Source organism: Pristiophorus japonicus, chromosome 10, assembly GCF_044704955.1.
Source record: "Pristiophorus japonicus isolate sPriJap1 chromosome 10, sPriJap1.hap1, whole genome shotgun sequence".
NCBI classification, from domain to species: domain Eukaryota; kingdom Metazoa; phylum Chordata; class Chondrichthyes; family Pristiophoridae; genus Pristiophorus; species Pristiophorus japonicus.
Window position 1 is genome coordinate 101,807,991 of NC_091986.1, and position 144,179 is coordinate 101,952,169.

Consider the following 144,179-nt stretch of genomic DNA (forward strand, 5'->3'; position numbering starts at 1 on the left):
ACTGAGGAGGGGGGAAAGGGGATAGGAGGGGGGAAAGGGGATAGGAGGGGGAAAGGGGATAGGAGGGGGAAAGGGGATAGGAGGGGGAAAGGAGATAGGGGGAAAGGGGATAGGAAGGGGAAAGGGGATAGGAGGGGGAAAGGGGATAGGAGGGGGAAAGGAGATAGGGGGAAAGGGGATAGGAGGGGGGAAGGGGAAAGGAGAGGGGAAAGGGGATAGGAGGGGGAAAGGGGATAGGAGGGGGAAGGGGAAAGGAGAGGGGAAAGGGGATAGGAGGGGGGAAAGGGGAAAGGAGAGGGGAAAGGGGATAGGAGGGGGGAAAGGGGATAGGAGGGGGAAAGGGGATAGGAGGGGAGAAACGGGATAGGAGGGGGAAAGGGGATAGGAGGGGGGAAAGGGGATAGGAGGGGGAAAGGGGATAGGAGGGGGGAAAGGGGATAGGAGGGGGAAAGGGGATAGGAGGGGGAAAGGGGATAGGAGGGGGAAAGGGGATAGGAGGGGGAAAGGGGATAGGAGGGGGGAAGGGGAAAGGAGGGGGGAAAGGGGATAGGAGGGGGGAAAGGGGATAGGAGGGGGAAAGGGGATAGGAGGGGGGAAAGAGGATAGGAGGGGGGAAGGGGAAAGGAGAGGGGAAAGGGGATAGGAGGGGGAAAGGGGATAGGAGGGGGGAAAGGGGATAGGAGGGGGAAATGGGATAGGAGGGGGGAAAGGGGATAGGAGGGGGGAAAGGGGATAGGAGGGGGAAAGGGGATAGGAGGGGGAAAGGGGATAGGAGGGGGGAAAGGGGATAGGAAGGGGAAAGGGGATAGGAGGGGGAAAGGGGATAGGGGGAAAGGGGATAGGAGGGGGAAGGGGATAGGAAGGGGAAAGGGGACAGGGGGGGAAAGGGGATAGGGGGGGAAAGGGGATAGGAGTGGGAAAGGGGATAGGAGGGGGAAAGGGGATAGGAGGGGGAAAGGGGATAGGAGGGGGGAAGGGGATAGGAGGGGGAAAGGGGATAGGAGGGGGAAAGGGGATAGGAGGGGGGAAAGGGGATAGGAGGGGGAAAGGGGTTAGGAAGGGGAAAGGGGATAGGGGGGGAAAGGGGATAGGAGTGGGAAAGGGGATAGGAGGGGGAAAGGGGATAGGGGGGAAAGGGGATAGGAAGGAGATGGGGGGAAGGGGATAGGAGGGGGAAAGGGGATAGGAGTGTGGGAAGGGGATAGGAGGGGGAAGGGGATGGGGGAAGGGGAAGGAACAGGAGGGGAAAGAGAAAGAGGGGAATGAAGAGAGGGGAGGTGTAGAGAAGAGGGGGAAAGGAGAGGAGAAAGAGGGATAGGAGTTAAGGTTGAGGCAAAGGAACAAGATAGGGAAAGAGGTGGTAAAGGGGAAGGAATGGGGGAAAGGGGACCGAAGAGGGGCAGGGGAATGAAGCGGTGGGGAAGGGGAAGGAAGAGGGGGTGGAAGGGGAGGAAAGGTGGGTAGGAGGGAGGAGAGGGGGGAGGAGAGAAGGGGGGAGGCAGAGGGGGGAAGAGAGGGGGGAGGAGAGAGAGAAGGGGGAGGCAGAGGGGGGAAGAGAGGAGGAGGAGTGGGAGGAGAGGGGGAAGGGGAGGAAAGGGGGAGAGAGGGGGAAAGGGTGGAGAGGGGGAAGGAGAGGAGAGGGGGAAGGGGAGGAGAAGGGACAGGGGGAAATAAGGTGGGGAAAGAAGAGGGTGGAATAAAGGGGAAGGAAGAGGGGATTGAGGAGGAGCTGCAAAGGAGGGGAAGGGGCAAAAACTTGGAAAAGGGAGGGAGCAAGGGGGAAAGGGAGGGAGGAGCGGATAGGGATTGAGTAGGGGGAAAAGAAAGGGGTGAGAAAGGAAGGGGAGGAGGAACAAAGGGGGAGGAGGGAGAGGAGACGGGAGGGAAGGGGAAAAGGGGATGGGAGGTGGAGGAATGGAGGGAGGAGGAGGAAAAGGGGAAGGAGGAGGAGTAAGAGAGAAATAAAAAGGGAGAGGGGGAAGGAGGGGAGGGGGAAAGGGAGAGTGGGGAGGAAGGGAGGGGAAAAGGAGGAGGGGAAAGAGGGGGAGGAGCTACAAAGTGGGATAAGGACGAGCAGGGAAAGGGGGAGGAGGGGGGGAGTGGTGAGGATGGGGAAAGGAAGAGGGAAAGGAACAATGGGAAAGAGGAAGGGAGGGGGACAGAAAGGGGGAAGAGAGGGGGTGAGGTGAGGAGAGGGGGAAAGAGGGGGAGGGGGAAGGATAAGAGGGGGAGGGGAAAGTGAGGAGGAGGGGGAAAGTGAGGAGGGGGGAAACAAGAGGGAAAGAGGGTGCGAAAGAGGAGGGGGAGAGAAGAGTGAGAGGGGGGAAAGGGGGAGGGAGAAAAAGGGGAAGGAAGAGGGGAACAGGAAGGAAGGAAGGAAATTGGGAAGGGGGTGGAGAGATGGAAGTGGGGTGGAGAGGGAGAAGGGGGTGGAGAGGGGGAATGGGGGTGGAGAGGGGTGTAAGAGAAAAATTTGGCATTAGGGGTACCAGCGGGACAAGGGTTAAAGTGCTGGTTCCTGCACCGACCCATAAGGAGGTAAAAGGCCTCTCTTCAGCCTTGTACCAAGGCTCCAGAAGTTATTAATTCAATAATATTCCGACAGGATACGATGTGAAAACCTAAACAGACATTGATATGACCTTGCGAAGAGGCTCGAGGCAGACTCACGGGCATCAAGGAGAATCAACAAATTCTGAGCTAATGAAGTCATTCTAGTCACGGCCTAAGGTGATCACAAGGGTTTTGGCCTGTCAATCCAAAGTTGCACTAATAAGGTAGTCCAATTCGAGAAGTAGCACTGATAAGGTAGTCCAATTAGAGATCTAGGGAGGTCTTACCAGGGAACGGAGGGGTTTTTGAAATGTATAAAAGTTGTATGATTGTGCTGTTCGGAGAGCATCTCCACTCACAGGCGACTGTGATGAGAGGTGTTCCCGGACGTTCGTAATAAAAGATCGTTATACCTTGCCATTCGTCTCTGTCTGCTAACTCCGGGGGCTGTTACGCGGGTTGGGGCGAGCGTCGACCCTCTATATCAGGGGGCCCGCTCGTGGGAGGAGAAGTCTTCCCATTTTCCCCTGACAGGAGGAAGGGGTTGGAGAGGGGGAAGGGGAGTGGAGAGGGGAAAGGGGAAGGAGAGGGGGAAGGGGAGTGGAGAGGGGGAAGGGGGGTTGGAGAGGCGGAAGGGGAGTTGGAGAGGGGGAAGGGGGGTTGGAGATGGGGAAGGGGGGAGGAGAGGCGGAAGGGGGGTTGGAGAGGGGAAGGGGGAGGAAAGGGGAGGGGCAAAGGGGGCATGGGGGAAACAGGGGGAGGGGGAAATAGTGGCCTGGGGATAGGGTAGAAATGGGGAAAGGGGGAGAAATGGGGGAGGGGGAAGGAGCTGATGAGGGGTAAGGGAGGTGGAGAGGGGGAAGAGGGTGATGAGGGGGAAGGGGGTGGAGAGGGAGAGTGGGTGGAGAGCGGGAAGGGGGAAAGGAGGGGGAAGGGGAGGAGAGGGGGAAGGGGAAAGTGGGCATGGGGGAAAAGATGGAGAAGGGGAAATACTGGGCTGGAGAAAGGGTAGAAATGGGGGAGGTGGTATGGAGTGGGGGAAGGGGTTGCAGAGGGGGAAGGGGTGGAGAGAGGGAAGTGGTGGAGAGGAGAAGGGGTGTGGAGAGGGGGAAGGTGGTAGAGAGAGGGAAGGGCAGGGTGAAGGGGGTGACAGGGGAAGAAAGGGAGAGGGGGAAAGAGGGCATGGGGGAAAAGAGGGTGAGGGGGAAATAGTGGGGAGGGGAAAGGGGATAAATGGGGGAGGTGAAAGGGGGAAGGGAAAGGGGGAAATAGGGAGAAGGAAAGGGGAGAAATGGTTGAGGGGGGAAATGGGGAGGGGAAGGGGGAGAAATTAGGGAGGGGAAAGGGGGAGAAATTGAGGAGGGGAAAGGAGACAAATGGGAAGGGGAAAGGGGGAAATGGGGAGGGGAAAGGGAAAATGGAGGGGGAAAGGGGGAAATGGGAAGAAGGAAAGGGGGAGAAATGGGGGAGGGGGAAATGGGGAGAGGGAAAATGGGTGAGGGGATAGGAGGAGGTGAAAGGGGGGAAATGGGGAGGGGAAAGGGGGAAATAGCGGGGAGGGGAAAGGGGGGAAATGGGGAGGGGAGAAAAGGGGTGGGTGAGTGGGAGAAAAGGAAAGGGGAAGGGGTGGGGGAAAGGGGGGGAGGGGAAATAGTGGGGAGGGGGAAATAGCAGGGAGGGGAAATAGCGGGGAGGGGAAAAAAAGCGGGGAGGGGGAAATAGCGGGGAGGAGGAAATAGCGGGGAGGAGAAAAGGTGATTGGGAAAAGGGAGTAGGGGAAAAAAGGGGGTTGGGAAAGGGAGTGTGGAGGTGGGGGGCAGAAAGGGGGGTGATGGGGGGCAGAAAGATGGGGGGAGGAGGGGTGGAAAAGGGCAGAGGGGGAAGGGGCGGTCACTTTGGCTGCCTGCCTCATTTCAACAGTCTTGTCTGTGCCCTGGTGGTCCTGGAAAGGGAGCATGCAGTGTGCACTGGAATGTTTGATGTGTTCTGCGACTGATCAGCACTGCAGGGTGTAGAGTGTCTGGCAGACATCAATCAAAACATCCTGATTTAGTTAGGAAGGTATCCTTTTGTTTTTGGTAGCTCTTGATTCTTCCCATATTAGTAGTCCCCCAAAAGTGGCACTTATTGTGACGATTTTTGTTTGGTCACCCAGTGTCATCCTCCAGAGCAGATTTGATCGAGGTGTTCAAAATCATGAATGGTCTAGACAGAGTAGAGAGTAACTGTTCCCATTGGCAGAAGAGTCGAGAACCAGAGGACACAGATTTAAGGTGATTAGCAGAAGATTTAAAGGCGACAGGAGGCAATACTTTTTTATGCAGCGAGTGGTTATGATCTGGAATGCACTGCCAGAGAGGGTGGTGTAGGTAGGTTCAATCATGGCATTCAAAGGGGAATTGGATAAGTACCTGAAGGAAAACAAATTGCAGGGCTATGGGGAAAGGGCGGGGGAGTGGGACCAGCTAAAGTGCTCTTGCAGGGAGCCAGCATGGGCTCGACGGGCCGAATGGCCTCCTGTGTTGTAACAATTCTATAATTCTTGGTCCATCAAAATCATCATCGTTTCATAGGCAGTCCCTCATAATCAAGGAAGATTTGCTTCCACTCTTAAAATGAGTCCTTAGGTGGCTGAACAGTCCAACATGAGAACCACAGACCCTGTCACCGGTGGGACAGATAGTCGTTGAGGGAAAGGGTGGGCGGGACAGGTTTGCTGCACGCTCTTTCGCTGCCTGCGCTTGTTTTCTGCATGCTCTCGGCGATGAGACGCGAGATGCTCAGCGCCCTCCCGGATGCACTTCCTCCACTTAGGGCGGTCTTTGGCCAGGGACCCCCAGGTGTCAGTGGGGATGTTGCACTTTATCAGGGAGGCTTTGAGGGTGTCCCTGTAACGTTTCCTCTGGCCGCCTTTAGCTTGTTTGCCGTGAAGGAGTTCCGAGTAGAGTGCTTGCTTTGGGAGTCTCGTGTCTGGCATGCGAACTATGTGGCCTGCCCAGCGGAGCTGATCAAGTGTGGTCAGTGCTTCAATGCTGGGAATGTTGGCCTGGTTGAGGACGCTAATGTCGGTGCGCCTGTCCTCCCAAGGGATTTGTAGAATCTTGTGGAGGCATCGTTGGTGGTATTTCTCCAGCGACTTGAGCCCTCAAAACTGTCACCAAGCTCCGTAAGAGGGCTGGAGTAATACCCGCCCTCCTGTATGGCTCAGAGACATGGACCATGTACAGTAGACACCTCCATCAAAATAGGCCCAGCTCCAAGCCCCAGATTTTCCAACCATTCATTTTAATGGTTGGCCGATCATGGCCTGGAGTTGTATAATTTTCTAATGCACACAGCTGATGTGCGCTGGGATTACCGAAGCGGATAATCTCCTATACTTTCATGTACTTATGCAAGTTCAGGACAGAAAAGACCTCTGCAATCCGATCGCAAAAATTACACTGGCGAATAAAATCGAAAACGCCGAGAAAGCACTTGGTTCCGTTCCCAGTTGGGCCACCGTAGCGTGGTGCACTGTGGGATAGCTGCGCGAGGCGGGCGCCGGTGGAACGGACGTTCGTTGGGCAAGAAGGCGGCGGTCAAGCCCGGCCCGCAGGTAAGGGCGGTTTGTTCACCGGGAGGGGGACTTGCTCACCGGTTGGTGCGGCGCCCACGGGCCCCTTATATAATGCAGGGAGATGGATAGCGCAGGGTGGCGAGCAGCGGGATCGGAGGCATCTCATCGGCTGGGACAGCGAGTCTATCACCTGCGCAATTCCCGGCACAGCGGGGCTTGTATTAAATCCGCGATTTCGGCCCGGCGGGATGTCACAGTAACCCCCTCACCCCCGCCCGGGGTCACCGGGTCCGTGTTGGTAGAAAAGGTGATTTATTTAAATTCACTCGGTGTTTAAAGTTGAGCAATGTCGGCCGCGGGATAGAACAGAGCCCTGCCGGTTCATGTGGAGAGACACAGAAATCGGAAAACTTATTTTTAAAGACTTTTGGGAAGCCGAAGGTGTCCTGCGTGAAATCAGACATTATGGCCCAGAAATTGCGGTCAGCGGCGTAGTTGTGGAATATTTCGCCGACCTGCTAAAAGAATACGAACTTACATAGAAAATAGGTGCAGGAGTAGGCCATTCGGCCCTTCGAGCCTGCACCACCATTCAATAAGATCATGGCTGAACATTCCCTCAGTACCCCTTTCCTGCTTTCTCTCTATACCCCTTGATCCCTTTAGCCGTAAGAGCCATATCAAACTCCCTCTTGAATATATCCAATGAACTGGCATCAACAACTCTCTGCGGCAGGGAATTCCACAGGTTAACAACTCTCTGAGCGAAGAAGTTTCTCCTCATCTCCTAAATTGCCTGCCCCTTATCCTAAGACTGTGTCCCCTGGTTCTGGACTTCCCCAACATCGGGAACATTCTATCCGCATCTAACCTGTCCCGTCCCGTCCCGTCCCATCAGAATCTTATGTTTCTCTGAGATCCCCTCTCATCCTTCTAAACTCCAATGTATAAAGGCCCAATTGATCCAGTCTCTCCTCATATGTCAGTCCTGCCATCCCGGGAATCAGTCTGGTGAACCTTCGCTGCACTCCCTCAATAGCAAGAACGTCCTTCCTCAGATTACCTGATGGGGATCCTTCTTTGTGAACTTGCTGTCTGATGCAGTACGTGGACGATGCCTGCATCTCTGCACTTTCAGAGGCTGAACTCCAGGATATAGTCAATGTATTCACTGAGGCATATGAAAGCATAGGCATTGCGCTTAATATCCGTAAGACAAAGGTCCTTCACCAGCCTGTCACAGCCGCACAGCACTGCCCTCCAATCATCAAGATCCACGGCGTGGCCCTGGACAACGTGGGCCATTTCCCATATCTCAGGGGCCTCTTATCAACAAAGGCAGACATTGATGCGGAAATTCAGCATCGCCTTCAGTGTGCCAGCGCAACTTTTGGCCGCCTGCGGAAAAGAGTGTTTGAAGACCAGGCCCTCAAATCTACCACCAAACTCATGGTCTACAGGGCTGTAGTAATACCCGCCCTCCTGTATGGGTCTGGCATGGACGATGTATAGAAGACACCTCAAGTCGCTGGAGATATATCACCAACGATGTCTCTGCAAGATCCTGCAAATCTCATGGGAGGACAGGCGCACCAACATCAGTGTCCTTGGCCAGGCTAACATCCCCAGTATTGAAGCACTGACCGCACTCGATCAGCTTCGCTGGGCAGGCCACATAATTCGCATGCCAGATACGAGACTCCCTAAGCAAATGTTTTATGCGGAGCTGCTTCATGGTAATCGAGCCAAAGAAGGACAGCGGAAACGTTATAAGGACACCCTCAAAGCTTCCCTGGTAAAGTGCGACATCACCACTGACACCTGGGAGACCCTGGCCGCAGACCGCCCGAGGTGGAGAAAGTCCATCCGGGAGGGCATTGAGCTCTTTGAGTCTCGATGCAAGGAGCATGAAGAGGTCAGGCGCAGGCAGCGGAAGGAGCGCGCGGCAAACCAGCCCTACAGACCCTTCCGATGAATGTCTGTCCCACCTGTAACAGAGTCTGTGGCTCCCGTATCGGATTGTTCAGCCATCAAAGAACTCACTTAGGGAGTGGAAGCAAGTCCTCCTCGATTCCGAGGGACTGCCTATGATGATGATGATGATGATGATGCTACATACTGGAGGGCAGCGTAAGTGGATCCCAGGGATGCAGTGTGTGCTGAAGCGTACCTGGGATCTCGAGGGCCTGGTGCTCCAATCAGTACACCAAAGAGAAAGTGTCTACCTCCAATGCTGGCAACTTTCTTTTATATTGCATTTCACTCAATGTATTTTCAGAATAAATATAAGGACTAGGAAAATAATAGTTCCAAAATGATCCGCTCTCCAGAGTTAATAGAATGCGTACCTGTCTCTATCTAATCCCCTTACGCTGATGCAGGCTCTGTGCCTGTTTGCAATAACCGTAAAAGTTTTGTATGTAATTGTTGGGCAGTTGGTGGGCAATTCATCCAACGCTGCGCTAGCAATTGGGATTTCCAAGGTGGATCATCTGTCAAGGGACCTCGACACATCACACCTTTGGGATTTAACGGATGTGAAAATCCTGAACTCACGGTTGATTTCAAAGGTGATATGGTGTTTACTCTGCCCCCATGTTTTGTTACAAGTTATGATCTGGAATGCCCTGCTTGAAAAGGTGGTGGAAGCAGCTTCAGTAGGAATTTTCAAAAGGGAATTGGATAAATGCTTGAAAAGGAAAATAGCAGGGCTATGATGAAAGATCAGAGGAGTGGGACTAATTAGATAGCTCTTTCAAAGAGCCAGTACAGGCATGGTGGACTGAATGGCCTCCTGTGCTGTAAGGGTTAGCCAGTGCCATCTTGGCTCAGTACCACTCTCCCTTCTGAGTCAGAAGGCTGTGGTTTGAAGCTCCTTTCTAGGATTTGAGCGCATAATCTCAGCTGGCACCTGCACTGCTGAAGGAGTGCTTCATTGTCAGAAATCCAGACACTCGTGTGAGAGGTTCAGTGGACGCAAAATACCACATGGCTCCATTCAAAGAGGAGTACCGAGTTCTCCTGGTGCCCTAGCCAACATTCTCCTCTACCAATGCCACCAAAACAGATTACCTGATTGTTTATTTATTTCATTTGTTGTTTGTGGGAACTTGCAGTGTGCAGATTGCCACAAGTGACTGCACTTCAGAATTGGCTGTGAAGCTCTCCAGCACATATTTAGGAAATGAAAAGCAAGTTCTTTCCTAGTGTGTTAGTATGAAACTTCTTCATATTTTTACATATGCTGTTCATTTTAAATGGCCTTTGTTCAGATTTTAATGTAATTACTTCAAACAATTGGTGTCTATGCTGCATTTTAGAAATTTTTGTCCAAAGCTGATGGTTTCATTTCTAGTGGTGGATCCTTATTTTTCATTTTATATTTAAATATACCGATCTCCAAGTTATTGATTGGTATTGTAACAAAGGTGTTCCTGAGTATCTTTAAACATTATTTATGTACTTTTTGTTATGTCAAAAATTAAATACAGCGTACACATATTGCAACCAGTTTTCAACCAATTCAATTCACTTCACATGACATCAAGAAATGTCTGAGTGCACTGGACGCAGCAGTGCTGAGACCTATTCTCTAAAACGAATCACACCTTTAGCAAGATGTTCCAGTACAGCTACAACACTGGCATCTAGCCAATAATGTGAAAAATTGTTCAGGTCTGTCCTCTCCACAAAAAGCAGGACAGATCAGAACCAACCTGACCGATTAGAAACATAGAAAATAGGTGCATGAGTAGGCCATTCGGCCCTTCGAGCTTGCACCGCCATTCAATGAGTTCATGGTTGAACATGCAACTTCAGTACCCCATTCCTGCTTTCTCACCATACCCCTTGATCCCCCTAGTAGTAAGGACTACACCTAACACCTTTTTGAATATATTTAGTGAATTGGCCTCAACAACTTTCTGTGGTAGAGAATTCCACAGGTTCACCACTCTCTGGGTGAAAAAGTTTCTCCTCAACTTGGTCCCAAATGGCTTACCCCTTATCCTTAAACTGTGACCCCTGGTTCTGGACTTCCCCAACATTGGGAACATTCTTCCTGCATCTAACCTGTCTAAACCCGTCAGAATTGTAAACGTTTCTATGAGATCCCCTCTCATTCTTCTGAACTCCAGTGAATACAAGCCCAGTTGATTCAGTCTTTCTTGATATGTCAGTCCTGCCATCCCGGGAATCAGTCTGGTGAACCTTCGCTGCACTCCCTCAATAGCAAGAATGTCCTTCCTCAAGTTAGGAGACCAAAACTGAACACAATACTCCAGGTGTGGCCTCACCAAGGCCCTGTACAACTGTAGTAACACCTCCCTGCCCCTGTACTCAAATCCCCTCGCTATGAAGGCCAACATGCCATTTGCCTTCTTAACCGCCTGCTGTACCTGCATGCCAACCTTCAATGACTGATGTACCATGACACCCAGGTCTCGTTGCACCTCCCCTTTTCCTAATCTGTCACCATTCAGATAATAGTCTATCCCTCTGTTTTTACCACCAAAGTGGATAACCTCACATTTATCCACATTATACTTCATCTGCCATGCATTTGCCCACTCACCTAACCTATCAAAGTCACTCTGCAGCCTCATAGCATCCTCCTCGCAGCTCACATTGCCACCCAACTTAATGCCATCTGCAAATTTGGAGATACTACATTTAATCCCCTCGTCTAAATCATTAATGTACAATGTAAACAGCTGGGGCCCCAGCACAGAACCTTGCGGTACCCCACTAGTCACTGCCTGCCATTCTGAAAAGTACCCATTTACTCCTACTCTTTGCTTCCTGTCTGCCAACCAGTTCTCAATCCACGTCAGCACACTACCCCCAATCCCATGTGCTTTAACTTTGCACATTAATCTCTTGTGTGGGATCTTGTCGAAAGCCTTCTGAAAGTCCAAATATACCACATCAACTGGTTCTCCATGGTCCACTCTACTGGAAACATCCTCAAAAATTTCCAGAAGATTTGTCAAGCATGATTTCCCTTTCACAAATCCATGCTGACTTGGACTTATCATGTCACCTCTTTCCAAATGCGCTGCTATGACATCCTTAATAATTGATTCCATCATTTTACCCACTACCGATGTCAGACTGACCGGTCTATAATTCCCTGTTTTCTCTCTTCCTCCTTTTTTAAAAAGTGGGGTTACATTGGCTACCCTCCACTCGATAGGAACTGATCCAGAGTCCATGGAATGTTGGAAAATGACTGTCAATGCATCTGCTATTTCCAAAGCCACCTCCTTAAGTTCTCTGGGATGCAGACCATCAGGCCCTGGGGATTTATCGGCCTTCAATCCCATTAATTTCCCCAACACAATTTCCCGACTAATAAGGATTTCCCTCAGTTCCTCCTTCTTACTAGACCCTCTGACCCCTTTTATATCCGGAAGGTTGTTTGTGTCCTCCTTGGTGAATACCGAACCAAAGTACTTGTTCAGTTGGTCTGCCATTTCTTTGTTCCCCGTTATGACTTCCCCTGATTCTGACTGCAAGGGACCTACGTTTGTCTTTACTAACCTTTTTCTCTTTACATATCTATCGAAGCTTTTGCAGTCCGTCTTGATGTTCCCTGCAAGCTTCCTCTCGTACTCTATTTTCCCTGCCCTAATCAAACCCTTTGTCCTCCTCTGCTGAGTTCTAAATTTCTCCCAGTCCCTGGGTTCGCTGCTATTTCTGGCCAATTTGTAAGCCACTTCCTTGGCTTTAATACTATCCCTGATTTCCCTTGATAGCCACGGTTGAGCCACCTTCCCTTTTTTATTTTTACGCCAGACAGGGATGTACAATTGTTGTAATTCATCCATGCGGTCTCTAAATGTCTGCCATTGCCCATCCACTGTCAACGCCTTAAGTATCATTGGCCAATCTATCCTAGCCAATTCACGCCTCATAACTTCAAAGTTACCCTTCTTTAAGTTCTGGACCATGGTCTCTGAATTAACTGTTTCATTCTCCATCCTAATGTAGAATTCCACCATATTATGGTCACTCTTCCTCAAGGGGCCTCGCACAACGAGATTGCTAATTAATCCCCTCTCATTACACAACACCCAGTCTAAGATGGCCTCCCCCCTAGTTGGTTCCTCGACATATTGGTCTAGAAAACCATCCCGAATAAACTCCAGGAAATCCTCCTCCATGGTATTGCTTCCAGTTTGGTTAGCCCAATCTATATGCATATTAAAGTCACCCATGATAACTGCTGCACCTTTATTGCATGCATCCCTAATTTCCTGTTTGATGCCCTCCCCAACATCACTACGACTGTTTGGAGGTCTGTACACAACTCCCACTCACATTTTTTGCCCTTTGGTGTTCTGCAGCTCTACCCATATAGATTCCACATCATCCAAGCTAATGTCCTTCCTAACTATTGCATTAATCTCCTCTTTAACCAGCAATGCTACCCCACCTCCTTTTCCTTTTATTCTATCCTTCCTGAATGTTGAATACCCTTGGATGTTGAGTTCCCAACCCTGATCATCCTGGAGCCACGTCTCTGTAATCCCAATCACATCATATCTGTTAACATCTATTTGCACAGTTAATTCATCCACCTTATTACAGATACTGCTTGCATTAAGACACAAAGCCTTCAGGCTTGTTTTTTTAACACCCTTTGTCCTTTTAGAATTATGATGTAGTGTGGCCCTTTTTGTTTCTTGCCTTTGTTTACTTGACGTTCCACTATTTTTATCTTTCTACCATCTGTTTCTGACTCCATATTACTTCGCCCTGTCTCGCTGCATAGGTTCCCATCCCCCTGCCATATTAGGTTAAACATTCCCGAACTGCATTAGCAAATGTTACCCCCAGGACATCAGTTCCAGTCCTGCCCAAATGCAAACCGTCCCTTTTGTACAGGTCCCACTTCCCCCAGAACTGGTTCCAATGTCCCAGGAATTTGAATCCCTCCCTCTTGCACCACTGCTCAAGCTACGTATTTATTCTAACTATCCTGCTCCCTCTACTCTGATTAGCACGTGGCACTGGTAGCAATCCAGAGATTACTACCTTTGAAGTCCTACTTTTTAATTTAACTCCGAGCTCCCTAAATTCAGCTTGTAGGACCTCTTCCCACTTCTTACCTATATCGTTGGTACCTACCCTATCGGCACTTGCTCACCAATAACCTGCTCAGTTTGGGTTCTGCCCAGACTTCTTGGCTCCCGACCTCATTACAGCCATGGTCCAAACATAGACAAAAGAACTGAATTTCTGAGATGAGAGTGACTGCCCTTAATATCAAGGCACCATTCTACCGAGTGCATCATCAAGGAGCCCTAGTAAAACTGAAGTCAATGGGGATTGGGGCAAATTCTTCAATGGCTGGGTCATACCTGGAACAAAGGAAGATGGTTGTGGACCTAGGCTCAATCATTTTCAGCTGCTTTATCAGTGATGTTCCCTCCATCATAAAGTCAGAAGTGGGGCTGTTCGCTGATGATTGCACAGCATTCAGCTCCATTCGCAATTCCTTAGATAATGAAGCTGTCCATTCCCGTATGCAACTTGACCTGGGCAACATTCAGGCTTAGGATGATGGGTAGCAAATAACGTTCGTGCCACATGAGTTAAATAGATGAGAACTGAAGAAGGGTACAGTGACTTCCTGTGAAAGATGTAATTATGATATCACTTTGGAGGTAATTGAATCTAAAGATGTGTCTTCATGCAATGTTACCGTAATTAATGCTTCAAATTAATTTGCTTATCTTGTGGAAAGAAAGGCCAATTGGAAGATTATTTTGCAGATAGGCAAACTAGTATGGCATGAAAAAGGTTTACAAGGAGGGTATGTGAGCTAAGCAATAACTAAGTTTCATCCAAATTTAGTGCAAGCCTGAAAAAACAGTTTATTTATTAAAAATCTAGTGGTTTGGATTAATTGTCTTGATGAAATGGGGTGCTTATTATGCACCAAAGAATTTACAGACTTGTATTACATCTGATGACACTGGTGGTAATTCGGAGGAGCTTATGATCCGACCAAGAGTGGGGCATTTGACCTTCCCCCATGTATCCTGTGATACATTTCATTGTATTTTTTTATATCACACAAATGAAGATTGCTGGGGATCTCTTTTCAACTTGCTTAAGTCTTAATCAAGATATAGACATAAGAGCTAATCTCGACAATCCCCTCTACAATCTTTGACAATAACACCATTGCTGAATTTCCCCACTGTTAACATCTTGGGGGTCACCATTAACCAAAAGCATATCAACGCCATCGATATACTGGGGGACACCATAGATACAAGGGCAGGGAATACAGAGTACTTTGTGATGAATGGATCACCTTCTGACCTCTGAAAGCCTGTCTACCATTTACAAGGTGCAAGTCATGTGTTTGATGAAATACTCATCACTTGCCAGGATGGTGCAGCTGCAACAACACCTGTGAAGCTGGACACCAAGGTCTGCTTGATCGACGCACCTACCAGTGGACTCTTAATTGACCCCCTCTACCGTTGACTTTTATTGTGGCGGCATTATATATTACATAGGAACTGGAGAAAGCCATTTAACCCCATGTTCTGCCAGTAGATCACAGCTGATCTGTACCTCAACCCTATTTACCCACTTTTGCTCCATATCCATTGATACTCTTACCGAACAAATATCTATCAATCTCCGTCTTCAATTAACCCTGCATAAACAGCCTTTTAAGGGAGCGAGTCCTATATTTTCACTACCCTTTGTGTGGAAAAAGTGCTTACTGATTTCACTCCTAAATAGCCAAGCTCTAATTTTAAGATTGCTTCCCCCTTGTTATGGATTCCCCCATCAGAGGAAGTAGATCTTTGCATTTACCCTGTCAAATACCTTTTATCATATTAAATCACTCCTCAATCTTCGAAACGCAGGGGAATATAAACCAAGTTTATGCAACCTATCTAGGATGCACTGCAGCAACTTGCCAAACTTACTTTGAGAATAGCTTCTATCCCTGCAAACTCTACAATGGGTGGTGGGGTGGAGTAGCAATGTCATGGGAACACCCATCACCAGTAAATTTCCCTCCAAGCAATACACCATCTCATCTTGGATATGTGTTGCCATTCCTTCATCATCTGTGGCACAAAATCCTGGAATTCACGACTTAACGCCATCATGCAAGTATCATTACTACAAGTACTGCAGCAGTTCAAGAGGGTAACCCACCATCAGCTTTTCAGAGCAATTGGGGTTGGGCAGTAAATGTGGCCTTACCAGTGTTGTGACATCCAGAGAACAATTAAAAAAAAAAGGATAAGGCACTAGTTGTTGGGTGGGACAGGTGCCTGCTGCTCAAGGTGCGGCAGTGACAAAATGTGGAGGAAGTATACTAGCCTAGCCTGATCAGTCTGATATACTTTGAATATAAATTGAGATCAAAACATGAAAATAACATTCAAAATATTTGCAACATGGTGTTTGTTGTGCCACAAATTTGAATGGGAATAAACTGAGCTAGCATGAAAACACCCAGGATTTGAATTTCCACAGGGGTTGTACTGATTGCACTGTAACTTTAGCAGGAGACTGGTGGAATCCCCGGAGAAATGGCACAAACAGCTGGAAATTACCATTTAGGTCGGTTCTCTGGGCTTCTGCTCTCCCACTGAAGTTATGACAGGAGATTGGGAGCACCCCTCTGGAAATTCAGGGCCCCTAAATATAGTGATGGTGCCCAATTTAAATTGGGATATAATATTAGTAGTTTGTGGTGCCAACTAAACTTATGAAATCCTATTGAGCATTTGTTTAGTATTTGTGTGTTTTATCTCATGGTGTACAGGGCTGTAGTAATACCCGCCCTCCTGTATGGCTCAGAGGCATGGACCATGTACAGTAGACACCAAGTCGCTGGAGATATATCACCAACGATGTCTCCGCAAGATCCTACAAGATCCCTGGGAGGACAGGCGTACCAACATCAGCGTCCTCGTCTAGGCTAATATCCCCAGCATTGAAGCACTGACCACACTCGATCAGCTCCGCTGGGCAGGCCACATAGTTCGCATGCCAGACACGAGACTCCCAAAGCAAGTGCTCAATGTTGAGCTCCTTCACGGCAAATGAGACAAAGGTGGGCAGCGGAAGCGTTACAAGGACACCCTCAAAGCCTACCTGATAAAGTGCAACATCCCCACTGACACCTGGGCGTCCCTGGCCAAAGACTGCCCTAAGTGGAGAAAGTACATCATGGAGGGCGCCGAGAGCATGCAGAAATCAAGTGCAGGCAGCGGAAAGAGCATGCGTCAAACCAGTCCCGCCCACCCCTTCCCTCAACATCTATCTGTCCCACCTGTGACAGAGTCTATGGCTCTCATATTGGACTGTTCGGCCACCAAAGAACTCACTTCAGGAGTGGAAGCAAGTATTCCGAGGGACCGCCTATGATGATGATGATGTGTATTTTATGACAGACTGCTTCAGCAAGATATATTGCCAAGCATATATGTTTTTATGTGATGCATAAATGGTAAATCCTTGGATTTGGAACCAATAATTCTCTTGTAGTTAACTCTTTGGGGCTAGACTTTCGGCATCCATCCGCCCATATTACTGCTGAGAAGCTCTTTACGCCCATATTTGTGTATAAATGGAAACTACCGCCCTTTTACTGCCCATTTATCGCCGGCGGTACATTCAGCATTCAGTTATCATCAGCGGTGGGCGAAACTGCCCACCCTTTTTATTTTTCTAAAATCTCACTTCAGCACTACCACCCAGAGGACTATTTGTAATGGAAACTACTGTCCAAATTATTGCCGAGCACTACTTTTGGCATTTCGCCCATATACTGCCCAAATTACCGCCCGCCCAAAAAACGCCTGACCTTAACCCGGCGGTATGGACGCCATGTTTTAAATCAGATGAAGTTGAAGAAAAGGCTGCTTAAAGTTGTTGGGAGCATTGAAATAATTTGTGAGTGATTTTAAGGGTGTTTTAAAATCTTGACAATCATCTGAGCACATTGTGGTCAATTTTAAGTAAATTTGTGGTGGTTTAAGGACAATTGAAGAATTTTGAAGACCGATTAGGGCATTTATAGTAATGCGGCCTGTAATTTCTCAACCATTATTGCTGACTACTCACATGCTGCAGACTAGAGAGGGGAGAAGGTTCATTGAAGAACATTATGTGCCCAATCAAAGAGGTGGCAGACTGCTGAGGAGGAGACCTTGCACCCAACGCATTTACAAGGAGCAGTGTTCTTACCTGAACCTGTCTGATAGAACGTGCATTAGAAGGCTGCACTTCCGAAAAGAGGTCATCAGTGAGACGTGGCCGCTCATTGAGGGAGACCTGCAGCCTACCAGCCCTATCAGGACCGCGCTGCCCGTTGAGATTTAAGTTACTACGGCACTTTCCTTCTATGTCGCCAGCATCGGGCTCCTTTCAGGCCTCAGCTGGCGACATTTGCTGCATCTCTCAGCACACCACACATTGCTGCATTCGCCAGGTGATTGAAGCCCTTTACGCTCGCAGGATGGACTTTATAAACTTCCCTATGACGTGGGAGACAAAGAGTGAGAGGGCATTGGGGTTCTCGAGAATAGTAAACTTCTCCAAGGTCCAGGGTGCAAGAGACCGTACGCACATCGCCCTGCGAGCACCTTTGAAAGAGTCAGAGGTTTACCGTAACTGAAATGGATTCCACTCCCTGAATGTGCAGCTCGTTGTCGACCACAAGCAAATAATCATGGCAGTAAATGCCAATTTTCCAGGCAGTATTCATGGTGCGCACATCTTGAGTGAGAGCACTGTCTCCGACCTTTTTTACAGTCAGCCACAAGGTCAATGCTGAATGCTAGGTGACAAAGGCAAAGGTGTCGCTACCTGGCTCTTACCCCCCCCCCCCCGTAAGCCCCAGACAGATGCCGAACATCGCTATAATCAGAGCCCTATAGCCACATGCGATATTGTCAAAAAGACAATTGGAGTACTGAAGCAGCGCTTCTGATGCCTGGAGGCAGCGTACAATACCACCCTGAGCAGGTTGCTGAGTTCATTGTGGTGTGCTCCATGTTGCATAACTTAGCTATCAGTAGGGGACAGGAATTGCCAGATGGGACTGCCGGTTCACTTTTGGAGAGAGGGAAAGAGGAGGTGGATGAGGTCCTCGGGAAGAGCAATCAGCCGGGCGATGAACCCATGCCCCACCCCACCCCTTCCCCCTACACAGGAGAAGCCCCGTGGTAGTTACGCAACTGCAAGACTGTTGTGTCAGCAGCTCATAAATGAACGCTTTGCTTGAAGTTACGTTGGTGACCGTTACGTTACGTTTCATCCTTGCCTGGCCTGGCCATTGTTTGCAACCCTTGTATTGATGGTTAACCTTCTGTTTGTAAAAGACACTGCACAATTGTAAGTGTAATAAAAATCTTTTATAATTTAACAATTGGGAAAAAAAAACCTTTCTTAGAAATTTTAGACTTGCATATAAAAATTTTAAACGGGGGAAAAAACATAACACATATCAACACTACAGAATAGAACCCCCCCTCCCAACAGTCAACAGTTTTTTAATAAAAATTTAAATAACTACAACAACACCGCCCCTCCCTCCCCAAACCAAGCAACATTTCTACCTGCGGCCACTGTTCCGTCTGCCTCTGCCTCTACCCCCCCTGACCTTGACACACCTTTCCCACTAATGTTGACCCTGGTCCTACCCGCATTTACTCCAAGCCATCTTGCAGCAGGGCATCTTGAGCGCTGCTGCTGCTGTGGTCGGGGGGGTGGGGGGGTGACAGTGGCAGAGTAATTTCTTTGGATCCCGGAGCAGACTGGGTATCCGAAGACCCGTTTCCAGAGTTAGAAGCAACTGCTTCCTCCTGACTCTCTCCTGCTGACATAGGTGGTACGGCACCTTCGGGTGCAGTGCTGTATACTGAGTCCATCGTCTGCTACATGGCATCAATGGAATTGGCGGTTCACCGCATTACCTCAATCAGCTGCGCCATGTCCTCCGAATGATGAGCTGAAAGCATGGCAATGGTGCCGGTCTGCCCACCTATTGCTTGGAGGAGCTCTCGCCCGATGTTGACACTCTCCCTCGACCGTGATACTGTTGATACGGATTCTTTTCCCTCAATCTGTTTCAGCGAATACACTGATTCGAACACTTTAAAGTTTAGTTCAGACTAACTTTATTCAGGCTTCATCGATGAGGTATTGCTCTGATAAAGGGGCACCGACTTAATGAGTCTGTCGAATCCATCAGAGCAAGCAAAAATCATTACAAAATCAATACATTTATACAGTTTGTGAAAGGTACAACCCCTTTTCATTGTCCTATCACAGCTACCGTGGCATAGATACAAGCTAAATTAGTCATTTACACAGTTAATTAAGCAATGCCCCTAATCATGAGAGAAGATTAAGTTATCTCCAGCTTATCCTTGTTTTGCAGACAAGGAAGACACACATAGTTCTGCTTCTCTGACTATTCCTACATCTGTTGCTACATTCACATATACGGTCCCTCAAGGTTGTTTAACAAAGACAAGTCACTCATTGTTTTCCCCTACAGTGAGATCTAAAGAGTCAGCAATAACCATGAGCGGCCATTTTAGAAAGAGTTAATACATTTGAAATTAGTACGGATAATACATATAAAGTTGGTAGCTACAATGATACAGATTCTCAATACCATGTCCAGGTTGACATCTGTCTGTCTGAGCATGCCTGCCTTGCCGAATCAACCTTCATGGTTTCGGCATGGGTGCTGGGCCACTCGGTGTGCCCTGTTGCAAGCTGCTTGGCTCCGCTCCTTCCTCGATTGAGGAAGAGGTGGCCACAGGTAGATTGGACCCTTGAGACCCCAGTTCCCCTCCACGTTTTGGGTTGAGCAGCATGGTTGAGGATCATCCATCCGATCCTCCTCTTCCGGTGGTGAGCACCACTTGAAGTAAAAGGGGTAACGGTCCAGGGGCCTTCAAATTTCTGCGATGCTCTTGGGCAACTAGAAAACATAATATGAGAGGTTAGTAAAAAAGATGGGGAAGGCCAGGGTGACATGAAAATGCTTATACTACGCAGGCATATGTAGGAGGAACAACACAACTGCATTAGATATCACCGACAGACGTTACATTTAATTAACACGAACAGAAAGTACAGAAACTGCATGGCATAAGATTTCATGATCCCAGCATTAATTACATTACATGACATTATTCATATATTATACTCGAATAGCATTAAATTACCTGGGGGTTATACATTACTTACGCGGAGCCACAATCGGATCTGCACCACCATGGGTGGCCGAGCGATTATGGACCCCAACGAGGGCTGCGGCCCGCTCCTCCAGGTCGATGAGTTTTGCCAACTCTGCGGGCCCTCTTCCCGTGCGCTGACGCTCCGCGCGATTTGCAGGTATCTTCTGCAAAGATGACGGGTACTATTACGGAACACACAGACATCCACAATTAGTCATCGCCAATGCTTTTCTTCAATATCCCATTAAAGTTATATGTTATATGCTAATACAGTTTGGATACAATTGATGCGTGATTAACACATCTACGTTCAGAGAAACAATGTAATAAGATCGTGGATAGGAAGTAATGCGTGAAACCAAGATTATCCAGTTTACCAAGCTTAGTTACAATCTGGCAGATTACATTTTAAGTAATGAGCCAGTACATTATTAAAGTTAGTACTTACACTCGCAGACGCAACCAGGTCATCCCAGCGCTTTGCGGCACTGGCTCGGCTCTCGATAATTGTGGGTGGCCGACGACATCTCTGCCCAGAAATGTTGGTACACATTTGGTGGGGAGGGTTTCCCACGCCCACCCCAGGTTAATTGGCTCCACCTGCTTTCCACTTCGTGGACCAAGGCTGCTTGGCCTCATCTCTCAATTGCAAGGACCTTTTTCTCCCTCCAATCTCAGCCACCTCACCCACGTCACTCATTACAACTTCTTCAATGTCCATAATTCTCTTTGAAATATATTTTAATTTTTTTCAAAATTTTAAAACCTTGAATATTCTCCCTCCACTTGACCTGGCTACAAGCCTGTGTGTCTCGCGTGCTCTCCCTTCCTCTCCTGCGCATGCGCAGGTGATCCCTGGCCTCGCCAATCGCGGGAAAAGTTAAGTGCCAGGGAAAAGAAAATTGCACATGTGCAGAACGGCCGTTGCTAGGGACGCCGGCCTTGCACGACTGAATTGATCGTTACCGCCCACTTGATATCGCTACCGGTTTTTAAAATGGGCGATGTTCTTAAAGGTGGGACAACCACTACTGTCGGAAATATCGGGCGGTAGCGATCTATGCCGAAAGTCTAGCCCTTTGTAACTGAATTTTATAGCGGATCGTCACACCGCAGCAAAAAGTCCTGAGGTGAATTTAGCGAGTGTTGGCCAGGCCGCCGCAAGTTGGCGGCCATTCGGCATCGCCCCATGGCTGCCGCTTTCAGGTGGCCAGAGGCCTTATTGGGAGGTGGATTTCGGCCCCATGGTATACATGTGAGCATGATTAACAGCGGTGTCTTGCAATTATCATTGACCCTCACTCAAGTTCACATTTGAATGTCAGATAAACAAAGAACCGCGGCCCTTTCACAACCTCTGGCCGACCCAGAGCGTTTTACAGCCAATAAAGTACATTTTTGAAATGTAATCACTTTTGCAATATAGGAAATGCGGTAGTCAATTTAAACCCAGCACAGACCCACAAACTGAAATTAGATAAATGACCAATCTTGTTTTTAATGATTTTGGTTGAGGGATAAATACTGGCCAGGATACTGGAAAAACCCTTCGAGCAATGCCATGGGATCTTTTACGTCCACTCTAAAGGGCAGACAGGGTCTCTATTTAATGTCTCATCTGAAAGATGGTGCCTCTGACATGACATAAAAATCAATTCAAAATTTCAAGGATATCTTTTTTAGTTTTGTTTCAACAGTGTGTAGCGAGGGGATGTTATCTTTCGTATACTTTAGTTTTATATCATTAAACGGAGACCACGCATCCAAATCGTGTAATCTAACAGTAGTTAAAGATTTTTAAAGTTATTTTTGCAAGTTTCAAGTGAACACACTATTTAGCATACTCTTTTATTTTGTTAAATTCTGAAATTTAAATTGACTGCTCATGAAAAAATATCTTTTCGAAACACAGAAGGCCAGACAGATACAGTATTCATTTTAATTACTTGGGAAGTTGAATAAGAAAGTTAAATAAAGTGAACATCTATCAGATTTCAGTGACCAATTCTGTCCTTTCAACTAAAAAAATGAACATAACAAACAATATAATGCATCTATAGCCAGGAAAATAGCTGTATCTATTACCAGTCTAAATGAGATCTGAACAATATATTTTAAACTAGAAAATTAACATTGAATATATGGCTGGGAATCTCTTTGTGAAGTTCAACATTACTTGTCGTGGATATAAAACATTGTTAGACCTTTACTCAGTATCAAAACAGGAAGTTGTGTGTATATATAGGGACTAATGAATTGTGAGTATGGATGAAAAAAATAAAATAAAATGCTGATATATGAAATAAGTCCAAGTATCTTTTTTTTAAAAAGGTAATTCAGTGGAAAAGACTAAAGTTTCTGTGGGTATGGCTTAGTGTTCACAGCTTTTGTGGGCGTGTCTTCCCTTACGCATAGGCTGCACTCCTCAGCTCACTGATATCGTATGCTGCACACAACTGCAGCGCTGAAGAGAAAGTCTCCGTTCTGGGCCTCGCACCAGTTAAGTTCATATTCTTTTTGTAGGTGGGCAGCGTACTCTGGAGCTACGCCGCGACTGCTATTTTTGGCCCATGATTGCATTTACCTCAAAGGTTGGGTCCCCTATAATTTGAGTGTCTTTGCTCGTGGTCGTGCCATTAACTGTTGTGCGAGAAATTCCGAGAAGCAGGAGACCAGCAGGCAAAGAAGGGAAACCAAGGGTGGGGAAGAGGGGAAACCCGAAGGCATGGGAGGAACGTTGATTCCATCAGTAAGTAATGATAACTCGCTGAAATTTTACTGATAATTACTAGTAAGTAGTCCCCTCATAACTACCAGTAAGACAATAACTTTTTGATAGTCTATATATAACTGGCCGCAATGCATGAAATGCCCCACTAGTAGTAATCTTGTTAACCTGATGATACCCTTAAACTGTAGCCAAAATGCTCCTGCACTGCACAGTCAATGCTACTTTTAGCAGGCCCCAACTATCTTCTGATCTCCTTGGACTGTGGTTTAGACTCAAGTTCTGTGTGAAGGTGAAAACTCAAGAGCTGATCTGTAACTTGGGCTTCACATGTCAAAAGAGGCTGGCACAGACCAACCTGAAAGATTGTACAGGTCAGCAGCAGGCTCAATTTTTTGGGCACTTCTCACTGGGTACTTCATCCTAAATTCACCTCAGCGCCAATATTTCTCAACCACTCCCTGGACTTAGACACAATGGGCCCAAGTTTCCACATGATTTGCGCCTGATTTTTAGGAGCAACTGGTGGAGAACGGACTATCTTAGAAATCGCAATTCTCCACATTTTTTTTTTCTGCAGTTCTAGTCAGTTAGAACAATTTCACTTTGGAACACAATTTTTTCTTCAAAAGGGGGCGTGTCCGGCCACTGATGCCTGATTTCAAAGTTTCCACAGTGAAAACATACTCCAAACTAACTTAGAATGGAGCAAGTGAAGATTTTTGTAGAACTGAAAAAACCTTGTCTACACATTAAAAAATCAGGCGCAGGTTACAAATTAGGCGTCCAGAACGACGTGGGGGGGGGGGAAGGGAAGTCATTAAATTCTATAATAAATCCTTATTTATACTTATACAAATAAATCCAACCTGAATAAAAATTTATAAGCAAAGAAAAGATTAAATAAACCATATTCCTACCTGTGTAAAAGTGCTTCAGCCAGGGAGAATGCTGCAGGAAGCCTCAAGTTGAGGCAGCTGTTCCCGCGGGGGGGGGGGAGGAAAGGAGGAAGCCGTTCGTTCCCGCGGGTGGGGGGAGGAGGAAGCCGTTCGTTCCCGACGGCAGGGGGGGAGGAGGAAGCCGTTCCCGACGGCGGGCGGGCGGGCGGGGGGAGGGGAGGGAGGGAGTGCGGGACCGACCGAACGCAGCAGGGGGGGAGGAAGTCGTTCCAGGCGGTGGGGGGGGGGGGGGGGGGGGGTGTGGGTGGAAGGAGACAGTGAGAAGGCTGCAGGAAGCCTCACAAGTTCAGCAGCCATTCCCCGACGGCAGGGGGGGGAGGCCGTCGGGAAACGACTGCCTCAACTTTCTGAAGCTTCCTGCAGCCTTCTCACAGCTGCAAGAAGCCTCAGTGCTGATGTACTGATGGCAATGTGCTTTTATTAAAAAATGTTCAAAAATTAAACAGCTACAAAGAACTACAAAAATGGCCGAGTGCCAATGTTTCCTTCACACTGCGCGTGCGCGAACGCTCCAATGCGCACGCGCAGGGTTGCCGGCAGGAAAAAAACTAATTTAAATGGTACCCGCCCCCTCCCACTTACAAAATCGGCGCGAGTGGTAGGCTCCGCCCCCCTGGGCGCCACGCCAAGCAGACATGGAGCTGCAGGGCGCTCCAGAATCGCACGTTTTTTTTCCGGCGCGTTTTCGGCGCGAAAAACGGGCGCTCAGCTCGGAGGGGCGCCCATTTTTTATCGTGTGGAAACTTGGGGCCAATAAAGGAGAATGTTAGAAATTACAGCACTGGAGGAGCCCATTTGGGCCCTGGTGCATGTGCCAGTGCTGGTACTTGCTCCTGTAACCTCATTCTCTTCCCCGTGCCTCCCAGATCCTTTTATATTCCTCCTTTTTTTTTTGAAATACATATCCCATTCCCTTTTTTAGCTTCTGTCTGAATAGCCACTTGTGGTGAAGCATCACATGGTCTAATACCCTTAGTTCAAAAACCTTCTTTCTCCCTTTCCTCTTGGTTCTTCCAGCGAGAATCCTTGATCTCTGTCACCGTTCCCTATTTGCCCACCGGTGTAAATAATCTTTCAATGTTTACCCACAGTAAAGTCCCTAGGTTTCACTCGCCCTTTACTGGCTGCTCCTCTCTGTGTGCCGCACCCACTCACCACTATGCTGATGCTGCTGTCAGATGTTCAGAAAATGCTCCTCATGCCCGCCAGTTTCCCTCTCAACTGCCCTCTAGTCGCTGCTCACGCTAGCCCCACACTTCTCCCAGCTCAGTCTCTTTTTCTCTCTCCTCCCTCAGACGCCCAGAACCCAGCTGGACCCGTTTCACTGGCTCTCTGCAGTGATGCGGGGGGGGCGGGTGACATCACTGAACTGGAGGCTCCTGTGGTGGCAGCTGGTGTTGTCATGGGTTGGGGGGCGGTGGGGGGGTTGGTGCTGCTGCAGCAGGAAATTTAAAACGCAATGTTCTCCTGGGTGGCTAGCACTTTAGACATTTCAAGATCCCATGATGAGCTAAATCTGTTTTAGTTGTATTGTTTGAGGGAGTAATGCCAGGAACATAAGAATTAGGAGCAGGAGTTGACCATATGGCCCTTCGAACCTGCTCCGCCATTAAGAAGATCATGGCTGATCTTCGACCTCAACTCCACTTTCCTGTCCGCTCCCCTTATCACTTGATTCCCCTAGAGTCCAAAAATCTATCTATCTCAGGCTTGAATGTACTCAACGACTCAATATCCGCAGCCCTTTGGGGTAGAGAATTCCAAAGATTTACAACCTTCTGAGTGAAGAAATTCCTCCGTCCGTCTTAAGTGGCTGACCCCTTATTCTGAGACTATGCCCCCGAGTTCTAAACTCGCCAGCCAGGGAAAACAACCTCTCGGCATCTACCCTGTCAATCCCCCTCAGAATCTTATATTTCAATGACATCACACCTCATTTTTCTAAACTCCAGAGAGTATAGGCCCAATCTACTCTATCTCGCCTCATAGGACAACTCTCTCATTCCAGGGATCAATCTAGTGAACCTTTGTTGCACCCCCTCCAAGGCATGTTTGTCCTTTCTCAGATAAAACGACCAAAACTTTGCAGAGTACTCCAGGTGTGGTAGTGCCAAAGAATTGTACAATTGCAGTAAAACTTCCTTACTCTTGTACTCTAATCCCCTTGAAATAAAGGCCAACATGCCATTTGCTTTCCGCCCACACCACTCTTTGAGCCATGCATTTAACTCTGATCTGCTTGTCCCTATGCCAATTTGCATGTGGCTCTGATGGTAATCCAGAGATTATTACCTTTTGAGGTTTTGCTTTGTAATTTGGACCTTAGCTCCTCAAACACTCAGCAGTACCTCATTCCTAGTTCTACCTATGTCATTGGTTCCTACGTGGATAACGACAACTGGATCCTCCCCCTCCCACTCCAAATTATTCTCCAGCCGTGAAGAGATATCCTTAACCCTGGCATTGGGAAGGCAACACAGCCATCGGAACTCACGATCGCGGCTGCAGAGAACAGTATCTATCCCCCTGACTATACTGTTCCCAACCACTACAACATTCCTTTTCACTCCCTCCCCCACTGTACCTAGTCAGTTTGCTCATCCATCTTGCAGACTTTGCCCTCGTCCACACTGGCAGCAAGAACCTCATATGTATTGGACAAGGACAAAGGCTTAGACTCCTCCAGCACTGCACCTGGGGTCCCTTTACCTGCCTGAGTTGCAGTTACATCCTCCTGCCCCTGACCACTAACCGGACCGATATCACTACCTAACTTAAGTCTTAAGTGGTGTGGTCAGCCCCCCCCCGCCCCCCCCCCCCCCCCCACGATGCCCCGCAATGTCTGCACCTCGGACTCCAACTCAACAACTCTGAACTGAAGTTCCTCGAGATGCAAACGCTTACTGTTGACATGGTCATCCAGGATTGCGATACTCTCCACAAACTCTCACATCCTGCATTTGCGGCACAGCACCTGCACTGCAATCCCTTTATAACCTTATTTTATTTATTTAGTTCATTAAAATGTATGTATTTAATTAACCTAGCTTATAGTTTTGTTTTTAGCTAATTATTAGATCTAGTTTACGTCCTAGATAGATTAAATTAAATATTTACCTGGAGCACAAAGTATTGGAGGCAAATAGTAGCACCCTCTCTTCCGAATTCCCACTCCCTCCAAATTCCAAAGAAATAACACTCTGATTAGAAGCACTCTGTTTGAGATTACTCTGTGCAGACCAGGATACTTTGAGAATGCAATGATGCATAAATTGCAGTTGAAGGCTTCCTGCCGGCGTAAGTCTCCGACCTGAAAAAAAGCTACGAACTTACCTGGAGGTTCGCCGACTTGCGGTCCTGGGCCTCTGCGCAGGCCTGGGTAGAGACCCATGTATCTCGGGCTTAGACGTTTCGCAAGCGTCCATGGGATCACGTGGGTGGCCCAACCAATTAAAGTAGGTGTAATCCATGATCATATTGAATGGCGATGCAGGCTCGAATGGCCCACGACTGCTCCTATTTTCTATGTTTCTATCCCATTCATACTTGTGATAAGTTCCATATATACTGGATCACCATAAGTATGAATGAGAGTACCCCCAAAAATACACAAACATTTAATATACAGGTATTTAAAATTAATCAAAATTGAATTTAATTAATTATTTAAAACACATTTAATTTTTTTGAAAAATAAATTTACATATTTTATAGTGCCAAAAATAAACTTGCCTTATGTCATAGGTTTTTAAAGTTTAAATTGGTGAAAAAAGTGTATTATTCTGTCCTTTAAAAGTCTTGTGCTGATAAAAGCAGGCCATAGGCTTTTATCAGGCGTAAGAATTTCCCGGGTGTTCGCTGGGCAGAAGTTGGGCAATAGCCCAATCTCCGCCAGCGAATGCCCATTTCTGTCAAATTCATATGATCTGTCGAGATGGTTCTTGACAGATCGCAAGTTCCGGGTTTAGGCGCATGCACACCGCATGCCTGAACCCGGAACTTGCGAGGCCGCCAAGGGCACATGCGCAACTCGTACGCTCCCGTAGGGGCCGTGAATTCAACCTCCTTGTTTTTCAGATAAGCAATGGGATTTTATAAATATCTGGAGCAGACAGATAAAGTCATAATTTAATTTCTCATAAAAGGTAGCACCTCTTTTCAGCACTACTGCAGTGCTGCAGTGGAGAGCCAATTTAAATTATGTACTTGTGTCTTGAATGAATATCAATAAGAGATTGCAATAAACGTGGAAAATAACAAAACTTTGGATGACATGTCCAAGGATGGAGAAAGGCAGTTTGTCAAAGGAATGTCAGGATCTTCATGTTAAAAGCAGAGAGGTAAATTGCTGCTGACAAGCTGATTGCCTGCAAACCGATTTGTCATAGGGAGATGGCTTTTTAGCCCCTAGGATAGTTTAAACTTTTGGTTAGCAGTAATCTGCACCCACCCCTGCTTGTACACGGGTGTACTCTGGTATACTTTAGAAATTGTAAATACTGGCAATTTGAAAACCGGTTGATCATCATATGAAAAAATATTTTTATGTAACATTTCTCCAGAATTGTTCTGATGATGTATCATACTTGAAACATTGATCTTTCTATTTCAGATGCTGATCAATCTGTAACCAAAATAAAAAATGTACAACTGGGGACTAGAACTGTACAGGCCAGTTAACCAGATTCATGATTTGCATACAAAAAGCCAGCATTAATAGAGGTAGTTTATTCAAGAATTCACCTCACCTTGGCTGACTGGAACCAAAATACAAAATAAAAAATGCATCTTTGTAGGAATTGCACTACTGATAACCTTAATGGGTGCAACTTACACGGAAATGTAAGATTGTTTAAATTTTTTGTAAAAGCAAATTATTGTAACGATACTATTGTAAGGTGGAAAATAGGACAAATAGACTTCCTTCAATATGTGCATAGTCAATGGTCAGGCCTGCTGCTGATGATGGGTGGAAATAGAGGTAGGGAACAACTTCTGACCAAGATGGCACTGTAATATTACTCTCTCAAAGGAATGGGGTCCACTCAAAGTTGCCTTGCCCTGTTAAATAATGAAGTATTCAGTTGTGTGTGGGTTTCAAACAAAAATGAGGAGGAATTTAAGTAAGCAAACAGTAAACGTCATCTGTAATGAATAAGATATTTGTGTAGGCACTTTTAACAGTTGTGCTGCATTATGAACTCTGTAGCAACAGTTTGATTTCCTTATAACTGTATTTGAACAATTAGTTTCTGAACTTTTTGTCCTGCTTATGTATGGATGAACACTAATTACCCTTTGTCCTCATCAAGTAACTGTTTTCCTTGATCTTTTTTGCAGTATTCTTAAAAATGACTACTGCTGCCCGACCAACGTTTGAACCAGCTAGAGGAGGGAAAGGAAAAGGAGAAGGAGATCTCAGTCAACTTTCCAAGCAGTACTCGAGTCGGGACCTTCCTTCACATACTAAAATCAAATACAGGTTAGAATGTATATTTATTTTTAGGGTGTGGGGAAGCTGTATAGCGTTTGACTGAAGCACTTTTATCGTCATTTGTGTTAAAGTATTAGACTTTAAAAAAAAAAAAATTGAATGGGAAAACTAATTGACCAGTGATAATCTATTGGTATAATTTGTTTATGTGCCTGAGATTTTCTTGTTTAGCAAAAATGTGATCTTTCCTCAAATGATTGAGATGATTGACAGGATCAGGTAAACATTCAACATTTCCATACAGGGATAATCACCCTGGGCCACTCTGGTGAGTCTCTTAGCCAGTTCCAAAGTGGCAAAGATCGGAATGCAGGTTACGTGTTTTTACATTTTGGCTCGAGTGCTGTATGACACAAGGAAATTGGAGGGAGGAGGGGAAGAAAGAAACAACAACGTAAACTGTGTAAATCTTTAATAATCGATTAGTTCTTCACATTTGTTTTAAAAACAGCATATTATTTACACTTTAGCCGAGGAGAATCCAAGCTTATTATCTTTATGGGCCTCCGTGCGTACCAAGGAGGCACACAAACCACATTTAAATCAATATAGCAATTAATCTGTATCTATTTCAAGCTACAACTACCAACAGATCTAGGTATTCTTAATAAAACAATAGCAAAAATAATGGTCTTTTCCAGAACCATGAAAGTCAATTGGGGGAACAGCAATGAATAAGAAATATGTATAAATATAATTGAATTGCCTGGGCTTCATGGGCCAGACTCGAGGGTCAGAAATGGCTTATGCGCCACATTTTAGACGCTGTTGCAGTAACCTATGAAACTCTCAAAAGTATGCTTTTCCATTTTGAATGATAATCTCTTGTTTTGAGGGTGGTGGGGTGGGGGAAAATACTAGAAAAGAGCAGCTGATCCTCAATATTCCAGTCTTGAAGGACAGTGTCTTTTGTATGCATCATCGTGGCAATTTAACCAAGTATTATTTGTGCAACAAATGGATTTATATAGCGCCTTTAACATAGTACAACATCCCAAGTTGCTTCACAGGAGTGTTACCGAGCCACATAAGGAGGTATTGGGGCAGATCAGATGTAGGTTTTAAGGAGCGGCTTAAAGGAGGCTGGAGATGTTTAGGAAGGGAATTCTGGAGCTTAAGTCCTTGGTAACTGAAGGCGCGGTTACCAATGGTGGAACAGTTAAAATCGGGGATGCTCAAGATGACAGAATTGGCGGACCATAAGGATCTCATGGGGGTGGGGTGGTACCTGTAGAGATTAGAGATCGGATGGGGCACGACCATGGACTGATTGTAAAACAAGGATGAGAATTTTAAAATTGAGGCCTTGCTTAACCGGAGCTAATATAGGTCAGCAAACACAAAGGAGGTGGGTGAGTGGGACCTGGTGCGAGTTAGGACATGTGGAGCAGTTTTGGATGACCTCATGTTTACGAAGGAAAACATAATTAAAGAAAAACAGTCAATCTATTTGGTCTCATTATTTACTCTGGAGCTGGCGGGAAGAGAAGCCATTGCTGGATACACTCTGGCTATGTTCAGATACCTAAGAGTAGATCCAAGCAAGGACATTCCCACTGAGCTAAACAATGGTGCAAGAGGTGTTGGAGGAAAATGGTGTGGTCTACATGTGAAAGGCTGCAAATGAAAGTGAGGGATAATGCACCAAGACCACAGTCACAGGATGTGATTTGTAACTTTGGTTTGGGGGGTGGGGTTTAGATGGTTAAGGGGTTTAAAATGATAAAGGGATTTAATTTTTATTTTATATTAATCTACCTTATTTCCTCTGGTTGGGGTATCCAGAACAAGGGACACAATCTTTAAAATTATTTACAATTGTAGGTATGCTATGGTTAGCCTCACAAATTTAAATATTCATAACCATCTCACTGATAGTGATGACCATCAGCAGGCCGGGGCCATTGGAGGGAGCAGCGTGTGGCGGCCCAGCCCGGAAATCGGTGCGGTCCCGGCCTGCAAGACCATCAGCAGGCCGGGGCCATTGGAGGGAGCAGCGTGCGGTGGCAGGAGGGCGATGGCTACGAAGCCAGGTCGCTGATTGCAGTGCGGGCAGGCACAGCAGGAGAGGCGAAGGGTCGGCAAAAGTAATAGAGGGAAGTGACCAGGGCCCAGGAGAGGTGTGAATCTGGGACCCAGAAGAGGAGAGGGCCCAGGGGCAGCACGGGCCAGCCCACACTGCAATATGTGTGCACGCTCGGTCTGTGCGGCAGAGCTGGTCTCCGGTTAGTCTTGGGTAATCCTTGCCACTGGACCAAGACCTAGCTCTGTCAAGCCCGTGTGGTGGCTGGTTTGCAACGGCCACCACGCGTTAAAAAAAATCCAAGCACAGGCATCTTCCACCCTTCACGATGTAGTTCTGGATCTGGAATATTAGGTGCTTCATTGAAACACCTGTGAACTTATTCCTTTTTGGCGTGGAAGTAAGTCATCCTCGCTTCGAGGGACTGCCTATGATATGATGAGCGATGAGCAGGACTGATAATTTGTCACAGCAAATCAACAGTAGCTGTGGGGGAAATTGGAAAATCATGTGGACAAAGTGTGGGAAATTTCCCAGCTGCAGAATTGGGCAGGAGCTTCCAATAAGTATTAAGATGGGATATCCTATTCTAAAATAACAGAATGGAAGATTTACAGAGCTGAAGACAGGACAAGTGAATTGAGCTACAAGTCTGTTCCATAAGATTACTGTTCAGCTCCTTTTGTTTACTAGAGGGGAATCACAGCACATTGTTTAAACCATTCAGTGAGATGCTCATTGCAACCTTACTAAAACTTTAACAGGTTTCCAGAAGATGAGATGAGGAGTTTTTTTATTTTTCTTGAACGTCAAAAGTGTTTTTTTGTGCAAGTGAATCACTTTTATTTAATCAAAAAGAGTGATACTAGGGCTTAGAGGGCAGCTTACATAAACTTGGCTTGTATTCCCTTGAGTATAGAAGATTTGAGGGGTGATCTGATCAAGGTGCTTAAAATGTTAAAAGGATATAATAGGCTAGAAACAGAGAAACTATTTCCCCTTGTGTGGTGGGGGAGAGAATCAAGAACAAGGGGAAATAATCATAAAATTAGAGGTGGCCTTCAGGAGCAAAATCGGTAAGTACTTTTTCACACAAAGGGTAGACAAATCTGGAACACTCTTCCCCAAAAGGCTGTGGATACTAGGATAATTGAAGCTTTCGAGACTGAGATAGATAGATTTTTGTTCAGAAAGGTATTGAGGAATATGGACCAACGGCAGGTAAATGGAGTTGTAGCACAGATCAGACATGATCGAATTGAATGTTGGCATAAGCTCAAGGAGCTGAATGGCCTACTTCTGTTCCTATGTTCCTCGAGTGTGGGGAAACAAGGCAACTATACTTTTAACCCATCATGATGAGGAAAATCGCAATTATCACAGTTGATTGTTTAACAAATCGCATGATTTTCACAGTGTCACAGCATAATAAATCGTTAACACTAGCCGTGAAAGCCTATTTACATCTCACATTTACACTTTTCTCTCCTTTTTCCCCTTTCTGGCATGAGTATGTTGAGCACCACTTATGACTGCAAAGGTGGGTATATGAGCTCTACCTTTAGGCCTTTACCAGTTGCCAATTCTAACTTGAATTGGTGTGCCAACGCAACTGGTGCATGACTTGAGCTGGTTGGTGCCCGAGATGGGCACAGCAGTACAGGTGACTCTGCTGCCCCAATATAATTTTTAAATTAACTTGATTTGAGCTCAATGTGGAAAAAGTGAAAAAAATTGCCACAGGTGATATAAATATTTGTACAATGTGCTTACAGGCAACCAACCCAGGATGTCCCTGAAGAGTTGCGTAGTCGTGACTTCCGCAGGGAACTGGAGGAGAGAGAACGAGTGGTAGTACGTGAAAAGAATAGAGACCGACCACCCAGAGGTATACAGCAAAGTTTCTTTCCAAAACTGGGGAGTTCTGTTGGGTATTAATATTATGTTTTTCTAAAAAAAAGGCAAAAACTTCTACAATTTGTGACTAACTGCAGTGATGTCAAATATCAGTTTTCCTTGACTTTTTAAGTTTAAAATAGTGTATTTAATTTTTCTGCTTGGAGAAATTGTGCCCCTAGGACTATTGGGGCTGTAGAACTGAGCAAAGGAATCATTTTGAACTAAACGGAAAAGAATGTTACAGTTGTTTGTTTTCAATCTTGGCACTTTATCACAAGCCTAGGCTTACTAATGCTTGAGAGTTTCTTTTTGTGATATATGAGTTACTGTATTTCTTCAATGTCTTTTTACATAAAAAGAGTGTCTTTAAAATGTAAAGTTGTTATTAACCCATGTGAATGTTCAGATTGACATCTATGGCTAATTTTCTGCACTGTGCAACTGTTGGATCCATCTATTAAATGTATTTTGCTTCTCTACCAGGCTGTTACATAGGAAGCCTTGGTTGTGGGTGATGTGGTTGTGTCATATGTTAGAAAATCTGTGCAATGTTGGATTGATGGAGTGTAACTTTGTGGCTGCTGTTACCTTCATAGTGTGAGCCGTGGCTCAGTGGGTAGCACTCTCACCTCTGAGTCAAAAGATTGTGGGTTCAAGTCCCACTCCAGGGACTTGAGCACCAAAAAAAAATCTAGCCGGACACTCCAGTGCAGTATTGAGGGAGTGCTGCACTGTCAGAGGTGCCGTCTTTCCTATGAGACATTAAACCGAGGTACCGTCTGCTCTCTCAAGTGGACTCAAAAGATCCCATGGCTCTATACCGAAGTTTGCAGATGACACTAAACTGGGTGGCGGTGTGAGCTGTGAGAGGGACGCTAAGAGGCTGCAGGGTGACTTGGACAAGTTAGTTGAGTGGGAAAATGCATGGCAGATGCGGTATAATGTGGATAAATGTGAGGTTATCTTCTTTGGGGGCAAAAACGCGAAGACAGAATATTATCTGAATGGCGGTAGATTAGGAAAAGGGGAGGTGCAATGAGACCCAGGTGTCATGGTTCATCAGTCATTGAAAGTTGGCATACAGGTACAGGTGGTGAAGTTGGCCTTCATAGCTAGGGGATTTGAGTACAGGAGCAGGGAGGTCTTATTGCAGTTGTACAGGACGTTGGTGAGGTCTCACCTGGAATATTGTGTTCAGTTTTGGTCTCCTAATCTGAAGAAGGACGTTCTTGCTATTGAGGGAGTGCAGCGAAGGTTCACCAGATTGATTTCCGGGATGGTTGGACTGACATATGAGGAGAGACTGGATCAACTGGGTCTTTATACATTGGAGTTTAGAAGGATGAGAGGGGATCTCATAGAAACATATAAGATTCTGACGGGACAGGTTAGATGTGGGTAGAATGTTCCCGATGTTGGGGAAGTCCAGAACCAGGGGACACAGTCATAGGGTAAGGAGAAGGCAATTTAGGACTGAGATGAGGAGAAACTTCTTCACTCAGAGTTGGTAACCTGTGGAATTCCCTGCCGCAGAGAGTTGTTGATGCCAGTTCATTGGATATATTCAAGAGGGAGTTAGATATGGCCCTTACGGCTAAAGGGATCAAGGGGTATGGAGAGAAAGCAGGAAAGGGGTACTGAGGGAATGATCAGCCATGATCTTATTGAATGGTGGTGCAGGCTCGAAGGGCCGAATGGCCTACTGCTGCACCTATTTTCTATGTTTCTATGTAAGAGCAGTGGAGTTATCCCCAGTTTCCTGGCCAATATTTATCCCTTAATCAACATAACGAAAACAGATTTTCTGGTCATTATCACATTGTTGTTTGTGGGAGCTTTCTATGCACAAATGAGCTGCCGTATTTCCTACCTTATAACAGTGACTGCACTCCAAGAGTATTTCATTGGCTGTAAAGTGCTTTGAGACATCGTGAAAGGTGTTATATAAATGCAAGTCCTCTTTCTTCATGGCAAAGATTCTGATCTTGGCTGGACAATTAAAGGAACCTGGTGAGCAGAGACTAAGGGCAAAAAATTCTGTTCCGTAGTGCCTGATTTTTCGGTGCTACATGTGCTGTTTCGTGCCGAAAATTGCGTCCACGCCATGCTCGCAATACTTGCGCATGCCATCCTGATGAGGATAGTAGGGCAGGTGTTGGGAGCCTCCGGCGGAAGTATGCAGACTGCCATTTTCACAGTCAATGCTGGAGCTAACTCCTTATGTTAACCTCGCACAGCTGAACATGTGGCTTTGCCAGGATAGTGGACTTCCCCATGCACGCATGTAGCTTTGCGGGTACTGCATTTTAATGCTGAGATGTACTACAACCACAAAGGTTTCCACTCGCTGACTATGCAGTCAGCATGTGACCATGCTCGGCATATCATGGTGAATGCCCGGCATCCTGATAGCAGCCATGATGCTTTTATTCTGTGCCAGTCAACTGTTCCCTCAGTCTTTGAGCCACCATGTCAAACCAGAGGTTGGCTACTGGGCAATAAGGGCCATCCTTTGTCCACCTGGCTCATGGCTCTGCTCCATAACTCAACCATATGTGGCCAGCAAGCGTACAGTGAGAGTCATGCTTCCACTCGAAACATCATAGAACAGAGCATTGGGGTGCTGACCGCTCGGGAAGAGCAATGCTGTACTCACCAGAGCGTGTGTCCAGATTCGTCATGGTCTGCTGTATCCTCCACAACCTCGCCATTATGAGGGCACAGTCCTTGCCGCCAGGCATACGGTTACCAGCTGAGAAGGAGGAGGAAGTGGAAGGGAGGAGGCAACCCAGACAGCCCCTTTCTGCCTCATCCGACTGTTCCAGTGAGCAAAACCCCAATTCCACATTCACTAATAGTCTCACACCTTACCATCCCTCTGATAAGGACCATCACAGCGTCCTTTTGGATACACTGCCGAAATGAAAACCACCACAAAACAAACATTACAAATCAACTTTATACATCAGTCCATTCAGTATTACAGTAAAAAGTCAACTCATCATCATCATAGGCAGTCCAAAAGTGAGTTCGCAGGTGACACTGCAATACGGGAATTACAGTCTCTGTCGCAGGTGGGATAGACAGAGGAAAGGATGGGTGGGAAGTCTGGTTCGCCGCATGCTCCTTCCGCTGTCTGCACTTGTTTTCTGCATGCTCTCGGTGACGAGACCTAGATGCTCTTCCTCTACTTAAGGTGGTTTTTGGCCTTGGACTCCCAGGTGTCGGGGATGTTGCACTTTATCAAGGAAGCTTTGAGGGCGTCCTTGAAACGTTTCCTCTGCCCACCTGGGGCTCGCTTGCCGTGTAGGAGTTCCGAGTAGAGCGCTTGCTTCGGGAGTCTGGTGTCGGGCATGCGAACAAAGTGGCCCACCCAACAGAGTTGGTCGAGTGTGGTCAGTGCTTCGATGCTGGGGATGTTAGCCTGATCGAGAAAACTGATGTTGGTGTGTCTGTCCTCCCAGAGGATTTGCAGGATCTTGCGGAGGCATCGCTGGTGGTATTTCTCCAGCGATTTGAGGTGCCTACTGTATATGGTCCACTTCTCTGAGCCATACAAGAGGGCGGGGTATCACTACAGCCCTGTAGACAAGTTTGGTGCCAGATTTGAGGGCCTGATCTTCGAACACTCTCTTCCGAAGGCTGCTCTGGCGCACTGGAGGTGGTGTTGAACCTCGTTGTCGATGTCTGCCCTTGCTGATAATAGGCTCCCGAGGTATGGAAAGTGGTCCACGTTGTCCAGGGCCACGCTGTGGATCTTGATGACTGTATGGCGGGGTCAGGTTGCTGGAAGGACCTTTGTCTTACAGATGTTTAGTGTAAGGCCCATGCTTTCCTACGCCTCGGTGAAAATATTGATGATGACTTGGAGTTCAGCCTCTGTGTGCAGGCGCAAGCGTCGTCCGCCTACTGTAGTTCAACGACAGAGGATAGGACAACCTTGGATCTGGCCTGGAGGCAACGAAGGCTGAACAGGGTCCCACTGGTTCTATAGTTTAGTTCCACTCCAGCTTGTTGAGTGTGAGGTGGAGCATTGCAGCGAGGAAGATCGAGAAGAGGGTTAGCGCGATGACGCAGCCCTGCTTGACCCCGGTCCGGATGTGGATTGGGTCTGTGGTGGATCCGTTGGTCAGGATCACGGCTTGCATGTCGTCGTAGAGCAGGTGGAGGATTGCGACAGACTTTTGGGGGCAGCCGAAACAGTATTACATTTAAAAAGTCAACTAATCACCCATGGGCATTCCCTTAGTGCCTGTCTTCTGTGTGCCTTTGCTTGGCCTAGTGCTTCTATGAAGTGCTACCCCCAGTGGCTGCACCATGGCTGGTAGAGGGCTGCTGACTTTCAATGGCGGAGACTGCGGATGGCCTTGCAGGATGACCTCCAGCAGCTGTGGCCCAGCTGTAGACTGCACCACCTTGGCAAGGGCGGCAGAGGTCTGGGCTGGCTTGCTGACAGCCAACAGCAAGGGCACTGGCAGAGTGGCAGTGGTAAGAGCACAAATGCTGTCATCCTGAGAGAGGACAGCAGGTTCATGCTCCACGGAGCCACTGCCACTCCCCGGGGGTGCCATCTCAGCAATCCAAGTATTCTGTTGGTGGATAGATTGCTGGACTGCTGTGAGCCCCTGTCCACACCAGTAAAAGCAGCCATGACAGCAGCCGTCTGAGCTTGCGTGGCAGCAAGCTGAGCCTGCATGAGAGCAGTCTGAGCTTGCATGACGCAAGTCTGAGCTTCCACTGAAGCACTCAGATGTTGTGCCGCTTCCACTTGTGCTGCAATGGAAGCTGAGACATCGGCCATCAGACCCTCCTGCATCAGGGTTGGGTCCACAAGTGGGGTAATGGAATTGGCCATCAATTCCATGCTGGAATTCATGGGCTCCAAGCTCTGCCCAAAGCCCTGTGCAAGGTTGGTGCTGGACTCCTCCATGCTCCTTGACATTGCACTCAGGCTTTCTGGCAGGCCTGCTAATGAACCAAGCATTTCAGTGTGCATACCCATCATCGTTCTTCTGTAGATCGCCCCATCGAAGTCCTCATCCGAGTCCTCCTGTAGCAGAACTCTTATGCGACCTCGCCCTCCGGGGAGCTGGCATCTGAGCTACTGTTTTCCCCCTGTTCTGGTTGCAGGTCACTCTTGCCCGGTGTCTCACCATGTGCAGATCCCGCTTCTAACTTATTCTCAAGTACGCGGAGTGTCAGTATCTGAGCTGATGGCAGGGAGTGTGAAATCGAACGATGCGGTGTCTTCATGATTACTTTGATCCTGCTCCTCAACCAGTTCCTGGTCAGGTGGCAGCTCTTGGCTATTGGAAAGGAGAAAGGCACAAAGATAAGGTTTTGATGATCGGCGGGGTGGGGGTGGGAGGGGAAGGGGAGGGGAAGCAAGAGGTGGATGCTTACACCATCTGCAACTTGTAAGTCAGAAGAGATAGTGGAATGAAGGGGAAGTGGGATACGAGAAGGAGGATTAGGTATGAGGATACCATCATAAATAGCTTCAGCCCCACTGCTGACCACAGGCTTGGTGATTGCCTTGCCAAGAATGGCGGGTGAGATTATGCAATGCCCCTTCCGGTAGCCCTTGCTAACTCAGATTGTGAGCCATCTTGTTCTGCAAGAAAAAGGGAAATGTGTCGGAGTGTGGTGCAATGTGTTTGGATGATGTGCCTGTCATGGTTGAATAGCTGACTGTGTGTGCAAGCTTTGAGATGTGGGTGAGAGCCTTGCAGCAATGCTAAGTGTGTGAGGGTGAGGTGAAGCGTTGAATGTGAGATATGAGTCATGTTTGGTAGAGATTATTGGTAGGTGAGTGATGGAGGTATGATGCATTGAACAGTGTGTGAGGCCAGTGGTGCAGATAGCAGGATGTGGCATTTGAAGATGAATTCACTGGCCTTGACCACTCGTATGATGCCATTAAATTTCTTCCGGCACTGTAGCCAGGGGTGCCTCTGGAAATAGGACCTCTGTCCTAAGTCTCTCCACCTCCCGCACCAAGAATTCCAGTGCTGCATCAGAGAACCTTGAAGCATGCTCTCTACCCTGTTGTGACATTTGCACTGTCTCCCTCAGCCATTTGCTAGAGCTGCTGCAGGCAGGATGCACCTCCCTTTAAGAGATGCAGACTGCATTTAAGAAATGGAGGCTAGCTTTCAATGGTGCTAACCTCGCACGAAATTGGGACCCTGGCTGAACATTCAGCCACTCAGCACGCATTCAGCACTGGATTGAACGCTATAATCATTATAATTAGCACGCGACACATGGGTCCCGTGCTGCCTGCATTCCTTTCAACGGGCGTGGGGTGATTGCATATCACGATCCTTGTGCCCGTTTTCGGGCATAATCCAATTTTTATCCCTGTGTATTTTCACATGAGACAGTGAGAAAGTCACCTGGGCTTTTCTCTTGCCTCCTATAGGATGGACCTATAGTAATTTTAACGAGGACAAAGTTGCAGTATTAATTAAAAAAGTGCTCTTAGCTTGGTACCAAACAAACCGTTTCAGGGTAAATTTTCATCTTTATTGCATAGGTATTAATCATTGCCTAGACAGAATTGCAGAGAGACAAATGGGAAGGGCGTTTACATTCCTGTTGCAGGGCCTGCCCAGTTATAACCAGGCTATGCTCAAAAGCCAGATGAGAGAGAGATGAAAATTTACCCCCTCGTGTTTGACAAAATTGACGGGTTATCTTGCTTTACAGCAATCAAGGATGATGTCAGCTGACAGTGCTGTATCTATAGAAACATTGGGGCTATAAAAGAGCTGGAGCGGCGAGCCTGGGGCATTGTGGCCCCCCAACCCGCAAGAGAACAGCTCCGCAAGTCGGGCTATAAAAAAGCTAGAGCAGCATACCACTTCAACCTCCAGCGTGAGTTGCTCAAAGTATGCGAAGATTTTGAGATTGGCGACTGGGTGACGTCATCAAAATCCTGGTCGCCATTTTGGAGAGTGGGCAGGAACATCGGCAGGGCCCAGGTACAGAGGAGTGGGAAGGCCGGGGCGGATGAGCGACGAATGTTTGTGGCGAGACGTGGTGAATGTTTATGGCAGAGGAGCGACAGATGAGGGTACGGGGCCCAGAAGAGCCGAGGGCCCAGGGGCAGCACGGGCCAGCCCACACAGATATGTGTGCGCGCTAGGTCCGTGCAACAGATCAGGTCTCCAGTCGTCCTGGTTAACCCTTGCCACTGGATAAAGGCCGAGCTCTGTCAAGCCCATATGTGGTGGCTGGTGTGCAACGGTGGTCACACGTTAAAAAAAAAAAAATCCACGCACAGGCATCTTCCACCCCCTCAATTGGAGTTCAGGACTGGAAGATCGGGTCCTTCATTGAAACATCTGTGAACTCGTGTGGAAGCAAGTCATCCTCGTCTGAGGGACTGCCTATGATGATTGTAGAAGCATTGCATGACATTTTCCCGACCATTTTCTGCAGAAGTAAGATGATAACCAACTTGTATTTATATAGCGCCTTTAATGTCAGAAAATGTGTCAAGGCGCTTCACAGTAACATTACAAGGCAAAAAATTCGACATCAAGCCACATAAGGAGAAATTGAGGCAGATGACCAAAAGCTTGGTCAAAGAGGTTGGTATTAAGGAGTATCTTAAAGGAGGAAAGAGAGGTGGAGCAGTTTAGGCAGGGAATTCCAGAGCTTAAGGCCTAGGCCACAGAAGGCACATCCATCAATGATTGAGTGATTATAATTAGAGATGCTCGAGGGCAGAATCAGAGGAGCACAGATATCTCGGTTGGGTGGGGGTGGGGGGGGCGGGAGAGGAGAGGAGAGGAGAGAAGAGAAGAGAGAGAGGTGGGGCTGAAGGAGATTACAGAGATAGATAGGGGCGAGGCCATGGAGGGATTTGAAAACATCTTGCAAATATGTGGTCAGAAGCTCATTTCGGGGTCAAATATGAGTGTTGTTGAGCAGATCAGGAGCTGTAGAAATGTTGTGGTGAATGGAGGGCCAAAGGCTGGACAGTTGGGATTTCATAAGTGCAATTGTAAGAGAGTTGGGAGAGTTTTTTTTCCAGGGGCGGACACAGAAGGAAGTCGGGGTGGTGAAAGGGGGATGTGGGTGGAGAGCGATACAAAGAAGAGGTCAGAGATGGCCTTGCCTGTGAATGGCACAATGGGAGTAGCGAGGCCACAAGAGATGGCGAGGTCGAGGGGGTGGCAGTGAATATGGGTTGGGGAGTTTACTTGGAGGGAGAGATTAAGGGCGGATCGGAGGCTAGTGAACACAGGGGCAGAGAGCATGATGAATTGAGATGGAGGTTGAAATCACCGAGGATGAGAAGCCGTTCAGTGCAGAGGCTGAAGGAGGCAAGCAGTGAAGATATCTTGGTAATAAAATTTTTATGGTACTGGGTGGACTATAATGCAAGCAAGGGCCCTCTGAGAAAGCACTTGTATTTATATAGAGCGTTTCATGACCTCGGGGTATCTCAAAGCACTTTATAGCCAATAAAATACTTTTGAAGTGTAGTCATTATTGTAATGTAGCAAAACACAGCAGCCAATTTGCACGCAGTAAGGTCTCACAAAGAGCAATGAGATAATGTCCAGATAATCTGTTTTAGTGATATTGGTTGAGGGATAAATAGTGCCAAAAACTCCCCAGCTCAGAATAGTGCCATGGGATCTTTTACATCTCATAATGTCTCAACCGATAGATGGCACCTCCAACAGTGCAGAATTCCCTCAGTACTGCACGGAAGTGTCAGCCTAGATAATGTGTTCAAGGCTCTGGAGTGGGACTTGAATCCATATCCTTCTGTCTCTGATGTGAGGGTGCTACTAGTGAGTCAAGGCTTGAAAGACAGAACAAATATCTACTTAAAGTCTAATTTTTCTTTGAAAACTTGTAACTTTCTTTGGCTATTCTTGCAGAACACACAACATCATCTTCAAAGAGACCACGGCTGGATCAGATACCTGCCGCAAACCTTGATGCTGATGATCCGTTGACAGATGTAGGTTATGATTTATCCACTTGGTTTACTTAAAAGAATATCTATAATTTCCTAATGGTCTTTTCCTTAATTGCACTCTCTTAGTTTGTTCATGAAAACCTTACCACAAGGTGGCTGGTCTATCAAGTGATGCCATCTTTGATATTCTTCAGGTGTAGAAATGAGCTGGTCAGAATTCCAGTGTCTATTGTGGGGGAGCGCAGTCTCGGTTAGTGCATGTAGGTTGTAATTTTGGAGTGGGACTTAGTTCTGCCAGCTTTCTACCATTGTGTACTACCAAAGTCTGTTGAAGTGGAGGTGGGCATTTCCTCTGTTCTTCCTTTCGCCCCCTCTCTCTTCCCCACCCCAGTAGGATTATACCATTTGCTGGAATTCCTGTGAGTTCCACCTATAAAACAAAGTGTACCTGCATGATCCAAACATATATAGTAGCAAGAATTTGATCCTGATGGAAGAGGGTGTCTCAGAGCAATCAATTGCCATTGGGAAAGCAGCAAATTTAATTTGTGAAAATCTTGTTAAAGAACATCTTTGGCATTTCATAATGGCAAGATGCCATTGCAACATTTTGCCTATAGTGACTACACGTCAAAAGTATTTAATTGGCTATAACAGGAAAAAAGGGGGGGGGGCAAAGAGAGTGTGAGAATAAATTAGCGGGTAATATAAAAGGGAACCCAAAAGTATTTTATAAACATATATAATTAGTAAAAGGGTAGTCAAAGGAAGGGTGGGGCCAATTGGGGCGGGGGGAGGGGGGGCGTGGAAGAAGGGGACTATGGCTAATTGGGTAGCTTTATCAAAGGGTGGGCACAAGCCAAATGGCCTCCTATGCTATGATTCTCATGCTGAAAATGATATCAGTGCCTACCCATTTTATGCAAATGTCCCTGAGGATGTTATTTGGAATGGGGTATGGGTCACTCCCGACTGACTTTTGGAAGCTGTGCCTCGTGGAGGATTTGCCACTGCTGTCTAGTCTATCTTTTTTTTTTACCTATTCTTGACTCCTATATTCTTTTTGTCTTCCTTTCCCTGAAGTTTCAGTAAAAGCAATGCGGATGCTGGGAACTAAGCCTAATAAACGAAACGTTTTGTTTCTTTGTTTCTCCAAGATATTGGAAGCCATAGTTAGGAGACCAATGATCTTAGTTTGTATTTTTAAATTGAATCAGGGTGTATTTTTCAGATAAATCCTTGGGCGAGTCGTTTGTGGGGGCTTATCTTTTTACTCCCTTTCCTGGCTTTATACAGAATGAATCATTATGACTTTAATGCTATCTATTCTTGAGTTTTATTCTCCTATATTGTCTGTAACATGAAAAAGCTGGATGTGCATTGGTGAATTTTGAGCTGTGTAAGTTTAAGTAATGCATCCTCAAGTGCGTTTCCTTAAAAAGATTTACGGGGCTGCAAAGTTAATATATTTCAGCAAATTAAATAACACCAATTACTCAATTACTAATGAACTGTCCGAGGAGAATTCTACCTAGGTAAACAAAGAATTCTCTCTTTGTTCTCTAGTTATCAAGCAGCGTGGTTGGTATGCTGCTCATGTTGCATGATGTAACTTGATAAGGTAACAGCCCGCCAAGATTTCTACTAATGTGTACATCTCGTGGTTTTTTTTGTAAAAATGGCTGCCAAATTTTCCTGCTTTGGTACTTTCCTAACCTGCTAGCAAGTGAATTGGGATATTATAAACTAATCCTCATTTATTTTGGGGGGCAGATGTTTGAATTACAGCTGAGCAAAAATAACTTTCTTTTGTTTTACTGTTTTTAAAGACATTGGTGGTTAGTTTAATTTCAAACCTTCCCCATTAATGTGAGTTTGAAATTTTCATGATGTTTTTGCAGTGATGGTTTTTACCACTTGGTGGCTCAGTTGTGCAGCACATGAGTGCAATAAAATACCCTGCCACAGAAATGTAGGATATGGGCTCTAATTTCCCACCTTATTCTACCCCTAAAAAACCCCTCAAACTTGAGCTTCTTTCACATACTATTTAATATCTTATTTAGTGTGACATTTGTGGAGGCCTAGATTCTCTTGGTCAATGACTGCTGTGTGACTTAGACAAGGACGTAAATTTACAAAATCGAAATAAAAGTTTAAAATCATAGAAAAGAATAGTACAGCACGGAAGAGGCCTTTTGACCCATCAAGGCTGTGCCGACTCTTTCAAAGAGCAATCCAGTTAGTCCCACTCCCCAGCTGTTTCTCCACATCCCTGTAATTATTTTTCCTTCAAGTATTTACTCAATTTCCTTTTTGAAGGCTCCTATTGAATCTGTATCCACAACCCTTAATTAGGCAGTGTACTCCAAAGCCTAACTGCTTGTTTTGTAAAAAGAAAAAAGATTTTCCTCGTGTCACCTCTGGTTCTTTGGCAAATCACCTTAATTCTGTGCCCTCTGGTTATAGACCCTTCAGCCATTGGAAAGTTACTCTTTATTTACTCAATCTAAACCTTTCATGATTTTAAACATCCATTAAAATCTCATCTTGGCCTTCTCTGCTCTAAGGATAACAACACCAGCTTCTCTAGTGTATCCATGCAACCATAATCCCCCATCCCTGGAACCATTCTAGTAAATCTATTCTGTACCCACTCCAGCTGGGATGAACTTGTGTTTTATATAGATTTAACATAACTTCCTGGCTTTTAGTATTCTATGCCTGTCACCTTCAAAGATTTGTGCACGAGCACCCCAAGATCTCTCTCTTCTTGTACCCGCTTTAAAATTGTATTTTTAGCATGTATTGTGTCTCTTCCATTCATCCTACCAAAACAGTAACAACAAAACCGATCACCTCCCACTTTTTTGCACTGAATGTCATCTGCCATGTGTCTTCCCATTCCACCAGACTGTCTATGTCCTCTTAAAGTCTATTACTATCTTCTTCACTGTTGACTACACTTCCAAGTTTTATGTCATCTAATTTAAAAATGTTGCCCTGGACCTCCCAAGTCATTAATATATATCAAAAATAGCAGTGAATCTAGTACTGAACCTTGGGAAACTCCACTGAATTCCCCCATTCCCAAAAACAGCCATTCACCACAACACAGAAAGATGGTTGTGGTTGGTGGAGGTCAATCATCTCAGCTCCAGGACATGGTTGCAGGAGTTCCTCGGGGCAGTGTCTTAGGCCCAACCATCTTCAGTTGCTTTATCAATGACCTTTCCTCCATCATAAGGTCAAAGGTAGGGCTATTCGCTGATGATTGCACAGTGATCAGATCCATTCACAACTCTGGATATAGAAGCAGTCCATGCTCTCATGCAGCAAGACCTGGATGACATTGAGGTTTGGGCTGATAAGTGGCAAGTAACATTCACGCCACACAAGTGTCAGGCAATGACTACCTCCAGCAATCAAGAGTCTAACCACTGCCCCTTGACATTCAATGACATTAACATTGCCGAATCCCCCATCATCAACATCCTGGGGGTCACCATTGACCAGAAATTTAACTGGACCAGCCACATAAATACTGTGGCACCAAGAGCAGGTCAGAGGCTGGGTATTCTGCGGCGAATGTCTCACTTCCTGACTCCCCAAAGCCTTTTCACCATTTACAAGGCACAAGTCAGGAGTGTGATGGAATACTTTCCACTTGCCTGGATGAATGCAGCTCCAACAACACTCAAGGAGCTCAACACCATCCAGTACAAAGCAGCCCACTTTATTGGCACCCCATCCACCACCTTAAGCATTTACTCCCTCCACTACCAGCGCACCATTGCTGCAATGTATAACATCTATAAGATGCACTGCAGCAACTCGCCAAGACGACTTTGACAGCACCTCCCAAACCCCTGACCGCTATCACCTAGAAGGATAAGAGCAGCAGGTGCATGAGAATGCCATTACCTGTAAGTTCCCCTCCAAGCCACACACCATCCTGACTTGGAGATATATCGTCCTCCTTTCAACGCCATTCACCACCACTTTCTCGCGGGCAATTTGAGATGGGCAATCTTTTTACTGTTAATATGCCGAAAGAAAAAATTTGGATTCCCTTTTATGTTAGCTGCCAATCTATTCTTGTACTGTCTCTTTACCCCTCTTATTTCCTTTTTCACTTGTCCTCTATGTTTTATGTTCAACCTACTTCTCCCTTGTATTATGAAGCTAACCTCTGTCATATGCCTCCTTCTTGTGCTTCATCCTACTCTCAACTCCTTCGTGAGAGGCGGGAGTTCGGCGAGAGGCAGCAGCCTATCAAGGCTCAGCAGTCGGGGAGTTTGTGAGAGGCGGGAGTTCGTCGAAAGGCAGTGGCCGATAAAGGCTCAGCAGTCGGGGAGTTCGTGAGAGGCGGGAGTTCGTTGAGAGGCAGCGGCCTATAAAAGGCTCAGCAGTTGGGTGTCCGGGGAGTTGGTGAGAGGCGGGAGTTCGTCGAGGAGGCGGAGCGGGAGGTCAGAGAGGCCTATAAAGGCCAGCTGGTACAGCTGCAGTAGGGAGACAAAATAGAAGTAGAAAGAAATCGAAAGGTGATGTCACAGCCAAGGGGGTAAGTGATTGGCTGGTGATTGGTAAGTAGTTTTTCTTTTCTATATCAGTAAGTAACCTTTAGCATTGTTGTTGCCAATTTAAGTGTATCTAAGGGTTAAGTCATGGCAGGACAGCTTGGACACGTGTTATGCTCCTCCTATACTATGTAGGAAATCAGGGATGCTTCCGGTGTCCCTGATGATTACGTGTGCGGGAAGTGCATCCGCCTGCAGCTCCTGACCGACTGCATTGCGGGTGGATTCACTCTGGAGCATCCACGATGCTGAGAATTACGTGAATAGCTAGTTTAGCGAGTTGGTCTTACCGCAGGTAAAGATTACACAGCCAGATAGGGGATGGATGACCAACAGGAAGAGCAGTGCAAGGAAGGTAGTACAGGGGTCCCCTGCAGTCATCCCCCTGCAAAACAGATAAAGCGCTTTGGGTACTGTTGAGGGGGATGACTCATCAGGGGAGGGCACCGTGAGTGGCTCTGCTGCACAGGAGGGCAGGAAAAAGAGCAGGAGAGCTACAGTGATAGGGGATTCAATTGTAAAGGGAATAGATAGGCATTTCTGTGGCCGCAACCGAGACTCCAGGATGGTATGTTGCCTCCCTAGTGCAAGGGTCAAGGATGTCTCGGAGCGGGTGCAGGGCATTCTGAAACGGGAGGGTGAACAGCCAGTTGTCGTGGTGCATATAGATACCAACAATATAGGTAAAAAATGAGATGAAGTCCTACGAGATGAATTTAGGGAGCTAGGAGCTAAATTAAAAAGAAGGACCTCAAAAGTAGTAATCTCAGGATTGCTACCAGTGCCACGTGCTTGTCAGAGTAGGAATCGCAGGATAGCTCAGATGAATATGTGGCTTGAGCAGTGGTGCACAAGAGAGGGATTCAAATTCCTGGGGCATTGGAACCGGTTCTGGGGGAGGTGGGACCAGTACAAACCTGATGGTCTGCACCTGGGCAGGACCGGAACCAATGTCCTAGGGGGAGTGTTTACTAGTGCTGTTGGGGAGGAGTTAAACTAATATGGCAGGGGGATGGGAACCTATGCAGGGAGACAGAGAGAAGTAGAATGGGGGCAGAAGCAAAAGATAGAAAGAAGAAAAGTAAAAGTGGAGGGCAGAGAAACCGAAAGCAAAAAGGGCCACATTACACCAAAATTCTAAAGGGGCAAAGTGTGTTAGAAAGACAAGCCTCAAGGCTCTGTGCCTCAATGCGAGGAGTATTCGGAATAAGGTGGACGAATTAACTGCGCAGATAGCAGTTAACGGGTATGATGTAATTGGCATCACGGAGACATGGCTCCAGGGGACCAAGGCTGGGAACTCAACATCCAGGGGTATTCAACATTTAGGAAGGATAGACAGAAAGGAAAAGGAGGTGGGCTGGCATTGCTGGTTAAAGAGGAAATTAATGCAATATTAAGAAAAGACATTAGCTTGGATGATGTGGAATCGGTAAGGGTGGAGCTACGGAATACCAAGGGGCAGAAAACGCTAGTGGGAGTTGTGTACAGACCACCAAACAGAAGTAGTAAGGTAGGGGACAGTATCAAACAAGAAATTAGGGATGCATGCAATAAAGGTACAGCAGTTACCATGCGGGACTTTAATCTACATATAGATTGGGCTAACCAAACTGGTAACAATGCAATGGAGGAGTATTTCTTGGAGTGGATTAGGGATGATTTTCTAGACCAATATGTCGAGGAACCAACGAGAGGGCTGGCCATCCTAGACTGGGTGATGTGTAATGAGAGAGGACTAATTAGCAATCTTGTTGTGCGAGGCCCCTTGGGGAAGAGTGACCATAACATGGTAGAATTCTTTATGAAGATGTAGAGTGACGCAGTTAATTCAGAAACTAGGGTCCTGAACATAAGGAAAGGTAATTTCGATGGTTTGAGGTGTGAATTGGCTAGAATAGAATGGCAAATGTTACTTAAAGGGTTGATGGTGGATAGGCAATGGCAAACGTTTAAAGATCACATGGATGAACTTCAGCAATTGTACATTCCTGTCTGGAGTAAAAATAAAACAAGGAAGATGGCTATCATGGAAAATTAAGGATCGTGTTAAATCCAAGGAAGAGGCATATAAATTGGCCAGAAAAAGCAACAAACCTGAGGACTGGGAGAAATTTAGAATTCAGCAGAGGACGACAAAGGGTTTAATTAAGAGGGGGAAAATAGAGTACGAGAAGAAGCTTGCCGGGAACATAAAAAATGACTGCAAAAGCTTCTATAAATATGTGAAGAGCAAAAGATTAGTGAAGACAAACGTAGGTCCCTTGCAGTCGGATTCAGATGAATTTATAATGGGGAACAAAGAAATGGCAGACCAATTGAACAAATACTTTGGTTCTGTCTTCACGAAGGAAGACACAAGTAACCTTCCGGAAGTACTAGGGGACCGAGGGTCTAGTGAGAAGGAGGAACTGAAGGATATCCTTATTAGGCGGGAAATTGTGTTCGGGTACTTGATGGGATTGAAGGCCGATAAATCCCCGGGGCCTGATGGTCTGCATCCCAGAGTACTTAAGGAAGTGGCTCTAGAAATAGTGGATGCATTGGTGATCATTTTCCAACAGTCTATCGACTGGATCAGTTCCTATGGACTGGAGGGTAGCTAATGTAACACCACTTTTTAAAAAGGGAGGGAGAGAGAAAGCGAGTAATTATAGACCGGTTAGCCTGACATCAGTCGTGGGGAAAATGTTGGAATCAATTATTAAGGATTATTAACGCATTTGGAAAGCAGTGACAGGATCGGTCCAAGTCAACATGGATTTATGAAGGGGAAATCATGCTTGACAAATCTTCTGGAATTTTTTGAGGATGTAACTAGTAGAGTGGACAAGGGAGAACCAGTGGATGTGGTGTATTTGGACTTTCAAAAGGCTTTTGACAAGGCCCCACACGAGACTGGTGTGCAAAATTAAAGCACATGGTATTGGGGGTAATATACTGACGTGGATAGAGAACTGGTTGGCAGACAGGAAGCAGAGAGTCGGGATAAACGGATCCTTTTCAGAATGGCGGGCAGTGACTACTGGAGTGCCGCAGGGCTCAGTGCTGGGACCCCAGCTCTTTACAATATACATCCAATGATTTGGATGAAGGAATTGAGTGTAATATCTCCAAGTTTGCAGATGACACTAAACTGGGTGGCGGTGTGAGCTGTGAGGGGGACGCTAGGATGCTGCAGGGTGACTTGGACAGGTTAGGTGAGTGGGCAAATGCATGGCAGATGCAGTATAATGTGGATAAATGTGAGGTTATCCACTTTGGGAGCAAAAACGCGAAGACAGAATATTATCTGAATGGCGGCAGATTAGGAAAAGGGGAGGTGCAACGAGACCTGGGTGTCATGGTTCATCAGTCATTGAAAGTTGGCATGCAGGTAGAGCAGGCGGTGAAGAAGGAAATGGTATGTTGGCCTTCATAGCTAGAGGAGTTGAGTATAGGAGCAGGGTGGTCTTACTGCAGTTGTACAGGGCCTTAGTGAGGCCTCACCTGGAATATTATGTTCAGTTTTGGTCTCCTAATCTGAGGAAAGACATTCTTGCTATTGAGGGAGTGCAGCGAAGGTTCACCAGACTGATTACCGGGATGGCAGGACTGACATATGAGGAGACTGGATCAATTGAGCCTTTATACATTGGAGTTTAGAAGGATGAGAGGGGATCTCATAGAAACATAAGATTCTGAGAGGACGGGACAGGTTAGATGCGGATAGAATGTTCCCGATGTTGGGGAAGTCCAGACCCAGGGGACACAGTCTTAGGATAAGGGGTAGGCCATTTAGGACTGAGATGAGGAGAAACTTCTTCACTCAGAGAGTTGTTAACCTGTGGAATTCCCTGCCACAGAGAGTTGTTGATGCCAGTTCATTGGATATATTCAAGAGGGAGTTAGATATGGCATCTTACAGCTAAGGGGATCAAGGGGTATGGAGAGAAAGCAGGAAAGAGGTACTGAGGGAATGATCAGCCATGATCTTATTGAATGGTGGTGCAGGCTCGAAGGGCCGAATGGCCTGCTCCTGCACCTATTTTCTATGTCATCCAAGGAGCTCTGGCTTTTATTGTCACTTATGGGAATGATCCTCGACTGTACCCAAACCATCTACTCTTTAAAGGCCACCCATTGCTCCATTACAGCTCAAACTAATACAGCAACTCAAATTAATGCAGCCCCTCAAACCAACACAGCCCCTCAAACTAATAAGAATTATGATGATACCAGATTTGCAAGATTATACCTATCCTGAAAAGAGAAGTCTGATGGTTGACCTAATAGAGGTCTTTAACATTATGAAAGGTTTTGATAGAGTAGATAGAGAGTGAATGTTTCCACTTGTGGGGAAGCTAGAGGCCATCAATATAATTTCATCATCAAGAAATCAAATAGGGAATTCAGGAGCAACTTCTTTACCCAGAGAGTGGTGAAATACCCAGAGAGTGGTGAAAATGTGGAACTCGATACCACAGGGAGTGGTTGAGACGAATACTGTAGATGCATCTAAGAGGAGGCTAGGTAAGCATACAAGGGAGAAGGGAATATGCTGACCGAGTTAAATGAGATGGAAGGAGGCGCGTGTGGAGCCTAAACGCCAAGATGCTGTTTCTGTGCTGTATATTCTATGTCATTCTATGCAAAGAGAGCTACCAACCATTAACTTGGAAAAAATTGGAGTGCACACAATAGTTGAGCCAGAAAGAGCTAGCTATGCAGGTGGTTAGATCACCAGGCACAGAAAATAAATGGAAAGTTTTACATGTTGGAACTTCCGTACAACAAGCATGACGGTGAGGAACCCAGGTCAAACTTAATAATAGAGCACGGTGCTACACTAGAAGAATTAAGAGGAAAAAACAGACCGCTAGATGGAACCCAAGGTGATTTAAACAGAAAACACCCAGAAATAGAGCAAAGAGATTAAGAGCGATACACTGTGAGCCAGCGTGTCTGGGTCCCAGCTGAGTTGCTGGCTGTTCCGGAGAACTCGCATTGAAGTTACGGTGGGAGTACACCAGAACAGCTGTGAACTTTAAGGGTCATTGCTTACAAATTGAACGGAAACTTTCCCTTAAAATTTCACATCTTAGACAAGTTGCACACGGTTAGGAGTTTCTGAAGAAGCAGGCCTGTTTCTGTATCTTTCCCCTCTGTGTTCCCCGTATGGACCCCAATCAGGAGCTGATGTACAAGTGGCAGAAATTTTGTGGCATAAAGTGGACGAAATGAAAACCGCTTCTACTTTACAGGAATTGGAGGCCATACATGTTATTAAAGAGATCTAAGATCTGTTTCACTTAACAGTTCTGAATATTTTGTTACAGGTTGAACCTCTGTTATCCGGGATTCACTTATCCGACACCACCCCTTGTCTGGCACCATTCCCGGGTGGCGCATGCGCAGAATGTGGCCGGTCAAAATCCTACTCACCAATATAATATTTCTCCTCGATCGGCTGCCTCCTTCTCGTCGCCCTGCTGGAACTCCTGCAGCCACAGTCCTCCGGCCGGCCGCTCCTCCCAACAGCGCTCCCTCCAGGCGTCGGGCCAACTCTTCTGGGCCCACCGACTTCCTCTCTCCAACCCCCCACCACCCCCCCCCCCCCGGACCTCGGGTGAACTCCTCCTTTCCCCCCCCTCCCCGACCTCGGGCAACCACCTCTTCCCTTCCCACCCCTCTCCGACCTTGGGCAAACTCCTTCACCCCCTCCCCCTCCCCCTCCCGACCTTGGGCGACTTTCCCCTCCACAACCATGACTTCCCCTCATCTAGCAAAATTGCTCATACGGCACAGGCCAGGTCCTGAGGGTGTGGACAAGGGAGGTTCAGCCTGTGTTTCTAAATCTGAGTGCAACTTGAGGGAGTCTTTTCAGTAACTGGGTAAGCTTTCTGGAAGTAATCAATATAGAATGTGCTGATACTTGGTAATTTCTTCAGCTTATTTAGTTCTAATTTCTGTTGACTTTTAGGAAGAAGAGGAGGAAGATTCGGATAGAGACAGTAGTAGTGAAGATGATGATGATGACGACACTGCTGCCCTTTTGGCTGAGCTAGAGAAAATTAAAAAAGAACGTGCTGAAGAGCAAGCACGGAAGGTAAATGCCAAACAGATCCTCTTCACAGTATCCAGAATTTTACCGTAATGCCAAAATGAAAATGTACCATTTAATCCTATAAGTACTGTAATTTTGAGGTATTTAAAATGGATATTAATTTAATTGTTTTCATCACACAAATCCTTTTTTTTGTGTGTTGGTTTAAAATTGCTGTAGCTCAAGAAACTGCAAATGGATCAAAATTTGTACTTTGCAAATTACTTTGAGAATTCCCAAAATGGATTATTTGCTGATGAAGTGGCTGCACATAGCACCATTTGTCTCTTGTACTATAACAGTCTAATAGAATCTCTCAGTACCGAGTAACTGGTCTGAAAGCCAAGCTGCTGAAATTTAGGCACTTTCACATGTTGCACTTCTTTAGCTTCAGTTGTGGGAGTCTGATGTGCATCTGCCAGTTCCCCATGCTTGCGTTGCTAAAAATATACCTCTTATCTTGACAGCAGAATTTGCGTGGGTCTGCCATTATACAGTTGAAATAAAGCAGCTGGTGCAGGGATGTTGGGCTCCCATAAACCAAACTACAGAAGCAGTAAATGTCCTCAACTGAATCAGAGACACTTAACTACCCACCAAATATTCCTACAGTAGTAAAAGTACCTTTTATGTTAGAAAATGCTCAGATACAGCTTACTATACAAGTACTCTACTCGGTGTATATTTTAAGCATATTTTGGGGACCACTTCCATTCCTGTTCCCTGCAGGCAGTGATATAGAAAAGTGGAAATTGATCGCCTTTGGAAAGAATCTCCAAGAACTTGCTTTGAAGTGCACTCTCCTGAAAAGCATTGGAGTAAAACTCTTAACCAGCAATGAGCTGGCAGTTCCAAGTATGAAGTGCACTCAGCCACCAGTCAGAATAATGAAAAGTTGAGTCTTAGGCTAACTTTTGCTCAACTCCGTTGAGTATGTTATTACCTGTTCAGGTAGACTGTTAGCTATAATGGTGCGCCAAAATAATATTTACGGTTTTGGGAATTGAAAGATATGTTGTGTTTCTACTTAACTTATTGTCTAGCTAGATTGACTACAGCAGTGCAAAAATCTGCACCTTAGCCTTGGCCAGTGACACACTTGAGGTAAAAGGAAGGGGGAAGAAAGCCTTTAGGTGACATAAATTATCTAGATTCAGAAAGTGAATAAATCAACGACCAGAACTGCTCATAGTATTCAAGGTGCTGCCTGACCAGAGCACTCTAAAGTTTGGTCGCAACTTCATTTGACTTGTGTTTTGATGTGTACTTCAACATTCTATTGGTTTTGTTGATTATTGCACTGTTTGGATGCATGTTTAAGGCTACAAAGACCGCTAGGTCTCTTAAGGCTTCGTCCTTTATTGTGATTTGTCTCCCGTGTGTGACATTGAAGAAATTCTTTTATGGTTGAAATATCATGAAAGTTGTCTGTGAACTTTCCAACCTAACACTCTTCTACACAATATTATCCTGTATATCTCCCAATAAGAGCACCAATTTTAACATACTTGTGTCTGCAAAGTACAACTGGGGCATGCAGAACATTATGCCACCTAACTTTAGGTTCAATTAAAGCTTCTATTTGTGAAATGCATTCATGTTCCTGTGCAATTGATCACACAGCATAAGCTTGCTTTATTTTACAGGACATAAGCTTTCTTTTTAAAGTTATAGAAGAAGGGATGTAGAACTTATGCTCAAGTTCAATTTCCAAATAAAGTAGCCATGAAAATCAATAACCCTACAGGAATCTGCTCCTGAAGTTAATTCAGTAAATTAAAATTTCTTTACTGGATAGGTTAGATATAAGTTTGAGCATCACTAAAGAACAGCGCTATTAGCTGAATGTATAGAATTTTTAAACTTTACACTGCAAATTTTTTAGTTTTGTAATGTAAACTATTTGAGGGTAGAAATTGGATGCATAGCATACCCTCACACGTCCTATAAAACACATTAGTGTCTTTGGTACTATTTAGGAGAACCTCTGAATCTGAGCGGCACAGAGAAACCATGTTTTAATGAGGCGTTTCCTATTGATTTATTTGGTTCCTTCTGATTATAGCCCCTTCGTATGGAGGATCTGAAACAATGAACAGCACACTGTATAACATCTGGAAAAGATTAAATAAAAATCATGGTTAGCATTATCAGTGTCCAGTTAACTTTTCATTAGATTACAGAACTCTTGATCTCTAGCCTTGGCTTCTCAAAATACTTACTTCATTTCTTTGCACGCCAAAAATGTTGCAGTGTGAAATTTCCATTCTATGGTAACTATGGAGGACAGTACGATACTGGTAAATTGGGGCAATTGCAAGACAGCACTTTTTTAACAAATGTCCTTAATTGTGCAAGACCAATGCAGAAACGACTTCATATACTCAGCATTATTTTTGCTGTCATGTCATGTTTATCATGAAGGGGTTGTGAATAATTTGCTGGTTTTAATAACTCAGATTGATTATGACTGTACTCGTGTAGTGGTTGTCCCTGGTATCAATGTTGTATGCTGCAAGAATTTATTGTAGGTCATCTATGCAATCTGCACTTGAGTAGTTAACTTTACGCTTTTGGAAATTCAGCTGCTGTGATGTCCCTGATGAAAAGGAAGTTATCGGAGTGATAATGTCTAAATATTATTCACAGGAATGTTAATGTATTTGATTGATGTTGTGACAATCAGTAAAATGGTAAAAGTTCTTCAGAGAATTTCCCTTCACACATCTGACTATGCTATACGTATATTTACTACAGCAATAATTTTGTTCTTTGCCACAGGATTTCTTTATTAGATTAAAAAAACACATTGGTAAACACTTCAGAAGGATTTACATCATCTTGCAGCACTAGGCACAATTACTTACTTTTTTGGAAACAAGGACTATAAATAGAAGAAGAATTGTTCATTTGTTTAAGTGATTGAACTTGTAGAGGGACAATGAGCGTGTGCACCGAATCCTGCTCTGCTAATTCCCAGAAGGTTTACAGGATCAGAGCACCTTGGTGTGCAGCTCCCTCCCTCGGTCGGTGAGTATCTCTCTCTTAATGGGACTGAAAGCCAATAAAGCTGGACCTGATGGCCTACATCCTAGAGTTTTGAAAGAGGTGGCTATACGGATAGCAGATGCATTGGTTGTCATCTTCCAAAATTCCATAGATTCTAGAACGGTTCCCACAGATTGAAGGTAGCTAATATAACCCTGCTATTTAAGAAAAGAGGGAGAGAAAACACAGGATTACAGACCGGTTAGCCTGACATCAGTTGTAGGGAAAATGTTAGAATCTATCATTAATGACGTGGAAAATAATAATGGGATTGGACAGAGTCAACACAGATTTATGAAAGGGAAATCATGTTTGACAAATCCGTTGAGGTTTTTGAGGTTGCAACTAGTAGAACAGTTAAGGGGGGACCAGTGAATATGGTGTATTTGGATTTTCAGAAGGCATTCAAGAAGGTTATTGAAGAAAATTAGGGCTTATGGGATTGGGGGTAATATACTAGCATGGATTGAGGATTGGTTAACTGACAGAAGAGAGAGAGAAGGAATAAACGGGTAATTTTCATGTTGGCAGGCTGTAACTAATGGGGTGCCGCAAGGATCGGTGCTTGGGCACCAGCTATTCACAATCTATATCAAGGATTTGGGTGAGGGGATGTAAGATTTCTAAATCTCTGGCATTAAATTGACAGCGAGACGATTCTTTAAAAATAATTCGGAACAGTTTATTAAACACACACACATGCAGTTCTATCAGCAGTCGTAGTTACCCTATGGATCTTACTTAGTTACAACAGATACAATGTTACAATAATGATTTATAAAAAGGTATACGTCACTTTCCTCTGGCTGGCTGGATGAGCACAGGCCTGCTGTTTCGGCTGGTTTATGAGCGGGTGTTTTGCCGTGTGCCCAGGAGAGGAGGAGAGATAGAGCAGTCTGTCCTTGAGTTTTTATATCCCTTAAGTCCAATGTTCCTCCGAAAGCCTCAGGATTGGATCTTGGTTCCAGGGCAGTTCCTTATTGGCTCTCCTCACTCATGTGTCTGCTGGACTGGCCCAGCCATCCCTTGATTAGGTTTAATGGCTTTCCAATTAACACAATACGCAAGCAGCATGCTAGAGGTCTGTGAGCTTCCATTTTGAATCTTTCAAAACTGTCTTTTCATATAGTCTACACTTTCAACATTGAAACACTTTTATTCTTACAAACTCCCCACCTTGAGGGGGAAATATCCTTATTGACCCCTCATATGGTTTATCTCCTCAGGGATCAAATATCATAAACATTGAGAGGGTTCTGGTAGTTCTGCTATTTATGTTTCTGTGAGGTGGATCACTGCTGTATAATGGATTTTAAACTTGGAGAAAGAGAGAAAAGTGGATGGCCTGACTTGGTCCCCACCTCGTAAGGTGTAGGCCACACGTAGGAGATTTACTATAACCTCTCCAGCGGAGACTCTCCCCTTCCCGTATCTTCAGTGCACTGTCGCTTCCCCAAGCACATTGATGATTGATGATGTTCGTGAGTCATGCTGCAGCTCCCACTTCTCCATCTTCCCTCAGCTTTGGTCATGACCAGTATCACCCGTAACATAGTCTGTGGGAAACAAGATCAGTGCAGTATTTACTCTTTGGCAGTTTTTAACTGATTAACGTGAAACCACTTCTTGTACTTAACACCCTTCTTCCCCGGTAACTGAATCAAATAAACCGCGGGGTTCAATCGGTCTATAATCTTATGCGGCTGCCACTATCTGGGCTCAAAGGCAGCTTCTTTTTCCTATAACTTGGAATTATTGCTGAGTCTCCCACATTGTATACAAAGGGACGTACTTTCTTGTCAAAGTACCTTTTAATTTGTCTTTTTGACTTCCCCAATTTGGTGGCCACAAATCGATTGATCTGATCGGTGTGATCTACCACTTGTTCCAGCCACTTGGAACTACATGTTTTCATTGTCAGGGAACTCATCCCTTTAGTGTTAGTTGGCCTGGTGTTCTTATGAGCCTCCCCATCATGGCCTGACATGGGGCGATCACTGCTCTATGAGGTGTGGACCTCATTGCCATTAAGCACATTGGCAGCCTGTTAGCCCATTGAGTGGGGTGGTCGTGCACAATTTCTTTAACATTAACTTGAGGGTCCTGTTCCTCCTTTCGACCCCTCCAGACGACTGGGAGTGGTGAGCAATATGTAATTTGTGTTTTATCCCCAACATTTCCTGTGGGTGAGTAAAAATTTTACCGGTAAAGTCTGAATCTTGATCGCTGTCCACTTGTACTGGTACTCCCCACCTACAAAACACATGATTCAATAGTGTTTTGGCTGCTGTGATTGCGGTGTTGGAGCGGCAGGGGAATGCTTCGATCCATTTAGTGAATTGATCCACCACCACTAGGGCATGCTGAAAATTGCCTTGCGCCTGTGGAAGTGGCCCAATGAAGTCTATCTGGAGATAAGTCCATGGCCCTTGAGGTGGGGGTGCGCTTTGAAGCAAGGCTCGGATAGTGCATGTGGGAGGTTTGTGTTGCAGGCACGGTAGGCATCGTGCCACGTATTGGGTGATTGCTTCCCTTATAGACGGTTACCAGGGCCGAATAGTGCCCTGCTGTGGGGTGGGAGTGGAAGAGGGAGAGCAGTTCCTGACCCACCTCTGGTGGAACACACGTTGAGCAGGCGTTTGGTTTTCTTTTGAACATCAGCAACTGCTCATCTTGAGTCAGGGGCAGTGGCTAGTATGGTATTGGGAGCCCAGGCTATTGGTTGAGGAAGGGGTCTGCCTTCCTCGTGCCAGGCGCTTACAACAGCATATGACCAGTATTGCTGCGGCAGGGATTTTAAATCTAGGTGATCTGTTGGGAGGCCTTGCTAATAGCATTGCAGAGCTCAACAAATATATCCTCTATCTCCCGATCAATCGCAGCATCCTTGGCTGCTCTGGAATTTCCCTCACTATGTGGACCTCCTTTTCTATGGGCTGCTACCTTTCCTATGAAGCAGGGCTGGGATCGCTGTTTAAGGTATGACCAGAGCAGGTGTAACCAGGGCCCATGGACCAGGGCCTTACCGTCTATCGTACAATAGTCATTTTTGTGAGAAAAGGGCAAGGAGAGCATGGTGTTTATAGCATAGGTACTATCGGACCAAATATTCACAGTCTATCTGAGGTTTCCTTCACAGCAGTTAGAAGTGCGGCGATTTCTGCATGTTGTGAAGACTGTCTGTTACATCTTCGCTGGATGGTTCTTTCTGGCAATACCACAGCATATCCGGTGTGAGGAGATCCTTCAATGTGATATGAGGACCCATCGATGTCGACATCTGGGGCACCCTGTATGGGTTCTTTCTGCACAGGATGGGTCTCAAAGTTAATCAGGGGTAGCGGACATTCATGCGGGTCCCCCTCATAGATCAGAAATTGCGGCAGCAATGTGGTGGGTTTGGAAATGGTATCGATGTCTCATTCCATAAATTCCAATGTCCATTTGCTGAGGCACTGTGAGGAAACTAGCGAATCTCCAGGTTTTATTCGTAGTTTCAGAGGTGTGTGTCCGCTATGCAGGATTGTAGCCTCTAACCCAGTAATAAAGGTAAAGTGATGTACCGACCAGAAGACGGCCAGTAGGTGGCGCTTGCATGCAGTATACGTCTTTTCTGCCCCCTGCAGGATTTGAGACACACATGCAATGGGCTGTAGTCGATCAGCTCACATTTGGCACAGAACTGCAGTGAGGCTTTGCTCTTGGCCCCGACCTCCAAATGGAAGGGCTGCGTGGGATCAGGAGGGATCAGACATGCAGCCTGTATCATTGCAGTTTTTAATTTAGACACGGACTGGGTGTGGGCATCAGCCCATGCCGGGCCCATGTCATCACCCTGCAATTTTATTAAATCCTACAGGGGCTTTGCACACTCTGCAAAGCCTAGGATAAAGTTCCTTTGGTACCCCACCAAACCCAAGAATGATTGTTGGGCTGTTTTGGAAGTGGGTAATGGCAGTTGCTATATTATCTCCATCTTGAGAGAGTCAGGGGATGATCCCTCTGGAGAAATGGACACTCCTAGAAAGCTGACCCATTCTTTTACTAATTGAGCATTACGGAGATTCACCTTTAGTCCCGCCTGAGCCAACAATGTCAAAAGTTCATACAAACGGGAAGATGCTCCTCCATGCTATCGGTTGCCAGCAGTAAGTCGTCTACGTACTGCAGCAAGCAGGTAGGGCGGGAAAAGCCTTTTAAAATTGCAGCCATTCTTTTGTGGGATATCGTGGGGGCATTGTGGAACTCCTGAGGCAAGCATGTCCAGGTGTAGCTCTGGTCCTCAAATGTGAACGCAAATTTGTACTGGTCTTCCCCTTTAACAGGGATACTTCAGAATCCATTGGCGATGTCGAGGGTCGAGAAGTACTTGGAATCAGCAGGAATTTGAGATAATATGGTGGGAGTTTCTCTTACTACCGGTGAGCAGGCTGGTGTTACAGAATTTAACTTTCTGTAATCAATAGTCAGTCGCCAGCTGCTGTCAGGCTTTTTAACCGGCCATGTGGGTGAATTGGTTGTGAAAGTGCCTATCCTAAGAACACCCTGCTCGACTCGGGATTTTATGGTGTCTCGGATGTAAGGGTGACTCTCCTTTGGGATGGGGTACTGTTTAGTGAATGAGTGGGGGGGTCCCTCACTAGATTCCTTGCTTGCCATTTTTCCACAGTCATGCTTGCATGTGGCAAACACCTCCTAGGTGTTCCTGAATGAGTTTTACCACAGCTTCATTTTCGCTCCCCGGAGTGTCATACTCAGATGGCTTTTTAATAGCAAAAACCGAGTGAGCATCTGAAATTTCTATCACTCCTGCCTTAACTCTCAATCCCATCCAAACACAGTCCTGATTATAATCTATCACCGCGCCATACTGGTCCAACACATCGGTCTCCCGGTAAATGATTTTGCATCCTCCCGTTTGGGTTTGTATAAGGGTTATCAATTGATCCAGTCGTTGATCTGTCCCAGTGGGCTTAGATTTGTCCCTCGGGAGTATCTATCTGTTGCATCGTGGTTTGGTGCTGGTCTGGGTCTGCTGCAGTCCTTTTCTAGGTGGCCTACCTTCTTACAATTAAAGCACTGTCCCTTAAAGGGCTGGTTTCGAGATCCCTCCACCATTGACACTGGTTTATTTACAATGGATGGTGACTTCACCTTTAACTGTTTTTTTTAACCATCTCCCAGTCTATTTGAGCGCTGGTCTCTATATCTGTCCGCTGATTGGTGGGCCTCATGGTGGTTTTAACCAAAGGGTGGAGTTGGGTCAGGGCCATCGATTTAAATTGTTCCTGATTCTTTCCTATTGTAGCATTAGCGGGTGCCTGGTTCTGCGTACGTTGATAGATATCGTACAGGCGATTACTGAAGGCTCTCGGGTCTCTTCTGGGCGCTGCTTGGTCTGATTCAGCAGAGCCACTAAGTTCAAGTTTAGGATCTCGGTCATGAGTGCATCGGCCGCTGCGCCAGGCTGGAGGATGCTTCTGGTAGATTATCTTTTTGGGAAGTGGAACAGGCCAAGAAGAGGACTCGTGTTAAGTCTCTCTCTTCCAACTCTGGGTGACCCTTCCTGAAATTTGCCCACCTCTTATTAACTTCCAGTGGGTCACCCCCATCATGAATGGGCCCCAACTCGTGGCTACATGCCATGGCGTCAGCACCAGATATGGGCCGTGAGTCGGAATGGTTATTGGAGATATGACCGTGCTTATTACGTCGTAAAGAAGAGGTTACTACGGCTACGATTGGCTCTTGCGTCTCCAAGGTATCCCATCCTGCACCACCCTCCTGGGGACTATACCGATTGCCTTCCCCTTCCCAGTCTGTCTCCCCCTTGTCCCCCTTCTGCTGTCTCTGTTATGGCTCCCCGTGTTACTGTGGATACCAGGGCCCGCTGCTCTCCTAATTTACTTTTTAGTCTCGCTATTTCTAGTTGGCACTGGGAGTGATCTGTCTCCCTATGACTTCTTAATTACTTTCCTTAATGTGCCCCTAGCATCTATCTCTTGCTGGAGCCTCAAGTTTTCCAATTTATATTTTTTTAACTCTAATTTGTTTTCATTTGCTTCAACAATGGCTGCTGTGGCATTTAAATTTGAGAGACATTGTTATTGTAGCAATGAAGCTGCCTGTTCGGCCCCTCTTTCTAATTGCCTAATACTGTGGTTTAAGTGGCCAATTTCTTGTCTTAAATGCTGTATTTCTCTCTCTTAACTGAATCATAAGTTGGAGGCTGCCTTTTGTTATTTTATATCTTCTTTCTCTTTCTTTTAGTTGAACTCTTGCAATTCTTTTAAATTTTGTATCACTTTGGCCTCCTGCCTCATTAATTCCTCATCTCTCCGGGCACAATAAAATGTGCTGAATACCACAAGACCGTTTGCCCATTTTGGCCTTAGCTCTCCCTTATCTACTCTCTCCTGGATAAGTGCCACCAGCTTCCCAAAGGACGCATGTTGACCCTCGTGGATGTGCCGTGCCTGTGCCTTTAACTCTTCTATGTCTTGTATCGGGAACTTTTTGGAAAACTTCTCCTGATAAACTAGCTCAATATTTCTTTTGCTTGTTGGCTTTCTGTTGATGACCGATCCCTTCATCCTGTGTCTTTTGAATATACCTACTGGTGGGTCCCACTGAGACAGTTACAACGACGACTACTCCTTAAGACGCAATTTCTCCCGATCCGTTTAATCGTTTATAAGTTATGCTTCGCAACACCGGTTAGAATCGCAACTCCTGAAATTTCCAATTGTTCAAAAGAATCATCAAAAAGCTGTCTCGCCAGATGCCTGCATTCTCCACCAATTTGTAAGATTTCTAAATCTCTGGCATTAAATTGACAGCAAGACGATTCTTTTAAAACAATTTGGAACAGTTTATTAAACACACACACATGCACATCTATCAACAGTCGTAGTTACCCTACGGATCTTACTTAGTTATAACAAATACAATGTTACAATAATGATTTATAAAAAGGTGTACGCCACTTTCCTCTGGCTGGCTGGCTGAGCACACGGCCTGCTGTTTTGGCTGGTCTTTGAGCGGGCGTTTTGCCGTGTGCCCAGGAGAGATAGAGCAGTCTGTCCTTGGGTTTTTATATCCCTTAAGTCCATTGTTCTTCCGAAAGCTTCAGGATTGGATCTTGGTTCCAGGGCAGTTCCTTATTGGCTCTCCTCACTCATGTGTCTGCTGGACTGGCCCAGCCATTCCTTGATTAGGTTTAATGGCTTTCCAATTAACACAATACACAAACAGCATGCTTGAGGTCTGTGAGCTTCCATTTTGAATCTTTCAAAACTGTCTTTGTATAGTCTATACTTTGAACATTTATAACACTTTTATTCTTACAGGGACAACATATATATCCAAGTTTGCTGATTATACAAATCTAGGTGGGAATGCAAGTTGTGAGGAGGATGTAAAGAGGCTTCAAGGGAATATAGACAGGCTAAGTGAGTGAGCAAGAACATTGCAAATGGAATATAATGTGGAGAAATGTAAAGTTATCCACTTTGGTAGGAAAAATAAAAAAAGCAGAGTATTTCTTAAATGGTGAGAGATTGGGAAATGTTGGTGTTCAGAGGGACATGGGTGTCCTTGTATACAAATCACTGAAAGTTAACATGCAAGTACAGCTAGCAATTAAGAAAGCAAATGGTATGTTGGCCTTTATTACAAGAGGATTTGATTATAAAAATAAAGACATCTTATTGCAATTATATCATCATCATCATCATCATAGGCGGTCCCTCGAACGAGAATGACTTGCTTCCACATGAATTTACAGATATGTTTCAATGAAGGACCCAATGTTCCAGTGTGTGGATTTTTTTAAACATGTGGTGACCATTGCACATCAGTCACCACACGGGCTTGACAGAGCTAGGCCTTTATCCAGTGGCAAGGGTTAACCAGGACGACTGGAGACCTGCTCTGTTGCACGGACCTAGTGCGCACACATATGCATTGTGGGCTGGCCCGTGCTGCCCCTGAGCCCTCGGCTCTTCTGGGCTCTGTACCCTCATTTGCCGCTCCTCCTCCACAATCTCTCGCCGCTCTTCCACCACAAACATTCGCTGCACCTCCACCACGATCTCTCAGCGTTCTTCCGCCACAAAACACTCGCCGCACCTCCGCCACGATCTCCCTCCGCACTAAATGTTCGCCGGACCTCCGCCACGATCGCTACCGAATCTCAGCCACGATCCCTCATCGCTCCTCCACCTCGATCACTCACCACACCCCCGCCACGTGCTTCCCGCTCCTTTGCTTTACCAGGGCCCTGCCGATGCTCCTGCCCATGCTCCAAACAGCGACCTGGGTCCTGATGACATCACCCAATCGCCCACCTCGAAACTATCGCACACTTGGAGCAGCTCATGCTGGAAGTTGTAGTGGTATCCCGCTCCAGCTCTTATACTTCCCGACCTGCGGAGGTGTTCCCTCGCAGGTCGGGGGGGCACGATGCAATTATATAGGACCCTGGTGAGACCTCACCTGGAGTATTATGTACAGTTTTGGTGGTCTTTCCTAAGGAAGGATATACTTGCCGTAGAGAGAGTGCCAAAGGTACCAGACTGATTCTTGGGATGGGGGAATTGTCCTATGAAGAGATTTTGAATAGAATATATTCTCTAGAGTTTAGAATAATGAGAGGTGATCTCATTGAAACGTACAAAATGCTTACAGGGCTTGACAGGGTAGATGCAGGGAGGATGTTTCCTCTGGCTTGGGGAGTCTGGAACCAGAGATCACAGTCTCAGAATAAGGGGTCGGCCATTTAGGACTGAGATGAGGAGTAACCTCTTCACTCAGAGTGGTGAATCTTTGGAATTCTTTACCGCAGAGGGCTGTGGAGGCTCAGGGCCCGAACTTGGTGGCCTTACTGTCGGCTGCCGCTGATTTTTTTTCCCCGGCGGTCTCCCCTCGGTGCCAGTACGCACCAGGCCTCATGCCAGCGGGAGGGGAGGACTGCTGGGGACGGCCGCTAGCGCGTAAGGTGCGAAAGTGTCCTCCCACCTGCCGAGCTGGCAGGTTCTTCCGGGCGGGAGTTGGCTGCTGCAGGGGGGAAGGACCGCTGCGTGGAGGCAGGTCTAACCCCAACGGTAAGTATGAAGACGTGCAACAAAAAAAAGTTCGTGAACTTTTATTTTTTTTTCAGCGATTTATGTGGATGGGGTGCCCTGAAGGTTTTCCAGGGGGATTTTTTGTGTAAATTTTTATTTTTATGTGCTTTCCCCACCCCCACCCCGGCCCGACTCAATCCTCGGCGACACTTTGGCGAGGATTGCATTTGCCGCCGAGATTGGGAGCTGCCGCCCAGATTCACGGCATAAGTCCCTTTTTTGCCACCGGACCGTCTTTCAAGGACTGTTTTAACGAAATTCCCGCCCAAAGTACCGTCTGGTATCTCGGCAGTCCTTTCGGCGGCACTTGGGCGGAACTTAGCTTCCAACAAGTCTGGGCCCTCAGTCTTTGAGTATATTCAAGATGGAGATCAATAGATTTTTGAATATTAAGGGAATCAAGGGATTTGAGGAAAGTGGAGTCGGGGTAGAAGATCAGCCATGATCTTATTGAATGGCGAAGCAGGCTCGAGGGGCCGAACGACCTACTCCTGCTCCTAATTCTTATGTTTTTACTACTCTGTGTGAAAAATGATTCCTGATTTCACTCCTAAATGGCCTAGACCAATTTTAAGATTATGCCCTTTTGTTGTGGACTTTCTCTTAAAGAAGGGTAACTTTGAAGGTATGAGGCGTGAATTGGCTAAGATAGATTGGCGAATTATACTTAAGGGGTTGACTGTGGATGGGCAATGGCAGACATTTAGAGACCGCATGGATGAATTACAACAATTGTACATTCCTGTCTGGCGTAAAAATAAAAAAGGGAAGGTGGCTCAACCGTGGCTATCAAGGGAAATCAGGGATAGTATTAAAGCCAAGGAAGTGGCATACAAATTGGCCAGAAATAGCAGCGAACCTGGGGACTGGGAGAAATTTAGAACTCAGCAGAGGAGGACAAAGGGTTTGATTAGGGCAGGGAAAATGGAGTACGAGAAGAAGCTTGCAGGGAACATTAAGGCGGATTGCAAAAGTTTCTATAGGTATGTAAAGAGAAAAAGGTTAGTAAAGACAAACGTAGGTCCCCTGCAGTCAGAATCAGGGGAAGTCACAACGGGGAACAAAGAAATGGCAGACCAATTGAACAAGTACTTTGGTTCAGTATTCACTAAGGAGGACACAAACTACCTTCCGGATAGAAAAGGGGTCAGAGGGTCTAGTAAGGAGGAGGAACTGAGGGAAATCTTTACTAGTCGGGAAATTGTGTTGGGGAAATTGATGGGATTGAAGGCCGATAAATCCCCAGGGCCTGATGGACTGCATCCCAGAGTACTTAAGGATGTGGCCTTGGAAATAGCGGATGCATTGACAGTCATTTTCCAACATTCCATTGACTCTGGATCAGTTCCTATCGAGTGGAGGGTAGCCAATGTAACCCCACTTTAAAAAAAAAAAGGAGGGAGAGAGAAAGCAGGGAATTATAGACCGGTCAGCCTGACCTCAGTAGTGGGTAAAATGATGGAATCAATTATTAAGGATGTCATAGAAGCGCATTTGGAAAATGGTGACATGATAGGTCCAAGTCAGCATGGATTTGTGAAAGGGAGATCATGCTTGACAAATCTTCTGGAATTTTTTGAGGATGTTTCCAGTAAAGTGGACAAAGGAGAACCAGTAGATGTGGTATATTTGGACTTTCAGAAGGCTTTCGACAAGGTGCCACACAGGAGATTAATGTGCAAAGTTAAAGCACATGGGATTGGGGGTAGTGTGCTGACGTGGATTGAGAACTGGTTGTCAGACAGGAAGCAAAGAGTAGGAGTAAATGGGTACTTTTCAGAATGGCAGGCAGTGACTAGTGGGGTACCGCAAGGTTCTGTGCTGGGGCCCCAGCTGTTTACATTGTACATTAATGATTTAGACGAGGGGATTAAATGTAGTATCTCCAAATTTGCGGATGACACTAAATTGGGTGGCAGTGTGAGCTGCGAGGAGGATGCTATGAGGCTGCAGACTGACTTGGATAGGTTAGGTGAGTGGGCAAATGCGTGGCAGATGAAGTATAATGTGGATAAATGTGAGGTTATCCACTTTGGTGGTAAAAACAGAGAGACAGACTATTATCTGAATGGTGACAGATTAGGAAAAGGGGATGTGCAACGAGACCTGGGTGTCATGGTACATCAGTCATTGAAGGTTGGCATGCAGGTACAGCAGGTGGTTAAGAAAGCAAATGGCATGTTGGCCTTCATAGCAAGGGGATTTGAGTACAGGGGCAGGGAGGTGTTGCTACAGTTGTACAGGGCCTTGGTGAGGCCACACCTGGAGTATTGTGTACAGTTTTGGTCTCCTAACTTGAGGAAGGACATTCTTGCTATTGAGGGAGTGCAGCGAAGATTCACCAGACTGATTCCCGGGATGGTGGGACTGACCTATCAAGAAAGACTGGATCAACTGGGCTTGTATTCACTGGAGTTCAGAAGAGTGAGAGGGGACCTCATAGAAATGTTTAAAATTGTGACGGGTTTGGACAGGTTGGATGCAGGAAGAATGTTCCCAATGTTGGGGAAGTCCAGAACCAGGGGTCACAGTCTGAGGATAAGGGGTAAGCCATTTAGGACCGAGATGAGGAGAAACTTCTTCACCCAGAGAGTGGTGAACCTGTGGAATTCTCTACCACAGAAAGTAGTTGAGGCCAATTCACTAAATATATTCAAAAGGGAGTTAGATGAAGTCCTTACTACTCGGGGGATCAAGGGGTATGGCGTGAAAGCAGGAAGGGGGTACTGAAGTTTCATGTTCAGCCATGAACTCATGAATGGCGGTGCAGGCTAGAAGGGCTGAATGGCCTGCTCCTGCACCTATTTTCTATGTTTCTATGTTTCTCACCAGTGGAAATAGTTTATTTTTATCTACCCTATCCAATCCCTTTATCATTTTAAAGACCTCTATTCGATCACTTCCCAATCTTCTAAACTCAAGCGAATACAAGCCAAGTTTATGTAACCTATCCTTATAATTCAGCCCTTTAAGCCCTGGTATCATTTTGGTGAATCTGCATCGTACCCCTTCAAGGCCAATATATCTTTCTTGAGTAGCAGCCATAATGCCCCAGCAACATCTCGCCAGTAGTGTTCAGATGAATAACCAGTTAATCTGTTTTTAGTAGTATTAGTTGTTGGCTAGGACACTGGAAAATCCCTGGTATTTGCCATAGCATCTTTAACATCGCGCTGAACAGGCAGATGATTTAAGGTCTCACCTGAAACAAAGATTTGGTTTTATGCTGTACACCTTGCAAAGTTCTACATTTGAATTTTCAAGGACTTGCATCAACAAGGATTCAATATTAAACTTTACTATTTCCACCCAAGAGAGCTGAAAGTAATAAAACAAGTTGCACTGGGAAAGTTTCAGGCTGCCTATATCAAAGGTTCTGTATAGTCACACAAATGAAATTGATGACCCAGAGTTTCCTGGAACTTTTCAGCTTGCCTACAGCGTAAGAGCAGCGTTGAACCGTCTCCCCTCTCCCCTTCCCCGAGGAAATTCACGGGTAACTGATTTACACCAGTTTTGTGCCAAAACATTGTTTGCACCACTTCTGAGCTACCATCGCTGCAATTCTCTGCCACTGATTTACATAGCTCCGTCCATTGAAAAGTCCAGCTCGTGCATTTCCTGCACTTATGCCAATAATGTGCTGGTGTAGATTTATGCCCAAAAATGCAGGCGCAGCATGGCCCAAGCGGTATAACTGAGATTTCTGATGGCAATTTTCTTCGCGTTTTTAAAAGATTCTTACTGAGACTTGACCATACTTAAGCAAAGTATTAACAGTTTCAGTGCACCTGAAAGCTTTCAGCCACCCCATGCGTATTCAGATGGACATAACAGCAGGAATCGGCATCCTAATGGACATTCCCTGTTCTGCCTAATAATTTAGGAGGCAGAGACAAGAAGCTATGGAAATGAGGAACCATGGCAGAAGACAGCACCCCACTTTCTATTACCCTTATTGGCATTTGCACTTGTTTTACGCTGTTTTTATGTTCCGGCATAGCTAAATGAACTTTACAGAAAATTTCAACATAAATTCCCATTGGCAAGATTGGCATGGAAAGCTGTAAGAATTTTAGTGCAATTTTTGCGTAAATGGGACCCAGGAAATTCCATGCCAATGAATTGGAGCAGGCAGTTTAGACTTTGTGTAGATTACCTATTTTTTTTCAATCTCTTCTCCTTCTGCCCCCAAAACAAATTATTGTTGGTCTTTACACTACTGGAAAAGTAGCTAACCTAATGAGCTAACATCAAGTAAGACAGCTTTCTAAAAACACCAAGAAGTTGAAATTCAGTTTATACTGCCACCCGTTACCGCGCACGGGAGGCGGCTAATGGGCGGTAAAGGCCTACCTTTGACAGTGAACGGCGTCCATGCCCCAGCTGAAATTGAGTCAACTCTTTGGCAGTGGCGCCAAGAGTCAATGATGCGCCGGCTAACGGCATCCGCGTGATGATGTTATCCAGCGTACAACGCCTCTTTGACGCCTCCATTGCGATATTTGCTACACAGGCAGGCAACCGTACAGCCTGAAAAGAACTGGTGGTTAAACAGCGGAACTCGGGTGGAATCGGCCAGAGAGCAAGATAATTTTTTTTTAAATTTATTTCTTCTTTTTTTCATTAGTTTTAACAGTGGGGAAGTTTGTGTGTGTTTTTTTTTTCTTCCCATTTTCCAGCTAGCATGGCGACAGCCTCCCGAAGCGAAATTCAATAGGCCTCCGGAGTTCCCACCCGAGGATGAGTGTGCAACGCCACTTTTTAGCACTGCTCTCTCATCTTTGGATGTAAAAACTGAATTTGGCAATTGGAGCCTGCACCTAAGGCCTGGCGGTAAAATCAGCACTCAGTGACACCGCCTGAAAAACGGTGGTACCGAATTTTGATCCTCCCAAGATTTTAATTTATTGTACTTGTGCCGAATTATTGCAGTGAAGATGAGAGGTCAGTGAAGTTGAAGTTTGTTTAGTTGAATTGGGTTCACTCTAATTTCCTGTAGAACTGGCACTTGAGTGCACAATTACCATAATTTTCAGAGGTTATTAGAAGAGCAGGCCAGGAGCAGCACCAGGTGTACCTGAAAATGAGGTACAAACCTGGTGAAGCTACATCACAGGACCCCATGCATGCTAAACAGCGAAAGCAACATGCTATAGACAGAGCTGAGCAATCCTACAACCAACAGATCAGATCAAATCTCTGCAGCCCTGCCACTTCCAGTCGTGAATGGTGGTGCACAGTGCAACAACTAAAGGAGGGAGGAGGAGGCTCCATGAACATCCCCGTTCCCAATGATGGCGGAGCCCAGCACATGAGTGCAAAGACAAGGCTGAAGCGTCTGCAACCATCTTCAGTGAGAAGTGCTGAGTGGATGACCCATCTCGGCCAACTCCTGAGGATCTCACCATCACACAAGCCAGTCTTCAGCCAATTCTATTCACTCCAAGTGATACCAAGAAACGGCTGAGGGCACTGGATACAGCAACGGCTATGGGCCCCCAACAAAATTAAGACTGTAGTGCTGAAGTCCTGTGCTTCAGAACTAGCCACACCTCTAGCCAAACGGTTCCAGTACAGCTACAACACTGACATCTGCCTGACAAAGTGAAAAATTGCCCATATATACAAAAGCAAAATACTGCGGATGCTGGAATCCGAAATAAAAACAGAATGCTGGAAATCTCAATGGGTCAGGCAGCATCTGTGGAGAGAAAAACAGAGTTAACGTTTCGGGTCAACGACCCTTTGTCAAACTGCCGAATGTTCAAAAGGAACACATTCTTAACCACTGAAAAGGGGAGGGGAAGAAAGAACAAAGGGGAAGGTCTGATAGGGTGGAAGGCAGAAGAGATTAGACAAAAGGGATGATGGCCGAATTGAAATGGCACTGACAGAAGTTCGAAAAATGTTAAACTGGATAGGGTGTAAATGGTGTAGTAATGACTAGCTGCTATTAAAGACAAAGAGAAAAAGAAGAAAAAAAAACATAGGATGGGGAGGGAGAGCAAAAGATAGCCAGAGGTTATGCTGTGAAATTGTTGAACTCTATGTTGAGTCCAGAAGGCTGTAAAGTGCCTAAACAAAATATGAGGTGCTGTTCCCCGAGCTTCTGCTGAGCTTCATTGGAACAGTGGAGGAGTCAGAGGATGGAGATTTCCGAGTGAAACATAGAAAATAGGTGCAGGAGAAGGCCATTCGGCCCTTCGAGTCTGCACCACCATTCAATAAGATCATGGCTGATCATTCACCGTATTATTTTCCTGCTTTCTCTCCATACCCCTTGATCCCCTTAGCCATAAGGGCCATCTCTAACTCCCTCTTGAATAGATCCCTTTAGCCATAAGGGCCATATCTAACTCCCTCTTGAATATATCTAACGAACTGGCGTCAACAACTTTCTGCGGTAGAGAGTTCCACAGGTTAACAACTCTCTGAGTGAAGAAGTTTCTCCTCATCTCGGTCCTAAATGGCTTACCCCTTATCCTTAGACTATGACCCCTGGTTCTGGACTTGCCCAACATCGGGAACATTCTTCCTGCCTCAGACCTGTCCAATCCTGTCAGAATTTCATATGTTTCAATGAGATCTCCTCTCATTCTTCTAAATTCCAGTGAATACAGGCCCAGTCGATCCAGTCTCTCCTCATATGTCAGTCCAGCTATCCTGGAATCAGTCTGGTGAACCTTCGCTGCACTCCCTTAATAGCAGAAACGTCCTTCCTCAGATTAGACCAAAACTGAACACAATATTCCAGGTGAGGACTCAGCAAGGCACTGTACAACTGCAGTAAGACCTCCCTGCTCCTATACTCAAATCCCCTCGCTATGAAGGGCAACATGCCATTTGCCTTCTGCGCCACCTGCTGTACCTGCATGCCAACTTTCAATGACTCATGTACCATAACACCCAGGTCTCGTTGCACCTCCCCTTTTCCTAATCTGTCGCCATTCAGCTAATCTGTTTTCCTGTTTTTGCCACCAAAGTTGATAACCTCACATTTATCTACATTATACTGCATCTGCCATGCATTTGCCCACTCACCTAACCTGTCAAGTCACCCTGCAGCCTCTTAGCATCCTCCTCACAGCTCACACCACCACCCAGCTTAGTGTCATCTGCAAACTTGGAGATATTACACTCAATTCCTTCATCTAAATCATTGATGTATATTATAAATAGCTGGGGTCCCAGCACTGAACCCTGCAGCACCCCACTAGTCACTGCCTGCCATTCTGAAAAGGACCCATTTATCTCGACTCTCTGCTTCCTGTCTGCCAACCAATTCTCTATCCACGTCAATACATTAACCCCAATACCATGTGCTTTAATTTTGCACACTAATCTCTTGTGTGGGACCTTGTCAAAAGCCTTTTGAAAGTCCAAATAAACCACATCCACTGGTTCTCCCTTGTCCACTCTACTAGTTACATCCTCAAAAGATTCTAGAAGACTTGTCAAGCATGATTTCCCTTTCCAAATGCGCTGTTATTTCATCTTTAATAATTGAGTCCAACATTTTCCCCACTACCGATGTCAGGCTAACTGGTCTATAATTCCCAGTTTTCTCTCTTCCCTCCTTTTTTAAAAAGTGGTGTTACATTAGCTACCCTCCAGTCCATAGGAACTGATCCAGAGTCGATAGACTGTTGGAAAATGATCACCAATGCATCCACTATTTCCAGGGCCACTTCCTTAAGTACTCTGGGATGCAGACTATCAGGCCCTGGGGATTTATCGGCCTTCAATCCCATCAATTTTCTTAACACAATTTTCTGACTATTAAGGATTTTCTTCAGTTCCTCCTTCTCGCTAGACCCTCGGTCCCCTAGTATTTCCGGAAGGTTATTTGTGTCTTCCTTCGTGAAGACAGAACCAAAGTATTTGTTCAACTGGTCTGCCATTTCTTTGTTCCCCATTATAAATTCACCTGAATCTGACTGCAAGGGAACCTACATTTGTCTTCGCTAATCTTTTTCTCTTCACATATCTATAGAAGCTTTTGCAGTCAGTTTTTATGTTCCCAGCAAGCTTCCTCTCATACTTTATTTTCCCCCTCCTAATTAAACCCTTTGTCCTCCTCTGCTGAATTCTAAATTCCTCCCAGTCTTCAGGTTTGCTGCTTTTTCTGGCCAATTTATATGCCTCTTCCTTGGATTTAACACTATCCTTAATTTCCCTTGATAGCCACCTTCCGTTTTATTTTTACTCCAGACAGGGATGTACAATTGCTGAAGTTCATCCATGTGATCTTTAAACGTTTGCCATTGCCTATCCACCGTCAACCCTTTAAGTATCATTCGCCAGTCTATTCTAGCCAATTCCCATCTCATACCATCAAAGTTACATTTCCTTAAGTTCAGGACCCTAGTCTTGGAATTAATTGTGTCACTCTCCATTTTAATAAAGAATTCTACCATATTATGGTCACTCTTCCCCTTGGGGCCTCACACAACAAGATTGCTAATTAGTCCTTTCTCATTACACATCACCCAGTCTAGCATGGCAAGCCCTCGAGTTGGTTCATCGACATATTGGTCTAGAAAACCATCTCTAATACACTCCAGGAAATTCTTCTCCAACGTATTGCTGCCAGTTTGGTTAGCCCAATCTATATGTAGATTAAAGTAGCCCAATCTATATGTAGATTAAAGTTGCCCATGATAACTGTTATACCTTTATTGCACACATCCCTAATTTCTTGTTTGATGCTGTCCCCAACCTCATTACTTGTTTGGTGGTCTGTACATAACTCCTACAAGCATTTTCTGCCCTTTGGTATTCCGCAGTTCTACCCATACAGATTCCACATCATCTAAACTAACGTCCTTCTTTACTATTGCGGTAATTTCCTCTCTAACCAGTGGGAGTGGACTGGAGAATTAAAGTGACAGGTGACCGGAAGCTCAGGGTCACACTTCGAGACTGAACGGAGGTGTTCAGCAAAGCAGTCGCCACATCTATGCTTGGTCTCCCCAATGTAGAGGAGACCACATCTTGAGCAGCGAATACAGTATACTAAATTGAAAGAAATACAAGTTAAATCGCTGTTTTACCTGGATGGGGTATTTGGGGCGCTGGATAGTGGGGAGGGAAGAGGTCAAAGGGCAGGTGTTGCATCTCCTGCACTTGCATGGGAAGGTGCCGTGGGAAGGGGTGGGGGTGACTGCGGTATGGATCAGGGTGTCTCAGAGGGAGCGGTCCCTTCGGAACGCTGAGGGGAGGGGAAGATGTGATTGGTGGTGGGATCACATTGGAGATGGTGGAGGATGATCCGTTGAACGTGGAGGATGGTGGATGTGAAGACCAGGGGAACCCCGTCGTGGTTCTGAGAGGGAGGGGAAGGGGTGAGAGCAGAGGTGTGGAAAATAGAACGGACACAGTCGAGGGCCATGTTAACCACAGTGGAGGGGTGTCCTCGGTTGAGGAAAAAGGAAGACATGTCAGAGGCACTAGAATGAAAGGTGGCGTGTCGTCCAAGCAGATGCAACGGAGACGGAGAAACTGGGAGAATGGAATGGAGTCCGTACAGGTTGCGGGATGGGAGGATGTGTAGTCCAGGTAGCTGTGGGAGTCAGTGGGCTTATAGTGGATACTGGTCGAAAGCCTAATCCCAGAAATGGAGACAGAGAAGTCGAGGAAGGGAAGGGAAGGGAAGAGTCGGAGATGGACCATGTGAAGGTGAGGGAAGGGTGGAAATTGGATGCAAAGTGAATTAAATTTTCAAGTTCAGGGTGAGAGCAGGAAACGGCACCGATACAGTCATCAATGTACCGGAAAAAGAGGTGAGGGAGGAGACCCGAGTAGGACTGGACCAAAGAATGTTCTACATATCCCACGAAAAGACAGGCATAGCTAGGACCCATGTGGGTTCCCAGAGCAACACTTTTAATTTGGAGAAAGTGAGTGGAGTTAAAGGAGAAGTTGTTCAATGTGAGAACAAGTTCAGCCAGGCGGAGGAGGGTGGTGGTGGATGGGGACTGGTTGGGCCTCTGCTCAAGGAAGAAGTGGAACGCCCTCAGGCCATCCTGGTGGGGGATGGAAGTGTAGAGGGATTGGATGTCCATGGTGAAAAGGAAATGGTTGGGGCCGGGAAACTGGAAATTGTTAAAGTGACGGAGGGCGTCGAAGGAGTCGCGGATATAGGTGGGAAAAGAGTGGACAAGGGGAGAAAAAATCGAGCCGAGATAGGAAGAAGTAAGTTTTGTGGGGCAAGAACAGGCTGAAAAGATTTGTCTACTGGGGCAGCCATGTTTGTGGATCTTGAGAAGGAGGTACAAGTGGGGTTGGGGAACTATGAAGTTGGTGGCTGTGGAGGGAAGATCTCCAGAGGAGATAAGGTCAGTGACGTTCTGGGAAATGATGGCTTGGGAAAATTGCCCAGTTATGCTGTGTCCACAAAAGCAGGACAAATCCAATCTGGCCAATTACCACCCTATTAGCCTACTCTCAGTCATCAGCAAAGTGATAGAAGGTGTCATCGAAAGTGCGATTAAGCGGCACTTACTCGCTAATAACCTGCTCACCAATGCTCAGTTTGGGTTCTGCCAGGACCATTCGGCTTCAGACCTCATTACAGGCTTGGTCCAAACATGGACAACAGAGCTGTATTCCTGAGGTGAGAGTGATTTGACTGAGTGTATCGCCAAGGAGCCCTAGTAAAAAAATGAAGTCAATGGGGATCAGTGGGAAAACTCTCCACTGGCTGGAGTCTTACCTAGCACAAAGTACATAGTTGTTGGAGGACAATTATCTCAGTCCCAGGACATCACTGCAGGAGTTCCTCAGTGCAGTGTCCTCGGCCCAACCATCTTTAGCTGCTTCATTAATGGCCTTCCCTCCATCAAAAAGTCAGAACTGGGGATGTTTACTGATGATGGTAGTGATCAGTTCCATTTGTAATTCCTCAGATAATGAAACAGTCCGTGCTTGCATACAACAAGACCTGGACAATATCTAGGCATGGGCTGATATGTGGCAAGTAACATTTGTGCCGCACAAGTGCAAAGCAATGACAATCTCCCAACAGGAGATAGTCTAACCACCTCGCCATGATGTTCGTTGCCATTACCATTATCAAATCCCCCACCATCAACATCTTGAGGGTCACCATCAGAAACTTAACTGGAGTAACTACATAAATACCTGGCTACAAGAGGTCACCAGAGGCTGGCTATTCTGCAGCGAGTGACTCACCTCCTGACTCTCCAAACTTCTCCTTCACCTAATAAGGCACAAATCAGAAGTGTGATGGAATACTCTCCACTTGCTTGGATAAGTGCTGCTCCCACAACACTCAAGAAGATCGACACCATCCAGGACAAAGTAGTCGCTTGGTCAGCATCCTATCCACCACCTTAAACATTCATTCCCTCCACCACTGGCACTGCAGCAAATCACGAAGGCTTCTTCGACTGCACCTCCCGAACTTGCGAGCTCTACGACCTAGAAGGCCAAGGGCAGCAGGCGTATGGCACAGCACCAACTCCAAGTCACATTCACTGATTTGCAAATATATTGTCGTTGCTGGGTCCAAATCCTGGAACTCCCTATCTAACAGTACTGTGGGAGTACCTTTAACATAAGGACTGCAGCGGTTCAAGAAGACAGCTCACCACCACCACCTTGAAGGCAATTCGGAATGGACAATAAATGCTGGCCTTGCTAGTGACACCCACATCCTGTATTGAATAAATAGAAATAAAATAAATTGAACCAGTAGCTATATCTAAAAGTAAGGAATTTTATGACTATATCTTCAGAAGAAATGAAAGTTACTAAGCATCGATCCTGCTACAAATTGTCGAGGATAAGATAAGTTGACCTAGAGTTTCTGCTCGATTTGTGCTGGGTTTTTTCGGCGCAAATAAGCCCGATATTGACGTAACTGACGCAAACGATCGCGGAATTTTAAACGCAAATTGCATTGAGTCCAACTTGAGTTTCCGCTATCTTTCGCGTTAGTTTTAAAAACATTGCACTAGAAGCAAGCCCCGTCCACAAAACCGGCCATGCCCCCCAAGGTGAATTAATCATCATTGGCAGTTTCTACTAATTATGCTTGTTTACAGGCCTTCGAGGAGGCTCCAAAGATTAAGCTGGAACTTTTGGGTGCAAGGACACTAAGGTATGTTTTGAATTATTTTTTAAAAAAAAATTTACTAAGGAACTGACTACTGTCCTCCAGCCTAAGTAGAAAATAGTTGTGTATATTTTTGTCATTTTCAGTTGACAAAATCAGGTTACTCACTGTTGGTGGTTTGACACTGATTTAAAATGTTTATTTTTTGGTTATAACCCCATTTTCAGCTGTATTAATCAAACTTTATCAAATTATCACTTAAATATATTACGAAATGTTTTTAAAGCAAGACTTAAAAAAAAAAAATTACATTTTAAAATATTGCCTGATTGCGCCGGTTCATGGCAGATTTTGTGTTCGGTGATATGCAAATAAGTGAGTGGAAACTCTGGGAGGGGTGAACACTTTTCGGAATGGGTGCAGTTAATGCTGGAATTGGTGATTGCACCCAAAGTGGAAACTCTACCCCAGTTATGTTTTTCCTACTGCAAAAAATGTTATATATTTGTCTCAATTTAATAGAAATATAAAGTGACCTGCGTAGACACTTTCATTAGATTTTTTTTTTACTCGCAATGTGTTTTTTCCATCTCTTTAGCTGTGAAAGTTACAACTTCAAAATTTCGTATGGCAAAGTTTAATTGTTTAGCTTTATGGTAACTTACTGAAACAGCATTGTGAGGCAGCACTATTAAGATGGCTGACAGGCATCAGAAAATGTTTCTCGTGCACATATTAACAAAATGTTGAATTGTAGATGGGAATGTTTAGAATACTTTCTTTTAGTCAGCTGGCTGTGACCTTGAAATAAACTAAATTCAACACACTTCATTTAGGCATCTGCTTAAAATACACACAAAAATCCTTCATATAAACACTCCTACACAGATCCTTAACCAGCTCCTCAATCTTATCATCTTTCGCAGTCTCTGCACACAAGTCTTTATCTCTGACTACTTCCTTGTCTCCCTTATCACCCATGTTCCCTTATTCTTCTTGAATCCCTATGTTCTTATTATCTGCTCTTGGTAAAAAAAATTATCCTAGCTGTCTCTCAAATTCACTCTCAAATTCCCAACTCCCTTGCCATTGGCCTTCTATTTATTATGACACTCCTGCCACTGATGATCTGTTTAATTACTCCCTCATTCTTGCCTTTGTTAAAATTGTTCCCAGCAAATCAGTCACTATTTCTCATCCCTGTTGCTCTTCCTGGTTTCGTGCCTATCTCTGTTCCTTCAAGTCAAAGGGTCACAAGCTTGAGCATACTTGGTCAATTACCAGGCCTGGCTTGATCATGTGAAGCATTACTCATTTCCTTCTCCTATCTTGCCCTTAGCCCAAACATCAAATGTGAAGATCCCATGAATCTAATTGTCTCTGAGGTTGAATTCATGCGTGCAACTAGACTGCTTCCTCATGCCCAATCGTCCACCCACATTAGCCCAGGAACCCTCTCTGCATTTTGTTGCCCAGTTTCCCCCCTCCCAGCCTCTCAAAATTGAATTATTCCACAACTCATATCCTGCTCTCTCAATTATCTCCACAGTCCTGATCACTCAACTTCCCTTATGATCTCTCAAGTATCCCTTTTGTCAAACACTGTCTAGCCTCACTGCAAACTGCTGTCATCATCCTTCATTAAAAATCTACACATGTCCCATCCGGCCTCTCCAACTACCACCCCATCTCCAACCACTCTCTCTAAGATCTTCGAATGTATCATTTCATCCTAACTCCATATAAATCTCTCCCAAAAATCCCTGTTTGAATGCCTCCAACCCAATTTCTCCCTTTGGACCTTTCCACGTGATTTGATGTGGTTGATCATGCCATCCTTCTCCACTTTTGTCTAACTTCATAGCACTGCCTTTATATGGTTCTATTCCTAACTGTCCAAATGCTAGTGATCTCCAGTAGTGGCTTCTCTTCATTCCCCATACACTACTCCAAGGATCTATCCTCAATCCTCACTTCCTTATCTACATGCTGCCTCTTGGTGACAACATCTGCAGGCATAAGTTCATCTTTTACAATCTTGCGTTTATGGTGGCCAGTTCTATCTTTCCACTTACCTCCTTGATAACTCCTTAGTAATGTTGGACTATTTGTCTAACATCAAGTGTCTGATAAGTCCCAACTTCTTCCAGTTCAACATGGGGTAACCAGAAGCTTTCATCTTTGGTACCTGCCACCAACTTCATTCTTTTACTGCTCAATCCCCAGCTAATCTTTCAGGCTGAACAAAACCATTTGCAATCTTGATGCCTTGCTTAATCCTGAGTTGAGCTTTAAACCCTACAGACTGTCCATTACACAGCCTACTTCCATGCATCCCTGCAAAATTGCACCCCCATCCCTTAGCCTCTCTATCACTGAAACCCCTTTTGTTACCCCCAAATTTGACTAATCCAATTCTCCCCTTGCTGGCCTTATGTCCTCCATCCTCCTATATAAATTTCAACTTGTGAACAACTCTGCACAGAGAACGGTGGACTAGTAATCCAGAGACCTGGACTAATGACCCAGAGATGCGAGATCAAATCGCACCACAGCAGCTGGGGAATTTAGATTCAGCTAAATAAATAAATCGGGAATAAAAAGCTAGTATCATGAATGGTGACCATGAAACTATCGGATTGTCGTAAAAACCCATCTCGTTCACTAATGTCTTTTAGGGAAGGAAAGCTGGCCTATATGTGACTGAGACTCTTAACTGCCCTCTAAATGGCCTAGTAAGCCACTCAGTTGTAATAAACCACTACAAAAAACAATAGTAAGAATAAAACCGGACGGACCACCCGGTACTAGCCTAGGCACCGGCTTTGGACACAACAATGGCACACCCAACCCAGTCAACCCTGCAAAGTCTTCCTTGCTAACCTCTGGGGACTTGTGCCAAAATTAGTGGAGCTGACCCACAGACTAGTCAAGCAACAGTCTGACACAGTTATACTCATTAAATCCTATCTTTCAGCCAGTGCCCCAGACTCCTCCATCACCATCCCTGGGTATTTCCTGTCCCACTGGCAGGACAAACCCAGCAAAGGTGGCGACACAGCGGGAGGGAGTGGCCCTGGGAGTCCTCAACATTGACTCATCTCGTGGCTTCAGGTCAAGCATGGGCAAGGAAACCTGCTGATTACAACCTACCTCCCTCAGCTGATGAATCAATACTCCTCCATGTTGAACACCACTTGGAAGAAGCACTGTGGGTAGCAAGGGCACAGAATGTACTCTCTGTGGGGGACCTCAATGTCCATCACCAAGAATGGCTCGGTAGCGCCATTACTGACCGAGCTGGCAGACACCTGAAGGACATAGCTGCCAGACTGTGCCTGCAGCAGGTGGTGAGAGAACCAACACGAGGGAAAAACCTACTTAACCTCATTCTCACCACGTACCTGTCGCAGATACATCTATCCTTGACAGCATTGGTAGTAGTGACAACCGCACTGTCCTTGTGGAGATGAAGTCTTGCTTTCACAATGTTGTGTGGCTCTACCATTATGCTTAATGGGATAGATTCAGAACAGATCTTGCAGCTCAAAACTGAGCATCCATGAGATGCTGTGGGCCATCAGCAGCAGCAGAATTGTGTTACACAATCTGTAACTTCATGGTCCAGTATACCCCTTACTCTACCATTACCATCAAGCCAGGAGACCAAACCTGGTTCAATGAGAAGTGCAGAAGAGCATGCCAGGAGCAGCACAAGGCGTACCTAAAAATGAGGTGTCAACCTGGGAAACTGCAACACAGGACTACATGCATGCTAAACAGTGGAAGCAGCATGCTATAAACGGAGCTAAGCGATTGAACAATCAATGGATCAGATCCAAGCTCGGCAGTCCTGCCACATCCAGTCGGGAATGGTGGTGGACACTTAAACAACTAATGGAAGGAGGAGGCTCCATGAATATCCCCATCCACAATGATGGTAGAGCCCAGCACGCAAGTGCATAAGACGATGCTGAAGCATTTGCAGCTAGAAGTGCCGAGCGGATGATCCATATCAGCCTCCTCCTGAGGTCCCCACCATCTCACAAGCCAGACTTCAGTCAATTCACTTCCCTGCACCTAATATCAAGAAACGGCTGTCGCACTGAATACAGCAAAGGTTATGGGCCTTGACAACATCCCGGCTGTCGTGCTGAAGACTTGTGCTCTAGAACTAGCTGCACCTCTAGCCAAGCTGTACCAGTATAGCAACAACACTGTCATCTACCCAATAATGTGGAAAACTGACCAGGTATGTCCTGTCCACAAAAAGCAGGACAAATCAAATCTGGCCAATTACCGCTCCATCTGTCAGCCCTCAATCATCAGCAAAGTGCTGGAATATGTTGTCGACTGTGCTATCGAGTGATACTTGCTCACCAATAACCTGTTCATTGATGCTCCATTTGGAGCGGCTCCAGACCTTATGACAGTCTTGGTCCAAACATGGACAAAAGAGCTGAATTCCAGAGGTGAGCTAAGAGCGACTGCCCTTGACATCAAGGCAGCATTTGACCGAGTGTGGTATCAAGGAGCCCTAGTAAAATTGAAGTCAATGGGAATCTGGGGGAAAACTCATACCTAGCACAAAGGAAAATGATTGAGGTTGATGGTCAGCCATCTCAACCCCAAAACAGTGTCCTATCTTCAGCTGCTTCATCGTAAGGTCAGAAGTGGGATGTTCGCTGATGATTTCACAGTGTTCAGTTCCATTCGCAACTCCTTAAAGAAGCAGCCCGCATGCACCAAGTGTCAAGCAATGTCTATCTCCAACAAACGAGAGTCTAACCACCGCCCTTTTGACATTCAACGGCATTACCATCGCCAAATCTCCCTCCATCAACACCCTGGGGGGAGGGGGGTGGTGTCACCAATGACCAGAAACTTAACTGGACAAGCCACATAAATACTAGCAACAAGAGCGAGTCAGAGGCTAGGCATTCTGCGACAAATGACTCACCTGACTCCCCAAAGCCTTTCCGACATCTACAAGGCACAAGTCCGGATTGTGATGGAATACTCTCCACTTGCATGGATGAGTGCAGTTTCAACAACACTCAAGATGCGACACCATTCAGGACAAAGCAGCCTGCTTGATTTGAGACCTAATCCACCACCTTCAACATTCACTCACTCCACCATGGCTGCAGTGTGTACCATGTACAAAATGCACTGCAGTAACTCATCAAGGCGACCTCTACCAAACCTGCGACCTCTACCACCTTAAAGACCAAGGGCAGCAAGCGCATTGGGAACACCATCACTTGCAAGTTTCCCTCCAACTTATTCACCATCTTGACTTGGAAATATATCGCCGTTCCTTATCGCTGGGTCAAACTCCTGGAACTCCCTTCCTAACAGCACTATGGGAATACCTTAACCACAAGGACTGCAGCGGTTCGAGAATGTGTTGGAGGGCAATAAATGCTGGCCTTGCCGGCGGTGGCCACATCCCAGGAACGAATTTTAAAAATCCTATCCTGTCATGCACTAAGTCCAGTTGACCCATCCTCATTAACTTGCACTGGCTTTAAATTAAATTTGAAATTCTTGTCCTTGCCCATAAATCCCTCCATGGCCTAGTTCACCGTATCTCTTGTCAGCCTGATATCCCCTGCTTTCTTCCTCTTGACTCTGGTCTCCTTTGCATCTCCCCTCCCTTTGGTCCCACCATTGGCCAAGGTTCAGCCATTTTGGACCTACTCTTTGAAACTCTCTCTAAACTGCTCCACCTTTTTAAAAATCTCCTCCGGACCTATCTCTTCGACCAAGCTTTCAGTCATCCTTCCTATTCACGTATGGCTTTCTATCTTTTTTCTATTTGATAAGCACCTTAGGACATTTCTTTACATTAAACGTGCTATATAAACACTTATTGTTGCAGTGCAGTTACTGTTTTTAGATAGTACTTTAATGTATAATTTAGTAGATTTATTTCCATATACTAATCCACTTGGGTGTAAAATGATGAATCTGTTTATTTGAGTGTTTTCACAACTGTGGCACTAAAGAAATATATTTTATAGCATTATGTATGTGTTTTAATTGGAAATGTGTAAACTGCATATTTCTAGAAATTTGCTACTGATGTATATTTATCAGGGAAAGGACCGCATTGCCAGTGGCTGTGAAGGTGGTTGTGGCTCTGAATGTTCATGCGCCTGGCTCCTTCTAGGCTGGTGCTGGAGATATAAGCAACATCTCGTTGTTTGCAGTGTAATGCTGCATAAGGCAGCTGCAAGCGGCCAGCCGCGAAGGGCGAGTTGCAGATGGAGGCGGTGCAGGAGCTGCTGCAGCGGCTGCTCTGGCCCCGAGCCTGGGACTTTGTGCTGTTGGTGAACTGCTCAATGCCGGGGGCCGAACCCCGAAACACGGGCTCGGACTGCCTTGAGCTGCGGTCCCTGGCCGACGGCCGCATCTCCGTCTGGGGAAGCATCGGCCGCGGCGACTGGACTCTACCGGTACCTGCGCTCCTTTCTGCGGTTGCCACATCTCCTGGTCTGGGGATCAGCTCAGTCTCTCATCGCCGCTGCCTATGGTCCCCAGGCCAGTGAGGTTCCGTTACTATCAGAATGTTTGTGCAAAACTTCGGGAGAAACTTTTAAAACCTCTGGAGAAACTTTTAAACAACTTGGGAAAACTTTTAAAACTTCGGGAGAAACTTTTAAACAACGTGGAGGAACTTTCAAGAATTATTTTCTTTTAAAATTTTTTACTAAGGAATTGAATATTGTACCCCAATCTAACTAGAAAATAGTTTGGTGAGTTTTATTAGCATCATTTTCAGGCATTTGAAACCGGGTTACTCACGACGACGCCCGGCGAGCAGGTGAGCCTCCGACCAGGCGACTGGGACATCACCCCCCGCCGCCCCCCCTCCTGCGGCGGGCCTTCATCCCTCCAGCGGCAATCGGGTCTCTCCTCGTCGACAGCTGGACCTCTCCTTCCCCACAGGTGACCTGACCTCTTCTAACTGGTGAGCATCACGGCTGTGACTCTTCCACCCTCCCACTCCTTGCTGACCTCCCACCCGGAACTCCAGCGGACAACTGACCCTCCTAATGCCTGCCCCCAACCAAGCCTCGGACCACCTACCATCAAGGGCGCTAATCGGCACCGAGCTTGCGGCCAACATCTCGCCGTAGGCAATTGGGCTCATACAGTGGTGCCTGGTCTCCAGTCATCTTGGACCAAGACCTTGCACAGCTAAGCCCGTGTGGTTGCTGGTGTGCAACGGCCACCCCATGTTAAAAGAATTCGCGCACAGGCATCTTCCGCTCTGTTAACATGAAGTTCGGGACCTGGAACATCAGGACCCTCATGGACAACTCCAACAGCGACAGGCCAGAATGCCGCACCACCATAGTTGCCCAGGAACTTGCACGCTTTGACATCGACATCGCTGCTCTAAGTGAGACCTGGCGGGCAGAGGAAGGTCAGCTCAAGGAACAAGGTTACATTTTTTTTTGGAAAGGGAAATCAAAGGAAGAAAGCCCCCTTCACAGAGTCAGATTTGCCCTCAAAAACGAGCTGGTCAACCACCTCAAAGACTCCCCCTGCGGGGTTAACGAACGCCTCGTGACTTTTCGATTCAACCTTTCCTGGAACCAATGTGCCACAGTCATCAGTGCATACGCCCCAACACTCGATGCAACAGATGAGACCAAAGAGGGTTTTTACTCCAACCTCGACACATCCCTGTCCCGCATCCCCGCCGGCGACAAACTGATCCTCCTAAGTGACTTCAGCGCCAGGGTCGGCAAAGATACAACCCTCTGGGGAGGCGTGATTGGCAGAGAGGGGGTAGGGAAAGCCAACTCCAGCAGTACCCTACTCTTGACAAAATGTCTAGAACATGAACCTCTCATCACCAACACTTTGTTCCGCCAGCGGGATAAATACAGGGTATCGTGGCAACACCCTCGCTCCAAACACTGGCACCTGCTCGACTATGTCATCGTCTGAGCAAGGGATCGCAAGAATGTGCGCATCACCCGCGCCATGACAGGAGCTGACGACTCGCGGCAAAGCTGTCCCACCCTCCCTTGCTGTCAATGACTATCTGTCCCACCTGTGGCAGGGACTGTGGCTCTCGTAATGAACTGTTCAGCCACCTAAGGACTCAATCTAAGAGTGGAAGCAAGTCTTCTTCGATTCCGAGGGACTGCCTATGATGATGATATTTATCATGATTGCATGAGTACCTTCCTGTAAGGGTTAAATAGGCTATAATGCATGCACATGCAAGTTTTATGTTGGAATAGAGTGGTATTTCAAGCTATGCTCCATCATACTGTAGCATTACTAAATCAATAGCACAAAGTCCCTTTAAGAACATACAAAGTACTGATTTAAAAATGGATGATCTAAAAACATGAAGATCTGTTTATTCTGAAGTACACAATTCTGAGCATTCTGTAATAGTTAAAGCACAGTACTGTTTTCGCAAAAAGATTTGAGATATTATTTGACCATGGATTTTGTACTGTACTTGCGCAGAGTATTTGAAGAAATTGCATCGACCCATTCAAATTTACTGACATTCAAGTGCATATATACATTTTGGCTAGATAGCCAGAGTACCGGAACAGTTTCTTTTGGAGTGTTTTTAAATGGAGAATAATGTGAAAAAACAACTGGAAACAATCCAAGTGAATACTTCCCATGAAATTTCTCATGTGAAAGAACTACTAAAGGTCCTCCACTGTGTTGTTTCAAATCTGCATGTTATGACCCTGTTTCAGTTTGTGGGTTGTTTTCCAGTTTAACTGAACTGACCCGACCCATGGCGAGTTTAGAATGTCCCTTATTTGTGTTGTGGTGATCAGTCCCAACTGTACTGGTTTTGTGTATCACAGTGTTGTCTTTTTAGGCCAAAACAATTTTACTAACATTTTAACTTCTATTGAAAGACCTCTGCTATGGGTAGTTAGTTTTTTTTTAACTAGTTCATAGTTATACCTCAAATTAAAATGTTTCTATTGATTCTTTTTCATTAGTTTTTTAGAAAATGTCAGCTGTGGCTCAATGGGTAGTACCCTTGCCTCTGAGTCAGAAGGTTGTGGGTTCAAGTCCCACTCCAGAGACTTGAACACAAAAATCTAGGCTGACACCCCAGTGCAGTACTGAGAGAGTGCTGCACTGTCAGAGGTGCCATCTTTCTGATGAGGCGTTAAACCGAGGCCCCATCTGACCTCCCAGGTGTTCGTAAAGATCCCAAGGCACTATTTCAAAGAAGAGCAGGGGAGTTATCTCCGGTGTCCTAGCCAATGTTTATTACTCAATCAACATCCCTAAAAACAGATTATCTGGTCATTATCACATTGCTGTTTGTGGGAGCTTGCTGTGTTGTATAAATTGGCTGCTGCGTTTCTGACATTACAGCAGTGATTACTTAATTGTACTATAAAGCGCTTTGGGACGTTCGGTGGTTTTGAAAGGTATTATATAAATGCAAGTCTTTTTTTAATGTAGCTGTACTAAATTGTTAAATACTTACCCTGTTGAATTCAGTACATTTCCAAGAAATCTCAGCACAAGAAAAGTGAGCAGTACAGAGTTTTAAATAAAAACTTCAGTTTCGAGTGGTGGATTCTTGGGTTAAAATTCAGTACAAGCTGAATAAGTTTCATCTTAATAGTAATTAACTCAGCAGCCTGTGTACTAACCCACACCAAGTCAAGATCACCCATCACCCCTGTGCTTTCTGACCTACATTGGCTCCCAGTTAAACAATGCCTTGATCTCAAATTCTCATTCTTGTTTACAAATCATTCCATGGACTTGCCCCTATCACTGTAATCTTTTTCAGCCTCACAATCCCACAAGATGTCCGTGCTCCTCAAATTCTGGCCTCTTCAACATCCCTCATTATAACTGCTCAACCATTGGTGGACATGCCTTCAGCTGCCTGGGCCCTAAGCTCTGGAACTCCCTTCCTAAACCTCGACGCCTCTCTACCTCTCTCTACCTCTCTTTTCTCCTTTAAGACGCTCATTAAAACCTACCTCTTTAAACAAACTTTTGATCATCTGCTTTAATTTCTTCTGTGGCTCAGTGTCAAATTTATCTGTTTGTCTGTAACACTGTTGTGAAGCGTTTTACTACGTTAAAGGTGCTATATAAATAAAAGTTATTATTACTAATTAAGAATCTTAAATGAGTCACTTCATTTCTTAATGAGCAAAAGTTTAGAGAATTAAATTATCCTGCAGTTCAGTACCACTGGCCCGGATTTCAATATTTCAGACACCATAGAAATAAATTCATGTGGGACTTGTAAACATGTTTTCTTTCTGCATGTTGAATGGGTAAAAAATTCATTTTCTAGCATTGTTGACCATAAGTGTGCACAAAATCATAAAGAAAAATTAAGTTACGAACAACAAAGTATAAAATGAAGGCACTTTGACCTGTGAAGCTCTTTACTTCCACTGACTAAAAATAAGTTTCACCCTTGTGGACTCTTGCATTTATGGCCTAACATATGAAAGATAAAATGCTGTGAATTTTGTGGAAACCCATCACTGCTTATGTGTCTCCAAATCTAATTCCTAAGAAATCCACACGGTAGACCTGCTGTTTTGCTCTACATGGAGTACACTCTACTCTACTCTTTCTCTCTCTCTCTCTCTCTCTCTCTCTCTCTCTCTCTCTCTCCCCCTTTATCCTCCCACCCCTTTAGGGATAAAGCATATTTACCTATGTTCAGAGGGCTTAGGCACAGGTCCCCAAAGTTTGCACAAGGGTAATGCTGGAGTTCAGTCAGCTGAAACAGTGCAACATACTGACACTCCAGCAAGGACCATCCTGCTCATAAGGTCATTAGCTTACAAGGTAATTGGAGCTGGCTGAGAAGAATCCCAGTTCCCAGTGACCAGTTTACCTGTCAAGACTCCAGGAGTGAGAACAGTGCTCTGGAATATTGTAGACCGTCCTTGTTTAGGTATTGAATTAGCTAATTTGCCACAGAGGCTTGACTAGATTGATCAACTCTTGAGTAGCTGCATTCCACAGATCAACTGAGTTATTGTATTTCACAGATTGCTTAGGACGTCCAAGCTTTTTGTCTTCATTGGCCAAGTTTGTGCGAACCATGAAACATTGGGGTCCGCAGATAAAGTTTAAATCCATGTTCCCATTAATTTGCACATATATGAAGTTGCTGATGATTTTAATGTTCTTATTTTTGATTTATAAGACCAATAAGACAGTACGCTGAAGCAAATTCAAATGGGACAAACCAACAAATAAATATAAGAACAAATAGCTTTTTAGTATGGCAGGTTGTTCAGCCTCAGAGGCTGCAGTTTGGGCTCTCTTTAATCAATGCTTGCACTTTTATGAATATAAGAATTTTGAGGAGCAGTAAAAGGGTTTTTGACCCCCATCTTTTTCTGATAGTCCTATTTATACCATCCACTTCACTGACCTTCGCAACTTATTTTGGAAATCTGCTTATTTTTAAAAAAGGCCCTTAATTTTTAACTTGCTATTTGGTTCTTGAAATGTTTGCCATCGTGAACAATTACAAATTTAAAGACTTTATTAAGATCATCTTGCAATCTCTTTACAAACAAGCCCAACCTCTAATTGATTCTCATAACTTAATTTCCTGACATTTTGCTCATCTGTACCCTCTCAACAGCAATAGCCTTTCAGAAATTAGGTGACCAGATCTGTAGATCATGCACCATATGGCATTTGAAAGCACCTTGTATAGCAACAATACAAATTATTGTAATCTGTGTTCCTCCATGTCACCTATTAGTGTTTTTTTTAAACTACAGTCAAGCATCCTCTTCTCCTCCCCTCCTCCAAAATATTTCTGACTGACCTTTTCCTTAACTGACTATTCTGGTCCTTAATATTATATCTACTTCATACATACCATTAAAAGTAACAGTGTACCTGTCCCCCTGCCTTTCTGTTGTCTTAAACTTTTTAATAATTTGCTTACCAAATATGTGTTGTCCTTACTGCTTAATTAATTCATACATAAAGTAGAGTTAGGAAGTAAGAAGCGAAGTTGGGCATGAGCTTTTTTTACACAAACAACAACTTGTATTTATATAGCAACTTTTAACATAGTAAAATGTCCCAAGGCGCTTCACAGGAGTATTCCTGTATTCATAGGAGTATTATATGACAACAAATTTGAAAATGAGCCACATAAGGAGAAGTTAGGGAAAAGATTACCAAAAGCTTGGTCAAAGAGGTAGATTTTAAGGAGCGTCTTAATGGAGACGGAGATGTTTAGGCAGGGAATTCCAGAGCTTGGGCCTAGGCAACAGACAGCACGGCCACCAATGGTTGAGCGTTTATAATCAGGAATGCTCAAGAGGGCAGAATTCGGAGTGCAGATTTCTCTGGGTGAGTTGGGGGGTGGTTACAAAAAGTAATAAATGTGTGGAATAAATTATCACTCAGAGATTATTTTTTTTATGTTGACATTAGAAATTTAGATAGAGTATTAGAGGCATTATAGTTCTGACCATTTGTTGGGTGTTCCTAGCTATGGGTGGAGAAGGAAGAGAGACTGATGCAATTGGCCATACCAACACATGAAAAGGGTCAGACCCATCAGTGCTTGACCTATTTACTAGATGGTGCAGTCTCTCTCCCCTCTAGCCCCCCAGTCTCTCTCTCTTTCCCCCCCCGTCTCTCTCCCCCGCCAGACCCCAGTCACCCTCCCGCCCCCCCCAGTCTCTTTCTCCCCTCCGGCCCCCCGGTCTCTCGCCCGACCCCTCGGCCCCTGGTCCCTCGCCCCCCAGTCCCTTTCCCCCCCCCCCCCCCCACCTCCCGGTCCCTCGGCCACCCCAGTCTCTCTTTCTCTTCTCTTTCTCCCCCCCCCCCCCCCCCCAGTCTCTCTTTCTCTCCCTCTCCTCCCACCCCCCCTGGGCTCTCTTTCTCTCCCTCTCCCCCCACCCCCCTGGGCTCTCTTTCTCTCTCCTCCACCCACCCCCCCAACTCTCTCCCTCTTGTACCCCCCCCCAGCTCTCCCCGCCCCCCCCCAGCTCTCCCTCTCTTTCCCCCCCCCCACCCGTTCTCCCTCCTCCCCCCGCTCTTCTTCATCCCATGCTCTCCCTCTCCACCCCCCCCCCCCCCTGCTCTTCCTCATCCCATGCTCTCCCTCTCTCTCTTCCCCCCCACCTTTCTCAGCACCATGTGGAGTGAATGATTCAGGGCTGGGGGTGATGGGAGCGGAACTTGACAGGCGCTGCATTGGGTGGGGGTGGGGGGGGGGCGGAGCACGAGAGACGCATGCGCAAAACGAATGCAGTACAAATAGTTACGTCATATATTTAACTTGATGGAGTGACATTGTTGGTGGTCAGTGAGGATTTTCAGGCCAAACTGCACTATCTACTTGCCTGATTGAGGACCTGAGAGGAGGAAAATGTAATTTGTTTTATGTCCTTTAATCTTTTGGATGGGGACTGGCTAAATACTCATTTTTCTTCCTCAACTTCTAAAAGAAAATTGAATATTTAGCCAGCTGCAAAACATAATTCCTGGAGTTGTGAAATAAGAGTTCATAAAGTTTGAAAATGTTTATAATTCAGTACTGCCTGATTGATTTTGGTGTTTAGTAAATGGTTGTATTTGTGTGTTGAAGTCTATAATCTGGTAAACTGGCTTTTTCTAGAGACAGTATTTCCTGTCTTGTGGTTTGGGACTGCCTTTTCCAAAAGGAGTTGGCAGTTTGACATACATTTGGATGCAGTGAATATATAAACGGCATTTAGGAGTTACATCAGAAATGTCTTAGAAGAATTAAACCCAGGCCAATAGGAATTTTAAAATATTTGATACGCAGAGATTCCAGATCATGAACAGCTTTTTTTTTTTACCTTGCTGGCAGGTTCCAGGGACCTGGATTAAACAAATTTGCTGTACTTTTAAAGTCACATTTATCTTGGAAAATTTGAATGTTCTTTTCTTGTATCTTATTCCCAACACATTTTTGCACATATTTCTGCTTCGATTGCCGGTGTTGCTTCCTGCTACTGCCCTTCATCCTTCAGCCGTGAAGATGGGACAGGCTGAGTTAGTATTCTCCAGATTTATCGGTTTAATTTCTTAACTGGCCAGGAGGTGCATTGCTGTTTTCTTCTAGATTTCATGGCCAACTAAGAACTGTTGGAACTTACAGAAGATGGGGATTTAAGTTAACTGATTCAGGGCAAACTAACTACTTGGTACAGGGCCCAGTGCAGTACTGCTTGGGCCAGCCAAATTTTTTTTGTATTTAAGCAATACCAACAACGTGGGCTAGACTTTCCCTAAAGCCCTGCACAGCCGGATTGCCGCCCAAAAAGACCACTAAGATTCTTCAAATAATGCTGGCGAAAAATTCCATTTTAAAAAAAAAAAAGGGAAAAAACACCGCCTGGCGAGAAAATGTATCTTACACATAGATTCTCGACGGTTAAACTCGACCCTTGGCAAAATGGGTGGTTCTTAACCAGAATGGGCAGTAAGTACTCAAATTTAGACCGAGGCCACGGAAGGGGGAAAACTCAAAATATTTTTTCAATGAAACAAAAAATAAAAATTTAGAAAACTTTCTCGAGACCCTTTTTAACTTAATCGTTGTGAAAGAATTTTAAAATACTTATTAAAAAAAACCTTTAACTTATCTTTCTTTGCAGGGTACTTACCTACCGCCCTTTTGCAGCAGCTTTTCACGGACGTTTTTTTCGATCTTACCTACGAATCACCGCTGAGGCAAAACTTGGACGGTGGCGGTTTTCTTGGCGGTGCACGTGGGCGGTCTACTCCCCAGCAGTATTTTGAAAATGTCAGTGGAACTCTTTTTATAAAAAAAAAATGAAATGTAAACTTTCGCCAGGAGGTTTTCCACCAACAAAAAGCAGTATCACCGAAAATGAAGAGGAATGTCTAGCCCTGTGCATTTATATAGCACCTTTTAATGTGGACAAATGTCACAAGGTGCTTGAAAAAACAGACATTGAGCAAAATAAAGAGATTATGAAGAGTGAATCAAGCCTTGGGCAAAATGATGGGTTTCAAGAATGCGATGTAGGTGAACGGGTGGAGAGGTTTAGGGAGAGAATTCCAGAGAGTGGAATTCAGCTGGCTGAAGGCACTATGCGGGACGAATAGATGACTATTTTGGATTCAAATGATAAAATTAGCGATTGTATATTTGTTTGCCCAGGAATGACGGGCCAATCTTCAGACCTAATGATTTTGTGCATAGTAACTGTAAGCAAGCTAATTTCTTAACTTACTTTTTCTTAAGGCTTGCTGGCTTCTATATTGTAACTAAGAAGTCAGCAGTGTGTAGACTGCAGTCTTTGCTGCTGCTACCATAGGTGCTGTTTTGTGATTGACCAGCAGAAGGCATGATTGGCCTCAATTGTGAGTTGCAAGCACTATAGTGACTCAGTGAAGAACTGTTTTGAACACCTGCAGTGTTTAGGCTCAAATTATTTTCCTTCTTGAGTTAAAGCACTCTGTTTCTTGTATTGCTGGCTAGTTTGATCTAACTTTTTGTTCTTTTCCTACAATTTGCACAGTATTTAACCATATTATTAAGAACAAAACTTGTATCTACAATATAGAAAAATGTCCCATACCGCTTTTTAAAAATTAGTTCCTGGGATGTGGGCCTCGCTGGCAAGGCTAGCATTTATTGCCCATCCCTAATTGCCCTTGAAACGGTGGTGGTGAGCTGCCTTCTTGAACCGCTGTAGTCCTTGTGATGATGGTACTCCCATAGTGCTGTTAAGGAGGGTGTTCCAGGATTTTGACCCAGCAACGATGAAGGAACGGCGATATATTTCCAAGTCAGGATGGAGTGTAACTTGGAGGGAAACTTGCAGGTGATGGTGTTCCCATGCGCCTACTGCTCTTGTCCTTCAAGGTAGTAGAGGTCGGGGGCTTGGGAGCTGCTGTTGAAGCCTCGGTGAGTTGCTGCAGTGCATTTTGTAGATAGTACACACTGCAACCACGGTGCGCCAGTGGTGCAGCGAGTGAATGTTTAAGGTGGTGGATGGGGTGCCAATCAAGTGGGCTGCTTTGTCCTGGATGATGTCAAGCTTCCTGATGTTGTTGGAGCTGCACTCATCCAGGCAAGTGGACAGTATTCCATCACACTCCTGACTTGTGCCTTGTAGCTGGGGGAAAGGCTTTGGGGAGATGGGGTGAGATACTCGTTGCAAAATACCCAGCCTCTGACCCGCTCTATTAGCCACAGTATTTATGTGGCTGGTCCAATTAAGTTTCTCTTCAATGGTAACCCCCAGGATGTTGATAGTGGGAGATGCGGTGATAATACCATTGAATGTCAATGAGCGGTGGTAAGACTCTCGCTTGTTGGAGATGGTCATTGCCTGGCACTTGTGTGGCGTGAATGTTATTTGATGGTATAGAGTGCCCAAGCCTGAATGTCATCCAGATTTTGCTGCATTCAGGCATGGACTGCTTCATTATCTTAGGGGTTGCAAATGGAACTGAACACACTGCAATTATCAAGGAACATCCCCACTTCTGACCACCTGATGGAGGAAAGGTCACTGATGAAGCAGCTGAAAATGGTAAGGCCTAGGACATTGCCCTGATGGCAGTCGTTCTCGTCTTACCTCTGGAATTCAGCTCTATTGCCCATGTTCAGACCAAGGCTGTAATGTGATCTGGAGCTGAGTGGCCCTGGCAGAACCTGGCTTCACAATCAAAAAAAAACGGTCACTGAGCCAAAGAAGGAGGAGATATTAGAAGGGGTGACCAAAAGCTTGGCCAAAGAAGTGGGTTTTAAGGAGGTTCTTAAAGGAGGAGAGGAAGGTGGAGCGAAGGAGGTGTTTGGAGAATGAATTCCAGAAAATGATACCTCGGCAGCTGAAGATCATTAATGGTGGGGTGACGGATTTGAGGAAGTGAGGGGTGAGGGTGTGCACAAGAGGCCAAAGTCAGGAACAACAAGCGCAGGCTGGGCGAGGATATTGGCGCTGGAGGAGGTTAGAGATGGGAAAGGACAGGCCATGAAGGAACTTAGACAAGGATGAAAATTTTAGATTTGAGGTATTGAGATAGGGAGCCAATGTAGACTAGCAAGGAGAGGTTTGTTTGGTTAGCAGGATTTGATGCAGAATAGAATACGAGTAGCAAAGTTTAGGATGAGCTCAAGTTCTTCAAAGGGTTTTAAAGGAAGTAGGTGAGAATATTGCAGATGTTCTAACTATAATCTTCCAAAGTTCTCTCGATTTAGAAACCGTTCCTTAGATTGGAAAATTGCATATGTCACTCTGCTATTTAGGAAAGGTGGGAGGGAAACCAGGGAATTATAGACATGTTAGCCTAACGTCTGTTGGGAAATTGCTAGAGTCTATAATTAAAGGTAGAGTGACTCAACACCTTGAAGATTTTCAGCTGATCTGAGAGAGCCAGCATCAATTTGTAAAGGGTAGGTCATGCCTGACAAAACTGATGGGGAATGTCTATGTATGTTTATTTATATGGAATTTCAGAAGGCATTCAATAAAGTCCCTCAAGAGACTGTTGCCTTAAGTTGTAGTTAATGTAATTGAAGGCAAATTATTGACCTGGTTAGGAAATTAGCTGAGACAGGGAGTATAGGGATAATGGGCAGGTACTCTAATCGGCAGGATGTGACTCGTGGTGTCCTACAGGGATCTGTGTCGGAGCCTAAACTATTCACCATATTCATTAATGAATTAGATGATGGTATAAAGTGCCACATATCCAAGTTTGCCGATGACACAGATGGGTGGCATTGTAAGCGGCGTAAATGGAAGCATAAAATTACAGAGATAATAGATTAAGTGAAGGGCAAAACTGTGTCGCAAATGGGTTTCAATGTAGGCAAATGTTAGGTCATTCATGTTGGACCTAAAAAAAAGATAGATCAAAATATTTTCTAAATGATGAAAATCTAGAAACAGTGGCAGTCCAAAGAGACTAAAGAGGTCCATTTACATAGATCATCAAAATGTCATGGACGGGTACAGAAAATATTCAAAAAGGCTAATGGAATACTGGGCTTTGTATCTAGAAGACTAGAATACAAGGAATAGAAGTTATGTTGCAGCTATACAAAGCCCTAATCACCTGGAGTACTGTGTTCATTTCTGGGCACCACATCTTAAGAAATGTACTGGCCTTGGAGAGGGTGCAGTGAAGATTTACCAGAATTGTACCTGGACTCCCAAGAGTTAAATTGCAAGGAGAGATTACACAAACTGACATCCTTTGGAGATCTTCCCTCAACAGCCACCAACCTCATAGTTCCCCAACCCTTCACAGCCTGCTTCTACCTCCTTCCCAAGATCCACAAACAGGACTGCCCTGGTAGACCCATCGTTTCAGCCAGTTCTTGCCCCACAGAACTTATTTCTTATCTTGTCTCTTTTTTTCTCCCCTTGTCCAGTCTCTTCCCACCTACATCTGCCACCCTTCCCATGCCCTCCGGCACTTTTAACAGTTTCCTGGCCCCAACCGTCGCCTTTTCACTATGGATGTCTAATCCCTCTACACTTCCATTCACCACCAGGATGGCCTGAGGGTGCTCCGCTTCTTCCTTGAGCAAAGGCCCAATCAGTCCTCATCCACCACCCCTCTTCCGCCTGGCTGAACCTGTTCTCACATTGAACAACTTCTCCTTTGACTTTACTCACTTCCTCCAAATAAGCTGCTATTAAATTGTCATGGCTGATCTGTACTTCAACTGCATTTACTGGTCTTTAATCTATATCCATTGATATTCTTACCTAACAAAAATCTATCGATCTCTATCTTAGAATCTTAGAATCATAGAATAGTTACAGCATGGAAGAAGGCCCATCGAGCCCGTGCCAACTCTCCGCTAGTCCCACTCCCTGCCCTTTCCCCATAGCGCTGCAAATCTTTTTCCTTCAGAAACTTATCCAACACGCTTTTGAAAGATAAGATTGAGTCTGCCTCCACCACCTTTTCAGGCAGTGCATTCCAGATCCCAACCACTCGCTGCGTAAAATGTTTTTTCTTGTATCGCCTTTGGTTCTTCTGCCAATGGGAACAGTTTCTCTCTATCTACTCTGTCCGGACCCCTCATGGTTTTGAACACCGCTTATCAAATCTCCCCTCAATCTTCTCTGCTCCAAGGAGAATAACCCCAGTTTCTCCAGTCTATCAATGTAACTGAAGTCTCTCATTCCTGGAATCATTCTCGTAAATCTTTCCTGCACCTTCTCTAAGGCCTTGAAAACTTAAATTGATCCAGCATCCACAACCTGTTGGGAGAGCGAGTTGCAGATTTATACAACACTTTGTAGAAAAGGTGCTTCCTCATTTTACTCCCCAAATTTGTAGCACTAATTTTAAGATTATGCCCCCTTATTGTGGGTTCTCCCTTCCAGAGGAAATAGTTTCTCTATCAACCCGATTGAATCACCATCATTCTAAACACCTCAATTAGATCACCCCTCAATCATCTAAACTCAGGGGAATACAAACCAAGTTTATGCAATCTGTCCTCATAATTTAACCCTTTAAGGCTTGGTATCATTCTGGTGAATCTGCACTGTACCCCATCCAAGGCCAATATATCCTTGCTGAGGTGTGGTGCCCAAAACTTCAGATGGGCTGTGACCAAGGTTGTGCAACTGAAGCATAACCACCTCCCCCTTATTCCATTAGCCTTTCTGATTTACTTTTTGCACCTGTGCACTAACTTTTAGTGATTTGTGCACCTGGACATTCTCCTCCACAATTCCTAGTCTCTGGTAAGGGATGGGGATTTTAGCAACAGCTGGGCTGAGATTTTTAAACTTCATTCATGGGATGTGGGCGTCACTGGCAAGGCCAGCATTTATTGCCCATCCCTAATTGCCCATGAGGAGGTGAACACCGTTATAGTGGTGGATGTAGGTGGACTTTGTGATGGAGGATATATAGAGACAGAAGCTCACAATGTCGAATAGGATGCTGAAGTTGTGAACAGTGTGATTCAGCCCGAGAGGGGATAGAATTGGTGGCAAGGATACCGAGGTCGTGGTCAGGACTAAAGACCGTGACTTCGATCTCCCCAATGTTTCATGTTCCATTATATATGTCGGGTCTGTTTCATAGTTATCCAGCTAGTTGTCTATAAACCTAACATTGTTCACAAATGATTGGTAATGTTTTTAAATTAACCAATCTTTTAGCAGAAAAATAAGTTGTACTTTTTTCTAATTTTTCTAATACACAATTAACTTGATTTGAAAATGGGAGGTGATTTCGGGTAGATGTAGCTAAAGGGGTATCAGAAATCAGCTTCCATATTTTTGATCTGTGATTCCCTTAAAGCACTAGTTACACTTATTGAAATTTATTAGTGTTCTAACTTTTTTAATTACATTTTCAAAATTGATGTATTGCATGAATTGTCCTCTCTTTAGTGCCAAAAAAATTATTGGCCATGTGGAGAAAATAGTTTTTTTCTTGTAGAAGCTTTGAATTATAGTGAAAATAGACTGTTTTATTTTTTTTTTAAATATCCAGAAATACATTTGTTTATATGTGTATCAGTTGGGGCACCAATTACATTTTGTATAGAGTTGTTAAAATATTAAATTCTTGTAGTTTGATTTTTGTGGCAGTATTTTAAGTGTAGCATATGAATGACAGTGGAAATGACAGCAGTACCATCAATGTTCACTATTATGAACTAGAAACATTTTATAATGTATCTTTGGAAATTTGAGGGGCCTTAATGCAGTTTGACTTGTAACACTTTTCCCCCCTCATTTTTTAATAAAAAATGCTCTTGCCAAATACTCATCAGTTTGAAGAGAAAATAAACTTATACAGGAAATACAAGTTTCCAAATGGCACGTAATGTATAACTGAATTTATAATTTTCATAGGAGCGTGAACAGAAAGCTGAAGAAGAACGAATTAGAATGGAAAATATTCTGAGTGGCAACCCTCTACTGAACCTCATTGGACAGTCAAACTTCAAAGTGAAGAGGAGGTAATGTGGAATAAAACCATTTAGAATATTCTGTTAACAGAAGAATACACATAACTGTTTGATTAGCTCGTATACTGACTTTTTTCCGGATGGAATGTGGACTTACATTTGTACTGTCCGCTATCCTAATACTGAAGATTTTCTATGCAGTAATCGGTAACTACGTTTTAGAATATTGTCAATGGCAGTATCTTTTTCTTGTTTCTGCAGTAGTAAAATACAGTAAAAGCATCCAAATTGGATTCTTTTTGAGCATAATTTCCAGTGCATCAAATTGTTTGCACAAAACTAACATGTGGGATAAAATGCCTTACTAATCTTCCAAAATATTAGTGCAAATATTCTCCATTTTTCATTTTTCCACTGTTAACTAACCCAAAATAGAAGTGCATTTTCATGTATGTATTAACATAATGTACAAGTAACACTACAATTACCTTATTTCTACAATTTGAAGTGTTGGCCTAGTTGTACAGGATGGAATCCAGTTTTGTGGAAAGTAAAGACATGGTTATGCAACATTATAAAGATGTAATATTTAAAGGATATTAACATGATCTGGTTAAAAGATTAAATCTGTTTCTAAATGTAAGCTTAACTTACAAGAATTGAAAATATTGAATCATTATGCTGAATGAGTTGACGTGCAATATAACAGTGATTACATCATTGTTCTTGCTCCACAAATAAAATCATGATAAGGTAGGCTGAGGTGATGCCCTTTTGTTGAATTATTTTTTCAGAGGAAGCTTTAAAAAGAAAAGTCTCTTGGCACCTTTTTGAAGGCTGGAAAATATTTTATTACCAAATGGTCTGCAATTTTGCTGCGTAAAATGAGTCTTTGTGCAATGATGTGGAAAAAAGGTGTTTAGTCCAGACGTAGTTTGAACTTGTACCAAATTGTACAGTCTGGTAGCAAAGATAAGCACCGACATTGCAGGCACAGCCCACTGTGCAGGGACTAATAGATTTCAGTAACAAATTTAAAGTCTTTTATCCACAGCAGTGTTAGATGTAGTGTCGTCTGGTGCTGTGCCATATCTCTACTGTAAAGAGTTGTTGATGCCAGTTCGTTAGATATATTCAAGAGGGAGTTAGATATGGCCCTTATGGCTAAAGGGATCAAGGGGTATGGAGAGAAAGCAGGAAAGGAGTACTGAGGTGAATGATCAGCCGTGATCGTATTGAATGGTGGTGCAGGCTCGAATGGCCTACTCCTGCACCTATTTTCTATGTTTCTATGTTTCATCCAGATAGATAAGATGGGTGTCATCAGTCTTCATTATAGATATCCCTGTATAAAAATGACTGAAGAAGTAAGTCATTCTAAGCTTAACAAGTTAATCTGCCATACCCTTTAGTTTTATTCTGTGTTCATATTTTCAAGTGTCAGCCTTGGCTCGTGGTAGTACTCTTGCCTGAGTCAAAAATTCATGGGTTCAAGCTCCAGAGGCTCAGTACATAATCTCAGCTGACAGCTGCAGTACTGAGGGAGTGCTGAACTGTCTGAGGTACCGTCTTTATGATGAGACATTAAACTGAGGCCCCATTTTCCCCCTTAGTAAAGCATGGGGATATTCTGGTGTCCTGGCCAACATTTATCCCTCAGTCAACACCACTAAACAGTTTAATTGGTCATTTATCTCATTGCTGTTTGTGGGAGCTGGCTGTGCACATTGGCTGCTGCGTTTCCCTGCATTACAACAGTGACTACACTTCAAAAATACTTCATTTGCTATAAAGTGCTTTGGGATGTTGGGGTCGTGATATGTGATATATAAAAAGTTTTTTTTTCCAGTCTAAATGCTTCCTTGTTCAAACACTGGATACAAATCAGAAATTCTATTATGCCACAGGTGGAAAATCTCCTTGTGACAGTGTTCCTTTTAGAATTATGTGCCATTCATTGCTATATGGTCATGTGATCTCTTCTGCTTTGTACTTGAGATTTATTTCAGGACTGCTTCCTTAATTCTTTCTTTCCCCATTGCTAACAGCATGAAAGGTGCAGGTTTCCATTCCTCTGCTTACTCCCACTAGGGATTTGAATGTATTTGGCCAGGATGTTAAAGTCTCTGAACCTATGGATTTGTGTGAGCTTACATTTCCTTCCATCAAACATTAATTTGCTAGTTCTGGCATTCCCACCACATGTCAGTGAGTTGTAATCTAGACAACAATTTATTTCATTTCAGAGCAAAATTTAAATCTTAGCTCCACTTATTAGGAAAGGTTATCAAATTGCATAGTAAATATATATCATCATGTTGTCATGAGGAAGTATCCTCTGGTGAAAGATTCCTTCCTACCCCTGCAGTGGACATGTAGCCCTGAGGGTGCCTTTGAAGCTGCTTGCAAGCCAGTTATCTAGTTTGGATGATTTTGTTAAGTTCTTGTCCTGATACCAAAGGATGAGTGTTTCGATGTGATAGTACTTTGAGCAGGTTTAATGATTTAGACATACTGATGTTTATATATGGAGGTACCATGTGGGGTCTTTCGCAGTCTGTATTTTGACACTGATATTCCTACTTCCCTGCCTGAAAGACAATGCATGCTGTCTGCTAAAAAGACTGGGAAGTACTAATTCTGTTTTAAAACCGTTTATGAAATTTGTCTAATGATATTAACAGAGTCGCATGACTGAACAGAAGACGATTTAGTAAGTTGTGCACATTACTGGAATCGCATTCTTGTTTTTGAATTCAAGTTGTGATTCCCGCAACTTCAAAATGATCAGGTTGGTTCTCTGGGTGGGCTGTTATGTGATGTGCTGACTAAGGACGGGGCCCCCCTCCCTGATAAAGTGCAACATTCCCACTGACACCTGGGAGTCCCTGGCCCAAGACCGTCCTAAGTGGAGGAAGTGCATCCGAGAGGGCGCTGAGCACCTCAAGTCTCAACACCGAGATCATGCAGAAATCAAGCGCAGACAGCGGAAAGAGCATGCGGCAAACCAGTCCCACCCACCCCTTCCCTCAATAACTATCTGTCCCATCTGTGACAGAGTCTGTGGCTCTCGTATTGGACTGTTCAGCCACCAAAGAATTCACTTCAGGAGTGGAAGCAAGTCTTCCTCGATTCCGAGGGACTACCTATGATGATGGGGTTTAAATTAGCTCACATCATCCCATGAAAACTACAAGGGTGACAGATGACAAAAAACAAAAGACTTCAGGTGTTTTTGTACCTAGGATATTAGTGCCATCATTTAACTCTGTTTTTCTTTTAGGTGGGATGACGATGTAGTGTTCAAGAACTGTGCTAAAGGAATAGATGAGTCAAAGAGGGATAAAAGATTTGTGAATGATACACTTCGCTCAGAATTCCACAAGAAATTTATGGAAAAGTACATTAAATAATTGGTGTCAAATACTCTATGTTGCTGTTCATTGGCTACAGAGAATCTGTTTCCCCCAATCCTCAAGAGGATAAACTCTTTTGCGCTCTATTTGTCTCCTCGGACCTTGCACCAACTAAGCTGAAGAAGGTGAACATCTGCTCCAAAGTTTCTGTTAGTGCTGGTGGATAGGTGGCAGACATAAGCTGCCGAGGAAATAATGGTGCACCTCATCATGAAGCACCTGATTTCTGCTTCATCGCGCCCTATTACGTCATAGATGAGATTAAGAATTTGGTGATATGGGAGGAAGGAAACTCAATTGAACTTATGTCCTATTGCTCTGTTACCACATGTTGCATCAGTGTGTATTGCCACCTAAATGTATTTCTGCCATCTAAAAATAAATTGATATTTTTTTTTTATCAATGTAGTTACCATAATAAAATTCACAGTATTTTTTCTGGATAAGTCCAAGGATGTCTTGAAACATTTTGTGAATATTTAACTAAGTTGTGAACCATACCAGATTGTGGTAAAATTAGGTTGCAGTTCTGTTGGTGTGATGTGAAATACAAGAATGTAACTTTCAGCTACAAATCAGTTTCAACCCAGTGAGAAATAAAAAATTTTGTTACTTCTTGACTTTATCCCAATTTTAACAATAAATGTGTTTTTATTATTAAAATCATTGATTTTTAAATTTAAATTAGGGCTGGTATCAGTATGAATGAAATGAATTATTGATGTATCTTAATCTGTGATTTTGTTGTGTGTCACACTTCAAGACTTGGAGAAAATAATAACGTTAACAGGGACAAAATAAATTTTCATCTGAAAAGGCAAGAGTTAATCAAGGAGAGCCAGCATGGATTTGTTAAAGGCAAATTGAGTGACTAACTTGATTGAATTCATTGAGGTAACAAAGAAGGTTGATCAAGGTAATGCAATAGATGTATATATGGACTTTAGGAAGGCATTCGACAAAGTGCTACACAGGAGGCCTGTTAAGAAGATGGAAGTCTGTGGAATTGAGGGGAAAGTGTTGTTATGGATACGCAATTAGCTCAGTGATGGGAAGCACAGTGGTGGTGGACAAATATTTTTCAGACTGGGAGGTGGTTTGCAGTGGTATTTCCCAAGGGTCAGTTTTGGGTCCATTACTCTTCAATTTTTATAAATCTAGACTCGGGTGCAGGGAGCAGCATTATAAAGTTTGCAGATGATACGAAACTTGGTGACGTAGTAGATAGTGATGAGGATAGTTGTAGGCTTCAGGATGATGTAGACAGAATGGTTAAATGTGCAGAAGCATAGCAGATGGAGTTCTATGCAGAGAAGGATGAAGTGATGTACTTGGGGAGGACTAATATGCAAAGATAATATACTATAAATCGCATGGTTTTGAAGAATGTAAGATGAGCAGAGAGATCTTGGTGTCCATATGCACAAATCCTTAAAGGCAGCAAGTTGATAAGGTGGTTAAAAAAGCATGTGGGTTACTTGGGTTGATAAATAGAGGCACAAAATATAAAAATAAAGGGATCATGCTAAAACTTTATAAATCACTGGTAGGGCCTCAGCTGGAGTATTGTGGACAATTCTGGGCACCACACCAGGAAAGATGTAAAGGCATTAGAAAAGGTTCAGAGGAGGTTTACCAGGATGTTACCAGGAATGAGGGACTTCAGTTGAGAGTAAAAGTTAGGACTGTTCTCCTTGGGACAGAGAAGGTTAAGAGGAGACCTAACAGAGTTGTTCAAGATGCCAAGAGGTTTTGATAGAGTAGATAGAGAAAATCCACTCTCTCTGGAGAGTGCGTCAATAACCAGAGGTCATAGATTTAAAATCATTGGCAAAAAATCTAGAGAGGCGATGAGAATTTTTTTCACCCAGAGAGTTGTCGGGATCTGGAGTGTTCTACCTGAAAAGGTGATGGAAGCTGATTCCATAAATAATTTTAAACTGGAGTTGGGGAGGAACTTGCAGGGTTACGGACAAAAAGCGGGGGGTGGGGGGTGGCACTAAGCACGACTGCCCTTTCAGAGAGCCAGCACAGGCCGAATAGCCGCCTTCTGTGCTGTAAGTTTTTAATGATACTGGCACCTCAAAAATATGGTGGGAAAGGATATCAGTATGATTATTGACTGTATTTAAAAGTTATCAGTAAGACCAACCAACACATTCCAATTAAGTTATACATTTAATGCCTTGGGACATTTTACTGCCTTTAAAAGAACTATATAAATACAAGTTGTTGAAATGAGCTATCCTAATATACAATTTATTGAAATATTGTGTAATGGCTTTGGCACCCAAAGGACATTTTGTGCATTAGAGTTTGAGAAGAGTGACCAGGGTTATTCTGGGATTTGGGGATTATTTATGAAGAGAGATTCAAAAATCTGAACTTTTCATTAGAGAAAAGAGTATTTTGAGAGGGATATGAACCACAGCATTAATTTGCTGAGAGTGATGCATAATGTACTTGTGAGCAAGCTATTTAATCTGATCTGTGATCACTGAATTAAATAACAACTGCAAAATTAGTAGATCTCAACTGAGATTAATGATTAGAGGCCAGAAATTGCATTAGTGCCATCCTGAAAGTGAGGTGGGGCAAGATCATGTCTGAGTGGCACTGATCCCTCCCTAAATCATGTAATTTTAATAATTGAAAAGTAGGAACACCTGTAGGGTGATGGAAAAGAGTTGTAAGAAGTGGAAACCTGGTACCTAGCAGGATATAAAACCTAGCAGCATGGAAAGTTGATGTTGAAAGATGGCAGGGATAGCCAAACTGCAGGAACTTTTGTCCTTGATTTCCTCCCAACAAAAATATGGAGCAAGAGGGACAGGCTGTTTAGGATCAGGGTAAAAGACCTGTCTATGTATTGTGCACGGACTTTGTGGAAGGAGGTGGCTATGGCAGTGAGTGACACTTCCTTGACTTACAGAATTACTTTCCAGTGCAGGAAGAAGTTTAATGATCTCACCAGACCAGCCAATTTAAGCTCCTTGCTCACACTGATAATTCCTTGCCGTCTCAATGAACTCTGCTCCCATCACTGTTTTACCTGCTACGCTACCTCTGCCCAACTTTCACTGCTATCATAGAATGGTTACCGCACAGAAGAAGACCATTCGACCCGTCGAGCTCATGCTGACTCTCAGCTAGTCCCACTCCCCTGCCCTTTCCCCATAGCCCTGCAAATTTATTTCCTTCAGATACTTATCCAACACCCTTTTGAAAGCAGAGTCTGCCTCCATCACCTTTTCAGGCAGTTCATTCCAGATCCCAACCACTTACTGCATAAAAAAGCTTTTTCTTACATTGCCTTTGGTTCTTTTGCCAATCACCTTAAATCGGTGTCCTCTGGTTCTCAACCCCTCTGCCAATGAGAACAGTTTCTCTCTACTCTGTCCAGACCTCTCATGATTTTCAACACCTCTATCAAATCCCTTCTCAATCTTCTCTGCTCCAAGGAGAACAACCCCAGCTTCTCCAGTCTGTCCATGTAATTGAAGTTCCTCATTCCTGGAACCATTGATATGATCTTGTCTTCTCTCTTACAGAAGGTGGCCCGTAATGTTTGCAAGTCTGAGGTGACAGGTGGCAACCTGACCCCATTACTGCCCTTTTAAATTTTAAAGTGCAGGAATCAAGCCATGGATGAGGTTCCCGCAAAAGGCAAGCAAGGGCATAATTAACATATCAAAGTTGCAGCCTGATGACACTATCAAAAAGTGAGAGGCAGACCCGAACTGCGGGATTCCTGAGACGTGAGCTGCAGGCTTCCCAAGGTAAGTGGCTCTTTTAACACTCCTCGTGGGCCAGGAGGAACAGGAGTGCTCCCCAACATTCCTCAAGGAAGCCTTCAGCCTCCCCCAGCCTCGATCTCCACACTCTTCACCACACCACTCAGCCCCCGCCCCGATTGCCGACCTTCCGGTTGCTGACCTCCTCTCCCTCTTTTTGATTTGCAATCTGGGCCCGTTCCCAGCTGTGACGTTCTGCCACTAGTGTTCCCTCCTGCCCACTGACAAGGCTGTCAATTTGGCCGGCTGTCGGATAGGCAGCAGCACTACAATTTGTAAATAAAGCCCTGCTGTTTAGATCAGCAAGGCTTCCACATCCTTGGCCTTGCTAGGTTTTGCAGCCGTTCCCCAGTTCCCATTAATTTCAGGGTCCATGTATCCAAATTAGTTGGGTATTTACAAGTAGGAAGGCCAGTGCCAATTTCAAGTTTGTCTGGACCGTCAGCAACTTGCCTGTATAATGGGTTGGGAGAGCAAACAATAGCAAAATATATAATTGGACAAGTTCAATAGAATCACAATAGTTCTGATGAGGATTTTCATGGCGAGACTGAAAACATAAAGGTGAATGCTACATTTGACGTAGAATAAGTAATCTAAAAAATAAGAGCCCATTTGCAAACGTGACCATTATTTTATAAATTTAGGCTGTTTAGACTTTACCTTTTCAGCCATAATCACACTGACTAAACTGCGTAAGTATTCAATCGATCTAAAGTAAAAGGACTATTGTGCTGAAGGTAAGTAATGTCTCCAAACTGGATTTATGGCAGAAGTCATGTGAAAGTGGAAACTGCGGCACTGTGAAAATCGGCCCCTGGCTCTAGAATCTGTGGAGTCAAATATCAGTTGTCCTTTTTTTAAAAAAAAATATACTGGACTGAGGACTGAGGATGACCTGAGACAGATGGCAATTTTTCAAGTGTTGCTATTTGCCTCAACATTTATACTGTGGTGAGTACTCCAACTGTGATCCTATTAAGGTTTTATATAGATTAATTACATCTGGACTTTTATTTTTTTATCTTTTAATGCGTTCCTGGGATGTGGGTGTCGCTGGCAAGATCAGCATTTATTGCTCATCCCTAATAGTTCATCAGAAGGTGGTGGTGAGCCACCGTGAGGTGAAAGTACTCTCAGTGCTGTTGGGGAGGGAGTTCCAGGATTTTGAAGCATGAATGACAATATATTTCCAGGTCAGGATGGTATAAGACTTGGAGGTGATATTGTTCCCATGCGCCCACTGCCCTTGTCCTTCTAAGTGGTAGAGGTCACGGGTTTTGGAGGTGCTGTTGAAGAAGCTTTGCACTGTATCTTGTAGATGGTATACACTGCAGCCACGGTGCGCCGGTGGTGCAGCGAGTGAATGTTTAAGGCTGCCAATCAAGCAGGCTGCTTTGTCCTGGGTGGTGTCGAGCTTCTTGAGTGTTGTTGGAGCTGCACTCATCCAGGCAGGTGGAGAGTATTCCATTACACTCCTGACTTGTGCGTTGCAGATGATGGAAAGGCTTTGCAGAGTCAGGAGGTGAGACACTCGTCACCGAGTACCCAGCCTCTGACCTGCTCTTGTAGCCACAGTATTTGTGTGGCTGGTCCAGTTAAGTTTCTGGTCAATGGTAACCCCCAGGATGGTGGGGGATTCGGCACTGGTTCGACTCTCTCTTGTTGGAGCTCTTTATTGCCTGACACACACATTGCTTGCCACTTATCATCCCCAGCCTGAATGTCGTCCAGGTCTTGCTGCATACGAGCATGGACTGGTTCATTATCTAAGGAGTTGCGAATGGAACTGAAGACTGCAATCATCAGCGAACATCCCCACTTCTGATGTTATGATGGAGGGAAGGTCATTGATGAAGCAGCTGAAGATGGTTGGGCCTAGGACACTGCCCTGCGGAACTCTTGCAGCGATGTCCTGGGGCTGTGAAGATTGGCCTCCTAATACCACAACCATTGTGCTAGGTATGACTCCTACCAGTGAAGAGTTTTCCCCCTGATTCCCATTGACTTCAATTTTACTACGGCTCCTTGATGTCAAGGGTAGTCACTCTCGCCTCACCTCTGGAATTCAGCACTTTTGTCCATGTTTGGACCAAGACTGTAATGAGGTATAGAAACATAGAAACATAGAAAATAGGTGCAGGAGCAGGCCATTCAGCCCTTCGAGCCTGCACCGCCATTCATGAGTTCATGGCTGAACATGCAACTTCAGTACCCCATTCCTGCTTTCTCACCATACCCCTTGATTCCCCTAGTAGTAAGGACTTCATCTAACTCCTTTTTGAATATATTTAGTGAATTGGCCTCAACAACTTTCTGTGGTAGAGAATTCCACAGGTTCACCACTCTCTGGGTGAAGAATTTCCTCCTCATCTCAGTCCTAAATGGCTTCCCCCTTATCCTTAGACTGTGTCCCCTGGTTCTGGACTTCCCCAACATTGGGAACATTCTTCCTGCATCTAACCTGTCTAACCCCGTCAGAATTTTAAACGTTTCTATGAGGTCCCCTCTCATTCTTCTGAACTCCAGTGAATACAAGCCCAGTTGATCCAGTCTTTCTTGATGGGTCAGTCCCGCCATCCCGGGAATCAGTCTGGTGAACCTTCGCTGCACTCCCTCAATAGCAAGAATGTCCTTCCTCAGGTTAGGAGACCAAAACTGTACACAATACTCCAGGTGTGGCCTCACCAAGGCCCTGTACAATTGTAGCAACGCCTCCCTGCCCCTGTACTCAAATCCCCTCGCTATGAAGGCCAACATGCCATTTGCTTTCTTAACCGCCTGCTGTACCTGCATGCCAACCTTCAATGACTGCTGTACCATGACACCCAGGTCTCTTTGCACCTCCCCTTTTCCTAATCTGTCACCATTCAGATAATAGTCTGTCTCTCTGTTTTTACCACCAAAGTGGATAACCTCACATTTATCCACATTATACTTCATCTGCCATGCATTTGCCCACTCACCTAACCTATCCAAGTCGCTCTGCAGCCTCATAGCATCCTCCTCGCAGCTCACACTGCCACCCAACTTAGTGTCATCTGCAAATTTGGAGATACTACATTTAATCCCCTCGTCTAAATCATTCATGTAAAGTGTAAACAGCTGGGGCCCCAGCACAGAACCTTGCGGTACCCCACTAGTCACTGCCTGCCATTCTGAAAAGTCCCCATTTACTCCTACTCTTTGCTTCCTGTCTGACAACCAGTTCTCAATCCATGTCAGCACACTACCCCCAATCCCATGTGCTTTAACTTTGCACATTAATCTCTTGTGTGGGACCTTGTCGAAAGCCTTCTGAAAGTCCAAATATACCACATCAACTGGTTCTCCCTTGTCCACTCTACTGGAATTTTTTGAGGATGTTTCCAGAAGATTTGTCAAGCATGATTTCCCTTTCACAAATCCATGCTGACTTGGACCTATCATATTACCTCTTTCCAATTCTATGCCTCGTGCCATAATGGCCTTAACAAGGTGTTGCTTTTAATATTTTGTGAGCCTAAACACCCGAATTCCACTACTCTTCCACACCATCTAGCCATCCCCCATTCAAAGTAGAATTATGTGTTATCAACCAAAATGTACCACCTCATTTACTGACAGTTAATTCCATTTGCCACTTACTTGCCCACTCCACCATCTTATTAGTATCCCTTTGCAGCTTATTTGGTTTTCAAAGTTATTTACTATGCTTCCTATTTTAGTATTGTCTGTAAATTGGGACACCACTCCGTCTAGCTCTATATTCAAATTATTGATATACACAATGAACAGAAGTGGTCCCAGAACAGAGCCATATAGGACACTGCAAAACTGCCTTTAATTCTTGCTCTCTTTCTGCCCTTATAACTGTTTTTTAATCCAATTTACTACCCTCACCCTAATTTTATACCTCTATTCTTCTTCAATAGACTCCTGTGTAATACCTTGTTAGAGGCTTTTTGAAAGTCCATGTACACCACATCCACTGTTTTCCTAATGCACTATTTGTTACCTCCTCAAAGAACGAATATCAGGTTTGTCAAATACGATCATCCTTTCTGAACTGTATGTTGGCTGCTCCTAATTATTTTCTCTTCTAGATATTTAGTAATTTTATCTTTTAATTAAAGATTTCAAAATGTTTGCTAATACAGACTTAGGAGCATATGAAAATGTTGGGCAGGAAAAAGTTATCTGATCCATCAAGACTGCCCCACATAGTTGTGATGGCTGAAGCATCATAGTTAGACACCCACTATCCACCAGCAGCCATGTAATCTGGGAGAAAAAAAAAACAGGCCAACTGGGGGGAACAAAACAGGAACCTTTCTCTCCAGCCCCCTTGAAAATTAGTGCAGGAGACCACATTGACCATGCTTATATTGCCTGATATTTTTAAACATATCATTGCTGTCTCATGCAGGAACTGCTACAGTGCTCTCTTGAAGATTTCCGGAGAGTCAGCATGAACCGCAACTTGTTCCAATGGTCTGGAAAAATAAGAACCACCTAACAGCTAACCTAGCCCTAGCCTTGTCATTTATACATATGACCCCCAACCCCACTGGTATTTCAGAATCTTATCAAATTGAAAATATTTATCAATACGGACATAATCTAATGCTTTAACTATTTAATACCTCTATCAAATCTTCCCAAAGTCTATGCATCTCTAAAGTGATTAGATCCAATTTTTTAGGCCTCTCTTAGTACAGAGCGTTTTTAAAGCTGGTAATCATTCTTGTGGCCCTCAATCTTTTCAATAGCCTCGACATTACCCACCTTTATAAGGAGACCAAAACTGGATGCAGTATTCTAAATGCGGCCTAACTACGCTGGTTTTTAATTGCCAAGGATTGTTTCTCTTTTCGCAAATGGGTATTATATTGATTTTTTTTCCTTCTATTTCCAGCACACATCCACTCACAGCAGAGCCCCTATTTTTTTGCACCATTTCCCTCAGGCTCGTTAGATGGATCCAATCAGGTTCCAGTTCTTTGGCATCCTTTAGCTTAACTAACTTCTTTAATGTTTTACTTTCAATTATTATAATATATCTCATCTTTTTATCAGTTCAAAATTTACCTCTAACATTCTCTTTTATAGACACTGAATTGAAATACTTTTTAAGTACCTTGGGATGTTTTACTACATTAAAAGCACTATATAAATGCATGTTGTTGGTATATCCTCACCAGGTTCCAAATGTGTTTTTAAAAATACACTCACTGAACCTTGAATTACGACCATCTCCACTCCAACTTGTTTTTACATCTTTATTTGATTGTACTTTTCATCTAGATTTGCTTTTTCTTCTATTTTAATGTTTTTGTTCCATGTCTCTTTGTACAACCTTTCTTTCATTGTCCTCATACTAAACATGACCTGAATATCAATGCTGTAAACTTAATGGTAGAGAGAAAAGTTTAGTCCATACTTTATTTGTTACATTTGAACTACAAACCAAGGCTTGTTATCATGCCAGAACTCTGAATACTTAACAGCTACAATCTGCAGGTTTTTAAAATCCAAGTTTGGCATCACTTCACTGCTACTACTGGATTTATTTTCATAAATGCATCTATCTTCGCCTGTAATGGTTTGTTTTCCCGCTCCCACATCGTTACCTCTGGTGTCCCAAGGATCTGTCCTTGGCCCCCTCCCATTTCTCATCTACATGTTGCCCCTTGGCGACATCATCTGAAACACAGCGTCAGTCTCAACATGTACACTGACGATACTCGGGTCTACCTCACCAACACTTCGCTTGACCCCTCCATGGGCCCCAAGTTTCCACATGATTTGCTCCTGATTTTTAGGAGCAACTGGTGTAGAACGGAGTATCTTAGAAATCGGAATTCTCGTCATTTCGTTTGCTCCAGTTCTAGTCAGTTAGAACAGTTTCACTTTGGAACAGAATTTTTTTTTCAAAAGGGGGCGTGTCCGGCCACTTACACCTGATTTCAAAGTTTCGGGAGTGAAAACTTACTCCAAACTAACTTAGAATGGAGTAAGTGAAAATTTTTGTACGCTCAAAAAAACCTTGTCTACACTTTAGAAAATCAGACATAGGGAATGGTGGTGGGGGGGGTGGGGGGTGTTTAAAGGGAAGTTTACAAACATTAAACACTTCAGTTTTACAAATAAAGAGCCATCATCAATAATAAATGATAAATACATCAATAAATCAACCAATAAATCAATCAAAAAAAATTAATAAATAATTTTTTTTTTAATCAATAAATAAAACATTTTCTACTTACCGACTGCAGCACCAGGAGCCCTCCAACAGCGTGCTGGGATGCCCCCCTCAGTGTGTCTCTCTCAGTGTCTCTATCTCTCTGTCTGTCTGTGTGTCTCTCATTCTCTGTCTGTCAGTGTCTGTGTTTCTGACAGCGAGAGGGGGGGAACAGAGAGGGAGATGGGGGAGGAGGGGAGAAGGGGGAGAAAGGAGATTTTGGGGGGGGTGGGGGGGAAGGAGAAGGGGGAGGGAGGCTGAATGGGCCGGGCCCGAGACTTTGTTCAGGGCCCGTCCCCAGCACCAGATTTATAGGTAGGTGGCGTTCGGGGGGGGTGGTGGGAGGGAGAGGGTGGTCAGGTCGGATCCAGTCCGGAGGCGGGGGGGGGGGGCGGGGGGCGGGGGCGGGGAGGAGCGGGTGTCGGGTCCGGTCCGGGGGCGGGAAGCGGGAGTCGGGTCGGGAGGAAGCAGGAGCTGGCCGTGGGAGGAGCCTTATTCACGCAGCCCCAGTGAGGCCATTCGGCCAGGACTAGGGGCTGCGTGCTTCGGGCCCCTCCCACACAGTTTCGGGCGCCTGGAGCTACTGCACTTGCGTGCCCACTGTAGCGCGCGCATGTGCAGAGGTCCCGGCACTTTTTTTTTTCGGCGCACTTTGTTACGCGAAAAACGGGCATCCAGGTCTGGACTGCGCCATTCTAGGCGCGGCTCGAAACTTCGGCCCATGGTCTCTAAATTGTCAGTCTGCTTGTCCGACATCCAGTTCTGGATGAGAAAAAATTTTCTCCAGTTGAATATTGGGAAGACCAAAGCAATTATTTTCGGTCACAAATTCCATTTGCTAACCATTGACTCCTCCCTCTCCCCAATATCTGTCTGAGGTTGAACCAGACTGTTTGCAATCATATTTGACCCTGAAATGTGCTTTCAACCACATATCCGCAGCATAACTAAGAGCGCCTATTTCCACCTCCATAACATCGCCGGTGTCCGCCCTTGCCTCAGCTCATCCAATGCTGAAACTCTCATTCATGCCTTTGTTACCTCGAGACTTGACTGTTCCAACACACTCCAGGCTGGCCTCCCACTTTCTACCCTACATAAACTTGAGATCATCCAAAACTCGGTTGTCCGTGTCCTAACTCGCACCAAGTCCCGCTTACTCATCAACCCTGTGCTCGTTGACCTACATTGGCTCCCGGTTAAGCAACGACTCTTATCAAAATTCTCATCCTTCTTTTCAAATCCCTCCACAGCCTCGCCTCTCCCTATCTGTAATCTCCTTCCAGCCCCATAGCCCCCGAGATATCTGCTCTCCTCTAATTCTGCCGCCTTGAGCATCCCTGATTATAATCGCTCATCCATTGGTGGCCATGCCTTCTGTTGCCTAGGCCCTAAGCTTTGGAATTCCCTCTCCACCTCTATACCTCTTTCCTCCTTTAAGATGCTCTTTAAAACCTACATCTTTGACCAAGCTTTTGGTCATCTGCCCTAATTTCTCCTTATGTGGCTCGGTGCCAGATTTCTGTCTTATAATACTCCTGTGAAGCGGCTTGGTATGTTTTACCACGTTAAAGGCGTTATATATATATCACAAGTTTTTTTTATTCATTCATGGGATGTGGACGCTGCTGGCAAGCCAGCATTTATTGCCCATCCATAATTGCCCTTGAGAAGGTGGTGGCAAGCCACCTTCTTGAACCACTGCAGTCCGTGTGGCAGTTTGGTACAATTAAGTGACTGGCTAGGAATCATGTATAGGCCAGGTAAGGACGGCAGATTTCCTTCCCTAAAGGACATTAGTGAACCAATTGGGTTTTTATGGCAATCTGGTAGCTTGGTCAGTAGGTCACTATTACTGTTACTAGCTTTTTTATTCCAGATTTTTATTTAATTAAATAAAAATCAAATACCAGCTGCCATGGTGGGAGTTGAACTCCTGTTTCCACATCATTAGTCCTGGCCTCTGGAGTACTAGTCATAGAAAAACATAGAAAATAGGTGCAGGAGCAGGCCATTCAGCCCTTCTATCCTGCACCGCCATTCAATGAGTTCATGGCTGAACATGAAACTTCAGTACCCCATTCCTGCTTTCTCGCCATACCCCTTGATCCCCCGAGTAGTAAATACTTCATCTAACTCCCTTTTGAATATATTTAGTGAATTGGCCTCAACTACTTCCTGTGGTAGAGAATTCCACAGGTTCACCACTCTCTGGGTGAAGAAGTTTCTCCTTATCTCGGTCCTAAATGGCTTACCCCTTATCCTTAGACTGTGACCCCTGGTTCTGGACTTCCCCAACATTGGGAACATTCTTCCTGCATCTAACCTGTCCAATCCCGTCAGAATTTTAAACGTTTCTATGAGGTCCCCTCTCACTCTTCTGAACTCCAGTGAATACAAGCCCAGTTGATCCAGTCTTTCTTGATAGGTCAGTCCCACCATCCCGGGAATCAGTCTGGTGAATCTTCGCTGCACTCCCTCAATAGCAAGAATGTCCTTCCTCAAGTTAGGAGACCAAAACTGTACACAATACTCCAGGTGTGGCCTCACCAAGACCCTGTACAACTGTAGCAACACCTCCCTGCCACTGTACTCAAATCCCCTCGCTATGAAGGCCAACATGCCATTTGCTTTCTTAACCGCCTGCTGTACCTGCATGCCAACCTTCAATGACTGATGTACCATGACACCCAGGTCTCGTTGGACCTTCCCTTTTCCTAATCTGTCACCATTCAGATAATAGTCTGTCTCTCTGTTTTTACCACCAAAGTGGATAACCTCACATTTATCCACATTATACTTCATCTGCCACGCATTTGCCCACTCACCTAACCTATCCAAGTCACTCTCTAGCCTCATAGCATCCTCCTCGCAGCTCACACTGCCACCCAACTTAGTGTCATCCGCAAATTTGGAGATACTACATTTAATCCCCTCGTCTAAATCATTAATGTACAATGTAAACAGCTGGGGCCCCAGCACAGAACCCTGCGGTACCCCACTAGTCACTGCCTGCCATTCCGAAAAGTACCCATTTACTCCTACTCTTTGCTTCCTGTCTGACAACCAGTTCTCAATCCACGTCAGCACACTGCCCCCAATCCCATGTGCTTTAACTTTGCACATTAATCTCCTGTGTGGGACCTTGTCGAAAGCCTTCTGAAAGTCCAAATATACCACATCAACTGGTACTCCTTTGTCCACTTTATTGGAAACATCCTCAAAAAATTCCAGAAGATTTGTCAAGCATGATCTCCCTTTCACAAATCCATGCTGACTTGGACCTATCATGTCACCATTTTCCAAATGCGCTGCTATGACATCCTTAATAATTGATTCCATCATTTTACCCACTACTGAGGTCAGGCTGACCGGTCTATAATTCCCTGCTTTCTCTCTCCCTCCTTTCTCTCTCCCTCCTTTTTTAAAAAGTGGGGTTACATTGGCTACCCTCCACTCGATAGGAACTGATCCAGAGTCAATGGAATGTTGGAAAATGACTGTCAATGCATCCGCTATTTCCAAGGCCACATCCTTAAGTACTCTGGGATGCAGTCCATCAGGCCCTGGGGATTTATCGGCCTTCAATCCCATCAATTTCCCCAACACAATTTCCCGACTAATAAAGATTTCCCTCAGTTTCTCCTCCTTAATAGACCCTCTGACCACTTTTATATCCGGAAGGTTGTTTGTGTCCTCCTTAGTGAATACTGAACCAAAGTACTTGTTCAATTGGTCTGCCATTTCTTTGTTCCCCGTTATGACTTCCCCTGATTCTGACTGCAGGGGACCTACGTTTGGGCTTTACTAACCTTTTTCTCTTTACATACCTATAGAAACTTTTGCAATCCGCCTTAATGTTCCCTGCAAGCTTCTTCTCGTACTCCATTTTCCCTGCCCTAATCAAACCCTTTGTCCTCCTCTGCTGAGTTCTAAATTTCTCCCAGTCCCCAGGTTCGCTGCTATTTCTGGCCAATTTGTATGCCATTTCCTTGGCTTTAATATTATCCCTGATTTCCCTAGATAGCCACGGTTGAACCACCTTCCCTTTTTTATTTTTACGCCAGACAGGAATGTACAATTGTTGTAATTCATCCATGCGGTCTCTAAATGTCTGCCATTGCCCATCCACAGTCAACCCCTTAAGTATCATTAGCCAATCTATCTTAGCCAATTCATGCCTCATACCTTCAAAGTTACCCTTCTTTAAGTTCTGGACCATGGTCTCTGAATTAACTGTTTCATTCTCCATCCTAATGCAGAATTCCACCATATTATGGTCACTCTTCCCCAAGGGGCCTCGCACAATGAGATTGCTAATTAATCCTCTCTCATTACACAACACCCAGTCTAAGATGGCCTCCCCCCTAGTTGGTTCCTTGACATATTGGTCTAGAAAACCATCCCTTATGCATTCCAGGAAATCCTCCTCCACCGTATTGCTTCCAGTTTGGCTAGCCCAATCTATGTGCATATTAAAGTCACCCATTATAACTGCTGCACCTTTATTGCATGCACTCCTAATTTCCTGTTTGATGCCCTCCCCAACATCACTACTACTGTTTGGAGGTCTGTACACAACTCCCACTAACGTTTTTTGCCCTTTAGTGTTCTGCAGCTCTACCCATATAGATTCCACATCATCCACGCTAATGTCTTTCCTAACTATTGCATTAATCTCCTCTTTAACCAGCAATGCTACCCCACCTCCTTTTCCTTTTATTCTATCCTTCCTGAATGTTGAATACCCCTGGATGTTGAGTTCCCAGCCCTGATCATCCTGGAGCCACGTCTCCGTAATCCCAATCACATCATATTTGTTAACATCTATTTGCACAGTTAATTCATCCACCTTATTGCGGATACTCCTTGCATTAAGACACAAAGCCTTCAGGCTTGCTTTTTTAACACCCTTTGTCCTTCTAGAATTTTGCTGTACAGTGGCCCTTTTTGTTCTTTGCCTTGGGTTTCTCTGCCCTCCACTTTTCCTCATCTCCTTTCTGTCTTTTGCTTTTGCCTCATTTTTGTCTCCCTCTGTCTCCCTGTATAGGTTCCCATCCCCCTGCAATATTAGTTTAACTCCTCCCCAACAGCACTAGCAAACACTCCCCCTAGGACATTGGTTCCGGACCTGCCCAGGTGCAGACCGTCCGGTTTGTACTGGTCCCACCTCCCCCAGAACCGGTTCCAATGCCCCAAGAATTTGAATCCCTCCCTGCTGCACCACTGCTCAAGCCATGTATTCAGCTGCGCTATCCTGCGATTCCTTCTCTGACTAGCACGTGGCACTGGTAGCAATCCCGAGATTACTACTTTTGAGGTAACATTAACATTAGTCCAATAACATTACCACTATGCTACTGTACCTTATGCTGTTATTCATTCTTTTCAATCTTGGTGTTCTTCTGCATTGTGGGCCTTGGCACTTCACCTATGTTTTTCTATATAATTCAAAGTTACCATACATAGGCTTTATCATTCTTTTCTCTCTTGTACTTGTGCATTTCTTCTGTGTTCCTTTTTTAAGCCAGCATAGATTTGCATTTCTACGCATGAATCCACCTTAAGAGCTCTACTGTCTTCATGTGAAATATTTCCCTGTGCATATTTCCTACTGATGGGATCAAGTGTACATTTACAAAGCAAACTTTGGTACAGAAGTTGCATATATCTTTAGTTTAAGTATCAGAAGCAAAAGAATACAGTTACAGTAATAGAATCCTCAGACAATTTAAAACATATACATTTGTCCCAAGTCTTTCTAATATATTTTATAGAAAATCTTTCTCTGGTGTTAAAATGCATCAGCATTGTATTATTTAGCTCATTTTCTGTGACGGACAATGCCCACTGCATATTTTATTTGAAACTTTTTCAGTGGCTCCACTGTAAGTCTCCAGCAAATGTGGTTATATATATTTTAATTTTCAATATCCCTTAACACCCTCAACCTCAAACTTAAAGCATATCAGCCTCTTACTGCAGTAAAGATGTCAACCTTGATTCAGTGGCAGTTTGCAGATACGATCCACACTCAGTAAGATCTCTGGTTGGTTGAGTTTGAATGAAATTAACGGGTAATGTTACACTTACTGGCAGTTCTTATATTTTGTTGTTGTTGACCTAGATGGGCGACAGAAGAGCCTGATTTGCCACCCACCGATCTTTATCTTGGATGTACTCAATGACCCGCCTCCTTGTGAATTTCCCAAGTGCCGGCTCTAGCTGCAGTTTGCAGACCCGGCACTTAGCGGCGTGTCAGGCAATTAGAATCAGAAGTTTACAGCATGGAAGGAGGCCATTTCGGCCCTTCATGTTCATGCTGGCCAACAAGAGGCTATCCAGCCTAATCCCACTTTCCAGCTCTAGGTCTGTAACCCTGTAGGTTATGGCACTTCAGGTCACATCCAAGTACTTTTTAAATGTGGTGAGGGTTTCTGCCTCAACCACCCTTTCAGGAAGTGAGTTCCAGACCCCCACAACCCTCTGCGTGAAGAAATTTTCCCTCAAATCCCCTCTAAACCTTCTACCAATTACTTTAAATTTATGCCCCCTGGTTGTTGACCCTGCTGCTAAGGGAAATAGGCCCTTTCTATCCACTATATCTAGGCCCTTCATAATTTTATACACCTCAATGAGGTCTCCCCTCAGCCTCCTCTGTTCCAATGAAAACATATCCAATCTATCTAATCTGTCCTCATAGCTTAGATTCTCCACTCCCAATTTGATAGTTAAGAAACTACTCAAAGCTATTTAAACAGCATTTTACCAGATCCAAAGGATTTTTCCAAGTTTTTCACGAGGTTCACGTCCCTCGGGTGTCACTTCAGGCAAGAGTGGGTTCTCAGCAGCTCTGGATTGCTTTGACTAGTTGACAACTGCAGAAGTGATATAAAAGCTACCATTTCACAGCTGTTCAATTTCCAATCTTAGAAGCTTGAAGCCTTCAGGATTTTGAATACGCTTTTCAGCTTTATGGAGGCTTGAAGTGTTTGCAGTGAACTCTTTATCCACTGTCGCCTCCTTGCAGCAACCTATCTTGCCATTGACAGATCGCTTCTGTCATCTCAACTTCAGCTGCCATCTATTCCTTCAGAATCGATGCGCTTGAAAAAATCTCTCGTTGGTCCTCAGAATCCCACCAGGATCAGCCCCAGCACCAATGTTACTACCAGCATCACCAACAACACCACCAACCTTCTCTGCAATCACCTAATGCTGCACAGGGCATCAGCACCTGACCCACATTGCTGCCTGGGGGGCCAGGAATGGCCTCATCAGGGTGACATTTACTTCACTTGCCGCTGTGCACTCTGGCTGCCACATGATGTGCCAGGTTGGCACCACCCCACACCAACACCATAAAGCATCCCTACAATGCCCAAGCCATTCCTTTCTTACACTTCACCGTGAAGCGGGGGGAGGGGGGGGGGTGGTTGAGGGTACTGTTATGTCTCACCATTCACTGCAACTCACTCAGCCACTTCCAAATGTGCACACAAATCTGTCCAAGAACGCAAAGTGTTGATAATAAAGATTTCAATGTTTGATAAAACATTAGCAGAAATTTTACATGAGGATTGGTGATAACACCCAAGTGTGAGGGGTGGCTAGTGAGATGGGGAAGTGACAATGTAGATAACAGAGAGAGGGATGGGTGGAGGTGCAAGGTAAGTGAGTAAGGACATGAAGGGGTAGGGAAGGCAGAGTGATGGGGATGTGATGAGTGGCACAGCAGGAGTGTGGCTTTGCAGTGTGATTTACTGGGATCATTGAAAGGTTTGCGCCACAGCAGCCAGGTCCTCCTGACGAAATCCCTGCTTGTGCCCTCCTGTTCATTGTGCAACCAGGCTGTGTTCGTGTCCTGGAGAGGTCACTTTTGCCCATTGGACGGGAAGAAAACCTCCCTGCGCGCTGTCACTTCCTCCATAAGCATATGGAGGGAGAAATTGGAGAGCCTGAGTGCAGCCGTGCACCTTTGTGCAGTGCTTGCAGCACCTCAATACTGCAGAACACTGACAGCACAACTGTCAAAATGTATGTGGACATAGTCTCCTTAAAGCTGATGGCGCATCATCAGATGACATCATCAGACCCACTTCCTTTTAATTAGCTGCGAACCTCTCGGGCTGAGCTTAACGAGCCCTATTTGGGGAAAGTCATGAGGGGAGCTGACATGGAGCCAGGAGTGGGGTCACAGCTTGCCTCAAACATCGCCCATCTCTCTTCCATCTCAGTAGGAAAAATCGAGCCCTGTGTGTCTGGATTTTTTCTGTAATCACTGCTAAAATGCTGCAAAATAGTTAAATTAGTCATCAAAATCACACTTTATTGTTCCAAAAATATTACTCTTGAGAGAATTAAATCTTATTTCTATAGCAATTCATTTAATTCACCCAAAACTAGTTTCCTCCATATCTTCTTAATTCTACCCATAATGATTCCAATAAAAGGTGGAATCTGTCATCTCTATAGTTTGTATTTTTTTGAAGTATCTTACTAACAACAACAACAGCACCTTATATTTATATAGCGCCTTTAACGGAGTAAAACATCCCAAGGTGCTTCACAGTAGTGTTATGAAACAAAATTTGATGCTGAGCCACATATGGAGAAATTAGGGCAGTTGACCAAAAGCTTCTCAAAGAGGTAGGTTTTAAGGAGCATCTTAAAGGAAGAAAAAGAGGCAGCGAGGTTTAGGGAGGGAATTCCAGAGTTTAGGGAGGGAATTCCAGAGTTTAGGGAGGGAATTCCAGAGCTTAGGGAGCTGAAGGCATGCCCACCGATAGTTGAACGATTAAAATCAGGGATGCTCAAGAAGCCAGAATTAGGAGTGCAGATATCTTGGGGGCATGGGGTTGTGGGGCTATAGGAGGTTACAGAGGCAGGGAGGGGCGAGGCCATGGAGGGATTTAAAAACCAGGATGAGAATTTTAAAATATTGGTGTTTTGTTTTAACTGGCAGTCAATGTAGGTCAGCGAGCAAAGGGGTGATGGGTGAACGGCACTTGGTGTTAGTTAGGACATGGGCAGCCGTGTTTTGGATGGCCTCAAGGTAACGTAGGGTAGAACGTGGGAGGCCAGCCAGGAATGCATTGGAATAGTCAAGTCTCAATGTATCAAAGGCATGGGTGAGGGTTTCAACAGCAGATGAGCTGAAGCAAGGGCGGAGACAGGTGATGTTATGGAGGTGGAAATATGCGATCTTAGTTATGCACGGATGTGTGGTTGAAAGCTCATTTCAGGGTCAAATATGACACCAGAGTTGCAGACAAACCCTTGTATGCAATTTAATGATACTGTAAAGAACAGACGATGAGTTAGTAGCACAGCCACCGATCATTGCAAAATGGATCTAAATCATAATCTTTAATGGAGCTTTCTATATCAGTAACTACTGTTTCAGGAACCAATAGCACTGTATGCAGAAATAAACTTTCAGCTGAAAAAAAGTATGTTCTTATCCTAAAGATTTCAATTGTAACTACAATCTCGTAGCATTTTAATTCTACCTACAGCTCTGTCTGTTAACACAGTAATCTATGTTATGACTGAGGAGGCTTCTTATGCATTATTCACTGTTTCTGCTCCTGGAAATTTCTGTTTCCTGCCAAAAATATCCTCAGAAGAAGTAAATAAGACACGCTGATGATGTGATGAACAGCTGCTATGCTGAAATCTTTTTACCAGCTTTGTTTAATAATTGAGCTTGGCATCAGTTGAGCTTTTTAGCTGCTTTGGGGAAAAAAAGCTGAATAATTTCCCTTAGTTCCCTGGTTGCTGAGATTCAGCAGTAAAGTGAAAGAATTGCTCCTTACTCCTAATAAAGATACCTCTACATTTTTCAGGATTTCAGTCACCTCTTGGACACCACCACAAACTGTTCCCTAGCCACCAGCTCCATCACTCCCTGGCAACTGCCCAAGGCTGAACCAGACTGTTCACAACCTTGGTGCCATATTTGACCCGGAGATGAGCTTCCAACCACATAGCTGCTCCATTGCCAAGACCGCCTACTTCCACCTGCGTAACATCACCCAACTCCACCGCTGCCTCAGCTCATCTGCTGCTGAAACCCTCTTCCATGCCTTTGCTACCTCTGGACTTGACTATTCCAATGCTCTCCTGGCCGGTCTCCCATCTTTCACCCTACATAAACTGAAGCTCATCCAAAATTTAGCTGCCTGTATCCTAACTTGCACCAAGTTCCATTCAATCATCACCCCGTGCTTGCTGACCTGCATTGGCTCCCGGTCCGGCAAAGTTTCAATTTTTAAATCCTCATCCTTGTTTTCAAATCCCATTGCCTTGCCTCTCCCTATCTCTGTAACCTCCTCCAGCCCTACAACCTTCCAAAATTTCTGCACTCCTCCAATTCTGGCCTCTTGAGCATCCACGATTTTAATCGCTTCACCAATGGTGACCATGCCATGTGCTGCCTGGGCCCTAAGCTCTGAAATTCCCTCTGTAAACCTCTCCGCCTCTTTACCTCTCCTCCATTATGACGCTCCTTAAAACCAACTTCTTTTCTGTCCTAATATCTCCTTATGTGGCTTGGTATCAAATTTTGTTTGATAACATGTTTTTCTATGTTAAAAGTGCTATATAAATGCAAGTTGTTCTTGTTGCTCCTTTTATGTGTTGGAATTGAAGGTTAGATGTGGCCATGAAGCAAGTATTTTTTTATAGAGCAGTCCTATTTCCTGTGACAGTATAAAGTTTCACCCACTGACATCGTAAATGGGGAAATCTACCAACAGTACAGTGTCAAAATTCAGGTCACAACAGCAGAAGTTCCATGCAAAATGCGCAGATGCATTGAAATGAGGGAGAAGCAAGCGATGTAGACAGCCTTTATAATGGAGAGAATTATGGGGTCGGAAGCTCAGGTTATGAAAAGGCTTGTTCAGTCTGAAACAGTGGCCGGGAGGAGAATGGAGTTGGTAAGGGCAGAGTTTTGGTGCTGGCTGAAATGATGGCTTTGGTCTTTGGTCTTCCCAGTGTTTATAAGAAATAGGAGCAGGAGTTGGCCATATGACCCCTCGAGCCTACTCCACCTTTCAATAACATCATGGCTGAACTTTTACATCAGCTCCACTTTGCCATCATATCCCTTTATTCCCTTGGTGCCCAAAAATCTATTGATCTCAGTCTTGAATATGCTCACCGACTGAGCATCCACAGCCCTCTGGAGTAGAGAATTCCAAAGATTCACAACCCTTTCAGTGAAGAAATTTCTCCACATCTCTGTCCTAAATGGCTGACCCCCTTATCCTGAGGCTATGCCCCCTAATTAAAGAGTCTCCAGCCAATGGAAACCAACTCTCAGCATCTATCCTGTCAACCACTAAGAATTTTATACATTTCAATGAAATCATCTCTCATTCTTCTAAACTCTAGAGAATATAGGCTCCTGTCAATTTCACCTCAAAAGACAGCCGTGTCATCCCAGGAATCAATCTACTGAACTTTTGTTGCACCCCTTCTAAGGCAAGTATATCTTTCCTTAGGTAAGGAGTCCAAAACTGTATAAAGTATGCCAGGTATGGTCTGACCAAAAGCCCTATATAATTGCAGCAAGACTTCTTTATTCTTATACGCCAACCCTCTTGCAATAAAGGCTAATATGTCTTCATAATTGTTTGCTGTATCTGCATGTTAACTTTCTGCAATTTGTGTACAAGGTAACCTAAATCCCTCTGAATACCAACATTTAATAGTTTCTCACCATTTTAAAAATATTCTGTTTTTCTATTCCTACCAAAGTGGATAATTTTACACTTCCCCACATTAAACCCCATCTGCCACCTTCTTGCCCAATCACTTAACCGGTCTATATCCCTTTGCAATAAAAACAAAAGGTGCTGAAAATCTCAGCAGGTCAAGCAACTTCTGTGGAGAAAAATAGAGTTAACGTTTTAGGTCTGTGACCCTTCATCAGAACTGGAAATGTTTGTGACCGGCGAGCGGAAGCTCGGGGTCACGCTTACGTCGCCTGTCACTTTAATTCTCCACTCCTACTTTGACCTCTCCGTCCTCGGCCTCCTACACAGTTCCAATGAAGCTCAATGCAAGCTCGAGGAACAGCACCTCATCTTTCGTTTAAGCACTTTACAGCTTTCTGGACTCAACATAGAGTTCAACAATTTTAAACCATAACCTCTGCCCATATTTTTTCTCCCTTTCCTCCTTGTTTTTTTTTTACAAACCCCACCCTTTTTTTCTCTTTCCCCTGACAGCAGGTGATGATTTCACCATTCACACCCCATCTGGACTCATCTTTTGTTTCTTAACTTGTTCCATTACCATTTCATTTTTGCCCATCATCCCTTTTGTCTCTTAACACTCAGCTGCCTTCCACACTATCTGAAACCTTCCCTTTTGTTCTTTCCTCCCTTTCCCTGTCCTGCACTTCCTTAAGAATCTGTTACATCTTGCACTTTTCCAGTTCTGACGAAACGTCACAGACCCGAAATGTTAACTCTGTTTCTCTCCACAGATGCTACTTGACCCGCTGAGATTTCCAGCATTTTCTGTTTTTATTTGATTCCAGCAGCAGCAGTATTTTGCTTTTGAATATCCCTTTGCAGCCTCTTCACTTCCTCTTCAAAGCTTACTTTTCTACCTAGCTTTATATTGTCAGCAAACTTGGATATATTACAATTGCCCCTTCGTCTAAGTTATTGATATAGATTGTAAGTAGCTGAAGCACAAGCACTGATCCTTGTGGCACTTCACTAGTTACACCCTACCATCCCAAAAATGCCCTGTTTATTCTTACTCTCTGTTCTCTGTCCATTAACCAATTTGCAATCCATGCTAATTTATTACCCCTAATCCAATGAGCCCTAACCTTGTGTAACAACCTCTTGTATGGCACTTTATCGAATGCCTTCTGAAAATCCAAATATACTACATCCCTTATCTACCCTGCTATTTACACCCACAAAAAACTCTTAATAGATTTGTCAAACATGATTTCCCAATCATATTGTGATTTTCCAAGTGCCCTGTTACCATGTCCCTAATAATAGATTCTAGCATTATCTGGACAAAATTGAGGTTCATTGAAAATTGGATGTTGGACAAGCAATGTGACAACATAAAGGCAGTGGGTAGGTCAAGAGAGTGGTGGAGAGGCAGAGCTGGCTATCATTAGTATACATGTAGCAGTTGCTTCCATGTCTACAGATTATGTCACCAAATGATATCCTAAGTAGACATGTTCTAAAAACCCTTCCTAAAGTTTTTCATGAAAAGCTATAGTACTGAAGTTGGAAGTAGTGGGAATTGAAGATAAACATCAGTGTAGATAAGGTTTTCGCAGAGAGAAAGAAAAGAGTAAGTTCTTGTTAGGGGAATGTTAGAGTAGGGGATATTGATTGGATTGCCACAGGATTTTGTGCTGCCTGCCCCTCTTGTTCCCTACATGAATCACTTATGGGGGAATTTTAATGTAGGTGAGCATGTGGGTTTGCATACAGGTGGGGGGTGAAATCTGAGAAAAATGCAAGCACATCAGGAAGCTGCCTCACATCACCATAGGCAGTCCCTCGGAATCGAGGAGGACTTACTTCCACTCCCAAAGTGAGTTCTTTGATGGCTGAACAGTCCGATACGAGAGCCACAGACCCTGTTACAAGTGGGACAGACATTCGTCGAGGGAAGGGGTCGGTGGGGCTGGTTTGCCGTGCGCTTCTTCCGCTGCCTGCGCTTGGCCTCTTCGTGCTCTTTGCATTGAGGAAGGGTTCTCACAAAGGCCTTTGACACTGTCAACCGTCCTTTTCAGAATGGCAGGCAGTGACTAGTGGGGTGCCGCAGGGCTCAGTGCTGGGGCCCCAACTATTTACAATATACATTAATGATTTAGATGAAGGAATTGAGTGTAATATCTCCAAGTTTGCAGATGACACTCAGCTGAGTGGCAGTGTGTGCTGCGAGAAGGATGCTAAGAGGCTGCAGGGTGACTTGGGACAGGTTAGGTGAATGGGCAAATACATGGCAGATGCAGTATAATGTGGATAAATGTGAGGTTATCCACTTTGGTGGCAAAAACACAAAGGCAGAATATTATCTGAATGGCGGCAGATTAGGAAAAGGGGAGGTGCAACAAGACCTGGGTGTCCTGGTACATCAGTCGTGGAAAGTTGGCATGCAGGCACAGCAGGTGGTGAAGAAGGCAAATGGCATGTTGGCCTTCATTGCTAGAGGTTTTGAGTAAAGGAGCAGGGACGTCTTACTGCAGTTGTACAGGGCCTTGGTGAGGCCTCACCTGGAATATTGTGTTCAGTTTTGGTCTCCTAATCTGAGGAAGGAGGCTCTTGCTATTGAGGGAGTGCAGCGAAGGTTCACCAGACTGATTCCCGGCATGGCAGGACTGACATATGAGGTGAGACTGGATCGACTGGGCCTGTATTCACTGGAGTTTAGAAGAATGGGAGGGAATCTCATAGAAACATATAAAATACTGACGAGACTAGACAGGTTAGATGCAGGAAGAATGTTCCTGATGTTGGGGAAGTCCAGAACCAGGGGACATAGTCTTAGGATAAGGGGTAAGCCATTTAGGACCGAGATGAGGAGAAACTTCTTCACTCAGAGAGTTGTTAACCTGTGGAATTCTCTTCCGCAAAGAGTTGTTGATGCCAGTTCGTTGGATATATTCAAGAGGGAGTTAGATATGGCCCTTACGGCTAAAGGGATCAAGGGGTATGGAGAGAAAGCAGGGAAGGGGTACTGAGGTGATGATCAGCCATGATCTTATTGAATGGTGGTACAGGCTCGAAGGGCTGAATGGCCTACTCCTGCACTTAATTTCTATGTGAGGGACTATGGAGCATCCGCCTCTGTTTCAGCTGCCCTTAAAATTTGTCACCATCCTCTGCCTGCTCCACGATGACATGCAAGCCATGATCCTGACCAATGGATCCACCATAGACCTAATACATGTCCGGACCGGGGTCAAGCAGAACTACAGTACACAGATAATGTTTGCGTCTGCGCACATTCAGAGGCCGAACTCCAAACCATCGTCAACAACTTCACCGAGGCTTAGGCCTTACACTAAACATCCGTAAGACAAAGGTCCTCCGCCAAACTGACCCAACCTCTCAGCACTGCCCACCCCCACCCCCACCCCCGCTCATCAAAATCTACGGCGTGGCCTTGGACACCATTGGCCATTTTCCATACCTCGGAAGCCTACTATCAGCAAAGGCAAACATCGATGACGAGGTCTAACACTGCCTCCAGTGTGCCAGCGCAGCCTTTGGTCGCCTGAGGCAGGGAGTGTTTGAAGACTAGGATCTCAAATCTGGCACCAAGCTTATGGTCTACAGGGCAGTAGTGATACCCGCGCTCTTATATGACTCAGAGACGTGGACCATACACAGTAGACACCTCAAAGCCCTGAAGCAGTACCACAGTCGCTGCCTCCGCAAGATCATGCAAATCCACTGGGAGGATAGACGCACCAACGTCAGTGTTCTCGATCAAGCCAACTTCCCCAGCATCGAAGCACTGACCACACTCGACCAGCTCCGTTAGGTGGGCCACATCGTCCGCATGCCCAACACAAGACTCCGAAAGCAAGCCCTCTACTCAGAACTCCTACACGGCAAGCAAGCTCCAGGTGGGCAGAGGAAATGTTTCAAGAACATCGTCGAAGCCTCCTTGATAAAGTGCAACATCCCCACCGGCACCTGGGAATACCTGGCCCAAAACCACTCTAATTGGAGGAAGAGCATCGGGGAGGGCGCTGAGCACCTCAAGTCTCGTCGCCGAGAGCATGCAGAAATCAAACGCAGACAGTGGAAGGAGCGTGCAGAAAGCCAGATTATCCATCCATCCATCCTTTCCTTCAACAACTGTCCCACCTGTGACAGAGACTGTAATTCCCATATTGGACAGTAAGGAATAAGGAGGGGAAAAAAAGAGACGTGCATTTGTATAGCGCCTTTCACAACCACCGGACGTCTGAGTGTTTTACGGCCAGTGAAGTACTTTTGGAGTGTAAAAACATAGAAAATAGGTGCAGGAGTAGGCCATTCGGCCCTTCTAGCCTGCACTTCTAGACTTCAAGTAGTCACTTGAAATGTGGCAGCCAATTTGTGCACAGCAAGATCCCACAGGCAGCAACGTGATAATGACCAGATAATATTTTGGGGGGTTGATAGGGATGGATGTTGCCCAGGACACCGGGGATAGCTCCCCTGATCTTCGAATTACTGCCATGGGATCTTCTGCGTCCATTTGAGAGAGCAGACGGGGCCTCAGATTGGTGTCTCATATGAAGGGCGGCACCTCCGACGGTGCAGCCCTCCCTCAGCACTGTACCAGAATGTCAGCCTAGATTTTTTTTTTAATGTGCTTGAACCCACAACCTTCTGTCTCAGAGGCGAGTGTGCTACCCATTGAGCCATAGCTGATACTAAGTATATAAGTATGGCAGTATGACTGGAGTCATGGTCTGTGTTGAGCCTAAGTGACGGATTTATGTTATATTCTTGTTACCTGATGAGCTGTACATTCAATGTACACCACAGGTCAGGGCTATAAATAGAGCTAGAGCGCCGGACCCTGGAACAGCGTGGGCGAAGTTGCGGCGAATGAGGATACGGGACACAGAAGAGCCAAGGGCCCAGGGGCAGCACGGGCCTACCCACACTGTGATATGTGTGCGCGCTAGGTCCGTGCAGCAGAGCAGGTCTCCAGTCATCCTGGTTCAACCCTTGCCACTGGATAAAGGCCTAGCTCTGTCGAACCCGTGTGGTGGCTGATGTGCAACAGTCACCACACGTTAAAAAAATCCATGCACAGGCATCTTTCACCCCCTCAACTGGAGTTCAGGACTGGAAACATTGGGTCCTTCATTGAAACATCTGTGAACTCTCATGGAAGCAAGTCATCCTCGTTTGAGGGACCGCCTATGATGATGGTGAGTACAGTCACCTGAGAACTCACTTTTAGAGTGGAAGCAAGTCTTCCTCGATTTTGAGGGACTGCCTATGATGATGATAGAGTAAGGGAGGGGGGATATTGATTGGATTGCCACAGGATTTGGTGCTGCCTGCCCCTCTATTGTTCCTAATCTACATGAATCACTTGGGAAATTTTAACGTAGGTGAACATGTGGGTTTGCGTACAGGTGGGGTGTGAAATCCGAGAAAAATGCAAGCAGATCGGGAAGCTGTCTCCAAACCACTGCCTTCCACATTTAACTGTAGCGCATTAGGCTGCGTGTGAGCAATGCCCCCAACCCCGGGAGAAGCAGTTTGTCAATTTCAATATGTTACTAGGTCAATTGCATCGATATTAGCGTGGGTTTTGGAGTTTAACTTTGGCTCTACGGGTTTCCTGGGCTTCCTGGAATGCACCAGTGAAAGTGAGGTGAGAAGAAAGCGACAATTGAGGGGGCTGACGATATGACAGGGAAATATGCTAATAAGGATACTCTCAATGGCTTTTTTACCTGCTGGTGGGAAAGGGTTTGTTCAGAGTATTTGTGCTGAGAGGTTACTTTACACACTTTGGAGGTTCGGAGGTCTGATCTGCACTTTGGAGCTCTGGGTGGGTGCCACTTATGCTATGTTACTTTGGACCTCAGATAAGGACCAAGGTGACCACCAGCATCAGGAGTAGCAGGAGTCGCAGGCCCTGCACCAGCAATAATCAATTGCTCAGAGACCTACAGAATGAGCAGGCAGCTCTGGCTTCTCACAGGTGCAGAGTGTCGTCAACCCGCACATGTGTGGCAATTAAGGCACCTATAGATATCCCAGGAGTATTCGTCAACCGCAAGGGCTTCCACTCCCATCAATGTGCAGCTGGTGTGCAACCACAAAAAGATCTTTACAGGTGTGGACAAGATTTCCGGGCAGCTGTCGAGATGCTTTTGTCCTGGGACAATCCACCCTCCAAAACGTATTCGCAGCTGAAAGCAGAGTTACCAACTGGCTGCTCGGAGACAAGGCATACCCACTTAAAATGTAGTTGGTGACACCTTTCAGAAACCCAAGCAGTGAGGCCCAGGAACGATTCAACGAATGCCATATGACCATCAGATGTGTCATCGAACAATCCATCAGCCTGCTAAAGATGCGCTTCAGGTGCCTGGACAGATCTGGAGGTACCTTTCAGTACTCACCAACCAGAGTCTCCAGAATAGTCAGAGTGTGCTGCACTCTGCACAACAGTGAGTCGCCTCTTCAGAAGATCCAGGAATGTGAACATTTTAAGATTTGCACTTTTGGTTATAAATATAAATAAAACAAATAATTCATAAACAGAATTTTATTTTAAAGATATTAATCCATTAATCCATAAGGCAATTCTTGATTATCCGTACACAGATCTAACGGAGAACCCGCTGCAACGGCACTTTTAAAAACTGTGATTCTGTCCCGTGTACAGCTGCACACGACCATTAAACCCACCCCACACAGTCCTGCGCTGACCACTTTCTGCACCTGTCCGCCACTGAGGATGCCGCTCGGCCTCGGGGGTAAGTAAAGCCAAGTCTCATTTGACCTCCAGCGGTTGAAGCCTTTAGACTGGCCATTTCGCCTTTCAGCCACGCCTGATTTCAGCACGAGCGGGGAATGAGCTCGGGTTTCTAGGCAGGATCTGGGGACCCTGCATGCTGGCACCGTCCGGCTTGTCTGTGCTCTTTCTCCGCCGACCGGTAACTGCCGAAGGATTGGGGATTAGGCTCGTCGAGTTGGTGTTCTAACTAGTTTCAACATTGATTTGAGCGAGGGGTTGTTGACTCCAGCAAGTTAATCTAGCATTAAAGTATAAATATGGAACCCAAACATTCTCGGCAAGTACCTGCACTTGTCCTAGCGGCAAAATCGTTTACCCGGAATAGCCCGATCCCCGAGGGCCCCGGATAATTGAGAGTTGCCTGTATATTTAAACATTAATTTTATTTTTCTAATATATTCTTTTTCCAATAGCTCATCATTTTAGTGAGAAATTCTAAAATAGTTTATTTCATATTTAGGCACATTAGGCTACTAGGCAGTTCAGGCTGATTGGGTTGTGCCTTTCCTTTGTTCTTATGTTTATACGATGCTGACAACTTTTATAGCCATCAGGTGGCAAGACAGGAAAGCTACAAATGGTCTGTGCTGGTCCTAAGCTAGTATCAGTAATGGTGACCATGAAACTATCGGTTGTCGTAAAACAGAACTCTGCCGTTCTTACCTGTCTGGCCTATATGTGACTCCAGATCCACAGCAATATGGTTGACTCTTAACTGCCCTCTGAAATGGCCTAGCAAGCCATTCAGTTGTAACGAACCACTACCAAAAACAGTAATAGGAATAAAACTGGATGGACAACCCGGCAGCGACTTTGGCAGCGGCTTTGGACATGACAACGGCACATCCAGCCCAGTCGACCCTGCAAAGTCCTCTTCACTAACATCTGGAGACTTGTACCAAATGTGGGAGAGCTGTCTCTCAGACTAGTCAAGCAACAGCCTGACACAGTCATAGAGAATCATATACCTTTCAGCTAATGCCCCAGACTCCTCCATCACCATCCCCGCTAGCAGGACTGACCCACCAAAGGTGGTGACACAGTGGTATACAGTCGAGTGGCCCTGAGAGTCCTCAACATTGACTCTGGACCCTGTGAAATATCAAGACTTCAGGTCAAGCACAGGCAAGGAAACCTCCTGCTGATTACAATCTACCTCCCTCCCTCAGCTGATGAGTCAGTACAGCTCCATGTTGAACATCACTATAGAGATAGTGGATGCATTGGTTGTCATCTTCCAAAATTCCATAGATTCTAGAGTGGTTCCCGCAGATTGGAAGGTAGCTAATGTAACCTCACTATTTAAGAAAGGAGGGAGAGAGAGAAAATGGTGAATTTCACACTAGTTAGTCTAATATTAATAGTAGTGAAAGTGCTAGAATCTATTATTAAGGATTTGGTAACAGGGCACTTAGAAAAGAATAATAGGATTGGGCAGAGTCAACACGGATTTATGAAAGAGAAATCATGTTTGACAAATCTAAGTTTTTTGAGGTTGTAACTAGTAGAATAGATAAGGGGGGGACCGGTGGGTGTGGTGTATTTAGATTTTCAGAAGGCATTCGATAAGGTGCCACACAAAAGGTTATTGAACAAAATTAGGGCTCATGGGATTGTGGGTAATGAACTAGCATAGATTGAAGATTGGTTAATGGACAGAAAACAGAGAATAGGAATAAATTGGTCATTTTCAGGTTGGCAGGCTGTAACTAGTGTGGGGCCATAAGGATCGGTGTTTGGGTCTCAGCTATTCACAATCTATATCAATGATTTGGATAAGGAGACCAAATGTAATATATCCAAGTTTGCTGATGATACAAAGTTAGGTGGGAATGTAAGTTATGAGGAGGATGCAAAGAGACTTCAAGGGGACATAGGCTAAGTGAGTGAGCAAGAATATGGCAAATGGAATAAAATGTGGAGAAATGTGAAATTACCCACTTTGGTAGGTAAAATAGAAAAGCAGAGTATTTTTTAAATGGTGAGAGATTAAGAAATGTTGGTGTTCAGAGGGACCTGGGTGTCCTCGTACACAAATCACTGAAAGTTAACATGCAGGTACATCATCATAGGCAGTCCCTTGGAATCGAGGAAGACTAGCTTCCACTCTTAAAATGAGTCCTAAGGTGGCTGAACAGTCCAATACGACAACCACAGTCGCTGTCACATGTGGGACAGATAGTCGTTGAGGGAAAGGGTGGGTGGGACAGGTTTGTCGCATGCTCTTTCCGCTGCCTGCGTGTGATTTCTGCATGTTCTCGGCGATGAGACTCTAGGTGCTCAGCGCCCTCCCGGATGCACTTCCTCCACTTAGGGCGGTCTTTGGCCAGGGACTCCCAGGTGTCAGTGGGGATGTTGCACTTTATCAGGGAGGTTTTGATGGTGTCCTTGTAACGTTTCCTCTGCCCACCTTTGGCTCGTTTGCCGTGAAGGAGTTCCGAGTAGAGCGTTTGCTTTGGGAGTCTCATGTCTGGCATGCGAACAATGTGGCCTGCCCAGCAGAGCTCATCAAGTATGGTCAGTGCTTCAATGCTGGGGATGTTGGCAATTAAGAAAGCAAATGGAATGTTGGCCTTTATTACAAGAGGCTTTGAGTATAAGAGTAAAGACGTCTTACTGCAATTATATAGGGCCCTGGTGAGACCACACCTGGAGTATTGTGTCCAATTTTGGTCGTCTTACCTAAGGAAGGATATACTTGCCATTGAGTGAGTGCAACAAAGGTTCACCAGCCTGATTCTTGGGATGGGGGGATTGTCCCATGAGGAGAGATTGAGTAGACTAGGCCTATATTCTCTAGAGTTTAAAAGAATGAGAGGTGATCTCATTGAAACATACAAAATTATTACAGGGCTTGATAGGGTAGATGCAGGGAGGATGTTTCCTCTGGCTGAAGAGTCTAGAACCTGGGTCACAGTCTCAGAATAAGGGGTTGGTCATTTAGGACTGAGATGAGAGGAAACTTCTTTACTCAGAGGGTGGTGAATCTCAGGAATTCTCTATCCCAGAGGGTTGTGGAGGCTCAGTCTTTGAATATATTCAAGACAGAGATCGATAGATTTTTGGATATTAAGTGAATCGAGTGATATGGGGATAATGCCGAAAAGTGGAGTTGAGGTAGAAGATCAGCCATGATCTCATTGAATGGCGCTGCAGGCTCAAGGGGCTGAATGGCTGACTTGCTCCTAATTCTTATGTTATCACTTGGAAGAAGCACTGAGGGTAGCTAGCGCACAGAATGAGTGGCGGACTCCACCAAGAGTGCCTCAGTAACACCACTACTGACCAAGCTGGCCGTGTTATGAAGGACATAGCTGCCTGAATGGGCCTGCGGTAGGTGGTGAGAGAACCAACACAAGGGAAACATCTACTTGACCTCGTCCTCACCAATCTACCTGTCACAGATGCTGAAGCTGAACTCCAAGACATAGACGACGTATTTACTGAGGCGTACGAAAGCATAGGCCTTACGCTAAATATTAGTAAGACAAAGGTCCTCCACCAGCCTGTCCTCATCGCATAACACTGCCCCCCAGTCATCAAGATCCATGGCGCGGCCCTGGACAACGTGGACCACTTCCCTTATCTCGAGAGGGGGAGAAGGGGGGAAGGGAGAGAGGATGTAGGGAGGGGGGAGGAGGGGGAAGGGAGAGAGGATGTATAGAGGGAGGGAAGGAGGGAGGGAGGGAAGGAGGGAGAGAGGGAGGGAGGGAAGGAGAGAGGGAGGGGGGGAAGGAGAGAGGAAGGAGGGAGAGAGGGAGGGAGGGAAGGAGAGAGGGAGGGGGGGAAGGAGAGAGGAAGGAGGGAGAGAGGGAGGGAGGGAAGGAGAGAGGGAGGGAGGGAAGGAGAGAGCGGGGGGGAAGGAGAGGGGAGGGAAGGAGAGAGGAGGGAAGGAAGGAGGGAAGGAAGGAGGGAAGGAGAGAGGGAGGGAGGGAAGGAGAGAGCAGGGGGGGAAGGGAGAGAAGGAGGCTGAACGGCCGAGCCCAAGACCTCGGACTGGATTTACAGGTAAATGGCGTCGGGTCTCGGGGGTGTCCGGGGGGGGGAACAGATGTTAAACTAACCGGCTGCAGGAGTTCCTCAGGGCAGTGTCCTAGGCCCAACCATCTTCAGTTGCTTCATCAATGACCTTCCTTGCATTAAAAGGTCAGAATTGGGGATGTTCGCTGATGACTGCACAGTGTTCAGTTCCATTCGCAACTCCTCCTTAAAGAAGCAGTCGACGCTCGCATGCAGAAAGACCTGAAAAACATTCAGGCTTAGGCTGATAAGTGACAAGTAACATTCACACTATACAAGTGCCAAGCAATGACTATCTCCAACAAGAGAGAGTCTAACCATCTCTCCTTGTCATTCGACTACATTATCATCGCTGAATCCCCCACCATCAACATCCTGCGGGTCACCATTAACCAGGAACTTAACTGGACAACCTACTTAAGTACTGTGTCTAAAAGAGCAGGTCAGAGACTGGGTATTCTGTTGTGAGTGTCCCACCTCTTGACTCCCCAAAGCCTTTCCACCATCTGCAAGGGACAAGTCGGGACTGTGATGGAATACTCTCCACTTGACTGCATGAGTGCAGTTCCAACAACACTCAACAAGCTCAATACCATCCAGGACAAAACAGCCCATTTGATTGGCACCCCATCCACCACCTTCAACATTCACTCCTTCCATCACCTTGCACCGTGGCTGCAGTGTGTCACATCTACAAGGTGCACTGCAGCAATTCACCAAGGCTTCTTTGACATTACCTCCGAAACCCACAATCTTTACCACCTCAAAGGACAAGGACAGCAGGCACATGGGGACATCTCTACCTGAAAGTTCCCTTCCAAGTCACACACCATGCTGACGTGGAAATATATTGCCGTTCCTTCATCGTCGCTGGGTCAAAACCCTGAAACTCCCTCCCTATCAGCACTGTGGGAGTACCTTCACCACAAGGACTGCAGCAGTTCAAGAAGGCAGCTCACCACCACCTCAAGAGCAATTAGGAATGGGCAATAAGCGACGCCCATATCCCAGGAACGGATTTTTTAAAACGGAGTGATTACCTGCACGAACATTTTTGTGTCCTTCTGCGCATGTGCGCTGTGAACCTCGCCCCATTTTGCGCATGCACGCTCGATCTAGGCGCACATGCGCAGTACAATATATGAGGAAACTGGAAGTGGGGCCGCACCACGTTGCAGAGTCTGGAGCTGCCGCTCGAACCTAAGCTTGCTACTGGGGCTTTTTTGTTATCTATCAAAAATCAATGACTATACTAAAGGAGCCTCGAGGACTTTTGCCTAGAATATTGCTGTGATTACACAAATATTTTTGCGGCCTTCTGAGAGAGAGCGGAATTCGTAGGTGGGAGAGAGTGGAGGGGTTGGGGAATGAGAGAGACTGGGGCAGAGAGAGTAAGACTGGGGCATAGAGAGAGAGAGACTGGGGCAGAGAGAGAGAGACTGGGGAAGAGAGGGAGAGACTGGGGGTGGAGAGAGAGAGACTAGGGGGAGAGAGAGATAGACTGGGGAGAGAGAGAGAGATTGGGGGAGAGAGAGAAACTGGGGCAGAGTGAGTCAGAGAGAGGAGCAGAGAGAGAGAGTAAGGGGGGCAGAGAGAGTGGGGGAGGGAGGGGGCAGAGAGAGACTGGGGGAGCGAGAGACTGGGAGGAGGCAGAGAGAGAGGGGATCAGAGGGGAGAGAGAGGGAACTCAGGGTGAAGAGGTCAAGAATTCGGTGGGGGGGGGAGGGTAAAGAGCATGAAGAGCACAGTGGGGATGGGGAAGAACGTGATTCAGGTCTAAAGGGAGGTGTTGAGAGCGAGAATGTGATCCAGATGGTAAGACGGATCCAGTTCTTCCAACCGCACCCCCTTTACACCCACACCACCTTCTCCCTCTCCTCCCTCTACATCTGGTTGATTTCTCGGAAAGCTCGATGCATGTGTGGCAAGTGACATCATTGGAGTTGACAAAATTCCGTGACCCACACACAATGCCCCCTCTATGGCGTGATGGGGGGGTGGGGTAAGGTCAGGAACCTGTTGGAGGAGAAGGTCATGAATCCATGGGGGAACCTTGGGCAGGGGAAGTAGGTAGGGGAGTCGGTGGGGAAAGAAGGTCAGGAACTCGGGCATGGGGAGAAGGACAGGAACTCAGGTTTGGGGGAGGGAGGAGGTCAGGAACTTGGATTGGGTGGGGAGGGGGGAAAGTCAGGCACTTGGGTGGTGTGGATGGGGGGCAGGAACTTGTTTGGGGACGTGGGTGAAGGTCTTAACCTGTGAGAGTGAGCCCTTTCTGTTCCAAATGAGTTCTGTTCTGTCTGGAGTCAGCAGTCAGAATGGCTCAAATGACACTTTGCAAAGTCACTGATTACGTAGGCAGGGCAGTTCTAATTACACATTCCAGAGAAATTGCTGAGTGTGTCTTATCCTCCAAGGGGACCAATCAGCAATAAGAGTTTGTCAGCAAGTGGGCCCAATCAGAGCTTTAGGTGTTACAAATAAACGCATCTAAAAAAAATAAACGTGGAAACAAGTTAGACTTGTTTCACGGCCTTCTTATTCCTCTCTTGTTTTTGTGTCGTAAGAAATGGTGATGTAAAGAAAGAGAAAAGAAAGAACTTGCATTTATATAGCACTTATCATGACATCAGGATATTCCAAAGCACTTTACAGCAAATGAAGTACTTTTGAAGTGTACCCACTGTTGTAATGTAGGAAACACACCAATTAATTAGCGCACTGACACAAACAGCAATGAGATAATAAGCAGATCATCTATTTTTAGTGATGTTTGTTTAGGGATAAATATTGGCCAATACACCCCAGCATTTCTCTGAAATAGTGCCATAGGATCTTTCACATTCAACTGTGAGGGCTTACAGGGCTTCGGTTTAATGTCTCATCTAAAAAATGATGACTCCAACAGTGCTGCACTCCCTCAATACTGCACTCAAGAGTCAACTTGTTGATTATGTGCTCAAATCTCTGAAGTGGGACTTGAACTCACAACCTTCTGACTGAGAGGTGGAATGCTACCACTGTGCCACAACTGACACCCAAAAATTATATTTCAAATTTCAACTATGTCTTGCTACCTATTTTTCTGTCAAAGTCTTGTGCATGAGCACACTTTCTGTAAGTATCATACTTCCCCTAACCTTTCTTGTCATGCCCATTTTCATTATACTTATTCCGTCCCACCTGTCTGCCATGCTTTTTATTTACCTCTGATTAAGTATTCTAAGATTGATCCTGAAGGTAAGTGGCACTGTTGCTTACATACCCCAAGATCTCTTGGCTGTGTTCCCAAGATGGGTAATGTTGTGCCACTGTTCTCCACTCTGTCAACCACCTTATTACCCTCTGCCACACCAAAAGGACCATGCACTTACGTCCCAAAACTCCAAAATACCAGGCCTATCACTCCCAGTGTTCCCACAGCTGCAGCTTCTGGTTCACCCAGGTACTTGTACCCCACCCACGACCCCACACCCAGACCGCATGATTGCCCTTCTAACATTACTTTCTCACATGGCCTCCCAATGTCCCAGTGCTGACACACAAAGTTCCTACAAATTGATTCCTACCTACTTGCAACCTGAAACATCATCTGTGCCATCTTCTTCTGTATTCTGGGCTTTGATAAAAAGGTAAGAGATAAAATGAATTACATAGTTAAACAAACTTTTTAATAGTAATCACGGTCACTGATTTATAGTTTCCATGTGCATATGTACATAATCATTGAATTTGAGCCCAAGAATATCAGTAATACAATATTCTGTACTAAAAATACCAATTTTATTTATTCAATCACCATAAATCAATAGCTTTGATTATATTGTATTGATTTAATTGCAAGTTACATAGCCTTGCCAACATGTTGCCCAACTCACTGTGAACAGTGACAAGATCTATGAATATTGGATAGAATAATGTGATTGGTAATGTTTTTTGCCATATGGATTTTAGGCCATTTTGTTTAACTGGGAGAATAATTCTGGTGTCTGTCACAGATGTAGAACCAGAAAGGAAAACAGAGTCTAATTCAGAATTTGTAACTCAAGTAGCAGAATTCAGTTTAAACAGAACAGAGTTAAAAGACAATGCAAAATTAGAAGAGTAAGAGGGGAAGAACAGTTTGGGGGAAATGGAAGGCGAGGAAGGCTCAGAACAGAAAAGACATTGGGGTTAATTTTAACTTTTGGTGATAGTGTAAGATGGTAGATATTGGATAGGCTGCCCATCATACACCTCACTGGATTTTCCTTTCAGGAGAGGTGTATAACGGGCGGACGAACTGATATCACCTGTTTTACACTATCAACAAAAGTTTAATTTACCACCATTAGGTTTATATTTAGTGACAAGCAGATGCTCAGATTGGTACGAGGTAAAGTGAGACACTAAAAGCACCTGCACATTATGCACTTTGGTGCTTTATAGTACTTTTAAAACAGTACTTTGGGTTATTAAATTATAATTTCAAATATGTGTATTTCTATAAGATTTAAGATTTTATGTGACTCACATAGTACCATAATTTTTATTTTAAAATTAACAGTATTTATTTCTCTGTGAACCTATGTAACTTTACTGCATTCCTTTAATGGATTTGCTGATGTTGGCAGACATAAACATACCCCTGAGGATTTTTTTTATGGGTTGGCTCCAGTGATTTGGCTCCAACTGAGGTATCCCTGTGGTACTGAAGTGAAGCTTAACAAATTACCTCTGTCCTACACAGATGGTTTTCATTAGTTTGGCCAGGCTTGTGATGGAGAGCCAGGTTGGAGCTTAAATAAACAAAGGCCGACCTGTGAACGTATTGTTTTATATATATATATTTTAAAAATCAACTTATGCTACATTGAGTGTATTTTGTTTTTCATGAATATTCACATATGGCTTAAGTCAAAAGACGCATGACTTGAGAAGCCTTTTGCAATCAGCAAGCCATGATCTGAAATGTGAAACATACCAGATATAAGCACTGTATTGCTGGGCTGAAAGGTTTTTCTTTCTCTTGTAGTGGAGATATGCAAAATGAAGAGGAATCAAAGCCAATAATTTGATCCACTAGAGTCACCTTACAAAATGAAGTAAGCACCAGATTCTCTGTCTTTACTGTGTTGTCAGTTACAGTTTTAAAAAATACTATTAACGGAAGTTGCTTTATTTACATGAGTTCCTACAAATCAATGTATATGTAGAAGTTTAGTGGAGGTGAGCTCTGCTGTAGGCCTTTCGAAATGTAAAATGGGCATTTTTTTCGGGGGTGGGGGGAGGGGGAGTTCTTTCTATATTTTTCCTTTTGTTCTCCCAACAGCAAGCACCCAGATTGAAAGTCAACTACCTCCCAAATCTCTCTCAGCTCTGTTCTGTACTGCCTATTTTCGGGGATTGAGCCCCACTTCTCCCATCCTTCCTTCCAGTCTTTCAGCAGCTATTCTCCGCTCTGAACATTATCTCGATGGCACAGTTGAGATTGGACTTTCCCTGTTTGGGGAATGATGGGTATGACCCAATGTCAAGCTGATCCACACCACCACCAATTTAAAAAAGGAGGCAGACAAAAAGCAGGAAACTATAGACCAGTTATCTGTCGTTGGGAAAATGCAGGAGTCCATTATTAAGGTGGATGCAAAGAGGATATTTCCACTCATAGGGGAAATTAAAACTAGGGGACATAGTCTCAGAATAAGGGGCCGCCCATTTAAAACTGAGTTGAGGAGGAATTTCTTTTCTGAGGGTTGTAAATCGGTGGAATTCTCTGTCCCAGAGAGTTGTGAGGCTGGGTCATTGACTATATTTAAGGCGGAGATAGACAGATTTTTGAGCAATAAGGGAGTAAAGGGTTATGGAGAGCAGGCAGGGAAGTGGAGCTGAGTCCATGATCAGATCAGCCATGATCTTATTGAAAGGAAGAGCAGGCTCGAGGGGCCAAATGGACTACTCCTGCTCCTATTTCTTATGTTCTTATGTACAACCCAATCAGGTTCCATTGCTCTTCTCTGTTTGCTAAATGCCAGTTTTGTAATTCAGCCATTAATGCTGACACATATTTACATTTCAGATGTAACAATTTATGTGAATGATTTTTTAACATTAACATTTTAATGAATAATTATTATTCCTTGTAAAGGGTGACAGACTTATAAATGAAGACTTTAAGGGGCCAAAATTCGGTATCGCCGTTTTTGAGGCGTTGCCACTGTCTGAGTTCTGATTTTATCACCTGGCGTTAGGTGCAGGCTCCTACTGCCAAATTCAGTTTTTACACCCAAAGATGAGAGAGCAGCGATTAAAAAGTGACTTTGCATACTCATCCTTGGGTTGGAGCTCAGGATACCTACTGAATGTCTCTTCAGGAGGCTGCTGCCATGCTAGCTGGAAAATGGGAAGAAAAGGGAAGGAAAAAAATCTCAAACTTCTCCGACCCACATACTTCCCCACTGTTACAACTAATGAAAAAATGAAGAAATAAATAAAGAAAAAACTTCCGCCCGAGTTCCGCTGTTTACTCACCACTTTTTCCAGGCTGACATTCGCTGGATGACATCACTATGAGGGTGGCATAGCCAACGCAGCGTTAGCTCTTGGCGCCTCTGCCAAAGAGTCAACTGAATTTCTGCACGGGGTGGATGTCACTTACTGTCGAAGGTAGGCCTTTGCCACCCATTAGCTGCCTCTTGCGTGTGGTAACGGGTGGCGGTAGAAACTAAATTTCGACCCCTAAATATCTTAACAAATCTCAATGAATCCTACTAATGTTTTCATTACAATAAATACTCTAATTTCCACCATTTTTCCATGCAGCATCATTATTGCAATTGTGTAGAGTAGGGATAACATTGCAATGACCGTGGCCAGGGTTCAAGATAATAACAACATCCATTTATATAGTGCTTTTAATGTAGAAAAACATCCCAAGATGCTTCAGAATTGTATTAAAAAAAATGGACACTGAGCTGAAGAAGGAGAAATTAGGAGCGGCATGCAATGAGCCAGGTTTTAAGGTGGATCTTAGAGGAGAAGGAGGTGGAGTGGCGGTGGAATTTAGGGAGGGAATTCCAGAGAGGCATCTAGATGGCTGAAGCCACAACCACCAATGGTGGGATGAAGGGAGAGGGGATGTAGATGAGGCCAGTGTCGGAGGAAAATAAATTTAGGTGTAGTTTTGGAGGAGGTTGCAGAGATAGGGAAGGAAAGGCCATGGAAGGATTTAAACACAAGGATGATGATTTTAAATTTAAGGCACTGGAGCTAATGTAGGTCAGCACACACTCTGACAGTAAAGAGGCAGGGGAGGTGTGGGGGGGGAAGAGAGGTGATGGAGAGGTAGATGTCACCAAGAAGAGTACTTCTGAAGTGAAATTGCATGCATAGGAAGAGAAGCTATTGGTAGAGATGCCACTGCTTGGCCCCTCCCAATTGCTTCCACCACCGTCCCCCCCCCGAACCCACCTGCGACATACCTTCTGATGCCGACAGATCTCACTCCTCTCCACAACCACCCACCAGAGGTGGTTTACAATCTCCCAGCTCCTCTACTCCTACTGCAGAGAAACTCCTCTAATCCAATCAACTTTACTTCCCTGCTTCCCAAATTGCCATAGGTTTTCTATTTAAGTATAATTAATAAATGAAAGTATTATATAAAACAGGGCAAAATATGTGACTTTAAAATGGAACTGAATTACATCTGCATGCCCTGATCCAATTATACTTTCCACTCTAAGTCCAATTCACATAAAGACCACACTTGCCTATCTGTGTGCAATGCCATGGGAGATTGACTAGTCTTCTAATAATCCTTCACCTGAAAATATTTCTTCCAACTTTCCCTTTTGCTCTTCCAGTGATGATCCTCAGTCTATTCCTTTCATTACCAATTTGCCAGCCAATTGAGTTAATCTTTCAAATTTACCCAATACAATTTTGTAAACATCCAATAAATCCTCATTGACCTGTTCTGTTCTAGTGAAAAAGCCCCAATTTTGTGAGCCTTTTTTCAGGGAGAGTTTAGAGCTTTAGAGCAAATTGTGACAAAAAAAAAATTAGCTCTTACTAGATATTTGCCCGAATTTGGTGCCTATGATGGAGGAAGAGGAGGAGGCAACACAGCACGCTGTGGAGACTGACGCTGGCGAGAGCAGTGAGCTGGGAGAGGAGCACATTGGAGGGCGCAAAAGAGCGAGGAGGTTCTCGACGAGGCAAATGCCTCCCTCCTGCAGGAGGTCGAGTTACGCTGGGCTGATTTGACCCAGGGAGGGCGTGGGATGCCCACCCCAAAGGCCTACCAGAGGATATGGGGCGAGATAGTCGAGGTGATCTCATCGGCGTCGAACGAGGAGTGTGAGAGCAACCAATGCTGCAAATGATGGAACGACCTTGTCGGATCCGCAAGAGTAAGTATTACATTTATTTACATGTACTTATGTATTTATATAATTTGATTTGTAAGAGTCATGAGTGACTATCATCAGATGTGAGGTCTTTCATAGAAACATAGAAACATAGAAAATAGGTGCAGGAGTAGGCCATTCGGCCATTCTAGTCTGCACCGCCATTCAATGAGTTCATGGCTGAACATGCAACTTCAGTACCCCATTCCTGCTTTCTCGCCATACTCCTTGATCCCCCTAATAGTAAGGACTTTATCTAACTCCTTCTTGAATATATTTAGTGAATTGGCCTCAACAACTTTCTGTGGTAGAGAATTCCACAGGTTCACCACTCTCTGGGTGAAGAAGTTTCTCCTCATCTCGGTCCTAAATGGCTTACCCCTTATCCTTAGACTGTAACCCCTGGTTGTGGACTTCCCCAACATTGGGAACATTCTTCCTGCATCTAACCTGTCTGAATCCATCAGAATTTTAAACGTTTCTATGAGATTCATGCTCATTCTTCTGAACTCCAGTGAATACAAGCCCAGTCTTTCTTGATAGGTCAGTCCTGCCATCCCGGGAATCAGTCTGGTGAACCTTCGCTGCACTCCCTCAATAGCAAGAATGTCCTTCCTCAAGGTAGGAGACCAAAACTGTACACAATACTCCAGGTGTGGCCTCACCAAGGCCCTGTACAACTGTAGCAACACCTCCCTGTCCCTGTACTCAAATCCCCTCACTATGAAGGCCAACATGCCATTTGCTTTCTTAGCCACCTGCTGTACCTGCATGCCAACCTTCAATGACAGATGTACCATGACACCCAGGTCTCGTTGCACCTTCCCTTTTCCTAATCTGTCACCATTCAGATAATAGTCTGTCTCTCTGTTTTTACCACCAAAGTGGATAACTTCACATTTATCCACATTATACTTCATCTGCCATTCATTTGTCCACTCACCTAACCTATCCAAGTCACTCTGCAGCCTCATAGCATCCTCCTCGCAGCTCACACTGCCACCCAACTTAGTGTCATCCACAAATTTGGAGATACTACATTTAATCCCCTTGTCTAAATCATTAATGTACAGTGTAAACAGCTGGGGCCCCAGCATAGAACCTTGCGGTACCCCACTAGTCACTGCCTGCCATTCTGAAAAGTACCCATTTACTCCTACTCTTTGCTTCCTGTCTGACAACCAGTTCTCAACCCATGTCAGCACACTACCCCCAATCCAATGTGCTTTAACTTTGCACACTAATCTCTTGTGTGGGACCTTGTCAAAAGCCTTCTGAAAGTCCAAATATACCACATCAACTGGTTCCCCCTTATCCACTCTACTGGAAACATCCTCAAAAAATTCCAGAAGATTTGTCAAGCATGATTTCCCTTTCACAAATCCATGCTGACTTGGACCTATCATGTCACCTCTTTCCAAATGCGCTGCTATAACATCCTTAATAATTGATTCCATCATTTTACCCACTACTGAGGTCAGGCTGACCGGTCTATAATTCCCTGTTTTCTCTCTCCCTCCTTTTTTAAAAAGTGGGGTTACATTGGCT

At 45.1% G+C, this 144,179-nt stretch overlaps 1 protein-coding gene across 3 annotated transcripts; it reads left to right on the forward strand.

Moving 5' to 3' along the window:
* The first annotated feature begins 6,064 nt into the window (after positions 1–6,064).
* Positions 6,065–102,289, forward strand: cwc15 (CWC15 spliceosome associated protein homolog). 3 transcript variants are annotated; one of them, XR_011595600.1, is made up of 8 exons: positions 6,065–6,151; positions 29,383–29,524; positions 33,335–33,447; positions 42,362–42,444; positions 52,945–53,070; positions 77,312–77,367; positions 98,193–98,299; positions 101,532–101,619. XR_011595600.1 is itself a non-coding variant. In XM_070891462.1 (7 exons), the coding sequence occupies exons 2-7, from the start codon at positions 29,394–29,396 to the stop codon at positions 101,659–101,661; spliced, it is 690 nt and encodes a 229-aa protein (XP_070747563.1). In that variant the 5' UTR covers positions 6,065–6,151; positions 29,383–29,393; the 3' UTR covers positions 101,662–102,289. The 3 variants fall into 3 exon arrangements, 2 of the variants coding, with proteins under 2 accessions (XP_070747563.1, XP_070747564.1); XM_070891462.1 differs by lacking the exon at positions 77,312–77,367 and having other exon boundaries at positions 101,532–102,289; XM_070891463.1 differs by lacking the exons at positions 98,193–98,299; positions 101,532–101,619 and adding an exon at positions 91,977–92,136.
* The last annotated feature ends 41,890 nt before the right edge of the window (positions 102,290–144,179 follow it).

Coding starts and splice junctions, on each gene's coding strand:
- cwc15 (XM_070891462.1), top strand. CDS start 29,394: ATGACTACTGCTGCCCGACCAACGTTTGAACCAGCTAGAGGAGGGAAA. Junction 29,525..33,334: donor CATACTAAAATCAAATACAG/GTTAGAATGTAT, acceptor ATGTGCTTACAG/GCAACCAACCCAGGATGTCC. Junction 33,448..42,361: donor TAGAGACCGACCACCCAGAG/GTATACAGCAAA, acceptor CTATTCTTGCAG/AACACACAACATCATCTTCA.